Raw genomic sequence first — 127,723 nt, 5'->3', positions numbered from 1 at the left:
TCAAAATTGGACTGCTACTGAACAAAAGAAATAAAAAGTGTGATAATTTAACAAACAGAAATTTAAATTTCTCACATAGAATGATGCTTTAGAAACATTGATCTTACAGAATTGCAAAATTAAAAAAAATTAAACTTTCAATTACACCGAATATAATGTAACAGGAAGAACAAGCGGCAGACCAGATAATGCAAATAAAAACAAACCAAACCCCCCCCCCAAAAAAAAAAACCGGGTAAACTTAAAATAAACCTATTACAACTGGGGAAGTGTTTCAACCCATTTTCCGGTTTTTAGGTCACCTGAGTAAACTCAGGTGACCTATTGCTATCCGTTTTCGTCCGTCGTCGTTCGTCGTACGTCGTACGTCGTTCGTAAACTTTTGAACATTTTCAGCTTCTTCTCTGCAACCACTGAACCAATTTCAACCAAATTTGGCACAAAGCATCTATGGGTGAAGGGGAACAAAAATTGTGAATTTCATGATCCCTGCCCCCCTGGGGCCTGAGGGGTGGGGCCAAAACCACTAAAATTAATGCAATCTTTAAAAATCTTCTTCTTTACTCCTGGACATCAAGCAGTCAAACTGTTTGCATGATTGTAATCAGCATTGAGTCCTCTACCAAAATTGTGAAATTCATGGCCCTGGGGTCAGAGGTTCTAGTGCTAGGGCAGGGCTAAATAAGTAGGTAGTGAAAATGCAGTATTTCTTTGAAAATCTTCTTCTCTGCTCCTGGGTATTAAATAAACCAACTAAGTAGTTAGTTATGATGAGCAAGAGTGCTTCTACCAAAATTGTGAATTTTATGGCCCCAGGGTCAGGGGTTCTGGTGGGGGGGGGCTTTATAGATTATATAGTAAAAATACATGAATTATTTGAAAATCTTCTTCTCTGCTCCTAGATATTAAATAAATTAACTAAGTGCATAGTTATGATGAGCATGAGTGCCTCTACCAAAATTGTGAATTTTATGGTCCCTGGGTCGAGGCTTCTGGTGTTGGGGGGGGGGGGGGGGGCTCTATTGATTATATAGTGAAAAAACACAAATTCTTTGAAAATCTTCTTCTATGCTCCTAGGTATTAGATAAACTAACGAAGTGCATAGTTATGATGAGCAAGAGTGCCTCTACCAAAATTGTGAATAATTTTATGGTCCCTGGGTCAAGGCTTCTGGTGGGGGGGGGGGGGGGAGGGCTCTATAGATTATATTGTAAAAATACATGAATTCTTTGAAAATCTTCTTCTCTGCTCCTAGGTATTAAATAAACTAACGAAGTGCATAGTTAAGATGAGCAAGAGTGCTTTTACCAAAATTGTGAATTTTATGGTCCCAGGGTCAGGGGTTCTTGTGTTAGGGTGGGGCTCTATTGATTATAGTAAAAATACATGAATTCTTTGAAAATCTTCTTCTCTGCACCTAGGTATTAAATAAACTAACTAAGTACATAGTTATGATGAGCAAGAGTGCCTCTACCAAAATTGTGAATTTTATGGTCCCAGGGTCAGGGGTTGTGATGTGTGGGGGATGGGGCTCTGTTGATTATATAGTGAATATACATTAAATCTTTGAAAATTTTCTTCTCTGTCTCTGGGTATGAAGCAGATGAACTACCTAAATAGTTATGAAGAGCAAGGGCCCTATTCTTGCAGAATTTTGAATTTCAAGGCCCCAGGGTCAGCCGGGTGGGGGTGGGGCTCTACTTATATACTGAAAATGAATTAATTGTTTGAAATCTGCTCCTTTGTATTTATAAAACATTTATTTATTTTTTGAAAGGCAATTTAAACGGTGCCTTTTTAAAATTTGTGCAATGTGTGGACCTAGGGTCAGGGGTTTATTTCACAGTGTTAGGGGCACTACTGATTATTGCTGAATATTACTGATTAGTTGGAATGCATTTTTGTTCCCCTACCTTGCGTATGGGTATTCAGTACCCCTGCGAGGTGATCATGAATAATTCATGGATTTCCTTTTTATTCATGAAATGTTCATGAAGATCCTATGAACTTATTATTGGGCATATTTAAATCAATAAACCAAGCTAAGCAACTGCTAAGTGTATTGTTATGATGATCAATGGTGCCTCTTTCAAAATTGTGAATGCCATATAGCATCTGGCTTAAAACATGAATCAAATTCAATAACTGGAAAGTTGTTGCAGAATGCTCAGGTGACCTATAAGGCCCGTGGGCCTCTTGTTGAAAAAGAGTGGGCACACTGGGGGTCACCAGAGAGACGCGTATAAACTTTCAAAGCCCCAAAAATAAATTCATAATAAAACACAAAGTTTAGACATTTGATTTCATTTTTCTCATAGAAAGAAAGATGCCTAGATGCAAAAATCAAGGTAACTAGGCCTAGTATATAATAATTAATACCTAATTGACAGATTGGCAACAAATTTTGAAAGAAATTTCAAGATTTTCAACGCTTCCCTAAAATTTCCTAGATTATTGATTATGTTTGTTCTTCTGTAATGGAATATCAAAAACAAAGGTATACGTTGACGCTTAACATAAAAAAATGAAATGGAAGTGTACCTTTAGCATCTGCTTAATTTTCACTGGATATTCTTCATATCGGCATTTCATTCCAAATTCATCATTCACTAGATTTTCTGATGATAATTCGTTGCACTACTTTAATCTCCGTGTATGTTTTAATGAATAAAAATTTTGTCCCCACTCTCCTTATCAAATTCTTTCAAATACATGTACCTTCTTCAATGTAGCCAAATCCGTAAATACTGAGTACTTTTCACTTAAGCCTGCATTCTTGAAAGAATTGCTTCAGTGGTCATAAACACCTTTGTCTTTTGTTCTAATATCGGACTGTCTCAGGTAAATCAAAAGCAATGTTTTAAGTACGACATATGCCTCATACAATTCTGTATTAAAAAATATCAGACAGTTTTCGGCCCTAACGGGCCTCAAATTGTCTGATATTTTTTAATACAGAACTGTATGAGGCATATATCCAATACATAATCTATGTTTTGCAATCGCAAATGATTGTTTTCAGTGTTAAGTATAGTTTACTGTTCTGAAACATAGATTATCTCGTTAACGACGTTGGATCCTGATATTTAAAGTCTTAAACTTTTTTTGCCAAGTATATTTTTAATTTCTACATACATAGCCTAATCAAAATTCAAATCTAAAAATGGGGGTCAATAAGCTTCTTTTGGCGATACAGTACATTTAATATGAGCTTTTTGCACTGAAATTTGTGTCTTAATTAAAAATTACATCTTCGATGTTTTCCCTCCAATATTTTTTGTTATCCAATTAAAGCATGAAAAAGAAAATGAACTCCAAGTCTATCTAAAAAAAGACACTTTAAAATTGTGACTAAGAAAAAGTTTCAAATTGCTTCGCATAATCAACTATTTGACCTTTCTGCACTAATAAAATGTTATTTTTCTGACATTGAAAACTTAATAAGCAAGAAAATTATTTTAAAGTCTTAAGCAAATAGGTCAAATTTATCTTATATATTTAGAAAAGAACATCAAAAGTGGGGGAATATGGTGTAAATTTTCAGATATTACTAAAAAGTGTCATTTTTGCATTAAAATTGGCTCAATTTTTTCACAGATTTCCAGAATATATTTACTATATTTGTCACACTTTGTTGAAAGAATTCATAAGAAATAATTTAATAGATATTTCAGAACCAGCATAGCACATTTCACTACAAAAAACAACTTTGTGTGCGACCAGCATGGCACAGAACTGTTATAGTTCAAAAGGGAAAAAATGATCATTTTCTTCTAAAAAAAAATCTTCCGCCACAAAATATAGTTCCTAGCTTAATTCTACTTGAATGGAATTTAATCGCGTTTTTTTTTTCATTGAATATAGTTCAATTTGCATTGTAGAATTCAGATTTAACGTTAGAACGTAAAAATGCTGCAGAATTTTATAAATGACGGACAGGACCAAAATCAGCTCAAAAGCCAAGGATCGAACGTCCTTAACTATGGTTTACAGATGTAAAATATAGATTAACGTTGTTAACTATACATGTAGTTTACAGTTCGTAAATTATAGTTTACAACCGATAAACCTAGTTATCAACTGTGAAACTTTGATTAGCTCATTTTTTATTTTGGCGTGCCATGGATATATTGCTGCCTATCGTACAAGTCAAGGAAGTTGACGATTGAAACGTTAAAGTCATCAGGTTTATCATTAGATTTTACTGTTTGGTAATCAGTAGCTTCTTATTTAGTAAAATACTGTAGCAGTCCTTTTTTCCGCGTGGTATTAATTTACGCTATGTACGCGGTCACAAATTTTCCGCGGAAATTTGTCCAAGCGTTCTTAATATAAATGTAAGGCATACAGTGACAGTCTAGGAAATCCGCGTAGTTTTCTACACGCGGATTAAACAGAAATTGCATTTCCGCGGAATTATGACCCCGTGGAAAAAAGTACGTCTACAGTATCCAAATCTGAAACAGATGTGTCAGACTCTGTATTATCTTTAATCTCAAGCTCACGGGATATATCGTATCGACATAAGAATGGAAATAACCATTGTTACTTGAAAGAAATCTGAATGTCGAGTTGGACTTGAAGACCACAGCAAACGTCTTCTCTTCACGATTCCTTTTAAATCTGCTTTATATGAATACAAAAATAGGATTGCTAATACTGTAGCGTTATGGTTTTGTATTTAAGTCTTTGATCATATAACGCTACAGATCCCGTAATGCAAAAAAAAATGTGCAATAAACGGCTGAAGATTTTTTCCCGCACTTTTGAGGAGAATTTCTACACTTTTCAGCCTTGGTTGATCAACTACCTTTCACTCCCTAATTCTAGGCACATTCTTTAACCAATTCGTATATTTTATCCACCTCCCAACCATTCATAGTCGTATCTACCGGCGATAAAATCGCTCGATTTGAATTTTCTGCAATCCAACAGAAAATTCGAGTTTCGCGATTATAAAGGGTTTGGAGGTGGATAAAATATATACAGATTGAATAAAAATATTACGGGATCTGTAGCTTAATGGCCAAAGACTAAAATATTAAGTCAAAACGCTACATTTCTGTTGCTACTAATACTGGTGCACAATTGGTACCCATGGGAATCCCAAGGGATAACAGATATTTTCATTCAGAAACTTGAGCATCTTTTTAACATCAATTTAGAGTAATTGTGTGTACAAACAGACGTTACAGATGTCGCATAAAATACCAATATTAATGGAAGTAAAAAGATAGTCTGATGCTTTGAAGAGGAATGTTCGTGGAGGATGTGTCTTAACGTCATCTCTGAAGTCCGACGCTACACTAGATCTGTAACCAAAGATAATCTGATCTATTAATCAAAAAGATAAGGTGAATCAGAAACGCAAGCACCTTTTTAATATAACTTTGGATATGTGTGTGTACAATCAGACAGTTTTTAAACAAAACACAAAATTGCAAATAACCAATGAGGGGTTAAGTAAGTTTTCGGGTTAAAGCAGCTGTTTATGATGTCAAAAAGTCTCGACCTTCATTTATCATTAGGAATGGACTTATAAAGTTATTGATGCAATTGAATTTGGTAAAATTTTGATTTAAAATTTGTGAAATAACATCAATAATTTTGGAGAAGATAATAAAAAATATAACGACAACACCAATGATAGCAACACACAGAAAACGGATAGATAAGCTCGCTTAAAAGTCACGATCTAGAAAATGAATGGAGCCTACATATATTTTTTTTTCAAATAAAAAAAAATGAATTCCTTTAACGGTATTTTAGAAGATAAAACTTGGTGAAATAGTAAGGTGTTTTCGGTCATAATATGTAGGTAAACAAGACGAACTGTTTTTTTTAATTAGATCGGACAAATAAATTGTAAAATGTATCCAGATTGCCTACAGTTTCTCAGAAAACGGTAAATCATATTTTTTAAGTTATCTATCACTTAATCACATGTATGTCCCCTTTCGTATAATCCAAACATCTCATCAATAGTGCATGGCTTGGATGACAGGTTATTTGAGGATTTCGATTTTAACTAAGATATTTTAAAAAAACATGTACTAGCTTATATCTGATGTTTCATTTTGTAAATGCACTGTTCTTTTAAAAGAAATAATATATGGTGTGATTACGTTGAAACGATAAATAGTTCAAGATGGTACGTCAGATCAAATGAAAGAAAATAATTTTGAAAATGGTATTTTTAAGAAGTCTATATTTATCTATATTTTTCAGAAGGCCAAACATGAAAAAAGACCTTATATATAGACACTTTGTCAGAATGGATTAATTAAATTTATATCTAATGTATGTTAAAATCTCGCTCGAGATCGAAGGGCCAAATGGAAACCAACTTTTCTTCTGTGTTCAATAAATCAGAAGTGTAAAAATAGTTTATACGATCAGTTTGTACTGATTCCTGCTGACAAAGAAGGTTTTAACATTGTCCTTGCTTGTAAGGATCCTTATATACGAGGGTTGATCCAAAATTTCGTGGAATTTCTTCACTTTGTATTTATTTTTAAGTGAAATTGGTTGAAAATTACAGAATGAGAATATAGAGACTTGTTGAATATTTTAGGTAACAAAAAAATTTTTAAATATTTATGATAGTAATTCTATGGCTGTTGCCATAGAAACGGTTGTTTGGAAATGCGGGGGAGACATTGATGCGTTCATTATTTTAATTCTTTTTACGTGAAATAAGAATAAAACCGTCCTATGTGGTATATAAAAGGAAACTTATGTCATACTACGATTGCTTGATCTTTTATAAACCTTTGTGTGAGAGTTTTACTGATTTTACTGGATATTTAGTCTATTAGGTGTTGATTTATTTTTCATCTTTTAGTTGTTAGACAACGTCAAATTTCGGTGAAGTCATAAGTTTTGTGAAAATCCCGGGATCACTCTATCTTAAACGTGTTTATTATTGATATAGACTGGAGGAAAATGCATTTATATAGTTAATGGTTATTCAGTGGCATAAGAAATCTAAGAAAAAAAGAACTTCCATGGACGTTGGTTAAAGATATGGCCGCCTTTTGGAAGATCTGTTTTAAATGTTTATCCCCCTACACAATTTGACGTTGTCGGCTGACGTACTGTTCTTGACATTGCAACTGTAGTTTTTTCTTCTTTTTTTTTTTTTTTTTTTAATTTTCATTTCTTCATACAAACAAACATTGAAGTATATATAACAGAAAAATTACATTACAAACAATTTGACAATATTACCTTCAGAAATTTTATGCAAAATTTTTAAAAAGTTTGTAGTCAAGTGATTTCAAATTTTTCAGAATGGAAGCATAGAATAAAATTGAAGATTTAACGTGATTGAAGATGTTATATCTAGTTTCATCTAAGGAATTTATTCGACAGTACATCTTATATTTGTAAATTCCATAGGCAACATAAGAGATGAGTGCGTTGAGTGATACAATTTTTCTATTGCGCTCTGAGCTAAATCCAATTATTACATGTTTCCATTTGATATCTATTTTCAGGTACAAACTTAATCTGTTCCATATTTCAATAACATTTCTACATTCAAAAATGAGATGTTTTGAAGTTTCATTCACGTGGCATAATTTGCAATGACTACTCGTGTCTTATTACTGAAGTTGGAATATCATATGGAAAGATGGGGAGTATTTTGGAATATGAGTAAAAAATGAAGATAAAAAAGTTGGTGCGAGAGGATACCCAGGCTTTCCAAGAGAAAAAATGGAGAAAAGGGCAGAAATTTGTAGAATTACGTATTCGAATTGGACATTAGGGTGAGATGCTTCTATAACGTGACGTGATATAACAAACTTGACGTAACGTCGAAGTCTCCCCCGGGTTTCTCAACATTTCATTTTCAGAAAGCTCCTGCGACCTTATTGGTAATTGGAAAGTGGTGAAATTTTCAAATATCGTTGCATTGTGACTCTATATTATAAATATGCCTGTTGTTTGCTTTCATCATATCACGATAAATTTTTAGAAAGAAATTCCACGAACTTTTGGATCAACCCTCGTACATGTAAATTGTGTTTTAGAGGAACTTGGATTTAATTTTACAACTGGTAATCCAACATATACCAACTTATATCCAACTTATACCCTTTCTAAGGAGGAAATTCTTCAAAATCATATCTTTAAGTGTCAGTTCTGAGTATTTTCAATATTCCCAACAACCAAAATGAATTTGAATTACCATGAAACATATGGAGATAAAGAACAGTATTCAAGCTTAAAATCCAGTAAACAAAACAAATCAGTAACAGAGCAAACACGGACCTCCGAAACATTAGAGGTGGGATCAGGTGCCATGGAGGAGTGAGCATTCCCTGCTGACCGGTCACACTCGCCGTGTGCTCTTTGTCATGATCGGGAAAAAACGGGAAAATCCGTCGTCAATCTAGTGTATAAATAATGGTCTAACAATTACATATTGTAGTTTGAAAAACGTCAGTCAGCATTTGACTCAATGATAAATTGAATTTGCTGACAAGGTCATTATATCGACCATAGAACTTAAGAAATGATGACTCTTAAGAAACGAGACTGTTGATATTCTTGTTTCATCGACTTGTTTTTCAATGACAATAAGCATGCTCTTGCGTTTCGAATAAACTGAGATACTAGTACATGAACTCCAATGCGGATGATGAAGGTAAATTGCAGAATTACTTTCTTAAAAAACAATCTGATTATACGAGGGTTGTTCAATAAATTATGTCCTGAACTCTATGACATACAGCACAGATATCATATGACATTAAGCTTGACTTTCTCTCATGATTGAATCTTCAATAAATTGATTTAAGGAATCACTGTCTAGTTAGGAGCTATGCCAGGGCATCAACAATAGTGGGAAACATGGAATAATTTGCATAACGGGCGAATATATAAAGGGTGTTAAGAAAGTTCGTTCCACATTTTTCTTTTATTTTCGAAAAGAAATACGATAAGCATATTTGTGTCAAATATTAAGTACATAGTTCAAAACATCCTTTCAAATACTATGCAAAAATTACCAAATCTGTGAAAAATTTCAAAATGACACACCTGTTCTTTTGAAAAGTGTTCTATCGTTCTTATACCTACGCTCATCAGCATGTCTGATGCAAGATAAGCTAAGAAGAAACAAAAGTAAATTATCCTTTATTTTCACTCAAAATGACCAGCATTTCTATCATTCGGGTGCTTTAAAGATGTTATATGTATTTTCATATGGAAGAAATATCCTATAACTTCCTTCAAGAAATGAATTGCTATAAATCTTAAGAACACTCTTTTGATTTTGTCAGACTTGAAAATTCATATCTTTAGTTAAGCACTACTTTGAAATTTTTGAAAATATTTCATGCTGGAACGAACTTTCTTAACACCCCTTAGAAATATATATCATATCTAATTACTTTAAGTAAACAATTAAACAAAACATCTATTTTTCTTCAGTGTATTTATACGCCAGTCATATACCATACGAATACACATAGGGAAAACAATTGGAAATGGAAATATATCAGTTTATGTGACCACTTTTCATCTCATATTTTCATTGTGAGAAGCTGGAAAACAAGGGCTATTCGAGACATGGCATTAAAAAGAAATGGTAAAGAATCAGAAAACTATCTAGAGTGAAATTAAACGCTTCATTAAAGCTGCTGTTTAACTTGTTAAGAATCCCAAAGAAATATTCACTGAAAATTGTGAAATTTACAGCAACCATGTATGTTTTATACACACATGAGCAAGTGGATTTCAATGAACAATAATGATATAATGCGCATCAAAAATGGGTACCGTCCTTAGCGACAAGGACTTACAACAACCAATGTTCTGTTTGCCAAATTTCAACAAATCATCACTTTTGAAATTTTCGTGAATTTCTTAATTTAATAATATCCCCTGAAATTGATATTTAAAAAACATACTTGTAGTTTTTTGTTTTTTTTTTATCGAGAGTCAGCAAGATAAATGGAACGGTTTTAACTTCTATCGTCTTTTTTAGTCTTCTTGTGTATAAGGATGGAGTGACTTGGGAAAAAATCAAGAAAATATGAATTTAGATATAATAAACCGGTTAATTGGTTGGAACCTCCTTCGGTTAACCGATTAGCAATTCTGAATTCGATTGCAATCCCTATTATTTATACACTGAATTGACGACGGATTTTTCCGTTATTTCCCGATCATGACAAGGAGCATACGGCGGGTCTGACCGGTCAGCAGGGGATGCCCACTCCTTCATGGCACCTGATCCCACTTTTGATGTTTTGGAGGTCCGTGTTTGTTCTACTCCCTTTTATGTATTGTATTGAAGGTGCCAAGGAGGAGTGAGCATCCCCCGCCGATCGGTCACATCCGCCGTGTGCTCAATGTAAAACTTGGATCCCCTATTGTGCCTTTCAGTTCAGGTGAGCTAAAAATAGATATAGATACTAGTTTGTTTATATTACAGAATTTTTTTACTGACATAAGCATAATTTTATAAAAGATTTCACACTTGTTGTGACATTACTTTTAGTTTTGCCGGTATATTACCCCTCGCATTCTTCAATTTAAACTTTAAAACGAAAAATTAATTTAAACATTTTTTATTGAATATTTCTTTTCTTTAATTGCTTATATCATGCAGAATTTCGATTACTGGCGTTATCATCATCCATTGTAGCCAGATGTAAATCATTCTTTATTTTCTAGAGCAACGCTTCATTAACTAGTACATTTGTATATTTCAATTTCTGAAAAAAAATATTAATTAACACAAAGTATTATTTAAAGTCCTAAAATCTATCATCAAACTTCAAGTTTGCAATGTGATTTCATGTAAATAAATATAAACAAAAACTTGTTATGCAATGTATACAATGCCGACTTTAAATAAAATTTATTTATTTACTTACTTACTTACTTATGCAGTTTTGTTTATAAACTGAAACTATTCATTTTTTTTTATATTTTCAAAAGAAAACTTTTTTAGGCAAACACATAAAGATTACTTTTTAATATATTTTTTGAAATGGAATTATGTTGACAGGTACGCCTTGGTTACCTATATAAGATCTACCTCTTGATTATCATTGTAATTTAAATTTATTTGGTTTTTCCCACCTTGTCTCTTTTTGACGATTTAGAAAAATATATATATCATACTAGATGCTGATTGAGGCTTGATCCAAAAGCAATGTCACAATTACTTTATAAAATCGTTATAATCGAACGTGTTCATCCAACCTTTATATTCTAATACCTTGATCTATGTTGACTTTTGCTCTGACTTCATCTGAATATACGCAATTCTTTATAAATATTAGGGGGGAAAAATAATGTTAGGGTTCTTTCATAGCTGTATTGAAAAATGTACCAACGGATATAACCTTACTCTTTGAAGCTCATGTTGTATCTGTTTCTGCAAAACAAATGAATTTAGAAATATTATTTAAAACAAGATGTATTTTCGAAACACTGATGTCTCCATATGGCAACTTTTGTCGAGGGTTAGGGTTTCTCAAATGTATGTCAAACTCTAATGTCGGGGTCAAAAAGCCAAAATTGTAGGTATTCAAAGAAAGATCATATCACAAGGATTACATCTGAAGAATATGAAAGCCCTATAGTAATAACGGTTTAAAAGTTATGGCAAAGGTTAAAGTTTTTTTTTTTTTAATGGGTCAGATTCTTAAGTCCAGGACCCAAGACCATAAACTTGAAAATTTTTAGGCATGTTCATGAAATAATGATTAAAATATTTAAAATCTAAATTTTGAGTTCATGGACTTGGAGCCAGGTCAAAAATATTTATGCCATCTGAATGGTCTCGTAACAGTGAATATGAATTCTTAAACCTTCTGTTCAAATGTTATGGCCAAGATTAAAGTTTTTTTTTTTGTAAAAGTGAGATTCAGTAAAAGTCCCAGGTCAAGGGCATGAGATCAAATTTGGTGGTACCCGAAAAAAAGTCTAATCACAAGGATATCACCTATGAAATATGAAAGCCATAGCAGCCCCATCCACTCAAAAGATATGGGCAAGGAGAATTTTTTTGCAGACCAACACACACACAGACGGACGGACAGGACACAAACTATATAGCCCCGTATCTTCGATAGTAACCAAAGAACTTACAAGATGATGAATGTAAACAAGACTGCTGATATTCATGTTTCATCAACTTGTTTGTCAATAATTTACCTCGTTTTTCACATACGTAGAGCATGATCTTGTGTATCGAATCAACTGAGAGAGGTTAACTCCATATGCAGGTGATGAAGGTATATTGCTGCATAAGTAAGGGAAGTTGGCGATTGAAAAGGTAAAAACATCAGAGTTCTGATGTAGTTCATGCTACCAATTCCACTCTAAAGACTTGCGTGTACTTGTTCAGGAATGCAACAAACATTCTTAAATATTTTGCTGATCATGTATGACTAAATGTAAAAGAAGAAAAAACGAACAATGACCGATTTCAAAAATCCATAAACAATACAAATGGGTCAAGAGGGCATAAAAGACACACGCCTAGAAATTCCAGAGATGGGATCAGGTGCCTAGACAAGGAAACATCCCCCGTCGATCAGACAAACCCGACGTGAGACCTATGCGTTGATCAGACAGACGGAAATGTCAATACAAAAACAGAAGCCTAACAACTGGCATAAAAAAAAGTCAATATACGAGCCAGTGATTCAATTGTATGTTTTATCCTGTAAACATTGTCAATGATATAATTATGTTCAATCAATCATTACTTCGGTTTTTAAATAAAGCTTTCCTCTGACTTACTGAGTATATTTGTAGATAGAAATTGTAAAGCATCCGTCTTTTGCTTGATAAAATAAAATGTTTTCATTCAAAGTCATGTTTCCTGCAGAACAGATTGTCATACATGTTAATTAATTTATTCAGTCGTTCTCTATTATTGACAATTATGTAAGCAAAATATTGTTGTTTGTATGAAGGCTGTGGCTTTGTTTTATTTAAATTTTAAATTATTTTTACTCTGTAAACATTTAAATATTCTTTAAAGAACGTAATATTTTATGTGCTTAAAAATTTTAAAGAAGCATTTATGAGAATGAGATATCAAAATGCACAGTGATTGATCTCAAAAATTCTATATACAATAGAAATCTTTAAAGAAGGCATAAACAGAGACCCCTGTGAATTCCAGAGGGGGTATTTAGGCGGAGTAAGCATCCCTTTTAGGCCATATTTAAGTAAATAATGGTGCTCATTGCTCACTTGCCATATTCTTAACAAATAATGTAGGAAGTGTTCAATGGCATATAAAGTGCGCGTGTCTATTACTTAATTTTTTTTTCTCTTCCTTCTGAATTTTTGTTTTGGGTTAAATTGAATATTTTTATAATCGAACATGAACAACCACAAAAAAAATTGTGTTCAGTGAATTTGATACAACCACAGTGTTATTGTACATTGACCATTGCTTCCAAATTTTTCAATTACAAAAAACTTCACATGGCCTAGATATCAAGTATCTGAAACATCGTGTTCATGTTCTTCTTCGCCCTATAACTATAATCCTGCTGGGCAGGTTATTACAGGTGACATATAGTTTATAATGAAGACCTTAGATCACTTATTTTAAAAGGTACTTAATATACGGAACCCTGATCCTTTAACAGGCGTCGGAATTTCAAAACTATTATGGATTCTGTTGAGGATTACGCCAGACGATGGGCCAGTTTTGAAAAGGAAGAGTTGACACTTTGTCAAAATGGATAATATGTATCAGGTCCATGTTAAAATCGCGTATTAAGGGGCAATATGAAAAACATCTATCCTTCTATATTCAATAATGCAGAAGTGAAAAAAGAATAAGATGGATTATATGATCAGTACCTACTGGTCCCTGCTGACAAAGCAGGTAACAAAATTGTCTTCGTTTGTAAGGCTTATTATATAAATTATATACTGGAGTATTAAAATAACTTGGATTTAATTCTACAAGTGGTAATCCGACTTATACTCATACATGTAGTTCCCTTTCTAAGGAAGAAATTCTTCAAAATCATATGTCAGTTTTGAATATTTTTATGTCCCGAAGAATCAAAATAATTTGAACTACCATACATATATTGGACTCCGAACCTTCATAAGAATCCTTACAAACAAATTAAAGATACATCGCGGGTTCCAGTAAATGTTCAACCAAGCGTCTTTCTTTACTCCTCACTAAGATATTGACAGTAGTGAAGGAAAAACTTCAAGAGTACTGTGCAACAATATATTCAAGAAGTGGTGTGAATCAGATGTGGATACTCAAAAATTCGAAAGAACTTTTGGACAATTTGAAATCACAAGATTTTACCAAAATCAACAGCTTAAAAACGTACGACTTTTCAACTTTATACACAACCATTCCCCACGATAAATTTAAGTCCAGGCTTTTTGATATCATTGACAGCTGCTTTTTCAATAAAAATGGAACTCGTAAATTTACTTACCTGATCATTGGTCATTTGCAAAACTATTTTGTTAAAACATATTCTGATTGCACACACAAGTACTCTGAAGTTGACATAAAAAGATGCTTTGGTTTCTGATTGACAATATCTATGCGGTTATTGGTGACCATGTCTTCCAACAATCTATTGGAATTCCCATGGGTACCAATTACGCTCCATTATTAGCAGACCTATTTTTGTATTCATATGAAGCAGAATTTATGCAAAATCTTATACGTGAAAAGAAGAAAATACTTGCTGTGGCCTTCAACTCGACATTTAGATATATCGACGACGTATTGTCAATTAACAATGATAATTTCCATTCCTATGTAGATACGATATATCCTGGGAAGCTTGAGATAAACGATACCACAGAGTCTGACACATCTGCTTGATACTTGGATATTTTACTTGAAAAGGACATTAATGGCAATCTAACAACCAAGCTCTATGATAAACGTAATGACTTAAACTTTTCTATCGTCAACTTCCCTTTCTTATGCAGCAATATACCTTCATCACCTGAATACGGTGTTTATATATCTCAGTTGATTCGATACGCAAGAACATGCTCTACGTATAAACAGTTTCTAAAACGAGGTAAATTATTGACAGACATTAAGTTGATGAAACAAGAATATCAGAAATCTCGTTTGAGGTCATCATTTCGTAAGTTCTTTGGTCGATACAATGACCTTGTCAGCAAATACAATTCATCATTGAGTCAAATGCTGACTCATGTTTTTCATTCGAACTGTTAGTCCACTATTTATACAGTGAATTGACGACAGATTTTCCCGTTATTTCCCGATCATAACAATTAGCACTCGGTGGATGTGACCGGTCGGCAGGGGATGTTCACTCCTCCATGGCACCTGATCCCACCTCTGATGTTTTAGAGGTCCGTGATTGCTCTGTTCCTATTTTGTATTGTCTTATGGACTTTGATATTGAACATTGTTCGTTATCTCCATATCCTTCATTATGTAAGTACACACAGTCGATCGTGGTTATTTGATTATCATTATTCTATCTGCGAAAATCTTTTTTTTTTGGCCTGCCATAATGTCTTTAACAAGTACAAATGTACTTCGTATAAATTATAATTTGTCATTGTTGACCGTTACAGTGAATTACCGTAAGCATCAGTGGGCTTTCACCAGGTATAAAAGTGCTTATCAAAAAGGCAGACCATGAAGTCCCAACTTTTTTGTTCTGCTTGGTTAATTTTAAAACTCGGTCTTACTTAATATATATATATATATATATATATATATATATAATATTTACCTTAAATAATATTTCGTTGAAATTTTTATGCACATGGTGCAGAAGCTTAGAAAAGAAATCATGCATTTTAAATGGAACATTGACAAGTCAGTACAGTATGCTATCCTACCAAAAAGTACTAAGTATGCAGATGACTTTATTTCATTTTAAATACACAAGTGTTTTACCATTAAAAGTGCGTTTGACATGCTATGTAACACGTTTTGCGTGAAACTAGACCATATATTAATAGCAACGCCAAGTTCATTCGGATTTTAGTCTTTATAATGACGAAGCCTCCAGGCGATATTCTGATTAGTTAGAATCAATAGGAAGACAGACAACAAAATGTTAAAAGTACAATTAAAATAATCGAAGAATATACTAGTAGTATGAAAGTCAAAAGACTTACTCGATCACATGAGGAACGAGTCGAGAATTTAACTTTAAAGTCTTTACTGTTGAGGAAAATTTCACAGACACCTAACGTCAATAAAAATATATATATACCCCCTACCTATTATTATTAGGTAGGGGGTATAGGGGTATATATTTCATAAAAAGAAAAGTAATGTCAGGTGCCTGTTTAATATTAGGTAGGGGTATATTTTTTTTATAAAAGAAAAATAAGTAACGTAAGGTGCTGTTGAAAACTTCTATACACGTGGACCGGAGATTGTTGTAATGTTAATAGATCAGATACCTACATGACTCGGGGGTGACTTGCACAGTCTAGACATTGTCATGGTCCCAGGGTATCTAAAGTTCAGTCAGGACTATCATGTCAAATTGAATTATTATAGAAATGAAATACGCAATATAAAGATTTCTAGATTTTTTCATGAATTATCCATTTTTAATGAATAGATGTTTCTAATTCTAGAATATTCTTTTCTTTCTCTATATAAGGTAAAGGTGTATGGCCTCCACTGTATATTAATTTATTGTTACAGATGAGCTGTTAAGTTGTTTGCGTTTAATCTTCCTGTGTGGTGTTGGACCATTGTGAATACATGGTTAGTAAATACATTAATGATAAAAATAATTCCATATAGTGAACTTATCTACAATTATTCAAAAGCAATTCTGGATCTTGCACGAAGAAAAATTAAAACATCTTTTTAAAAAGGATTGTGTACCAGATTCATGTTTCTAAAAAAAATGGGGAAAAAGAGAGAAAAATTGAAAGTGTCTCACAAAGATGGGTCCATGGAATATATTATAACATACCTTTTGGTGAGAATCAGTCTGGCAGTACAAAATCTCCTTACCTTTGGGGATGCTGCATACCTACAGGTGATATTCAATCTAGCAGTACAACGCCTCCTAGCCTCTCGGGAGGGTGCCTGCTGCATTTCAAGAAAAACTAGAAGGAATTGTGTATGTTACATGAAGGCTCGGGGACCGCATCCTTTGATTTCATCTCATCCTCTGTGTTTATCTGAGGTGGGCCTCCTCCCCTATTTCTGGCTGTGTAACATCGATCTGAAGATATGGTCAGTATTGTTATTAATCAAATCCCAAACTTTGTATCAAACAATTATTTACATTGTACTTTGTTGCAACCCTAAATTACTCTGAATGAAATCTTACATTGAGAACTATAATTGGGTCGTATTATGGCTTACTTGTTATAAGGCCTTTGTTTTATAGTGAATTTGACTAAATAATGTCTACCTGATCAATAAATATGGCTCAGGGTGGTTGTGACCGATTAACAGGGGATGCTCACTCCTCCTAGGCACCTGGTCCCACCTCTTTATTGCATGTTGATGTCCTCTTCACAGATTAGTTTTGTAAAAAGATTTTTCCAGATCGATCACTGTTAGTTATCTGTCACAAAACATGTTTACATATACATGTCAAACCTATTACATGTATTGTTCTCTAGCAAAGATGTGCCTGCTGTATTAGTTCTGAGAAAGACGATGTACAAGGTTAAAATTGAAGTGTCAGTCTGTAGCCAGACAATATAGGAAGCTAGAAAATTTCACTTGAACCAATAGTTAATTTGAACTATTTAGGATTTATTTGTATCATTTGTATTGTATATTCTTTATAAAGTCCCAACAAAATGCAATATCTACTAGTATTGGAATAGGTTATGAATGAGAAACAGAATGTGCATCTAGGTCACTAGCTATTGTCCGGAAGCAAAGAGTTGTAGCTGAACAAATCTGGTCTTTTTTATGTTTGAATACAGCCAAAACTATCAAAAATACGGAGAAATGACTTTTGCAACTCTAGTAAAAAAAAAGAAAGTAAACTGTGTCCCTGTCGACTCATACCGGTATTCGAAAAATGTCTATAGCTTGGAATTTTTTCATGCACACTATAAGGTCTCTAACAATCTCTTTCACTTTTAAAAAAAAGTTAATTACTTTAAGGTAGGATCTTCTCTGGTTTCTAACTAGATGAAATATTCAAAGAATATTTGCTGGCATGTCTTATATATTTAGGTGTAATTAGGTGTAAATTGAAATTTAAACGACCATATTTTTCTTTCCTCAACAAATTGTACAATTTTAAATAGAAATGGTAAACTGCTATTGAAAACCAGCAGGGGCTATATTTTTTTGGCGGAATGGTGGCGTATGAAAATATATTCTTCTCTGATTTTAAAAATTATTATAGAACAATGAAATTAGTTATAATTCTTACAAAAAAAAACCATAAGAAGAAATTTTCATATTAAAAATAAGGGACTAAAGTTTCAAAATATATCATATAAATATGATTTTTCAAACAAACTAGAACAGGGTTAGCTTTTAAAACCTTCCAATTTAAGTAAAGACTTGAGCCAAAAATCCATAAAAAATATTGTTCTCTCTTAGTTAACGATTAAAACCTTTTGTTCTTGTATCATTTTGTATCTTTATGTGACAACTTTACTCTACGCAAGAATAAGAAAAAATTAAATATAGGAAGCATATAAAAATAAATAATATATTCTAAAAATTTAAGAAAAGTAGAAAAAAATTCGGATTAGCCAATATCCATTTAGGCCCTATGTGGTAGTTTCTTTTTATTCAAAAAGAAAAATATTCAATCTTTTGAAATACAAGTAAACCTTCTTGATTCTGTGAAAATTTCATTAATTTTAAATGCAAGAAATATGAGAAGAATCCTACCTTAATTTAGTTATATTGTACGACTTACTTTTAATGTACTAATGAACAACCATCATTACCATTTAGTACCATTGTTATAACCATTTGCTTATGAAAAGGATATTGTGTTTTTATTACAACTGTGCATTAATGACAGGTCTTTTGTTTCATTATGTTATATTTTTTATTATAGACTTTGATTATACAAAAGTGTGTATTATAATGATGACTGGAGAATCCAGTATTTTTTGCTATCGAATTAATATAAAACTGTGCGTTTAGAAATCTCTATAATTTTTACTTTTCATCAAAATCTAAAATATTGATTCCGTTGAGCAGTTGTTGAAGATTGTATTAACTATTCTGCTAAGAAAATGGTTTTAAAAAATATTACATCCGAGCATTTATTGAATACTAGTACACCGTTTAATTTTAATTAATGAAAAATTCAAAAATAAACACAAAGTTACCAAACTTACCAAATTGCAGCGATATTAATGAGTCAATTTTTGTCGGGTAACTTCCTTTGTCATGTACTAGCTATGCACTGGTTTACAAGACAGTTTACAGAAATAAGTTACAAATGTATAACAAATGTATAACAACCTGCATTCCAAACTGTAATAGATGTCACTTTATAGTTCTTGTTTTTAGATCTACATGTATGAGAAGTTAATCGCAACATCTAAATAATGCATAAACTGTGAGAAAAAGTAAAATTACCCGGTGTTTTTTCTAAGTTGAGAATGCATAAAATATTACAAGTATCCGTATTTTCTCCAAATGATCTTTTTTATCATGTTTATAATCCTACCCCATCTCACAACTGTTTCAAAATAAAAGTTTTGGGTGGTGCATTTCTGTAACCTGATAAATCACGAACTCCAAAGATTTATTGCAGTTGTAATCTATAAGTTTTCTGTAATATGGAAATCTGTGCAGTTTGGTTCCTGGATTTGCCACTATGATTTATATTATATTAGACAAAGTTCAGTCAATTCAAATAGTAAATTAGGGGTGTGTCCATTAATGTCTTGTAACGTTCATACCTTTGTTTCCTGACATCTATGGACCTCATCCCAGATTATGATAGATTTTCCAAAATAAATTTTAACTTTATAAGTACATGTTAATACACCCATCCCAGTTTATAATAAAATATTTCCAGGATAATTACTCGTATTGTATGTATGGTTTGTGGCACCCTGTATCTGAAAGGTAAGGGTAACGAACAGTGATCCATCACAAAACTTGTATATACACATTACAAATGCATATAATCATAAATGTGAAGAGGGCATAAAACAAGACCACTAGAAATATCAGGAGTGAGATCACGTGTATTGGTGAGTAAGCATCCCTTGTTGATCGGTTATAACTTTGAATTGATTGGGAAATAACGGAAAAATCCGTCGTCAATTCAGTGTAAAAATGATGGACTAACAATTAGTATGAAAAATGTAAGTCAGCATTTGACTCAATGATAAGTTGTATTTGCTGACAAGGTCATTGTATCGCCCATTGAACTTAAGAAATGGTTATTTTAAACGAGACTGTTGATATTCTTGTTTCATCAACTTTTTTGTCAATAATTTACCTCGTATTAGAAATTGTACATACGTAGAGCATGATGATGTATCGAATCAACTGAGATATATACCCGGTAAATTCCGTCTACGTGTGACGAAGGTATATTGATGTATGCATAAGTAAGGGAAGTTGGCAATTGTCTTGTTAGACTACCATTAATGTCTTTTTCAAGTAAAATATCCAAATATAAAATAGATGTTTCAGACTCTTTGGTATCTTTTATCTCAGGCTCACCACGATATATCATATCGACATCAAAGTGGAAAATACCATTATTTATTGAAAATACGTCGTCGATATATCTACATGTCGAGTTGAAGGCCACGGCATGTGTTTTCTTCTTTTCATGTATTAGAGTTTGGACAAATTCTGCTTAATTAAAATACAAAAATAGGTCTGCTAATAACGGGGTGCAATTCGTACCCACTGGAATTCCAATAGATCGTTGGAAGATAGTATCAATTAGAAACTCAAGCATCTTTTTGATGTCAACTTCAGAGTACTTGTGTGTACAATCAGAATGTTTTTAACAAAATAATTTTGCAAAAGACCAATGACAAGGGAAGTAAATCTACGAGTTTCATTTTTATTGAAAGAGCAGCTGTCAATGACGTAAAAAAAAAAAGCACGGACTTAAATTTATCGTGGGGAATGGTTGTGTATAAAGTTGAAAAGTCGTAAGTTTTTTAAGCTGTTGATTTTGGTATTTTTTTGTGATTTCAAATTGTCCAAAAGTTCCTTTTAAGTATCCACATTTGCTTTACATCACTTCTTGAATATACTGTTGCACAGTACTCTTGAAGTTTCTCCTTCACTACTGTTAACATCTTAGTGAGGAGTAAAGAAAGAGGCTTGGTTGAAAATTTACTGGAACACGCTACTGAGTATGTATCTTTGTTTGTAAGGAGTTTTATGAATTTTCGGTATCCAATATAGATATGGTAGTTCAAATTCATTATTAAAAATATTTAAAACTGACATTTGATTTTGAAGAATTTCTTCCTTAGAAAGGAAACTATGAGTATAAGCTGGATTACCACTTGTAGAATTAAATCCAAGTTCTTCTAAAACACAATTTATTTAATGAGCCTTACAAACTAAGACAATGTTGTGTCCTGCTTTGTCAGCTCAGGGACCAGTATGTACTGATCATATAATCTAATTCTTTTTTCACTTCTGGATTATTGAATGCAGAAGGATATATATGGTTTTCATTTTGCTCCTCAATCTTTAATACACGATTGTAACATAGTTCTGATACCGGTACATTTACTCCATTCTTACAAATGTCTTCTTTTTCATATTTGGCCCATCGCATGGTGTAATCTTCTACAGAATCCATACTTAATCTGGGGTATCTATAAACTTTGTTATAATCTTAAATGCATTTATAACCATTATTTCCCTTTTTAAAAAACCTTTATGGAATGATTTCAATATCCATAGCCGTAATAGACAATAACACTTTTACTGAGGGTTAAATTTAACAGGCCAATGTTTAGTTCAAACATAAGAGATCTTAAAATCAGATGTCCAGTTCTAGAAAAGCTAAACGTGCTGCGCTTTCCTTTAACACAAATATTGATTTATCATCTATAAATGATTTTTAAAATATTATACAATTACTGGCATCTCTGAGATCAATGAGATGATTTAGCCACCTGACTACAATGAGAAAATATCCACCGAGCCCCAATATATTAATCATGCTTAAACAGCTACAGTTGTATCATTTTGTACACGTTGTATCTCATCATTTTTTTTTTCATAAATAGCAAAACATGGCAGAGTTTTCAAAACATTTATACACTGTAAAGTGTTCTGTGCTGTCTGAATATTAGGTATTATTTTTACTTTAAATATTTTTAACAATAAATTGTCAATGATGGCAAAGTGTTAATATTTATACACGTATTATATAAATCAACAAAATTAAGTTAACTTCATTTTGAGAAGTAATTCTTAATAGCAAAGTTCTAATTATTGATTTTTTTTAAAACTAGAGGTACTGTGAGCAATGAGCTCAGTAAATGATACCCCCCCCCCCGCCTCCCATATGAATATAATGGCAGTGTCCATGTTTTGCTGTGTGTAATAATTTGCAATTTGTGATAAAGATTATGTGAAAGTCTCATCAAATTCATTCAGTGGTATGAGAGGAGTTGCGGATAAGAGATGGGTACCCTAAAGCGTAACAGACGGACGGACATAACGATTACTATACACACTCCCGCTTTTCAAGCGAGGGGTGTAAAAAAAAAAAATAAACAAACAAAACTTTTCTTTCCTACATACACTGTATACTGATACAGGCTCATTACAAGAACCTGCATGTAATGTGACACATGACCAACTGAGTTTCAAATATTTACTGGAAATAACGAATGTTGTGTCTTATGTAACGCTGCAATTTTCAGGCAGAATGAGTCTTTGCTTAAATGTTGTAGTTAGAAAAAAAATATATTTTTTTAACTGACATTTTTTATTAGACCGTTATATATTATTAAGTTTTAAGGGGAGACAGGGAACATGTCACATGACTATAAAGACATATTACGTCGTAATCAGTGATGATATACATATTTAACTTAGTTAAAATCAATAGTTCTTGTGTAATTTTATTCTAAATTATAAAATTGTTTTTTAAACATTTAATTTTAGAAATTATAATTAATAAAATTTTTAAAGATCTTGGCATCATTTAGATATTGTGATGTTGCCCAATCCACACATTTGTTTCTCTTTACCCTGCAGTCTGACGTCAGTGACGTCATAGAGGGTCGATATCTTTTAAATAAGTCAAGAAATCCCATGACAGGACCGTTTAAAATGTTAAGTACATATTAAATTAGTAATATAAAAAATACGAAAAAAATTCATTGACAGGAATTTTTTCAGCGAAAGGTCCTGTTCCTCCTTAAATGATATTTACAAAATCAAAATATTCTTTGCTTCTTTTCTAAACTATAAAAAGAAATTCATTGGAGTTTTTAAACATTAATTTTCACTTGACTTTTTAAAAACTCTCTTTGAATATTTCTTTTCACAGTAAACAGATATTCGCGGGAGCAAAGTATGAAACACTATTTTACAATAACCAGATGCATGGTAATGTTTAATAATGTAAATTAACTAAATATAAACTTGTTAATTCTGGACATGTCTTTGAAATATTTTGTACATTCATCGTGCATTTTAAAACTTCACATTTCCAGTACAAAAATTTTACGGAAAGAAATTTTATTTATTTATTGATTTATAATTATTTAGCAAAGACTAATACAATATATCATGCAGGAAATGGGAGTTGGGACTGAAGTAATGTTCATTATTTAAGTATAATTTTGCATATGGTAGCTTATAAAGGTATGCGGACATTTATTTGTCTAAGTGGCAAGTACATGTATACTTATTTTATTGCTGACGATGCAGAGTTATTGGTCTTTGGACGAATTAAGGTTAACAGGTGTGTAGTTTTAATTTTAAAATTGTCAAAACACTTTAATAGTTTTTCTTTAAGTTGCTTATAAATATTTGAAAAACAACTTCAAGTGATTGGTAGTAAAATTTCATAAAAACAATGATTAAGGCTTCCATTTCCTTCTAGAACGTTATTTAGGGGCAACTAGTTTCGCCAAATCGTAAACAACTCTTGACGTCACATGTATATTTGGATCCGTCAATCATGTAGGGTGTTTATCAAAACACATGAATATTTTTAACTTGGTTAAGCCAAAAACAGAAAAACAAAAAAATAAAGTGTACTATATTTTTGCTTAATCTTAGATCACAAAATATCTTAGACATAGAATGTATCATACAAACTGTTAGGTGACGAAAATCTCTACCATTATAAGTAGTTTTCTATTTAGGTTTTGATAAATTAAAAGATTGATACCTCCTCTTCCCTTGGAATTCTCAAACTTGATTGGCTATGATATTCGCCACGTCATAGTCATGGGTTTACTGACTAGTTTCCCGTATTTTCTGTAAAATCAAAACAAACTCCATGATGGTTTGAAGAAAAATTGTGTAAACACTGAGGAAAAAGTTTAAAATAATGTGATATAACGGTAGTGTTAACTTGTCATCGTGTTATTTAACTTTTAACGGATACAAAGAGTGGACAAGATTCATAAATTATATTGTAGGTATGTATTTTTCTTTTATTGTCTTTTTCTGAGCTAGGACACCCTAGCGTATACTATCGATACCATGCCATGCCAGAGTGTTGTGCAACAGGATATATGATGAAATCTTTCAGTAATGTTTAAACGTTTTTGATACACTGTATACAGCATCCGCAAAGCGTTCTGATGTTTTAATTGGTACTATTTTAATGGTGTTGATCATCATTATTTTCCCCATCACTAAATTTTAATAATTAGCGCGTGACCCCTGACCTGTGTTGTTTACGTCGAATGAGACTTGATTGACTCAACGCCCTGCCACCCGCAGGCGAGTTTGTTTATATACCTGCTGCAATGTTAATTGTCATTTGGTGATGTCACACGACCTGCTAGTCTACGTCAAAGCCACAATCCACTATAAGACGACCATGTGTATAGTATCAGCGATCATTCGTGGATGTGTGTACTATGAGGATGGGCGCGCGAGAAACTGATTGGATAGTCGGATTTTTTATAAGTGTCAAGGATCGACACATTATTAAATAAAAACTGGACTCTGAAAATATTTATGAAATGGTTGCTAATTCACCGGTCGGTGTCACTTGCATGGCTCACAGAAATGGAGGGTGTGAAACTTATTCCGCCACTGTGGGATCCGCGCCAACAATTACTCATACAAATGTACATCGCATGCCATGGCGATCCCACTTGGAGCGTTGGAACTCTTTTCCGCCTTCCCAGGGGTAATCTTTTTAATCAAATTCCGTGGTGGTTCAAGAATATTTAAATTGAACACTGGGTCAAGGAACGATTTCATTTTGACTTATATTGTTTAACTGAATGACATTGCCTATTTTTGTTTAAAATATTTTTAAATAATCATCTTAAAAGTAGTATGATTAATGACTTCTCTTTTTTTTAAATATATAATTACGCTGTATTAATGATTTGTTGTTGATATTTAAGCTGAAAGCTACACTTAGTTATTGAAAAGTCAACCTTATATACTGTATGGACGGATTTGCTTATTATTTTTGGTGAATCTGAAACATTATGCTAAATGGAATTGCACATTTTTACTTTTGAAACTATTGAGTGCATTTGCAGTATTAGGAAATTTAGACCTTTTTTTTTAAATAAGTTCAAAGGTTTTGGGGTAATATGTTAATCAGAAGTTTCTGATGAGGCTTGGAATGGACGCTCTGTATTTCTCACCGGTGTTCTTAAATTTGAGGATTACAGCTTCAAGGGGGGGGGGGGGGTTATCAGAAAAAAAAATAGAAGTATGATGGAGACATTTCATTTTTGACGAAAACAATTAACTTAAGTCATGAAAACAAAACAAATTTTTAAGTTTACAGCAATGGTAATTTATTTTGAAGAACCAGTAATGAAAATGCCAGAGAATAAGTTTGGGAGGTGGAAAATACGCTGACAAAAGGAAAATATGTTCATTTTAAAATAGGTTTTACACGTGTAGGCCTATACTATTAGAACATATGTGCCGCATTTATCAGTGCATCCCGCTCAAAAAAAGTAATATATTTACCCGTTTATAACGCTAATAATATTTGGAGATCTTCTGCAAGACCAGGAATTGTCTTTTTTCTTTTAATGACTAAGCAAACAGAATTCGGGAAAAAAGATGATAGATTCAATCTGCTGATCTTGCAGAAATTCAACGGCGAAATGTCATTTGGATATAGATAGAGGATGTATTTGAAATTCATTAAATTCAGATTTTATTTCATTATGAATATACGTGATTCAATTTATTTTTTGTTTTTAATTTATTTTATTTTTCATGTTTGTATAAAGTCACATATATGTACGTCGGGTCGCTGATATTTTCTTTATGATCGTTTATTAACTATTTAAATTAAATAATTTACAAATGTGTTAACATTTTAATGAAATCTTAAATTCACCACATTTGTATCTTAATGTATAAGTGTATTTTAAAAGTGAATAAGTTATATTGAAGTTTATAACTGGAAAACGTGACCATGTATTTCTTGAACGTGACTAGAAACGTGTAACAGTTAGTTCGACCAATCGGAAGGACGAATACTTGCGGTATGCATGGTATGGACTAATACTCGTAGAACGTTCTAGATCAGTAGGCCCTAGATGTCGATTAAGCTATGTCCGAGTAAAATTGGTCAATTGTTTTGCAGTTTTAGCTAGGGGTTAAATTTTGGGTTGATATTTGTCACCCTAAAGTTGTTTTTTTGTTTTGTTGTCGACCTTGCATTTTTCTTGTATTTGTTGTTTACTGAAGTTGACCCAGTTTTATCCGGTTTTCATTGGGCAATGTTCTGGAAAAATCCCTGTGCTAATTTTAGGTTGTTTACACGAGGGTATAAGGCTTAGTGAATTGTTTTCCAGTTTTAATGCCAAATGGGTATTAGAACACGTAAGTTGTATTTTTCAGCTACTGAAAATATTTTTTGATGTTAGATCTGTAGGCTACTTCTAATTTTTTGTGTTCTTGGACTTGAGATTGCATATCCGGCATTAATAGATTTACTTGAGGATATGAATTGTGTTCTGTTTGGATATTTTTGGACACTGGAAGTTGATGTAAATGATGCAAATTATTTATTATGTGCATGTCCTTTGTACACATGCACTTGCTATTTGCATTTTCTTCCAGTGTCTGTACCTTTGAGGAAGGAAATATTAGGAAGAGGTAAAATGCATAACACAGATATTCATGCACATACCCCAAGTATGGCTGGAATAGGATCCTGAATAATTGCATTTTGTACATATCTATCTGAGGAGAGTACTAAACAGCAAGCATTATAATTCGTATATTTTTTCTTACAAGTAAAAAACTTAAATTTCATATATACATCTTTTTTGTAGCGTGTCAGTTCTGCAAAGTTTACCAAAATACCCCCACCACAGTAAACTTCTCAAATCAAGGGCTTCTGTCGGTCACAACACAGCAGCTCGTAACACTGCAGCTTTTATAGCTCCGAAAATCAGCACGGGGACACGTACCTTGACCAAACCTTCCAGTCTACCTCAACTTTCTTCATTACACAAGCCGACCCTAAACAAGGCCGTCGGAGGTCATATCCCGTGGGTACAGCGCCCCAACCTCACGAGACCACACACACACATTACTTCACAGCTTATGACTAGGGGGACCAGGCCGGGCACATCTAAGGTACATTTATAATTATTAATTTTAAGCATAAAACTACACTTTTTATGATGTGATATTTCCCGCAAAAGAATTATCAGTGTTCAATAACATCCAAAAAATGAAGAAAAAAATATCATTGTCACAGTGGGAAATGGCTGAATATCTTTTAATTAATGTGCAAACCTTTTTAAAATTTAAATACATGGACTAACTACCTATGTAATTTGTAAGTATTCAGCACTGTAGGTAAGTGAAAGATGACCTTTGCAGAATGAACACTGTTAAGTGTATTATGTGTGGATATTTGTTTTCCATACAGGAATTTGCCATATTACATGAAATAAAATTAGGGGAGGACCGTTTGATTCTGAGAGGGGGGCCTAGCTGGCAAATTGTTTTTTTTTTTGTTTTTTTGAGTTAGATTATACAATATTTATTTTCAAACAAGTCAAGGGCAAATTATTTATTTACAATATTATTAAAAAGAAGAATTTTGCCAGTCAAGGACAGACTATTTTCAATATTTTCGAATAATATTTGTATCCTAGATCTGTTTTGCTCCCACCTCGGAATAAAATGGTCTTCCCCTGAGAAATTAGAGCATTACTTAAATTCTCTGGTAATAAAAGGGACCATGTACACCCAAAGTTGATACAAGTAGGCTAATGCCTCAGTCGTTTATCACAGGGGAGTTGTCTAATGATTGAGTACAATCTGAAGACAAAACTCGGTGCAGAAAGTTAAAACCAGTGCAGAAAGGTTACCGTATAATAATTCTGATCGATTAATGTGATAGGTTTGACCGTTTCATAGTATATATGTCCTTTCAAACTAAAATCTGCAGAAGAAATTTAAATAGGTCCTGTGTTAATTAAAACACATTAAATAAAATGAATGATTAAAACAATAAAATAAATTTTTAAAAATTGCTATCAAAAAAATTTGATGAGATAAATTCAGAATTATTGTTGATTGAAAAAAAAAATGTTCGAAAACATTGTACAAGTGGCCTGGTCAATAACTGGGCCATTAGGCTATTGCCCAGCAAGCAGTGGGGAGTCATACGGTCATTGACCTCATCTGACCCCCTTATCTTGGAGGTGAATGACCCTAAGTCGTAGCCCCCTAGTAATGCATTACTCTGAAATAACAGTTAATCAAGGAAATGTGGTGGTTAATGATAACCCAGGTTTATTAGATTCTCTTGAAAAAAGTAAATTACAGGTAAGTTAACTAAATTTTTTTCTCCTGAAAATAAGTAAACTACCGGTTAGTTAATAAAATTTTCTTATAAGCCTTAAAAAAGGTTACAAGGATGGAATGAATATAAGATAAATATAGCCAGTATAAGTAAATATAGAAAATAACTTGGTAACATTTGAAATTGACTTTGTTTTGAAGAAAATTTTAAAAATCTGCACACATGTTTTTGCTGTAGTTAAGAATTTATAAAAAGTGTAGTGACATTGGCACAAACACTGACAAAACTGCTTGCCTAGGTAAATATTTTTGTCCATATTGGATGTCCTTGAAACATTAAGCTGTTTTGTCTAAATACTTTTGACTCCTTGGAGGTAAACAATGAGGCGATTAAGTGTGACACATTGTCATATAACATGTACATGTATTTGTCAAATGTTGATTGTTTTGTTTTTTTTTTGCATTTGATTTGGAGTAAACATGTAGCTTGAATTTTCTAGTACATTCTAGATTTTGGACATGGCCAATTTATCAGTTATATACATGTGTGTTGATTGTATTGTAGCCCAGAACCAATATGGATTTCTTGAGTGGCGATTACTTGAATGGACCGATGTATGACCACAGGGTCAGTGGTGATGTGGACTCCGCCATCTTTGCATCTAGTCCTAACTCTCTGTGTATTTATGAACAGGAGAAAAATGACATGCAGAGTTTTAACGACAATTCGTGTCACGGCAGCATGACGAGTCTTCTTAATGAGGAACAATTTGATCTGAAATCGCAATACGAGAACTCGCTGGACATCACAATGCCTGTGGAAACTTCAGCTGTTACGACCACCACGGGGACATTTTCTGAAAATACGTGGGCAAATAACTCAGAGAATCAGACATGTAATACAGATCTAGTCAAAACAGAGGTGTTCGAGCCCACCCTGGCCGAACTTAACACGTCAACATCTGAAGAAAATACAATGATGGATATCAGTAACATCACAGACTTTATCTCTCAAGAAAGCATGCAGCAACTGGATATGTTGATCTCTGCTGCTCAGCAGTCGTTTACCAACGTGGAAAATTCAGGCACTTCCAGTGAGACAAAACAGAACTCACGGGACCGAGGCCGGCACAGTTCGGCAAGTGAGGTGTCCCAAACATGGACTGCTACTTTACCCTCGCAGGAAGATTCTGCCATGTTGTCTGGTGATGTCAAATTACCAAATTACCAGCAAAGGCCCCTTCAAGGGTCCCGCGTCAGACATTCTAGTGCGTCGTCGTACTCTAACAAACCACCACAGAAATCCACTGTACCGAGCAAGACTCTGCAGCAGCTCTTGTCGGTCAGACTGCCTCCCGTTACTACGGTGACCAGCACTGAACACACAGTTCCGACATCATCAACTCCTCAGATGGCCCCCGTCAAACGGAAAAGGCCCGCCATTCCAGAGGAGGAGTCGAGTTCTGTGGACAGGAAGTGGGAGGAAATCAAACAGATTCTCTACCCAGAGGACAAGCAGGTGCCCTCCCAGCCCAAGTGTAAACGACAGAGCCTGGGTAAGTTAATATACAGATTAATCAGTTTTATATTAATTAAATCCACTACTTGTTTTAAATAATTTCAGTAACAATAAATATTGCTTGGTAGTGTTCACAGTGTGTGACGAAATATCTGAAGGAGACGTAAACATATATATATATAGGTTGGCAAAATGTCAGGGTCTCTATTTTGTTTTAATAAAGGGGGTAGAGATAAAAAAAAAGGGCCCCAATAAAAATGTACATGGGATAGAAAATAAACATTTAATGCAAGTATTAAAATGGAAATAAAGCTATGGGTAGCAGTATACAAGTTCCTGACTGCTATCACGTAAATTTGAATAGGATTTTAAAAAAAAAGTGACAAATTAACACCTCTTTTACATCAATATCACAATGCTATATCCGTGCAGAGGTCGAATTCTATCTATGTAGGAAATTTTTTAAGATTAAAAAACACTGGTGGGTTGATGATATATGTGTTAACTTCACAGCATAGTAGTGCTTTCTTAAGCAATGTGACGTAATAAATGCTAGATTCGTGTGTGACGGCTTTAATGGTAGATCCCACATATATTTCCTATTGATTTTATAATACTGCCATTATTGGAAAGTTGACGTCAGTAGAATATATATTCTAATAAAACTGCTTAGTGTTCACAAAAACTTGGGTAAATTACATTTTTAAAGAATTTTTTTTATCAAATTGGCCTATTTGAGGATTGAAATTAGGTGTTATGTAATCGAAAATTGAGAGAGGAGGTGTAACACATTTATTGATGGATTATTCAACTATAAACACGTGATTATTACAGTAAATGTAGTGTGATGTCTTGGGATGGAATGTCTAGAATGGGAATGATCAATCTCCCATTGTAGTCCACTCCTATAGTCTGAAAAATCACTGGAGAGAATCCACAAAATTCCCCCAAAATACCGGGCCTTATTATTCATGTCAGAGGTATTTTCCTTCCCTTATAAGCATCATGTGGTCTGGTATCATGTAAATTATGCAGCCTAACTCTATTCCTGCCCGAAGGTGGTTGAGTCTATCATTCATTAACGTGCAGGTATACGAGCCCTGCTATGTAGCAGTTCACATTCAGTTCCGGGTAATGCAACCTCTTTTCTTCAATAATTTATTTTCTGACAAAAAAATACAGAATCTTTAAATTTTAACATTTCATTAAAAACTAAACTGAAATGTCGTGGACTACAAATTCCTTAACAACATTTGTCTTGAATGTAATAGCACAGAGATGGAAACCATAAATTTGTCAATATATTAAGGAATGCTTGTAATTTTTTTTTTTTTTTAAGATTAAAACTCATTATTATGATGTATAGGTTAAGCACCCGGGCAGTGTGACAGTTTGACAGCCACTAAACAAATAAATTGTTTTCCTCCATTATGATCAGTCTAACACAAACAGCTGGTAATAAGAGGTTAACCATGAAGGGCAAACACCTGTATAGTGCATGCGAACCAAGGTGTAGCTCGTGTACGCTTAAGGAATCTGTAGTAAACACACGTGACACGTCACAGTCACAATTCAGTTCAATTTCTTCCTCCTCTCCCCGTTATTTTGAAGCATAAACATGGTCGACCTCTGTAGATTATTTTCAATTAATTATGTAAATGAAGCGAAGCTCTGATTCCTGCACGTGATTGACCTACTTTCATATTGTCATCAAATTTCTCATTTAAGAATTAGTCGTTTTTTTTTAACAGGCTTTGAAAAAAAATATATATAATTTCCCCCTCTTCTTTTAATTTTTAAAATTTAATGTCATTTTATAGCTGTTTTTAGATAGTAAATTAAATTTATACCAGTCCGAACTTGTCAGAGATAAAAATATACTCATTAATCATTCGGAGATTCGCCCTTAGGCAAATTAATTGTAAAGCAATTTGTCGTCTAGAATGTTCTATAATGGAGTTCATCAAAGGAATATTTTCCCTATTGAATACCCATTTATTGAAATATTAATCCAGTGTTTAATATATTAGAACAGAATTTTCAAAACTGTTTTCTGAATTATAAATCCAATAGCTACTACTAGATTGGATATGAGTTGAAGAGTATTACAAAAACTTGTTTTTTTTTTTACCTAATTGTACTAAGCGTGGTTTAATTTTGTAACTAGGTCAAAAAAAGTAAATAAGAGTAAAAATAGAAATGATACAAATAGACCCAAGATCTGGTAAACAAGGAAATAAAATAATAGCTTGATTATTTGTTTCTTGCATGTTTATTTGTTTGTTCTACTAAATGAAGTATTTGTTTATCACTAGATGACTTGTTTTTTCGGTTTTATTTATTGTTTGTTTTTTCTCTCTACAGATTCTGTTGGTTCAGCACCTTCGTTTGACGACTCGGATTCAGACTCCGATATTAATGAATTCTCAGATTCAGGTACGTAATTAGCAGTCTGAAACACAGCTCTGTTGGTCTGTTGATCTGTCATGTGGAAAAAAAGTATCGCAAAACATTAAAATGTCTCCCAGTTATTAAAACAAAGTCTTAAAGATGTTGTAACTAAATTACGATCTTGATTAGGGTGCATGTGATTGGCTCTGTAGTCTCGGTAATGAATGAGATTTGTAATTAATTTCAGACTCAGAAGGCAGTCAAGAGGAATGGAGCGCCGGACGCTCATCTCGCGAGTCTCGGCAAGTCAGGAAGGACCAGTTCTTCTGGCAGTACAACATCCAATCCAAGGGTCCCAAGGGAAAGCGAGTCCGGTTTGGGATGGATGAAAACCCCCACAAAGTCCAGGATTTTGAAGATCCTGTCTTTGATTCATCTTCAGCTTCTCAGCTGGGAACCACCATCCGTCACGGAGGGAAAGCACGGAAAGGAGACGGAAATGATGTCTCCCCCAACCCAAAGAAACTCGTCCAGATCGGAGGTCAGATCAAAAAGCTAAACAAACAAATCAACAGCTTCGCTCCACTCAGCGAACTTCCCGTCTCTACGCGGAACAAGTCTAAGAAGGAGAAAAATAAGCTGGCGTCTAGGTAAGTCGCATTTAAGTGGGAAAAAAGAACGTAGTAGAAGATTTGTTACTTTTTTAATATTTTTAATCCTTTAATGTTCAAGAATCAATAAAGGTATCTGAATTGACAAAGCATCTAAATTTTTTCACAGCAACCTTAAGTGTTTATATAATCTCAGTGTTTATATAATCTCATTGTTTATATAATTTCCTTTACAGAGCTTGTCGCCTAAAGAAGAAGGCCCAGCATGAAGCGAATAAGGTGAAGCTCCACGGCCTTGACATAGAACACAAACAGCTGTTAGGTGTAATTGATACAATTAAAGAAGATCTTCACAACTTTATCATCAAGAAAGGTCCTCAGATCAAATTCTCAACTCGTCTAGAGAGTCTAATCAAGGAAAAACTAAGTAAGTTACATCATATATACATGACGTAGGCAAAATGTCCTGTAAAAAGGTATTTCAAAAATTTTGAAATGCTTTCTTTCTGGAAATATCAAAATGCAAAGTTTTTGAAGTAAATTAAGAAAAATAGAGCTTTAAAATTCATATTTTTTTGGAATCAATTTGTTGTGTACTTGAAAAAAATGTTAATTAAAGATTTTCATTTCATTTCAGCTCTGCAAGTGGCTGGAAATACCACAGATTATGTGAACAGTGTCATTTCCAAAGTTGAGGCAGGGGACCCAAAAGGGGGTCTCTTTACCAAGAAATTCTCCGTGAAAAATGATCACACATGAAATCCACGAATAAGACTTGTGTGGCATTCTGAAGCAGGTTGTGTTATTCCATTGGTCCAGGCATGAGAGTTGTTCCTAACAACCGATGAATTCTGGGAAGGTGTGATGTTCTGTTAACCACCCTCTGCATTAACTAGAGTTGATAGATGTACTAATTTGTTGTTTATTTATAGTCTCCATGTTTCCTTCCATGTTTGTCAACATTGGTACCTATATTTGTGTTTGAGTATACATAAATTCTCTGCTGTTAATGTTTATATCCAATATGCCATATTTTGTAGTGCATCGTACACATTAATACTGTTGTGTATTAGTAGTGTAGGTTTGATAATGCTTGTTTATCTTTAATATCTAATAGGAAATTGTGCAATATATTGTGTAAAAAATGACAAATTTTGTAATCTGTATATATAGTTTTCAGTGATATGCTATTGTACATAATCTAGTGTTGTGCTTTCACTCTGTGAGTAGAAATATAGCCTGATGAGAATGATACACAGTTAGTGCTTAAGATGATGTCAGAGAACCCTATTCCTTTTTGTACATATATACAAGACCCTGTAGAATGTTAGCTAGACAAGTGTATTGGAGAGAGAGGGAGGAACATTTTCTCCGTTTATTTTTGGGCTGAGATCTGCTGGCGATTGTTGCATTTAGTGATAAGATATGTTGGTTATGTAATAATTCCTGAAATTTGTTGTTTTGTTATGGATGGCGTAAAGAATTATTTTGTTATGAATGTTATTGTCTGTAAATATGTAAATTTTATTGCCACTGTTTAAATGTTTTCAATGCTCAAACATTTTCTATTGTCTCACTAGAAAAATCCATTCGCACAGTCAAATGCCATATTTACATGTCTGAAATGTAGAAAAAAGTTCTTTTTGCAAACTTTTATATTCTGTTTATGTCCAGCTTCAAGGTTTATTTAAGTGCTAAGTTTCCAAATTTTGATTTGAACTGCCGATAGAGAATAATATGACACTAGATGTGCTTTGTTTACGATTACTTTATAACTATTGTGTTATAGGTCATAGCTTTAAGAGATGTTATATTTATAACAATTTGACAAGTCCAAGATAAGAGCATTAAAACACTGATCTTGAAGAAATCAATAAATATATTTGATGCTCTTTTATTGTCTTATTTTAATTTTAAAACAGAAAAAAATGAAATTTACAGAGATGACCAAGATGTACTGCAGATTTGGGTGAATTTTCAATGTTTTTAATGTTGATCTGATACCAGTGAGTAGATTTAAATCTGTAACCTATGCAATCAGTCCAACACTACCTGTGTGATGTGTATGTTTATTCTGTGTCTTTCAGAAGCTTGAATTGTTTAAGGAGGTCTGTAGTTTATGTGCCAGTTTAGTATTGTGGAGTAATTTTTTTTTTTTTTTTTTTTTTTTTTTGGTTTTCACTTGCCGCATGTCAGTAAGCATGCTGAATGTTACAGCGCCAGTTATTAATACAGTATATCCGTTTTTTCGCGATGATTTATATTTCGCTTTTCCTGCGATCATTTTAATTCGCAGAATATAAAACACGCAGAAATTATGTCAGCTATAATGTGACCAAAAAAAAAAATATTTTTTTTTAAATTTTCAGTTGTTAAAAATAACACGCAAAATAAAAACTGGTCAAATCTACCCCTTTTTCGCAAAATTTCCAACACGCGAAAAAAAACCCCGGATATACGGTATATAATTTGATCTTGCTCCACATTTGAGTTTGCAGAATTCAGAATGTAAGACTACTTCAAACAGTGGCGTGTGAATTTTTTGCTCGAGAAGAGAATTAAGCTATGTACATAATTCTTTAACTTTGTGATGACAAAATCACTTTTGTACACGTTTTGCTATCGAGACTGTGCCATGATTGAGTTTTCAGTACTGAGAAGATTACTATAGGGCTTTCAAAACGTTGGCAATATCCTGAATTGCAAGTCAAATGCAAGAATTTGTGTCTTTTAATAAAATGTTACTCTGAAATAAAATTTTTGAAAACCATCTGTTCAGGTTTTTTCCTCTTATGGCGAAGAAATGATTGATGTCTTGAACAGTCTGTCCACTTTTCAAATCAGTCAGATGACCTCTCTCTTTGATGCAAATTGATGCAAATGTCACGGTCTAATTTTGTTTTAAAATATGAAGAGGAGTTTTGATATGTATTGTATATTGCCATGGATACTGCAAATGTAAACACGACGCATGAAAAAGGTGAAGATGATGAACAGTGATTGATTTTATAAACTACAAACAATGCAATTCTTTGAACAGGGCGTAACACAACCCCCCCGAATTCCAGAGTGGTCTCTTGCCTTTAAGCAGTAAGAATCTTCTGCTTGCTGGACTGGACAAGAAGACAAACATTCCGAAGTCATCAATTGGTATGAAACAAGTCAGTGAAATTATGACCCAGTGATAGGGTATATGCTAATAAGGTCATTAAAACAACCACAGAATGTACGAAATGCTGACTTTAAAAGAGGTTGTTGAAATCCCTTTAACATCAACTTTTGTGGATACCTTTGTGGTATATTAAGTCGACACGTGAATGGAAATACATTTTAATTAATAAAACGTTGTCGATATATCTGTTGATAAAGTTTTTAGATAACTTTTGTTTCATATGTCTTGAATTTAAAAACAGGTCTGTAAATAAAGGAGCACAATTAGTGCCTATCGGAATTCGTTTGTTGGAAATAATATCAACTTCAAAGTACTTGTGTGTAGATTCAGAGAGACTTTTACAAAGTAATTTTGTGGATGACATGTGAATTTTTTTCCGAGTTCCGTTTTTATTGAAGAAAAAACCTTAGGTTTAATTTATCGTAAGGCATGGTTGTATGTTTTGGTCATATTGGCCTTGTGATCGACCAATTTGTAGTATTGTCTGTGGTTAACATGAAATTCGTCTCCTAGGAAAAGAGTCAGTCTGATTAATATCGGATCCTCGATCCGCTCCTTTATATTTTTAATGGTCGAAGCGACCATAAAAAATTATTAAAAATAAAGGAATGGATCGAGGATCTGATTTTAATCAGATTGGGAAAAGAGTCAAATTTCTATGGTCAACAATTATCATTATGGTCTACAGCATATTTCCCTAGAACCTTAACTGTAACAAAATCTTATAATATCTCTTCGGATTTCAAGAATTATAGATTGAACTGCAAATTAATTAGCATTTTCCAACTTTTCAACAAACTATGTGGCATGGCCAAATATTAGGTGTGAAACTAAACAGAATGATTTATATCACTTTTAAGTGAAAGAGCTGCTTGTTTAAATATCTAAATTTCAAAAGGAAAAAAAAGTGTTTGTGTTGTTTATCCTTGAGGACCAACGAACTATTTTAGAGTCATTGAAAGGTTAACATTGATTTTCAAATGATGTTAATATTTCATTTATCACATTTGGATTTGTAAAGTAGAAGTATCTGGGGGGTACAAATAGCTGTAATCCATCATAAATATCATGTTATTGTGCTTCAGGTGCAGCTTAGTAAGCTTTAAACTTAACTGAACAAAAAAATAAGCCTCTGTTAGTGTACAGTGTTCAAGTCATCAAAACAAATAAGCCAAAACTCAAACGAGGGTCCCCGTGTGTGCCCAAATCACTCTAAAACCAAGTAAATCCGAACTAGGAGTACCTGTTAAATTAGCAACTGAAACTAGAATCCCTTAATTGTCTGTGCTGAAGCTAGTCTAGCTGACGTGTTGCAGGCTTTTCCCTCCACAATTTTGATATTTTATGTGCCTGGCACGTAAACTATCAAAATCGTGAGAAAAAAGACTAGAAAACTTAAGATTTTTTCGGACTGCTGTAGTATGCTGAAGTCTGCATTTAACAAGTAGCGAGGCTCGAATTTTATTGTCTTTTTTTCCTGGAGCTGAAGAGTTCCAATACTTAAAGGAGCTATGTGTTACTTTTCAATGTCTTTTTCATCAGTTTGTGCAGTTTTATATGTCTTTTAAAACAAATTTGGATAGCCAAAACATCTAAAATACTAGCATACGCGCTTTGTAATTTTTGGTACATTTTTCTTTGAACAATACAAAAATTTTCATCAATTGATATCTTTTCAAAACCCCTGGTAAAGTATGCTGATTTTTTGTCTATGAACATCTGATGGCACTATAATCTTAAATTAAGAATATTTTGAAAAAAAATATTAGTAGGTAAGGTACGTTGCATATGTCCTTAACTCAAACTCCATGTCACATTTTACGATGTATTTACAGGCACTTTACGCACAGGCACTTGTTTCGGAAATAATTTTTTAACCCATAGTATTAGTACCTGTGACGACGATACAGATATATTTCTTATTGAAAAAAAAATGAATATATTCTGATCATGTTATGAAGTTATTTATTTTTTTAAATAAGAAAAATGAGTATTGTCAAGTCTCTGTGGATGGATTGAATTCATATATATGTATATTATATAGCTTCCAATTTGTTAGCACAATGGACAAAAAAAAAATTGATTTGAATTTTGACCACATTTAAAGTACAAAATGTAGCTAACATGTCATGCTGTAATGCTCATATATAGTGATTACATATTTTTAGTAATATTTTATTAATTTATTTGTATCTCTCAAATGAATCTCTGCATGGTGAAAAGTGTAATGTTTTCAAAGAAATCAATGAAGTAAAGGACTTTTTTGGAGAAATATGTTTCATTAACATGCATGTTTATAACAGGCAGTCGCACGTACGTATCATTCCCAACCATAACTTTATACTATTGAAAATTTCCATTAAAATACCGATTGACCCCTTTTTAATTTGTTGAATTATAGTCATATATATATATAATGGCTATGTCATTTTGTAATTTTTAAATTCACCGGGCGGCAGTAGATTCAAAATTTACAACATAACAATGAGGTAGTATTGGGGGATGGGACTGAATGAAGTTTGATCCACCCACCCCACTTCAATCACACCGATCACGAAATAGTATTTTCGAGTTTCGTTTTTTTTTCCAAGTAGATTGATTTCTAAAACGATGCTACGTCGATCCCTTTAATGTCTACTTTTTAAAGAACTACTTTTTTCAAATATATAGATTTTTAATCGCAAAAGATGTAAATCTAAAAACTCTAAGGCCGGGGGGGGTGGGGGGGGGGGGAGTATATTAATCGGCAATATTTCTTTGAAATAGGAAAATCTGCCTCAAAATACCAAATACATATATCATAATTTTCCTTTCCATATTTTGTATACTCTTCCTTCTAATTTTTAATTTCGTAAAGAAGGAAAATTGTTAAATTTAACCTAATATCTGATAAATAAAAATATTTGTATCTGAAAATTGATTATAACTACCGATATTAATTTTGATTGAATTGCGATACGAAATAAGGAAGAATATGTCTTTAGAAATATTCTGCCAGTTAAAAAGTATTCTATGGGCGTTTTGTTATCAGAAACTGTTGAGTAAGAATTGACCTTTACAAACCCGCTTTGCAGTGCATGTCTGTATGTGCTTCAGTTCAAGTCACCAAAAACGCAAACCTCGGTAGAATCCATACTACATGTAGTTAGTGACTTAAATTTGCCGCTTTTTATAAAATTTTTTTTTTTTTTCTAAATGAAAATCCGATTTGTTTCTCATTCTATTCAAGATTTTTTCACTCAGTTTAAGTCAATTTTCCATTATTATTATAAACTGGCTTGATATTATATATTATAAAAAAAAATTGTTGGGATGATAAGGGGGAAAATTGATTTTGGAAAGAAATTGCTGGTCGATCAAAATAACAAATTTTGATACCATCCCTCACCTCAGGATAATCTCGCAAGGGGAAAATCACGCGAGATAAGACGAGATGAAATATGGCGGCTTATTTTCAAAACAAAAAGATAGTCGATGAAGAAAAATAATGAATCATTATGACAAACAGACAGGTGCATATTTATTGTTTTAATATTTTACAGATTATAACACACAGGCATGACATTTTAGCAGAACATGAAAGTTTTCGTTTATCTACATTGACTCCAATCAAAATCGATAACGCTCACTTGTTGAAACTTGTTCAAGTTGTTGCCCGCTGTCAATAGGTATACTTCATATGTCAATGGTGGATACGACACTGATAGTTTAGGTTTCCCAAGTGACTGAAAGACCTATCTAGGCTTTCATATTTTTTTTTACACCCAGAAATAAGTTGCATGTATTTGCAAAGTAAGTAAGCAAAGTAATTTACTAATTACCTTCTTGTGAAATTATGATCATAAATAAAACAAGGGCATTGATAATTGCAATAACATGTAAATACATGTGCATTAAATGTTGTTGTCAATTTTACACTTCTTCTATTTAATATAGAAAATGCAAACTAATAAAATCAATTTTATGAACTATGTCAATGAAGTAGAAAATGTCAAATATGAAGCATTTTATTTAATTTTTAGAATGTATGTTATATCTGAAAACTTAAGACATTTTTATTGAATCATTCATTTTATCAGTAGTGTCTAATTTTCAATCAGAGGAGAGAGCGAGTTTTTAAACAATATTAAATAGGCTATAGATAAGTTAAAAAATAATTGCTAATATAATCTTGAGCAACCTTGCAAGTATTTTATTTTCCTCTTCTTGCGTTTTATTTTTATATTGTTTTATGTAGGTTTGGTTCTCTCTTCCTATTGATCCTTGGATTGAAGACAACTGTGAAGAGTTCTCTACCAGGTCATTAGAAAGTCAGTTCTCCGTGTCCAGTTTATCCCAGCAGACCACTAGATCAAGGGAAATAAACCGACTGAATTACTGCCAATCCATAAACCAAGGACCTGTCCCTCGGCTAAATCTAAACCTTCAGGAAAATACACACAGCATTCACACATTTAATCTATCAGCCAGGAGTTCACTATCTGCATATTCTGATCGGCTTTCCCAGGTGTCTATAGAATTAGAATCAGCATCTTTGTCACAGATTTCTTTAGAAGACACAAATAGTTCTAATTATCATAGTGTAGAGGGACTGGAAGTTACAAAGGTCAAAGATATCCATCATGCCAATGACGCGGGTGTAAAATATACAATAAACAATATGGAAAACAATGGTAGATCATCCATAGATTCTGGGGCAATGAATCAGGTAAGATATTGCCTAAGAATTCGCGGGTTTTAATAAAAATTGTGTGCAAGGCATTATAATTAGGAATGTCAAAATATTTATTTTCCTTAGTCGAACATTCGATTGCATTATTTGAACGATAGTCGACTATTCGGAGCATATCTTTTAAAAAAAATCTCATCGATAGTGTCTTTAAAAATAAAAAAAAAACTTTTTCGTAAATTTATGTAAAAAGTAACATTAAATGCCTATATATACTTTGTGTTACACACCGATATTCAGATGATCCTTAAGTTGGGATACGATGTAGAAATGAAATAGATTTACACCAGCAATTGATTCTCCAAAATGTATGAAATTTCATAACTTGAATCAGAATCATAAATTGGTCGGTACTTTCTTTTGTTCTAGTACACTTAGAGAATTGTCAGCACATTGTTTTTAAAGCTTACTCAGTATTTAAAATAAATTGGAAAAGGGGAGGAGATGATTGTTTTAATAATTATCGAAGTTTCAAAACTTCACGGCTATGCTGTGTTTCTATAGCATAATTTAAACATTCTTAGAGGTAATAAATAAATTTATAATTGGTACAAGTCCAATTAATAATTTTCAAAGTCCAGTAAAGCGCTGCATAATTTACTATGATAACAATAAAGGTCAGTAATTGAAAATTATTATTGCGGTATGTAATTACTGTACTTTCTATGTTTACAATGTAGAAACTTATTTATATACTGTGACTGTGTTTAAGCTCTTATTCGTCAGAGAATGGATACTATAATGGTTTTAGGAATGGCGCTTTACGATTTTGAGTTGCTCAAGAATTCTTTACCCCCCCTTTTTTTTTTGCATTTATCAAATATTCGAATGTCGTTTCATTATTCGATCGTCGGTCCATTCGACTGACAGTCGAATAGTCGACTATTTGTTGACATCCCTAATTATAGTACAGTAATGTTTCTGAGAAAAGAGTCAAGCAATTATTAATTTACATATGAATTATTTTGGGAATATATGTATTAAGGGTTTCATGGTTTTCAAAAGATTTCTGCACAGAAACGTAGGTGTTTGTAAATTCTTTATATATAACTACTAACAGTTGTAATTTATGCATTAAAATTGTATTAACATTATATTCCACATGAGATCCTCGAATGACAGTCATAAAATCTTTCTATAATTACTATTTAACAGTCATAATTTACACAATATAAGTGTATTAACATTATATTGCAGACGGGATCTACTAATGACAGTCATAACGGGGATTCCAGTCGGGCCTCTCCACTCCGCGGATTATCTTCTGATGAAGGATCTGGATGGAAATCAGAAACAACAGAGAACTCGGATGGTTAGTCTTAATCCATTCAACTTTTGAAATAAATACCGGGGTATTACGTTATCTGGTGTTTGTTTTTTTAACAGACAAAATAAATTATTGGTTTTACATGTAGTTCAAGTTTCCCTCGTTTTGTTGATGTGCATACCTGAACAGATGCTTTATAATTCTGAGAAGTTTTGAAAAAAGTGTGAGAAAAGATATTTCTTTTTGCTGGCTATTTCATTTGAAAGTGAATTTGTAAGGTTACAGAATTATATACATGGTTATAAATGATCAGTACTGGATGCCATAATTTATATTCAAACTTGTGATTTAATTTAAGCCCTAATTCCTATTGTGACTGCCCTGTTATAGTTACTTATTAATATACAGGTCCCTCTGTCTGATTTTGGTTTTGGTTTTTAGGTAATATTTGTCTATATGTATGTCTAAAAAGCTTCATTTCTTTATCTACAAGTAATCTTTGTCTGTCTGTCTGTCTGTCTAATTAAGCCTTGTTTCTTTATCTACAGGTAATCTTAGTCTGTCTGTCTGTCTGTCTGTCTAATTAAGCCTTGTTTCTTTATCTACAGGTAATCTTAGTCTGTCTGTCTGTCTGTCTGTCTGTCTAATTAGGCCTTGTTTCTTTATCTACAGGTAATCTTAGTCTGTCTGTCTGTCTGTCTGTCTGTCTAATTAAGCCTTGTTTCTTTATCTACAGGTAATCTTAGTCTGTCTGTCTGTCTGTCTAATTAAACCTTGTTTCTTTATCTACAGGTAATCTTTGTCTGTCTGTCTGTCTGTCTAATTAAGCCTTGTTTCTTTATCTACAGGTAATCTTAGTCTGTCTGTCTGTCTGTCTAATTAAGCCTTGTTTCTTTATCTACAGGTAATCTTAGTCTGTCTGTCTGTCTGTCTAATTAAACCTTGTCTGTCTGTCTGTCTGTCTGTCTGTCTAATTAAGCCTTGTTTCTTTATCTACAGGTAATCTTAGTCTGTGTATTTGTCTGTCTGTCTTATTAAGCCTTGTTTATTATCTACAGGTAATCTTAGTCTGTGTATTTGTCTGTCTGTCTTATTAAGCCTTGTTTATTATCTACAGGTAATCTTAGTCTATCTGTCTGTCTGTCTGTCTAAATAAGCCTTGTTTCTTTATCTAAGGCCATCCTTAAAAAATTGTTTTTTTGTCTGTCTAAATAAGCCTTGTTTTTTTTTATCTAGGGAATTTTTTTTTTTTGTCTGTCCATTTTCTAATTTTAGCCTTGTTTTTTTATCTCCATTGCACCTACACCGTTTTTAAAAAAAAGAACTGATGTGTTCTGTCAATATTAAGCCTTGTTTTCTTGTTTGATTAGTAACTTGGTGAAATCTTAGACTGTGTATTTGCCTGTACATAATCGAAATTTAGCCTTGTTTATTATCTACAAAAAAAAAAAAATTAGCCTGTCTACCTACCCACACCTAAATAAGCCTTGTTTCCTTTTTAAGGATGGCCTAAAGGTAATCTTAGTCTGTGTATTTGTCTGTCTGTCTAATTAAGCCTTGTTTATTATCTACAGGTAATCTTAGTCTGTCTCAGTACGCTATCGGCGGGGACCACTCGGAAGAGGATTCACCCCAGAACAGTGTCCAGGAGGAATTCTTAACATCAGCCATCTCAGAGGTCTCGAAGGACTTCATTTCGGGTAACTTCTCCCCCTCAAAATACCCAGGGGCCTCGGCAGAAAGTGACAGCTTGTCAGACGGGGATAATCAGGGGCACCTGTCCGGCGCTGTATACGCCCGGTATCCAGAGTCTGCCACCGGAATGTCAGACTGTGAATGGAATCCCTACGCCACAGAATCCGATACGAACCACACACCACGATCGAATGCCAGCGAAGCAATTACAGCTTCCGCTGCAATTCCCACTATCGCTCCATTGAAAGACAATGAATTTATGGCTAAAGAAGACAGACTTGAAGAAATTTATGCCCAACAACTTTCAAGGAACAATTCCTCTACCAAGAGAAACTCACCACCGAGCCCTAGTGCTAAGTCCTCAGATTCAGGGAATGGGAGTGTCAAGTCCTCACTGAAAGAGGAGGACCTGAGTCATCACCAGCCGTCTGCATCCTACGTTCTCTACTCCACAGAAGTCAAGTCCACAAGTTCTCAGGGGAAGATATCAGCATCAGAGAGTGATTCCACAGTGAGGGCCTCTGAAGGGTCCAGTAACTCGGACTCAGACAAGTTATCATCTAATTCATTTATTCCAATTAGCTACAAAGCTTCAAAGTCAGATTCTCAAGTACCTCATCAGAGACCAGAGCCACTTGGAGGCCGGTCTGATGAATGTTTATATGCCAAGAGGACAACCTCTTGTGACCCAGTCAGGGCAGCAGTATCAAGGGGCGGGTCAGACTTCAGAATGACAGATTCTGAAGGATATCTACCTGTGGATGAAAGAAGTAAATTGTTAAGCAAACCACAATCTTTTGATCCTCCCATGAAAAAGTCAGATCTCCAGACAAAGTCACAGGGTGGTAGATCTACAGAACCGCTAGATGTTTCTCAAGGTTTGGAGGAAGATGCTTTATCCCAGAGAGTAGCAAAACTGTTGAACAGTGCTAATGAGCTGGGTTCATCTCTTCATCAGAGTCTCTACAGCAAAGAGGCACTGGGAATGAGTGACCGGGAAGACTTCCCAAAGTACAAGTTCTCTCCTGTACGTTCCCAGTACCCAGGACTGTCCACACCTAGCCCAACCATGGGAAACTCTACTCAGGAAGATCTGACAAAGTCGGCAAAATCAATGGCATCTGATGCAAGTCTGAGGTCATCACTAGGAGAAGAAGTTGCCAAGCTTCTTGCTCGCACAGAAAACATTCCTGGTAATAAACACAGTGAAGACGTGTCTGCTGCTAGTGAACCAAGCAGTAAGACATTTATACCAATTCCTCAGGAAACTCAGGCTGACATTGAGCCTAACAGTAGAAACAAGAAAACTGCAGCAAATGGACATGCCAGGCACGAGTCAGAGGACAGTCAGAAGTCAGAGGATTCACTGGACCATAAAGTAAAGGAGATATTACAGAGAACTTCTTATGTGGAGAAGAAGCAGGTCCCAAGAAAGGTCGACCCCTCGGCCCTGGATTACTCACGTTTACAGAAAGATCTGCAAGAGATTCAGAACAGTCTTCCCGTCCATCTCAATCAGGACAACTCTCTGGATGTGACAGGAGAAAAAGAGACTTTTGGAGATAGCCTCAAAGTCAGTGAAAAGTCTTTTGTGTCGGAGGCCGAGAGTGCACAAAGTGGTGGAAAGAAACTTCTGTGGGACCATGGAGCAGACCTAGGGTATGAAGACAGTGAAAGATTTCTGGGAACGATGAAATCAGATACAGAGACAATGGAGGCTAGTCCTGGATCAGTCAATAGAAGCTATGAGTCCTCAGGAAAATCCAGCCAGAAAACCAAGGATGAGAGCACAGAGAAGGATGACACTTCAGACGTAGTGTCTGATCAGCTAGAGGTGGAGATTGATGAAATTCGTATTGGTAATGTCGCACCAGATGTTGAGGAGATCATTGCAAAGTACCAGAAGAAGAGTGGGCCTGCCTTAATGGAGCCTCAGTTTGAGGAGGATACAACAGGACTAGCCAACAGAGTTTTCCAAATCCTGACCACAGATCACCCACAAAAACAGGCCACAGGGATACTGGAGAGGGTTGTCAAGGAGGAGGGAAAACTCATCCAAAAAATGGCGGAACTTCCAAAACTGGATTCCAGTTATGATGGCTATAATCTACCCTCAGCAGACAGCAGCTTCGCTCCGAGGGATAAAGATATCAGAAAACAGCTGGAGTGGTCCGAGATGAGTTCCCTGGACTATGGTCACCCCGACAAGACTGGACTCTCAGAGATGTCATTTAAGACTGGCCTGCCCTTCAGTGCCCTTGGAAATGCTAAGACATTCCTGTCATCTCAGTTACAGAAAATGTCTGACCAAACATTTAATCACAGCATTGAGCTGAGAACACCATACAGGAATGTGGTAGAATGTTACACTGTGTATGGCACAGAGCAGAAAGGAGCCTCAAAAGAGGCATGGCCACCAGAGGATAAGCAAGGGAGGCAATCTGAGACAGGGCAAGGGAGAGAACCCCGCGCTGATAGAAACAGAAGGGAAATAGATCCATTGTCAAAGTAAGTGTCAGAGACATGTTAAACATTATATGTTGCTTGTTTGTATTTTATGTCAGAATTACTGCATGATAATTAGTGGCTAAGGAATCGTTAGAGGCTTATATACATGTATCTCCTACTTTACGATAAAAGTGTTGAATGCAAATATATATATATTTATCATAAATAACAGTGTAATTCTATACTTATTCTAGATAATAAAGTCTTAATTGTGAATTCAGCACTTTAAAACAAAGACAAAAATGTATTGCCAGTCTAGGAGAATGTTGCTTGCTACTAGTTTTGAGCTGTATATCAGTATGAAACATTTAATATCAATTTAAAATAAAATTGTTTGCTAATGGGTCTAATAAATATATTTTAATAATTTGGAAAGGGGGGCTTTGTGGAGTTTTACCTAATTTGAGAGGAAAAAGGATTTGGCAAAGATTTTTCTCTTTTCCTGACTCTTGCAATCAAAAAACTGTTGTAATTTTAGAGCATACTGATCCACAGCTCTATATGTTCTGAATACACATATAAACTTATATCACCATTGTTTGTATGGCGCATGATCTGGTGTCACCACATTGTCTACTGCTAACATGGCTGCATGCACTTCACTTTACAGCGAGAGGTTTTTCCTTAACTCTTTGGACACTACTCCTGTAGAGTTAAGGCCGCGTCGCTATAGTGACCCTAGAGAGCTCTCCCCAGAGGGGTGGAGAAGCAGGTAACAGACATGTTTGTAAAACTTAATTCAAATTTTACTGGTCAACTTCTCACATTTTAACTTCAAGAGAATTAAAATACAACTTCATCATGTTCATAGTAAAATGGTAGATAGAATATGGCTCCCTGAAATTTTTGCTAAAAAACTTTACGCATAGACTTGACAGTACACTATTGGTGTGGGTTTTTTTTTTGTTGTTATATAAATTAAGACCATCTGTCTCCTTTAGACATGTAAACATCATGTGGGCCAGGCAACTATGCCAAGGATTTATATATCGATTACCAAATCAGTGTATGATGTAAACATGATTGTTTTCTTATTTTACAAGAAATAAGGAAAGAAATGCCAAAATTCTTCATTTACATAATGTGTAATTATGGAATAATTCTATTTGTTTATTATTCCTAGATGTTACTAATCTAAATTGATTAATCAGGAATTAAGCAAAGAAATAAATTTGATTTAGATGTATATACTAAGTAATTTTCATTATTGGTAACAAATTCCTGACTTAGGAATTATCCTGATGTCTCCTACTGTAGGGTGGTTTTCATCATTCATCTTCTCTTTCAATAAGGGAAGGCCATAGCAGAAGTAAATCTGAGGATAGCAAGTCCATCTTACCAGACAGTGACCTACAAAGGGACATGTCACGACCCCTGACCTCATCAAGGTGAGGCAAACTCTGAAATTGACTACATGAATCTAGAAAAAAAATTAAAATTAGAATCTTGAAAAAAAAAGTTAACTTGATACTAATTGATAGGTTTATTTAATTTAATTATCCCAATTTGAAAGAATATTTTTTTAATAAGAGTTTCTTTTTTGTTTATATAATTTTGACCTTGACCTCTGACTCTTTTAAGTAGCATAGGAGGAGCCCGACCCAAGAACATGTTGTCCTCAGGCCAGAGATTGGAGGGACACTCGGATGGTACTCCCCCCAGTAAGTACACATGTACTAACACACATCATAAGATAAAGTACACAACTGCAGATTTCATGTTCAGAGTAGATCTTCATCATTTACATACAGTCATAGTGAAAGTACCAATGGCCAATGGGCATGTATATCTATTGGTGTACTGTATTTATTTTTTAAATATTAAAACATTTTTATAGGTAATGGAAATTGGTCCATAAGAGTTTTCTGATAACTATGATTTTTTTCTTTCTTTACTGTAAGCTGAATGGATTGGACAACAGACAATGTCTACAAATACAGTCATATTCATTTTCCATTAAAGAAATTGTCATAGAAATTTATTACATAAATATTTGCAATACAAAAATTGGTAAAAAATATTTTTTAGTTGGTAGAAGAAAGCCATACAAACCTAAGCTGAAAGGTACTTGGTTTATGTTGGTTTACTTGTTACTGTGGTATTTTATATTAATCAATCAAAGTACAACCTGTCTAGTTTTCTTCCTGGAGATCTGTCCATTAAATATTGCATTTTAGATTGTCAAGAGCATGTTCCAAGTTCTATTAATTTTATAAACCAATACAGCAATACAGGCTACTAACAGATAAGTTGATGTAACAGAGGTTTCAATAACCTGTTTAAAGTCAGCAGAATTTCATGTAATTGAACAACACTAAATTCAAAATGAACAATACATTTATCAGTTACAAGTTATTTACTCAGCTTTACAAAATACTTCTTACATTTTCAATCCTATAAAATACAAAAAAAACAAAAAAAAAACAAACTATACATGGATAAAGACTTCTGCAGGAGATCGCAATATGTTTGATTCAATTCTCCAGATGCCATTTTACTTAAAACGAACCAATCTTATATAAAAATAATCTCATAAAACTTAACAAAATAAAATATACAATAAAAGTTTGCTTAAGAGAAAACATATCAAACACTCTACACATTAACAGTTCACTCATGTTAATGAAAAGAAAGTAATTTTTGTCTGAATACCATATGGTTACTTACCCCAGTATTAAGGAGGATGTTGAAGCTATGTATAAAATATTTTTAATAAGTTCAGATAGCCGAAATTCAAAATATCTTTCTAAATTTGATTTATTACTTGTTATATAGATGGGACTTTTCTGTAAGTTATACAATTTAAATCAATCACATTTCAAAGATATAAAAAGCATTTTAAAAAATAAGTGATTTTTATTTACCAACTCCACATTTTTAGTCCAAAAATTAGTGAAATTTTAATTTGAACATTAATACATGTAATACATATCATGTATATCTAATCTCCATCTTGTTACATACTATTTTTAGCTCAGATAAGCCTTATATAGCTTTAATATACCAAACCATTCAGTGTCTTTATGTCTGTCAATCCTTCAAGCATTCTGATAAAATACATGCTAAGTCATGCTTTCAATTTGAAAAACTGACTGATATTGAAAACATAACATAGGGGCTTAGTCTTATCCACATGATGTCATGGTAACATTTGTGACATCATACCTTTATTACGTCATAATACAGTTAAAGTTAAGTAAGGTACATGATTGAGGTAAGTTAAGGTCAAGTCAAACAACAACAAAAATACAGTTGTATAGTTTTCTAAAGAGAAGTATTGAAAAATTGATTTTCTGAAATTTTGATTTACTCTTGACCAAAAAAAGAAAATGTTCAGATTTTAAGACACTCTGGAATGTAACACTGTAAATCAAGTTTCAGATGGTGAGTAATAATTTCTGAGTAAAACAATCAAGATTCAGAATTAAATTCAGAACATCAGTACCACCCTAAATTTACTGCTAGTCAACAGCAAGGTATTAAATGTTAATTACCCTAGACATGAATATTCATCAGGGAGAAAATTTCCATTAATGGTTGTGGAGTCATAGCGTAACAGTTTGGATCGCTTGAATTGTGACAGATTGAACTATAGGCTGTGTTGTCAACACTAATTATACAACAGTGCAAAAATGTTAACAATAGGGTCACACAGATGTACATCAGTGCTTATGTCCTTATATAATCATGTCAAATGAATCACAAAGGTTAGAGGTCATAGACTTTCTAAATAAGGCTGAAATGTAGCAAATTTTAAGATTTAATTAATGCAAACAAGAAAATCATTTAGCTCATGAACAGAGTTCCAAATTTACGGCAGGTCAAGGAAAAATAATTTCCTGGAAAATGATTATACACCTGAAAATCAATGGAAGTCTCTAGAATTAATAGAAAGCTCTGGAACACTAAGGCATTCACCTCGTGTGTCTTCATGTTTCCACCGGCTACAAGCTTGTACACAGATGTCAACTGGAGTCAGAGACGCAAAAGATTTCAATTAAATTATAATTAAGCTCTAATTATGTTTCAACCTAATTATAATGATCCGTCATTTTTTGTAACAGGTTTACCATTTACATGTTAAATGAGATTAAATTCTTCACATACAACAAATTGCACATTTTATTAAATATCTAAATTTATAGATATATAAAGATAGTTTACAATATATGCTACAATTTCTATTTAGCTATCTAAAAGTTTCAAATATGAATATGCCTTTTGCTTTTAATTTTCTTGTTTATTTATTTTTGTCTTCCCTCTTTATTATTTTTTAAATTTGATTTATGATATTAGGAATACTTGATCTGTCATTAATTTCCATAAGTCCAGGAGAAACAGGAAGTTAACTAGACAGTCTCATAAGAATCTGTTTGTGGTTACTATGGTTACCCATAGCTTCTCCGATTTTCTTGTGTTTTTTGGTCATTAATTTGTTTGTATACACTAGCATTCACACGTGAGATGTGCAGGTCACTAATAGTGGGGCACTCCTACACAAATTTAAATTAATTGTAATTAATTATCGAAATAGATCCATGCTGTGCTAATATTAGAGTAATAAGAATTAGTTAACAGATATTTCATTCTCTTAATGTGTTTTAACATCAACATGATCAAAGTGAATTATTATCACAATACATAAGAGGATTCTTTTATTAAATATTTTAGTACAACAGAACTAGAATAATATGTTTCTTTAAGCACGTATCATTATGGCAACTCCCTGTTATTTAATCTTTGGAATAAGTACATATTAATTAATAACAGTTCTGTTATTATCCTTTGTTATTAATTAAAAAAGTATTTATACATTTATTGAAGTTTAGCTGGAAACAGTTTATTGGATTATAATATCAAATGCTAAATTTAGCAAGTTTTATCTTAAAAGGTAACATTTATTGCATTCAGTAATAAAAGGGAAAATGTTAATTTTTTTTCTTGGAAATGAAATGTATTTGATTGAATTATAAAAGAAATTTAATTTCAGCATTACCAGGACTGTCTTCATCAATATCAGAATTCAATAAAAATTTGAAAAAAAAAAAAAACTAAGTCTATTATGAAATATTATTTTAGCGATTGTTTCTATATTTAGTATAACTTATTTACATACTGTCCTTGGAGCAGGAAGTCCCTTGAGAGATTCCCATGTCAGTAATTTTAGTGATTGTATATTACCAGTATTTGTAATCTATTTATAGACTCCAGTCCTGGGAGTGGGATGTCCTCTGAGAGATTCCCATGTCAGTAATTTTAGTGATTGTATATTACCAGTATTTGCAATCTATTTATAGACTCCAGTCCTGGGAGTGGGATGTCCTCAGAGATTCCCATGTCAGTAATTTTAGTGATTGTATATTACCGGTATTTGTAATCTATTTATAGACTCCAGTCCTGGGAGCGGGATGTCCCCAGGGGATTCCGATGTCAGTAACTCTAGTGCATCCCATCGTAGAGATGGACCCAAGCTAAGACCATACAGGTCTGTTATTTACTCTTACATTTTACTCTATAATAGTAATGAGAATTTTGATATTCAATATCAAAAGGCCAAAAGATAATTTAATAATTATGTATTATGTAGAAAATTAGCCTATTTTTATAAAACTTAAAGACGTACAACACACTGGGGGAGATTTGCGATTTCATTTATACGACTCCAGTCCTGACGGAGTGGGGATTGAGCACAAGATGTATTGTCACAGTTAAACATGCTATATAAAGGATTCAGATATATGCAAAAATTGGGATATGGGGCTTGGTTGTGATTGTGCACCATGTATTTTTTTAATTAACCCGATTAAACTCCGTAAAAAGCAAGACATAAAATATTAATACCATCCCTTAATGTTTATTTCATTTCATTTCATATGTATACAATAAATTGTATTTTTGATCAAAGCGCAGCATTTTTTTTATTCTGAAAATTTTATTTTACATTGCCAAAATTCTCATTATGTACAACTGGCTATATAACATTCTGATTAATGGTCTTCGACTTCATTACAATTTGTGCATACACGATATAAATATTGTTTTTCTTCTTTAATTAAATAAAACAACAATAAATAAACAATAAACTTTTTACAATGTAAAATCGATGTTGTTCTCAGACCCTAACTGATCAAAGAGGAACAACTCTGAAAATGTAGGAGATGTTTATTTTCCTCCCTTTATTCTCGGTTTTCCACAGAATCAGATACATTAGCAAGACCTGATAAATCCGAGAATTGAATACTATAGACCTCATATACACAATGTAAGTATAGAATTGAAAAGAATTGCTCACTTGCACTGAAATTATCTGCATTTATGAATATCCTATTGCAGCAAATCGTAACTTTGACTTTCTGTCAACAATGTTTCCTCGGTAGCCTAGCAATGTGGGATTTGATATAAATTGAAATAGATGAAGAGTTTAATGTTTGATATTTTGAAGTTAATGTGAACAAATACGGAATTTTCATTTTAACTATAGAAGCGACGACATTGAAAGAAATGCGTACAATATCATGAGGGGTGTACATGTACATCTAATACAAATGTCGAGTGCATCCTCGTTTGAAATAATGACATGAAAGAAACTAGGAGAGTTGAACATATACCATTTTTATAATGAATAAAATTAAAGAAATAAAATTAAAAATCAACATATTCAAGTTCAACAAAACTTGAATTCATATCCAGATTTCCATAACGCATACGTTTATGGACTAAACACTAAAATCTTTCAGTAATTTTTTCCTGATACACTGTGCATATAAAAAGAGTAGTCAATATTTACATTTTAAAAACTCTATAAAATACCAGTATATTTGAGAATTTTGATATTCAATATCAAAAATTGGCTTTACAAAGAGATTTTAATTTAATAATATATTTTTGTATTATGTAGAAAATTAACAAAGCCTATTTTTATAAAACTGGTCGTACAAAAATTAATTTGTTATTTTTACTACCAGTTTTTTTTACCAAAATTAAACGTAAAAAAATTTTGATGAAATATTGTAACATTTCATATGAGCTTTTCATGTAAGAAATTGATTAACTGATGATTTTGGGTTTTGACAGGCCCCCCAAAAACCACTGGTAAAATATGCATACATGCAGTAGATATAGTCATGTACAAAATATACAAAAATAACGAAAATTAAACGAAGTTTTTTTGTATTGTGTTGTACACACAGAAACATTTCATATGAGCTTTTCATGTAAGAAATTGATTAACTGATGATTTTGAGTTTTGACAGGCCCCCTGGCGGACAGTGTCACCACACTGGAAAGTACACACACAGGTCAGGTCAAAGGTCACATCCTCAGCTTACAGCATCGTAGACATGCGCATGGAATTTTTAATTTATAGTGCTTTATTATTTGCATGATCCTATCCTGAAATTACAGTACCCTCTCTCGATACAGCTCTGTCTGTTGTGATTATCTTTGTAGTTAGAGCTAAACATACTGAGCTAAACAAAATGCATGTAACTTGATAGAATCTCTGGCTTTTACTATAAGGATAACACCCCATCCCCACTTCACCCTCCTTACAAACAAAAGATAAATTTTAAACAGTAATGTACAATTATGCACAGAATTTAAGTTTAAATAAATTCTTGTCATGATCGTACAGTGTATTTGATTTTTGTAATACTGACATAGGATTATCAGAAATGGCCATAAAACTGTTGAGTGTTGAGAAATCATTACCAAGGAAATGAGGAATTGATGCTGTTGTTTTGAAAGAATGATATTTTCTCTACCTGATACATAACAATTTATACTCCTAACTGAAAATCCTGGATCCACCCTTGGTATAGCCTTTAGAAACTGCCAAGAAATAATGGAATAAAAAGAAATACCTCACAAATACTACTCACATTTATTTCATAAAAAAATTAGTGTGTGAATTTGATAGTGAATTCTCCTAAAATCAGTGATGTACAGTACTCTACACTTTCACTTTCACTTTGAATTCATCCTCTCACCCTTACAGTGTCACTCAGGCGAGTTTTACGGGGCACTAGAACTTCCCGTATCCGAGGTAAACAAAGTGTGACTAAACAGTCTTGTCCTGTTACTAATATTTATTTTGTAGCTTGGAGATTTTATTTCAGCTTAACTCCATTAATGGATCAGTTTTGCTTTATTTAACACATTTTGTAATCTGTGACTAATCATGTGTGCAAGAATGTTTTGATTTGTTGAGATGTAAGATTATTATTCGAATATTATTTTAATGGCTAAGACGTAAATTAATCAGGAATTTATCACAATAGTCATCACGTTTTGATCACAAAATCTCACATGTTGGATTAACTGAAACCACACTAGTACATGTAGTATACAAAATACCATTCACATACAACTTAAAAATCTATTTACATGTCAGGCAATGTTAGATTTGTTTTATATTTATCAGGCTCTGATGATGCAGTGGGTCCTTACATTCCTTCCCAACACCTAGGAAGCAGACAGGATGGTCCCAGATCCTCTGGTATCTATGGTAACCGGAGTAATTTGGATGTCGTTGAGGATGCTCTGTCAACAATTGAGGAGAAATCCATTTCTGTGAGTTTTCATTATTTATAAAATAAAGATTGAAATGAAGTAAAACAAGCATCTCTCATAAAATATAAATTGTTAGATTCAGATAGGAATGATCAAGAACCTGAGCTGCAGTTTCTCTGTTAGAATTGAAAATCTGGTCTCAATTTTGAATTTGTTATATTAAGATAACTAAATGAGTTGATCTCTTTTCCAGGATGACAGAGAGCGAGCCATGAGTGACCTTGCCAATCCTTTAAGTGACTTCTACAAACGAGATAGTGGTCTAGAACACAGCTCTAGGGTCCCCATGGCAACAGACAGAGCTCCCTCTGTTGGTAGTGATCACTTCTCTAACAGGAGTGGTTCATCTAGGGCTAGCAATCATCTGCAGAGTCATGACCAGTCCACTGGACTCCATTCCAGTCAGCCCCATAGTTCTGAGGGAGGCCGTAATTTTGATAATTTCTATGAAGACAGTAGGATGTCCATGACAACGCGATCAGATCCTGGTGACCAGTTTGCTACTCCCCGACGTGTGCGTGATGTTTCAACAATTTCGGGTCAACAGGCACACATCAGTAGGGAGAACAGCAGTGATAACCTTGTTAAAAGTAAGTCAAGGTCAGAAACTGACCTTGTGGCGATGAGTCCTGAGGGAAGGCAGATTTCCTCCTCTCCCGCTTCCCGTGGAAGACTGATGGATATGTCTGCCCAGCCATCACCCATCTTGTCTTATCCAAATTCTCTTATCTCTCCTGCGTTTCAAGGAGCAGTGAGAGAGTTAAATGAGGCAGACAAAATTCTAAATCAAATATTTGGCCCTGAAAGCAATAGTGACTTATTAGATACTAATGGAAGGAAAGGAGGTTCAGATAGAGAATCAGATAGAAATCCCATGGTGAGAGATGTTCCATACTCATCTAGGAGGCCAGCAGAGGATGAATATAGCAGAACTAATGTACAGAGTAGACAACCTCAAGAAGAGGTGAGGAGAAGAGAAGATTATGGAAGTAGAAGGTCTCCAGTTGATGACTATAGCAGAGGAGCTGTAGTGCAAGGGAGACAACCACCAGAAGAGATTAGCAGAAGAGAAGATTATGGAAGCAGAGGACAGGTGGATGATGTAAATGAGAGGAGGAGAGATAGAGATGATGGAAGACCATTAGAAAGAAGGTCAGGTGATGATAGGTTGCTTTCTGAAGATAGAGGAAGAAAGAGCCCAGGAGAGAGACCAGAGGAAATTCAGCCTGAGTATGTCAGATCCAGGCCACAGGGAGAGGAGGTCTATGAATACACCAAGAAAGAAGACAAACTGGACCGAGCCACTCCCAACCAGTACGACAGTCTGGGAGACATCATGAAGCAGTACCAGAGTCGGCCCCTGGAACCAGGCCGGGAGTCACTGGACTACGACTCCAGACCCAGGTCCACAGACCCAGGGAGAGATGGGTACACCGTTAGTGCTGCCTCAACTCGACCAGCTTACTACCCATCCAGAGGAAACATTGGCTCAAGGTCTGACCGGTTACAGGATGTAGACATTCCAAGAACATCAGCCTACTCAAGGCCAATAGAAGATGATAACATAAGATTGGACAGAAGACAGGATACAGAAATTCCTCCAAAATCTTCTTATGCAGTGGAGAGTAGCTACAGCACTCGACCAGCAGAGATTGTATCTAGTGAGAACATTGCTCAAGACAGACCTAGGTCATTTGAGAGTCGACCACTTGAACCAGGATCTGATCTGTATCAATCAAGAGCTGCAGTGGAATCATCCGGCTTCTATAGTGGGCGCAGTGACAGTGATAAGGAATACAAGAGAGTTTCTCCACTAGAACCAGGTCGTGGCTTAGAAAGCAGATCTTTGGAAACTGGAGGTGACCTTCTGTACAGATTGGGGAGAGAAGATACATTAAGTCAGCCCCTAGAACCGGGGAGAGGTCTAATCAGTCAGCCATTGGACATGGTTACTGATTTACCTTACAGATCTGGAAGTGACCTTTACCAACAGAAATCTGTCACGGACCATGATCCTTACAAATCTTCTTCAGCTGATCTCCTGGAGACAGTAACCAGGCAAGCACTAGATGATGTGTCAGCTAACCAGGAAAGGCCAAAGGTTGACAAACATGATTATATTGAAAGAGAGAGGGGGCGGTCTCTGGATAGGGGTCAGGATTATTTGGACATGTTTATACCACGGGCCATAGACAGAGAAACAAGAAGAGATTGGTCTGATGAGAGAAGATCTGAGGGTCAAAGGTCAAGGGAAAGGTCATCTGAAAGACTGAATAGGTCAAGGTCACCAGCAAACAAAAGCAGTGAGAAGGAGCTGAGGGAATATGTAGTAGATGGGGAAATTTTCACTGAACTTCCACAGGTAAGTTTTTGTTTTTGGTTTTAAAAGATAAGTATATGTACATCTGATATATAGTGACTTAAGGTCCTACCTTAAGGACACTCAAAGAACATTTTAAATCAATTTTTATAAATGCCATAATTTTTTAATGTTCATAAAGGTTCCAGATGAAGAGTTTGAAGATATGGTGAGGACAGAGAGGTTAAAGGCAAAGAAAGAGCTTGAACTAATGAGAAAGTAAGTGTATTTTTCACTTATATTTTTTTCAAGGAAATATGGATAAGAAGGCACTTTTAAAGAAATATATGTAATATTAATATTTGATTCATAGAATGAAGAGACCCAAAGGCCACATTTTATCTGAGGAAGAGGAGAAGGAATTTGGGGCTGAATTTGACAGTGTCCCACCCAGCAAGAAAGCCCAGGCCCTCAGAGAAACCCTAGAGAGAGACAGAGATCCCTCCCTCCCCGCCAACATCAATGACCTGTGGAAGAAATTCCAGGAGATGAACGAGACACAGAGTGACAGCAGCATGAACACATCACGGATGGAGACCCTGACCAGTCTGCTGCGGAACCCAACAAAGCATGTGGTACAGAGGGCACTAGATGACCGAACGTACCAAAAGGTCAAGGAGAGGAGGGTGGTACAGGAGCTTGCGGACATGGAGCTAGAGAGCCAGGGGAAGGAGGGGGACAGCAGGCCAAGAGAGGGGGAGAAGTGGAGGATGGAGAAGCAGAAGAGACGACAGACACTGAGTGAAGAGGAGAGCAACGGGAGCTACGCAGAAATCCTGGCAAAGCAGAAGAAAACGGCAGAAACAGAAAAGAGACAGAAGAATAAGGAAAACAAGATGAAGGGTAGTAAAAGTGTCCGAGTTCAGGATGTGAAGAAGTGTGAAAGTGCTGATACACTGTACTCTATCCCAGAGGACACAAGCTTCGAGTCCAGTAGAGGAGCATCACCCAGTGTACTGACAGAGTCCCAGAAGAAAGCCAAGAAGCACAGACAGAAGAACGTGATTGATCCTCTGATGGTGAAACTCAAAGAAAAGGTGGAGACTCAGAAGAACAAGATAGATGTGGAGAGGAGAAAGGAGATGAAGAGACTGGAGAAACTGAAGAAGCTGGAGATGTTACTGGGAGCAAAGAAGAAAGGGAAGCTTTCTGACAAGGCCATCTCTGCAGAGCTGGAGAACGTCTCTACAACCTCAGTTCCACAGTCAGATGAGTCGTCCACATTCCTGCCTTCAGATTCCACTCTGATGGAGGATTCAGGTGATTCCACCCGGCCAGTTCTTGACTCAACCTCTTCCAAAGACAGCAGCATAGAGCTACAGAGAACTCGTGTCAGGAAATCTAAGGACAACAGGGACTTCCAAAAATCGTCATCTGCTGCCATTCTTCTGGAAGATTCTGAATCTCAGAGTGATATTATTGTAATCCGTAAACCAAAGACAAAGCAAAAGAAAGATAAATTGAATGATGAAGTTGGGCATAGGTCAAGAGATCGCAAGAAACATCGAGACGAGGAGTTATCTTCTGCCAGAGAGAAATTTCATTTGGAGACTTCCCCTGTTAGGACAAGGAAATTGAGAGACATTGGTACTATGTATCCCTCCCCAATTGTAGTCAGTCCACCAACAATGAGGAGAAGACCCAAGGAGGTAGCTATGAAATCTGAGGCTGTACAGACAACAGGGAGGAATGCTTCCCCGTCCTACAGTAACACCATGGTCATTCCTGTCCCCCTCATGTCACCAGAGAGTCAGAGGAAATCCAAGTCTGCCCGCTCCTCCAGGGTGGAAAAACATCACAGTCAGAAGGGACCACATCAAGAGTGGTCTCCAGACAGGTCAAGTCTGAGTCATCGGTCGTATACCCCTCCCAGAGCAAAGTCACCCTCATCCAAGTTGTCTGGTGGACAGAGAGTCAAGTCAACTTCTCCTGGGACACAGTTCACGAGTCATCAGAGAATTGGGTCCACTTCTCCCCCCAGATCCAGGATGTTTGTCCCTGAGTCAGACTCTGAGTATGAGAAGTTTATAATGAAGACTCCTCCCAAAAATAAGATGTTTACCCCGGAGACCCCAGAGGATGAGTATGCTGCCAGAATGAGGGACAGTCCACGTAAGTTAGTCACCACTGTATCAAAGAAAAAAAACAATTTTCATTCCAAAACTTCAAAAATCTCAAAGGAAAAGTAGGATATTTATTTTGAAAAATGTATTGAAAAACTATTTGATTAATAAAGGTGATTGTGTTTTATTTATGAATTTTCTTCCAGGAGGCATGGCTTGGTATATCCCCATGGATAAGGAGGTCAAACCATGGAGAAAGCCACTTAAAGAGCAGCAGGCTCATGCTGTGCGTAACGAACCATGGCAACCCAAGAATGTCAGCTCCAGCCAATGGAAGAACATCGTGAACTCGGATATCATGAACAAATCCCGTGACACCAAGTTTGATCTTAACCCCGAGGGGGAACCGATTGAGAACAAGGAGAATACAATGGAGGAATCGGACGATGATAATTCAGAGTCAAAGCCCCTCAACAAAATGTCTCTACAGGTGAAATAATGAATACTGAACTGATTCTGAACTCATTAATCATGGAATCATTTCTCTTAAAAAATCAAATAGCAGAATGAAATCTTATTTTTGGAAGATAATGAATAAAGGAAGCTTTCACTAAGATAAAGATTGGTTCATTGTTTCAGCAGCTTGTCATTTTACAGACATAAATTGTCAGGTTTAGCAATGATGAGCAAAGGTTTATGAAATGAAATGTGAAAGCTAAATTCAATTATTTTTTATTCTTAGGAGGCCTTTAAGCTCTACAAACAGAACACAATTTCCCACGTCCGTGAACGCCAGAAGCGAGTTACCCTGGCAACAGAGGAACGCAGACTGGTGACGGCCATGGAGGCAGAGAGAGAACGACTGTTTGCCGAGCAGAAAAAGAAGGAGGCAAATCCTGACGCACACCCGTATAGTGGTGAGTACAAATAACAGACGGGGACAGTGTGAGAGACATGGACAATACCATATAAGTGGAAATTTTAGCGAGACGCAAATTTAGCGATTTCTCCTTAAAAATTAGTAATTTATTTTTAGTTTATTGAGATTTGATTTTAAAGTGCTTGGATTAAAAATGCAATTAATTTTTAGTGATATTTTTAAGTGATCCCAAGACCCTTGCATGAAACTCTCAATATCTCTGAGCACTTAACTGAAATTTTGTAGAATGAAATTGACAGCATCATAATATGTCCATCTTGGTTGACAGATGTTAACATACATGTTCATTGTACATTTGCAAATGTAAAACTGTATGTTCATGAAATTCTGTTACATGTTTTAGTGGTCAGTTATAACTATAACAATCTTATTTTCTTCATATGCCTGGTCTTGATAAATATTATTTATTCATTTACTAAATTTCTGTAGTAGAAACAATGATTTACATGTGCAATGTATAACTGATGATTTATTATCAATTAACAAATCACTTGAACTTCTTTTCTTGTCTTCTTAGAAAATCTCCATGTTCCAAAGAGAGAGAGAGAGAGGAGAGAGATAGGGTACTCTTACAAAGCAAGAAATAAAAGAACGTACTAAAAAGTGAGTATCTAGAGTGAGAGAGAGATGGGATACTTACAGTGAAGAAAGATTAGAGTGTGAATACTTTGTGTACTTAAATATTTGTATCATTTACAGTCAACGGATCATTTGCTAAGAAATACATTTATCTTTGTTTTCTCTTTTATCTTTTGTAAAAATACATGACTTTTTACAAATCTGCATTTGGTATTGGAGGAAACGTTAATTTTATTCTTGAATTGTTTTTATAAAAGGTCATACAAAAAACTTGCTGAGGTTGTGGAGAAAAAGAAAGAAGAAAAACGTCAGGAAGATTATGCACTGAACAGACTGAAGGCTAAGGTGTTCAACAGGGTAAGACAACTCTGGTTAAATAATGTTTATTTTAAAAATAACTATGGATGCAGATCTTACCATTTTACATTGTATATTACTCACAATCAGTTTAAATCTTTAATGGGATTTTACTTTATTAATGTGATTGCACCTTGCAGTATATTAGAATTGGCATTCAATTTATTGCAATATCAATCTGACATCTGTATATTGTTTTGTTTTTGTAATTTCAGAGAATACAAAGGCATGTTTTGAAGAAGAGTGCAACCTTGAGATAAAATGGCAGCCACTTTTTTGTTCCTTGTGGAATTATTGTCTGTGATATTGACTTTTGTCAATGAAATTCCCTGACATTCATAGTTAGAGGATGGACTTCTATATGTTATATAGTGCCTTATGTCATATTGATATTTAACGAATTACACTTACTCTTAGCTAGATCATTAATTAGGGAGTGATTCTGAAATCTTAATATCTTATTTTTATTGGTTAGATAAATAAACAGATTTCTTAATGTTTCTATGTCTTGTCAATTGACATTTATAAAAAAAAAATTGTATTTGTGCCGTTTTGTTCAGTGGTGGGGAAGTACAATAATATGTCAGGAGTTGTCTGTTCTTTATGGTATTAGTATTGTCAAGCATTAAACATAAGATATGGTAATTCACTAAATGCTAGGATTAACGCTAGTATTTGTTCACACCTACATGTATTTTATTCTGGACTTATGATCCAATATTTAATAAATTATTCAATGATTAATAATACTTCTTTTTCTTGATCATTAATTGCTTGGAACAACATTTTACACTAGTCATTTGCATGTTAAAAGTTCACTTTGGTAAGAAATACATATTTGTATTTAGGTTTGAGACAGATCCAGATCAGGATATTATCCCTCAATGAGGATTTTTTTTTTGAACCAATTCATTTATTTTGATTAATAGAAAGAAATTTCAATATCCAGAAGGAATAGAAAGTCACTAATTAATGGTATGCTATTTTAAAAATTATATGTGTGCTTTCTTCTTCCAACAAATGCAGAATTGTTTGTATGGGTTTTTGAAGCTTAATTAATTGAGCTAAAAAATCAAGTAACATCATTCTATTGCTCAGCACCTGGCTGGCTGTCCATCCATTGAATCCTAGCTACAACCACTGGCTAAAGAATGAGTGCACTTTCGTACGTCATTTGGAACTTTTTCGGCTACCCATTTTAATTTATACATTACAATTTATTGCTAAATTAATCTATGATTATTCTGCAAGCATATGCTTTTGATATTTATGCCTTGAATTTTTTGTCATACATATTTTTATAATTACAGACGCCATTGATAAGAACATGTATAAGCCTTAAATTCCTGAAATTTGAACGGGATCACTGTCGAAATTAAGCTACCCGCAATTAGGCAAAGACATTCAGATCGCATGGATGTGGAAAGTAAACAATAGCACATAGATTTTTTAGCAATCAGATGCTACACTACGAATTTAAATTATGAAGAGAGGGATTGTATAGTTTCATGGTGCACAAATAATAAATGATTCTAGTGTTTAGGGATGGGGTAGATGTATCACCCTGCAGACCATAATACAGAGGCAACATGAGCTTTATTTACTAATATCACTACCAATACCAGAATTCTTTCAAAACACTCCTAAAGAAAAACGGTAAAATAAGAGATATAATCAACCTTATCAAAATTTGCACAAAAATCTTCCTTAGTTTGAAGTTGGAAGTACTATAAATACTGTAGGAATAGAAACTCCAAGCGACAAACACAATGAAAATTTTAATGAAAGCATTTCCGTATGGAACCCTGGAATGTCGCATGAGTAAACCGATTATAATATCAATTGTTTACACTCGGGGATATGTTAATTTAGTGGCTAACTTGATGGAAGTTTGGAGACTTTTTCAAAAAATTAGATATGAGCCGCAACTTGACCAACATTGTCCTTTGGATATATATAAGTTTTGATTAAAATACACATGCTGTGCAAATGAGACCAATGGCCAAGTTGCGGCTCGATGTAACCAATGTCGTTGAAAACTGGTTTGCATATGAATAACAATAAAAATGTGACAAAATTGGTAGACCCCCGTCTCAAAAGCCAGTGTTGCTGAGGGGCATTAATGGCTCCCAAGAGAAAATTATTGTGAAAAAATTAAAATCAGACTTCTTAGATTGCACATGCTAAAATACACATGCTGTGCAAATGAGACCAATGGCCAAGTTGCGGCTTGATGTAACCAATGTCGTTGAAAACTGGTTTGCATATGAATAACAATAAAAATGTGACAAAATTGGTAGACCCCCGTCTCAAAAGCCAGTGTTGCTGAGGGGCATTAATGGCTCCCAAGAGAAAATTATTGTGAAAAAATTAAAATCAGACTTCTTAGATTGCACCATACACATAGTGTATATGGTGCAGATCTAAGAAGTCTGATTTTAATTAGATTGCACTGAACCTAAAATAATGAAAGTTACCAGACTGAGTGTTAATTAATTTAAAATTGTTTAAATCATGACGGTTGACTCTTGGGTATAGGGTGGGATGCTATAAGAGATCAAAGTTTTACATGGAATATATGGGGAATGGTTGAAGAAGCACTGGAGCAGAAAAGTTAAGTTAAATCTTACACCAACCTTCAATTCATGGTTCCCCAGGTGATTGAGTTTGGCCAAAATAAAGGATTAATTTATTGGAAAAAAATCTTTGAAAATCTCAAGCTGACAAGATTATATTCAGGTTCATCAATTCTATTGAACTTTTTATGGAGAAAAAATTAAAACATATTTAGTTGATAAGGTACACCATATATTTCTAAGTTGCCTCTCACTTTATATGTGAAAAAAAGTATAATGGAGTTTACAGTATGTATAGTCATTTCACTCCCTCAAAAAAGAAATTCAAAACCTTGGAGAATCGGGGGTATTTAATAATGTATCTTTTTCATTTTATGAAATAAAGCTTTTTCTGCAGGTAACTTAAAATTTTTTTCACAGTTAAGTTACAAAACTAGGTAAATATCTGTGCGAGAGTTTAAATCTAATTATATCCTAGTCTTGTAGTATCTTATTGCTGGTTTTGTTAAATCTCACCTGAAATCTCATGTATTCCATGATCTATGAACATATATTTAAAAGCATTCAGAGGCCTTTCATACAAAAAAAGTGCAGGTATGTATAGTGACTACCAGTATTTGTAATTTAGAATGTTTCTGACATTTTTATTTTTCAAAATCTATATTTTAAAATGGAAAGATTATAAATTTCCTTCATGTATTGAACAAAAGTCAAACAATGAAATGGAACATTGCCTGCCTGAAGTTTAGAAACCTTAATGTAATACACCCGTAATTTAAATATTTATTTTACGTGTAGATGGAGCTTTCCAAAACAATGCAAGTAGCGTTAACTCCCCAACATTTCCTACAGTGTGGTAATGAAGATTGTGTGAAAAATTGTGAATTCTACTGCAACTCATGTCATCATGGCATGTGTAGAGAATGCACAGATCTCCACATGGATAATCAAGAAAACCAGAACCATGAGGTAGTCCTGTACCAACACCGTAAACGACAACATCCAGTGGAGAAATGCAAGACTCATCCTACTAAAGAAATAGATATTGTATGTGAGGAATGCAATGTTCCTTTATGTTCAAAGTGTTCAACAATGCAAGAGCACAGGGGTCATCAATTTGTTGATTTAGAAATGGTCTATACTGATAAATTTAAACTTTGCCAGAAGGAAATCTCCAAAATTTATAATTATTTCATTCCAACTACACAAGATTTACAGAAAGATGCAAAGGAAGATGCTACTGAAATAAAAAATATCATAGACAACATACGGACAACCATGAATGCAGGAGCAGAATTTCTCAAAAGCATAGTGGACTCGGTGCTTTCAGACAATATGGAAGAATTAAATCAGATAGAACACATGATACTGGAGGATTTGAAGAGCCAAGAGAAGACATTGAATGATTATATTGCCTATCTCAGGGGCCTTGTAAAAGAATTCCAGAGCTACCTGGCCTCTACTGAGCTCACAAACTTCACCACTTTACTCCCAGAGAACTTGGAAATAAAACCCATACCAGAAACCACAAAACCTATCAAACCAGAATTTTTCCCTGCTGAATACACTGAGAATGATGTTGCCAATTTACTGGGGAAGATAACTGTGACAGATCTAGATAGAAACAGAGAGATTAGAAAAATAAAGCCAATGGAAATGGCTTCTTTTTCTTCATCAATCAAACCTGCAAGTGAACAATCAAAACAAGATCAACATGTGAAACCTGACAAGAAACATCTATCTGCCAGATCTGTCAATAAGGTCAAGGAGTTAAAAGTACCAGGTGTAAGGAATGTGTACCATATATCACTGGGTCAAAAAGACATAATCTGGATCAGTAATGATGATGGTATTCTTGTCCAAGCAGATCTACAGGGGAATATGATACAGAAAATAAAAACCAGTGGAGGGATGGAAGGCTACCACACAGTCACCCAGGAGGGGGAACTTCTTTATACTGATGGACCCAAGAAAGTCATTAATAGGGTGACAAAAGATAACAATTTCACCGAATTCCTTAAAACTGGAGACTGGGAACCATACAGCATACACTCCTCCATCATCAATGGGGACATTCTGGTGGGGATGTGGAAGGAAAAGGAAGCTAAAGTCACGAGATATACCAAGACAGGAGAAGAACTGCAACACATACAGAGGGATAACAAAGGCCAGGGAATGTATGGTGTTCCAACCTATATCACAGAAAACATCAATGGTGATATCTGTACATCAGACTGGGGAAAGAAGGCAGTAGTGGTGGTAAATAAATCAGGACAACACAGGTTCTCCTACACGGGTCAGGAGTCAAAGTTCTGTCCCTTTGGAATATGTACCGATGTTTTCTGTCACATCCTGGTGTGTGATAGATACAGTGAAACTGTTCATCTTCTTGATCAGAACGGTCAGTTCTTGTCTCTTTTCCTGGCACAACAACAGTGGGTCAAGTATCCTAAGGCTTGTTGCCTGTGTGTGGATGATGAGAACAATCTCTTTGTTGGACAACTAGACACAAACACTGTTACAGTTTACACGTATCTCAAGTAATCCCTACTCCATCATAAACCAGAAGTCTCTGTCGAGACTGTAGCTCTACTGGTTTGTACTTATCAAAAACCATTGCACTATTTTATGTATCTTTGTGTAGTCTACTTGTGTGCCAACTTATTTTGAAATCAAACTAAAACTGTAGAAGGAGTAGCGTTTTAAAGGAATTCACAGAAAATTCTATTTTTAGTAACCATGGTAACACCGCTCATCGAAATTAAAAACCGATGCACTATTCTATGTATCTTAGTGTAGTCTACTTGTGTGCCAAGTTACATTGAAATCAGACCAAAACTGTAGAAGGAGTAGTGTAAATTTAAAGGAATTTCACAGAAATTTCTATTTTTAGTAACCATGGCAACACCATTCATCGAAATCAAAAACCGATGCACTATTCTATGTATCTTAGTGTAGTCTACTTGTGTGCCAAGTTATATTGAAATCAGACCAGAACTGTAGGAGGAGTAGCATTTTAAAGGAATTTCACAGAAAATTCTATTTTTAGTAACAATGGCAACACCGTTCATCAAAATGAAAAACCGATGCACTATTCTATGTATCTTAGTGTAGTCTACTTGTGTGCCAAGTTATATTGAAATCAGACCAGAACTGTAGAAGGAGTAGCGTTTTTAAGGAATTTCACAGAAAATTATATTTTTAGTAACCATGGCAACACTGTTCATCAAAATGAAAAACCGATGCATTATTCTATGTATCTTAGTGTAGTCTACTTGTGTGCCAAGTTATATTGAAATCAGACCAGAACTGTAGAAGGAGTAGCATTTTTAAGGAATTTCACAGAAAATTCTATTTTTAGTAACCATGGCAACAACGTTCATCGAAATCAAAAACCGATGCACTATTCTATGTATCTTAGTGTAGTCTACCTGTGTGCCAAGTTATATATTGAAATCAGACCAAAACTGTAGAAGAAGTAGCGTTTTTAAGGAATTTCACAGAAAATTCTATTTTTAGTAACCGTGGCAACACCGTTCATCGAAATGAAAAACCGATATACTATTCTATGTATCTTAGTGTAGTCTACATGTGTGCCAAGTTATATTGAAATCAGACCAAAACTGTAGAAGGAGTAGCGTTTTTAAGGAATTTCACAGAAAATTCTATTTTTAGTAACCATGGCAACACCGTTCATCGAAATCAAAAACCGATGCACTATTCTATGTATCTTAGTGTAGTCTACTTGTGTGCCAAGTAATATTGAAATCAAACTAAAATTGTAGGAGGAGTAGCGTTTTGAAAAATTGTTTACAGACAGACGGACAGACAGACAGACAGACAGACGGACGCCGGACGCATTACTATCGCATAAGCTCTTCTGGTCTCTGACCAGTAGAGCTAAAAACAATGGTTATGTAAATGTATAAACAGTTGAACTTCGTTATCTATATCTTCAACACTAAAAATACATGTATCTTGAAGCGATTCTGATGATTTTGAGTCACAATCACATATTCTTCAAGATTTTTACCCTTCATGTCTCAGATCATTGAAAATCATTGAGTACATGATAATCAAGTCTGACTGTGTATAATTACATGGTTGTACAGTTAGCTATCAGTGTTTGTGAATTATGTTTGCCAAGATTGTTTTAGTTAAATTTTAATGTTAAAATGGTGAAAATCAAACAGTAGCAAAAATAGGAGTTTTTACCCTTGTCTACACTGAGTTTAATAGGATATCTAAAATCAGTACACATGCAGTTCTGGTATTGCATGATGCATGGCTTCTTACAAACATTGGATTAAAGTGTTGTTCATTTTTCATTTGCTATAGCACTAGACTGTGATGCCAGAAACACAACCTCATATTTTTTTCTCAAACCATGAAAACTTGAACCCTTGAAAATATGTCATTTTACATTGCAGGATAATTATGTCTGTTTTACACAGGAAAAATCTTTTCAAATTTTCTTTTTAAGAGCATGGCTCAAGAGTCAAAGGTGATTGATTGGTCAGTAAGCAAAAGATCTCTAAGTCAAATCTGCTGGTATTCAGTATAACACAAAAGTACTATTTTCTAGTTTTATTCAACAATAACAAAGCTAATATAAGGGAAAAACATGAAAGTCATCTTTCATCACTAGTGCATTATTGCTGATCCATATAAAAAAATGTATTGATGTGAAATGATTCAAACTTATTTTGTACTATGGTGGTAAAATCTGACTACAGAAGAAGTCTATGTGCATGTATCTGGCCATAATCATAATCATGTCTTCCAATAATTCTTATGTGTCATTTAACCGTTTTTTTCTCAGTGTTAATCTTCACACACATTTGACAGTACTTCGTTTAATTTACATACATCTTCATACACACAGAACCAAAAGTAGTCTATCATCCTGTAAATTGGTAAACTAATACCCAACAAGGCTAACATCTGTCTATAGATTGTGTTGCAAACCCACTTGCCAATGTCCAACTTCCCACAGAAGCATCCTCTCCTCAATAACTGTATACCTATAAACAATTATATCCAGTGTCAGTCGTCCCCGATGTCAAACTTGAGATTGACGGGGGACAGACAGACAGACGGGGTCCTGGTGCTGACATTGAGGGGGTCGGGGCAGATTGACCCCAGGCTATCGTCCATTCTGACCGGGTGGGCGTACGCCCCCTCCTTCTTGGCTCGCCTGTTCTGGATGTCTTTTAAGATTCCCTTGGCTTCCTCCCTCCTCTAAATTCAAAATTATAAAAGCAGTATTATTGTTTAAATGTCTTTGCTTTTGGAGATTTGTTAAAAAGAGCTGACTTTGAAAAATATAATGATTTAATGAAGCACAGAAATGTTCTGATACAGTTTATATGCCTGTTACAGTGTTACTATACCCCCTAAACTTTGGATAACTTTATTTTGTAACAAATTTGAAATTTTAAATTCTTTTACATCTTACAAAGTGGTAATTTATTGGAGGGAACATATGTTACACCAAAAATATTCATAATCATTTTCAAATGACAAACATTTTGAATTATACCGTATAAGTGGAAATTTTAGCAAGACGCTAGCGATTTGTCCTTAAAATCTGGGAATTTATTTTTAACAAGATGTTTTTTTTAGTGATTTCAAAATACACATTAAAGAAGCTTTTACAAATAAAACGCAATTAATTTTTAGCGATATTCAATTTTAATGATCTCCGCACCCTCGCTAAAAATGCCAAAATGAAATACTCGCTTAAATCTCTACTTATATGGTATGTGTGTAAAATGTTTTGAGGTATAAATCTCCAATTAGCCTTTGCAGTCCTATGGAAGAACAATTAAGGACTACAGATAGTTGTTTCTGACACGTGTAACATGTTAGACAAACTTTTACTGACATTGACTTGACCCATACAGACCTCTGGGAACTCAGTACACTTCTGGGCGGCGGAGTAAGCATCGTCTAGGTTGTTCCTCTGTAGGTGGTAGTTAGCGAGGTACTTATACGCCTGACTCTGGTCCTCAGCACTGAAAGTCTGAAAAATAACAATTATAATTCATCAACGTGTATGTTACAGCTTCTCTGTTGTGCTTTTCTTGTGATTTTTTTATGAAATGGACCAATTTCCGTAGGTTTTCAGTCTTCAAAGTTCAAATGTTTTTATCTTCTGTTGTGCATTTCTTGTCATTTTTTTTTTATGAAATGAACCAATTTCTATAAGTTTTCAGTATTCAAAGTTCAATTTTTTTTTTTAGAAACTGATTCAAATGAAATTTCAAGATGTCTTCAATCTATACATTTTCACAAATAACTATTCCCAAGGTCTAGTCAATTTAAAAGTGTGATGATGTCCACAAAATCCTGCACCTTAAAGGATGAAGTCGACCTAATGACTCAATTTTTGTGACCTAATGACCCAGTTTGTGTGACCTACTGACCCCCATTCTATTAGCCTCATTGATGTATTCTGTATAAGCTGAGGCAGCCTGGTCCTCTTCACCAAGACGCTCATGTAATCTGGAATGAGTAATTTAACATAAATAAAGGAATAAAGGACACTGTAATGTATATTCTGACACTCTGTACAAGGAACTTTAACATAGTGTGACAAATACATCACTACCAGAGATTTATTTAAATATTTTTATGTATAAATACAAGTACATCATAAATCAAGTGAATATTCTCAAAATATGCAAACGTTTATGTGAACATAATCTTTTTTTGCAATAAAAACATATCTTGGCATTTTAAAGAAGCGAAAATAATACATAATCCCTGCCTTACATGGTCGTCCCCTACTTCAGTCTTACATGGCTATCCCTATTTCCTGACTTAATCATTTATCCCTGACTCCTGACTTACTTGTCTATCCCTGACTCCTGACTTACTTGGCTATCCCTGACTCCTGACTTACTGGGCTATCCTTAACTTACTTGGCTATCCTTGACTCCTGACTTACTGGGCTATCCTTAACTTACTTGTCTATCCCTGACTCCTGACTTACTGGGCTATCCTTAACTTACTTGTCTATCCCTGACTCCTGACTTACTGGGCTATCCTTAACTTACTTGTCTATCCATGACTCCTGACTTACTGAGCTATCCTTAACTTACTTGTCTATCCCTGACTCCTGACTTACTGGGCTATCCCTGACTCCTGACTTACTTGTCTATCCCTGACTCCTGACTTACTAGGCTATCTCTGACTCCTTAACTTACATGACTATCCCTGACTCCTGACTTACTGAGCTATCCCTGACTCCTTACTGAGCTATCCCTGACTCCTGACTTACTGGGCTATCCCTGACTCCTGACTTACTTGTCTATCCCTGACTCCTGACTTACTTAGTTACCCTTAACTTACTTGGCTATCCCTGACTCCTGACTTACTTAGTTACCCTTAACTTACTTGGTTATCCCTGACTCCTGACTTACTGGGCTATCCTTAACTTACTTGGCTATCCCTGACTCCTGACTTACTGGGCTATCCTTAACTTACTTGTCTATCCCTGACTCCTGACTTACTGGGCTATCCTTAACTTACTTGTCTATCCCTGACTCCTGACTTACTGGACTATCCTTAACTTACTTGTCTATCCCTGACTCCTGACTTACTGGACTATCCTTAACTTACTTGTCTATCCCTGACTCCTGACTTACTGGGCTATCCTTAACTTACTTGGCTATCCCTGACTCCTGACTTACTGGGCTATCCCTGACTCCTGACTTACTTAGTTATCCTTAACTTACTTGGCCAGTTTGATGAGTGCCATCCCCTCCATGTCCCCCACTACATGGGCCTTCCAGAAACATTTCTTGGCCTCTTGTAGTCTCTCCAATTTCTCATATGACTCACCAAGTGCCATCGCCATACGAGAGTCGTTGGGTCTATAACATCACAGAAATTGTAATCATTATGTTCTTCAGACATGAAATGTTCAGAGAATCAGATGAAAACAAAACAGGTGTTTACTGTTCATTCATACAGAATTGCTATCAAATTGTTTGAATGAAAAACACTCAGTGACACACATACACAACCTCAAAACAAGAGATGTAAAGTAAAACACTTATGCCCCCCTCCCCCCAAATTAGAATTTTTCCAAGTCCAAGGGGGCATAACTCTGTCAAAAATGGTGCAACCGTACCCAAAACATAACTTGGCCTAGATATTTATCTGATTATTATTTATACTAAAGTTCATTTCAGTATGTGCAACCTCTCTGAAGAAAATGAACGGAACCTGCAAGTAATTGGAATTTTTTAAAGTAAAAAGGGGCATAACTCTGTCAAAAATGGCGCCATCTTACCCAAAACAGTACTTGGCCTAGATATTTGTCTGATTAATCTGTATAATAAATATCATTTCAGTATGTGCAACATCTGCAAAGAAAATGAACGGAAACTGTAAATAATTGGAATTTTTCTAAGTCCAAGGGGCATAACTCTGTCAAAAATGGTGTGGTTGTATCCAAAACAGAACTTGACCTAGATATTCATCTGAAAAATCTGTATACTAAATTTCATTTCAGTATGTGCAACCTCTCTGAAGAAAATGAACGGAAACTGCAAATAATTGGAATTATTTAAGTCCAAGGGGGATAACTCTGTCAAAAATAGCGCAATCACACCCAAAACAGAACTTTACCAAGATATTCATCTGATATACCTGTATACCAAATTTCATTTCAGTATGTGCAACGGTTGTAAAGAAAGTGAACGGAAACTAAATGGACCGACAGACAGCAGCAAAGCAATATGCCCTCCCTTCTTCGAAGGGGGGCATAAATATTGAGTTATTTATCAACTGTTCTTTTTTCACTCTGACTTGTTAATATCCGTTCACTTTTACTATAAAACATCATTTGCTAAGTGTTAAAGTGATACCTTAGTTTCTGTGCCTGCCTGTAGTAATACAGACAATAAAATGGCATCTTTAGAATCTCATAGGTCTGTCCCAGACCATACCAGGCTCTGTAATCTCGAATGTTGATTTCTGAAGGACAGAACACATACATAATCAAACTCTAACCATATATCTTTCAAATAAGACATAACAAATGCATTGCTTTCAATTGCATTATTTCTAAGGTTGTGAGTAAATTAAGATTTCTAAGTAATAACACTGCCCCTACTCTAAGACTGCCCTAGAATTTGAAGACTCCTGAAATCTTCACTCACCAATAGCCTGTCTGTAGGCCTGGATTGCTGCAGTGGTGTTCTTGAGCTCCATAAACTCGTGGCCCATCAGAGTCCAGGCGGACAGGTACTGAGGGTTCAGCTTCAGGGCCCGCTGGAAATACAGCACCGCTTTCTCGTGTTGCTGTCGCAGAGAGTAATAGTTACCTAGAAATGGTAGACAAGTCTATCACATCTCAGGAAAAATAGTTCACAGTTCCTGTAACACAAGTGAACATATGTCCACAGGCATTAGTCTACTGTAAATTAACCCCCTCCTCAATATTTTTTTTTAAAAGCCAAGAGAGGAGACATATATAAGATTTTCTCAGAAAAAAATATATAAGGCTTAAGTTACAACATACTGAATGAAAAACATCTGTAGATTTGATAACTTTTTAAACATCCTTCCACAACAAGAACTATCCTTCATAACTCTTATTTATAGACAATAGACGGACAGATGGATGGACAACAGACAACGGGTGATCAGAAAAGCTCACTTGAGCTTTCAGCTGAGGTGATATTATATGATAATGCACCTATCCTTACCTATAACAACACATGTCTCCTCTCTGTATTTGTCTATATCACAACAGCGGTGCGCCAGGTGAGCTAAATCAGCCCGCATCTCCTTCAAAATCAAAATAGAACAGTTAATTCACTTAAATCTAAAAAAGTAACAGAGGTAGTGAGATTTATAAAATAAATGGTATACAGTGAAACCTGTCTAATCCGACATGCACTGGGAGACAAATTTTGTGTCGGAATAGACAGGGTGTCGGATTGCACAGTGTTAAAAACATGGAAAATAGTAAAATGGGAAAGAAATTTAATGTCGGAATTTGCAGTGTGTTGGATTATTGAGGTGTCTGGTTGAACAGTTTTCAATGTACGATGTCTTCACTTTTATGTACTGTCTTCACCTCTCAATACTAACCTTAAAAACCTTTATATATATATAATGTCTACACCTTCATGTACTCTCTTCACCTTCATGTACTGTCTTCACCTTTATGTACTGCCTTCACCTTTATGTACTGCCCTTACCTTTATGTACAGAGTATTGGAGAAGTAGTCCATGTTCTCCAATCTGTAGGGGTCCATCTCGGACAGTTCTGTGAAGGCATTTACAGCCATGTCCACCTCTGGAAGCAAAAACATCTCAATGACTTCACAATTCCACCACTCATAGTAATTATCTTAGTGCATTTTGTATGTACAATCCTAGTGCCTTGTTTTGGTGATTAAATAATAAAATATTCATGTGAGAAAATGGTAATCCTTACATATAAATAAAACATAACTGTCTCAGCCTATCATAATAAAAATGAATGCTCTAATTATGCATTTACACACACAGTCAGTTTCTACATCACTACTTAGAAAAGCATGCCTTACCCCTCATGTTGTTATATGCCATGGCGACCTGTGACACAATGTAGGTACTTTTAACAAAGCCTTTGTCCATGAGATGCTGGTAAATTTTTAATCCCTCCTCATTTAACTGCAGCTCAAGGTAAATATGACCCAGGAAGAAGTGCTTCATCCAATGATTAGGGAGGGACAGGGCCAACAGCTGAGGGAAAATGTCAAAAGAGGATAGATTCATGATTAAGGGGCATTTCAGAATTAAATCTATACAGTATAAATTTAACTCAGTGGTATCTTGTCAGGAGAAAAAAAAATTGAACTTTCACATCTGGACATCATGAGTGTTCATAATCATGAGATTAAAGCTGTTGTACAGAGTGTACTCACTGATTCCTTGTCTTGAGTGTACTCACTGATTCCTTGTCTTTGATGAGCGTGACCAGTTCTAGCCATGCTCCCCAGTGTAAGGGTTCTGCATTAACAGCATCAACAAAGATTTCTATGGCTTCCTTTAACAAATCTAATTTCTTTAACACCACTCCATATCTACAAAACAACTTCATCATTAATACTTAATTAGCTTCTTACATTACAATGTCTGTATTGTGCCATACCTCTGTTGTTACTTACAGGTAGATACAGAATCCATCCAGCTCTTTTATTGCATACTTCTTGGCCAGCTCTGTCTTCAAAGTTTTTAGATGTTCATTTTCAAGTTTGTCTGGGGGACCTTAAAATATTCCTAAGTATGAGTACTTAATCATGAACCTTGATATCTAATATTAAGAATGCACCAATATCAAATATGAACATTACAAAAATTGAAACATATTCGTTGTTGCAACTTTCTCTCCACCATGACAGTATTTTTATGAATTTCATTTACATTTGAAAAGTTTGATTTATGCTACCAATATAATAAACTGTGTTAGCTTTCTTGGACATTTTCCTCAAGATTCTCATATTAATTGTATATTTTAGAAATTAAATTTACCAATTGAATCAGGAGCATTGTCTAGCTTCCTCTTTTCATCAGCAAGGTATCTCCCATACATGTGTAAAAAGTAAGCTTTGTTGTTCTTACAGTCCTGGACAAAGTAGGCAGCCCTGTCATACTCCTTCAGATCAAAGAAACTCGAGGCCAAGCAGAACTTGTCATACTCTTCAATAAAATCCTTAAAGGAATTGAAAATCTTGTAATTAGTCTTCACCTTTTACCAATCTTAAATTCAACAAACTGGATTGCGGGGACAAAAGTGTTGTGAAAAAATAGTAGTGTTATGGTTTTTATTCTAAAAGATGAACTTTAATTTACAATACACAGTAAACACACACTATAAGTGTTTAATAAAAAGTGTAAGAAGCAATCTTAAATGACATTGGAGAATCCAGATGGTGTGTTGAATATCAGTTGTAAAAGGCAAATGACTGCACAATCATCCAAATGGTTTCACCATTAGATGTATTAGCCGAAATAAAAATTTTCATTTATTGAACTATAAATTTATATCCATTTTGTGATATCACATTCCAAACAGCCTATTAAATCCCATTTGGTCAAATGATGATTGATCACAACCTGTTTAACAGGTTGGGCACAGTTCCTTTTTCGGGGAAGTATTACTGTAAAAGGGAACTATTACTATTTTCAGTAATAAAAACATTACTCAATTCGGAAATTTTCACTCAATTAGCCTCTAGTGCAAGAATAAAGTGCAAGAATATTTTCACATCCTCTAAATATTTATTGTCTACTAATTAAGTGTATGCATGCTCAAAAATGCAATATTCATTGCTGCAAAAAGCTGAAAAAGAGTGATGAAATATTTCTATGACATAGATTTCTTACGAAAGCTTACCTGTGTTAAAATTGTGAGATTGAATACGTTCAGCACTTGCTAACTCGTTCATGGGAATATTCGTTCTAATTTAATTTAATACTATTTTTTAAAAATGAAATCGGAAAAATAATTTTAAATACCATTGCTTCTTTTACAGATGAAAATAATTATTTGAAATATTAAATTTCAAAAGATATTCTTTTAAAATGGTTTTAGAATGAATGTCCTTATTAGATTCCATACTTACAGTACCATTTATCAACAGGGAATATGATTTAATTTCATCTTACTCTTGCCTGCAGCACTGAAGGGCCGAATTTTTTGGTCAGCGAGGTTTGTTTAATAAAGATCAAACACATCACATCATATTTTTTATGCACTTTTTATTTTAAAAAATGAATTTGAGGCATTATTTTAAAAATGTGATAAAAATTACCAAATTGAGTAATGTTTTTATTACTGGAAAGAGTAATAGCGAGCGCAGCGAGTGTCGTGAAGCAATGCTCATAACTGCGAGCTCTAACGACAACGCCTGGGCAAAGAGAAAATTCAGACTACTGCACATTCATTCTTTAGAATTTTTTGCCGCAGTAATTTTGACCCACAATGCATCACTTAGCAAAGTTGCGTTCTCGCGAGAGTGACGGCAAATGTTCAAAAAAAGTTTACTCGCTTTGATTAAATAGATACATATTGAAGATAAATTGTAAACGTAACTTTTTTTATTAACTTTCAGCACTGTTCAGTTTTTTCTTGGTATTGTAACTTACATACATCGTCATGTGAAGTCAAACTCTAGAAGCAACAAATGTCACGTGCGGTTTGACGAGCCCGATCTAAATTAAAACAATAGAAGAGTTTGCGCTCGCTCTAACGGTCGCACCGTCAACATATTAGTTCCCGTTTACAGTAATACTTCCCCGCAAAAGGAACTGTGCCCAACCTGTTTAAAGTGTGATTCAATGGATCTTAATGAAAGCTGCGACTTACTGGTCTTTCTTGCACAGGCAAGATCTGTTTGTAGTCAACAGGTGATTCAATGGAATACAGCAACTCTGCAGCCCTGTATAGACATGAAGAAGCCATAAATGGACAACACAGTGCAGTGAAAAATGATGATGGAAATTCGGGTTTCATTTTAACATGAAATTTACGATTTCTATGACCAATGCCAATTTTTACACAAACCACTTAGCACTGTGAAATAATTTCCTTTGTGAACATTCACGATTCGCTCTTAGAAGATCAGTTTTTATAGAAGAAAGTGAAGGAGTAAAGGTTTTGAAGAGACTTGAAATATCCGCCATCTCTCTTCGGTGTAACAGGTGCTTAGCAGGTTGTACTTGAAATCATTCGTCATTGAGAAACATTCATATAGTGGATGACTTTCAAACCTTCATACTAATGACTTTTATACCAATATCACCAATATCACATAGATCCGTGTTTTTGAGGAGGGGTCACCGTTTTCAAGGGCGGGGGGGGGGGGGGGTCCAAGTGATCACTAATTTAATTTAATTTATTTTATTAAAAGCCCGGATGGGTAGCATGACCAATGCTAAATATTTATTTTTAGTCAGCCCGCGGGCTGACTAGTTATGGTACGAAGAACTTCCAATGCGCTTGCGTGACCTGGAATTCTGGGTGTGGTTCTGCAGTAAATCACGCCTGCTAATTTTATTTCAGTAAAATCAATATAGATTGTAAACCAACAAATCCCTATTAAACACCAAAGTAATCTGTAAATTTAACTCAAAAAAGGAATTTCCCGATGCTTATTTTTGTATAGAAGGTTTCAAAAGTTAACTGGTTCGCAGTAATTTAACTGGTTCGCACATGATCATGTGTTCTACGCAGCGAAGCATACAGTTGCTACTGTTGGATGAATTTAGTGTTTGACGCGTAAATTGAAGCTCTTTTATAAAATATATTGAAAGTATTTTTACTTATGTATTTAAATCTACAGTTCAAATATTGGTTTATTACATATTTTTAGCTTTTCAGTTTTTACTGCTTTTACTTTCGTTTTCACTACAAATCATTTCGATCCCGATGCTAAATAGTAGACAGACTTGTTAAGTCATACAACAGATACTTCGGAAAGAAAACACAACTGGCTAAGCTTGCTCGTTTGTTGCCTCCCGCTGAAATTAGAGAATATCAATTTCAGTCTGTCTGTCCGTCCATCTATAGTTCTGTCTGTCTGTAACACTTTCAAATTCCCCGCAATATTGCGTGAAGTCTTTGAGCTATTGTAGTGAAATTTTACACAACTGTTTACACCTTATATGGCCTTTGGAAGACCCTCTTGATTTTGAGGTCAAAGGTCAAGGTATTAAATTCAGAAATTCTGTCTCTTAAACACTTCTTTTCGCGCGATATCTCTATAAGCCATTGAGCTTTTGCAATGAAATTTTATACCACAACTCCCTATGGCCATATATATGGCGTAAGGAACATGAAGGAATACCCCTGTGTATTTGGAGTTCAAACGTCAGTGTCATAAAGTCATACTTCTGTGTAACTCTGTGTAAAACTTTCATTTCATTTCTAGTCAATATCTCAAGAAGGTTTTGAGTTTTTGCAATTAAATGTCATAAACCATAATTCCCTATGGCCCCGCCCTGGACCCCCCCCAACATAATCATTCAAGCTCAAATGTCCATTCAAATAATACAAATCAGGAGCTGATCTGCGCATGCTTTTTTTTATCCGTAAATTGGCTTGTTTTTCATATTCTACGACCTGATAATCTAGGTTGTGGCAATCATATTTATGAATTAATAGGTTTATTATATTATAAGAGGCCTGATAAATGAATTTGTGGGTCTTAGTAATGTTTTCTTTATTTCAATTCTACTTTTTATGAAACAATTTTAAGCGAAAATTCAGCTAGTTACTAGTAAGTCAAATGAATTAATAAACTAAAAAAAGTAGAAAAATTTTAAGACGATGTTTTAATTTTATTATGATTAAAAAATTGTTGAAGGCATTTTTTCAGTTCTCTATGAAAAAAACATTATCACAGAGAAGAAAAATCCACTGGCTGACTCTCTAAGCTTTTTTTATATATTTTACTGTGTAAATTTTTGGTCGTCCTTACACTTATAAAAATCTTTGAATCATAGAAATCGACTGTAAATCATGATTATCCAGGTGAGCTAATATTTTTTTTATTCCGGAATACGTTTCACCCTTGGGTTTTAATATTTACATCCGGGGTGCTTCAGACAGTGCGAATAGAATTTAGCATATTAATTATCTCTCGTTTTGTTTATTTTTTTCGTATTTGAAAAGTCTACAGATCTCAACACTGGCAAATCAACGATCTTCAGACGAACATGTGAAAAACCCACGCAGAGGTAAAGTCTATCAAAAGATTTAGTAAACATATCCTTTGATAATCGCATGACAGCCTTGGATAACATTTTCATCAAATGTAAATATGGTAGACATGCATCTATAAGGATACTGTATGTGTCATTATTTTTTTTTATGAATTTAATGTTAAGACGCAAGAATAGATTATCTCTTTAACTCACATAAGCATCATATGTCAGCAATGTACAATGTTGAATGTTATTAAATTGATGCATATATACAAACCTGATGTAAACAAGAATAGATATGGGTTACCCCATATCCAAAGATATTGGACTTTTAGATTTAATATGTTTAACAGTGTTTATAATGACGTTAATGAAAAAAAAAAGGCACTGTCTAATTATGGAACTGTTGTAAATTTCGTGAGTCCATAGCATTACGGTCACCCAGTCTCCTAACAAACAGTACACATAGGCCTACATGTACCTGTGTCCGCAAGACCAACTTTAGCCTTGGTCTACACACCTGTGATGGAGCTGTCAAACGCATCCAGCGAGCTCGGAGAAACACGTTTTGTTTTGCCGAGAAGTTTCGATGGCAGACAAAACTTTTCTTTTCTTAATTAGATCATATGAATACGAATTCTGATTAATAAAAATTATACAATCCCAGTTGAACTATATATAGTTTGTTCTAACATTTGCATCTGCAACAACTTGTGTTTAAAATGGCCGGGTTAGGAAAATCAGGACCGGGTCGGAAAATTCTAAACTGAAAACCTTTTTTGTTTTGAAAATTACTGAAATATACTAATGTATTCGTCGCAGAAATTACTTACATAATTCAAGTTCTATATAAAATGGTATGCTGAACTTCAACACGAACCCGAATCTCCAACCCAGTTCTCGTTTTGCCACACATACCCTACAGTTTACAAAGTGTACACACGAGCAGAATCCGGCCAGGGATTGAAAATTCCGTCATTTAATAATACACACACACAGAATGATTAATTTTTTCTTAAAATTGTATGATAATTAACGGACTATAAACATGTACTTAATACAATAGTTGATATAGTATTATCAATTCATCGGTGAAAAGATATGAATCGAAGAATGACCTAAATATTCACACACATCAAACATGTAAAAAAAAAAAAAAAGGCTGAGGAGTGAGTGAGCGTAGGAATATTGATATTTTTTATTTGCATTTCGGGGGGAAAGTGACTTTCTAATAATATTTTGACGTTATTTTTGATTTCTTTAACGTATGACATACACAACTTTACTCTTATCATGAACAATAATGTTGTATCTGCTTATCATGATGGAACTATCTTGGTCGGACCAATTTGTGTGAGCTGTCGCTGAATACAGTAATATATCTTGCATAAATAGTATGCATTGATAGAATATATTAAAAATAAGACTTTACTTTGCCTTGTTATCCAGCAATTTAATTAATGAACTTAGATATTAACATTTTTAAATATCTTTGTCTTAATAAAACTACAGATAGAGAGACAGAGAGAAGTAGTTGGTACTTGAATAAATAGAATGTTCTATGGTTAAAATAATATTATCCTTATAATGGACCCAATTTATAACGATAGAATTCGCTTCTTGTATTTGCAATGTAGCAAAATAAACAAGGTCAATAACTCGAACTCAGTGCATATACTACAAACAATCCTGAGAGTTATGAATATATTTACATTCAGTGTAATTTTCCTTATGATATCTATTAGAAATCCAGGACGTTCAAATCTCTGTAACACACGCGAAAGCTTGTCACCGCGGGTTAGAATACACAGTAGGAACTAGATGCATTTTCAATACTCTAGCATATCAAAATGTACATAATTTTGACTGAATTAATTTCAAAAAATATAACCCTGTTTAATTAACGTAAAAATACAATAAATGTGCGTTTAAAACTAATTTGTCACCTTTTTTCCTCGCAATGTTCGTTTGCGTTATTTAACTTTGCAACGTCACAAACGTCAAGAACGGCTGTTACGTCTATAAAGTACACTAGTTTTGAAGGGCGCTAAATTCACATTAAAGATTACGGAAATAAACAATTATGAAGATGAAAAATTAGAGAATGTAAATATAAGCATTGAATTCATATTTTGGGATGTCTTCGGTCCTATAACACACCTGGCCGTGCCGACAAATTATCATACCGCGCTAACGCGCGGTATTCAATTTGTCGGCACAGCCAGGTGTGTTTTAGCACCGAAGACATCCCAAAATATGAATTCAATGCTTAAGTAAACATGGCAGGTAAATTTGAAGAGAAATAAAATGCTGAGAAAATAAGTTGCATGAATTTTCATCTTTATATGGATGATTTTTTTTGAGATAGATTTAAAAAGGCATATAAAATCTCTTAAAGGTTTGTTTTATTAATTTGGTAATTATTTTCAGCTCAACTCCTTCTGTATTCTTCAAAATCATTTTGGAGCAGATTCGCTCTGATTTGCTACATTGCAAGTATACATGGTATTATCTTATTTAAAAAAAAAAGAATATTAAAACTATTACAAGTATCAGTGAAAGAAAGCAAATCAAACCCAGCAGTAGGGAAGGAAGAGCACAAAATAATGTAGATTGACATAAGATTACATAAAGCGTATAAGTCTCAGGTTTAAAACTTCCTTATGAGATTCAAGGACGAAGTAAGTATAATTTTTTTGTGTTGTAGGATACAGGAAGTTGAACCCATTTTCATGTGTTGGAAAAATGGGCAACTCCAAATCCTCTAAATCCACAAGGTATTTTGATGATGACATACCAACACTTAAGTCACTTGAAATGCCGCAGAAGGAGCGTGACCTTCACCTGGCTGTCATGGCCAATGACAGGGAAGGGGTCAAACTGTGCATTAGTCACGGGACGGATATAAACTACCCATGGAGTAACCCCCTGATCCCCAGCGTCAAGGACAGCACCACCCCTCTGCTGGCAGCCGTGTCTCTCAATCATGTGGAGATTACAGAGGTCAAATATCTTATTGTTTTATTCATCTTCATGTATATATAGATAAAACATGAATATAGTTTTCATTTTTCATACTATTGATTTACTCCTTGCACACCTGCTGTAAGAATGAATTTGCAATAAATTCAATTATATAATCAAGTTAATTTGTCTAAAATTGATCATGTCATTCAGTATAAGATTTCTAAAAAATCTGAGTTCCATTTATCGATCTGATAAAGTTTACCGATGAATCTGAGCCCTGTCACATTACTGTGCTGACTTTATGCTAGTATGTTAGTTTTTATTCTCCATCTTAAATTGATGAATATCTTAAAGAAAACAGAGGAACTATACATTGCATCTTGTAAAAGTAGTCAATCATGAGAAAGAATTTTTAATAGAAGAAAAACTTATCCTTTAATAATAAATGCAGAGAATTTAATTGTCAGTTGTTGTCTTAACCCTTTATAGTTATATGTTATGAGATATATGCCCTATTTCTTATAATCACTTTAATGTGAATTCTTTTTGACATTTTTTTAAAGATTCTGATTAAGGCTGGTGCTGACATCAATCTGACGGACAGGAACAGTTGTTCCCCTTTGTACAAGGCAGCCTTTCATGGCCGACCCGTCCTCATAGAAATGCTCCTTAAAGCAGGTTTGTCAGTTTTCAGATAATAATAAATGCATGTACTGGTACTTTAGTACTAAAAGCAGGTATTTCAGTTCTCAGATAATGAATATGTACTGGTACTTTAGTACTAAAAGCAGATATGTCAGTTTTCAGATAATAAATGCATGTACTGGTACTTTAGTACTAAAAGCAGGTATTTCAGTTCTCAGATAATGAATACATGCACTGGTAGTTTAGTACTATAAGCAGGCATATCAGTTCTGAGAAAATGAATGCATGTACTGGTACTTCAGTACTAAAAGCAGATATGTCAGTTTTCAGATAATAAATGCATGTACTGGTACTTTAGTACTAAAAGCAGGTATGTCAGTTCTCAAATGATGAATACATGTACTGGTACTTTAGTACTAACAGGGTTGGACATTAACGTAAGTCGGAAAGTCCAGTCTCACACTAATAAATTTTCATTTGGACTGATAAAATTTGTGGCTAAGTAGTCTGAACGGATTAATAAAGTTTTCTGGGGAGAAAAAGTTACGGATGTTTAATTCTTGACAACTCTGACTAGAATATGTATTTTTAGCTTAGCTTCCTAGCTTCTTGGCGGGAAGTTAGGTAATTCTGAGTCAATTCAGTCTTAATTTTAGGATTCATTGGTATGAAATTAAACAATTTAGTGATCATGATTTAGTATGACACATGAAGAAAGATGTCGGACATTTGGTTGATGAAATCATTTATAGAGAAAAATGAAGAGATCAGGAATACGATTGTAGTTCCTGATCGTGTGATTTCAACGAATCTTGGTATAAAACATTTCATGTAAATGCTTTGTTTATTTCAAAAAAGTATAAAAGGTACATTGCAATGTTATTTCTATTTATTCATATCTATATTTGACCTACTTATAAAATTTCCCACGGACTAGTAAAAGGAAAGAAGCACTAGTCTGGCCAGACCAAGCCTAACAATGTTAGTGTTGAACCCTGCTAAAAGAATGTTTTAAGGATTTATATGCACTATGAATTTGACCAGGGCATATGGAGTTCGTCATGTCTATCTTCTATCCTTCTGTTCTTCCGTTAATAATTTAATTGTAGTTGTAACACATCATTTGATTGGTTAAAAGAATTTATCCATTTTGTATAATATAACTTGCCTACGTCACAATGAGTTACGTCAAAAACGTATTACTCCGCTTGACGTTACTTTTAAAATATGCTACCCAGTATATTTGAAGCCTTTTTCTGGAGGAAAAATTGTCTCATTGTTTTCTTTGAAACTAAATTAATAGGAATGAAGCTTATTTCAACTTATGTTATACGATATAACATAACTTGGGGCAGTTTACGCTTTTATATAAACCGTTTCGCAGTTTATAAAGCGTAAACTGCCCCAAGTTATGTTATATCGTATAACAAAAGTTGAAATAAGCTTCATTCCTTAAGTAGTACTGTATACAGGGTTATTTTCGCCCCCTGTAATTTTCGCCCTTTTGAACTTGTGAACAATTTTGCCCCGTTTTAAATTCGCCCAGTCATAGTTTTGTTTAAGAAATTATGAAGTGTAATTTGAATTCGCCCCGTTTTAAATGCGCCCAATCAAGGAGAGGGCGAAAGGGGCGAAAATAAAACAGGGGCGAAAATTTCCCTGCATACAGTATCTTCTTAAAATTTTTAGACAATGTTGTTAACTTGTTTCCAGGAGCGAACATCAATCAGGCAGACAAGGAAGGCCAGACTCCGCTGTATATCTGTGTTCAGAATGCCTTCGTACACTCCAGTTATGCTGCCGTGGAATGTTTGTTATCTGCTGGAGCCTCTATAAATAGGTAGGGATAGAAAATGCCGGGGTAGACAATGATGGATAATGGCAAGATAGACAATGATGGATAATGCTAGGATAAACAATGATGGTATTGTTAGGATAGACAATGGTAGATAAAGTTAGGAAAGACAATGATGGTTAATGCCAGAATAGAAAATGATGGATAATGCCAGAATAGAAAACAATGGATAATGCCAGGATAGACAATGATGGATAATGCTAAGATAGACAATGATAGATGATGCTAGGATAGACAATGATGAACAATGCTAGGATAGACAATAAAGGACAATGCTAGGATAGACAATGACAAATAATGCTAGGATAGATAATGATAGATAATGCTAGAGTAGACAATGATAGATAATGCCAGAATAGGCAATGATAGATAATGCTAGGATAGACAATGGTAGATAATGCTAGGATAGACAATGATAGGATAGACAATGATAGATAATGCTAGGATAGACATTGCTAGGATAGACAATGATAGATAATGCTAGGATAGACAATGATAGACAATGCTAGGATAAACAATGATAGATAATGCTAGGATAGACAATGATAGATAATGCTAGGTTAGACAATGATAGATAATGTTAGGTCAGGGCTCTCACACCACTTTTTGGGACTGGGGCCGGGGCCGTTCAAATTGGGAAAATTATCGTCATTTTGGGAAAAGTTGGATAACACAAATTCATTAAGAAAAATCCTCAAATTTTGCTTTTCTAGCATTTTATCATCAATGCTAACTCTGGTTTGAATAAACAGTTAAACAGAACAAACATGGGTACGTAGGCTATTTATGAAAGTACATTAGCTTTGTCATTACTATCTTTGAGTGTTGATATTGCAATTATATGTCTTACTGCGTGACAGTCGCTAGTCACATAGTCCCGAATTTCCTCGATCACATGGGCAACTTTGCTTACCAATACAGTGCGAGACTGAACATGCCGAAGCGCGGTATGTTTCTAGGTGCAGCTTACTAATGTTTAAATGAAATGTCTATTTTTGAAACCAAAATGCTGGTTTTTGTCGAAACTACATAACAAGATACTCTGCACTCAAAGTTGTATACATTTTTGTCATGTTTGTAAAAACAATAACCTGGTTCCCCGAACCAGTTTACGAATGCATTTGGCGTGAACTAATAAAATAGTAGTACGGTTTCAATTTCATTTGCAAATGTGTTTTGTTTGGGGTTTTTTTTGTGATTAGGTTTGATGGACTTTTATTTTTTAATTAATATTTTACTCTGGATGGAAATTGGGAAATTTACACTTTCTTTTGGGAAAAAAGGTACCTTTTTTGCATTGGGAACGGGGCCGTTGAACGGCCCCAATTTTAGAGAATCGAGAGCCCTGTAGGTAGACAATAATGGATAAATCTTGGATAGCTGACAATGCCGGGATAGACAGTTATAGACAATGAACCAGTAAAATAATACCGGGAGAGATATTATGAATTTAGGACAAATAAATCATTTTGACTGGGTTTGCCTGTAAGGGACTTGTAAAACAACATTTCCCTGAACAACATCTTGCATAAATTTCAGTGATTATATTATAGTAACATAGAGAGTCTCCCTTGAAGTGGGGTACCCTATGTGTTCACAAGATTTTGTTTCTAACCTTTAGTATTTTTATATACTGTTTAGGGCCAATCTTTAAATCTTAACAAAAGCCGAAAATAATATCAGATATCGAAAATAAGAATGATAGACTAGGAAATCATGTTTTTTTGATATGTTTTTGTGCCAAATAAAAATTCTCAGAAGCTGGGAGGGGGGGGGGGGGGTGGTTGTTACACCATCCATTCCTCAGATGCCTGTTAAATTTAACTATTGAATATTCATTAAGATTGTTTTTCTTTGGTGTTTCAATAGTTTTTATACTGATTAATCATTTGTGTTTTGTAGATGTGACAATTCTGGTAGGTACCCCATACATGTTGCTGCTCACTGGAAACTGAAGGACATGATTCGTATTTTACTGAATGTGAACAGTGATGTGAACACGCTAGACAATCACGGCCGCACGCCGCTGTACGTCTGTGTCAGCTCGCTCAGCACGGGACTGTATAAAGAAGACCTCAAGTACCAGGTGCCCTGTATAAAAGTTCTGTACGCCGCCGGCTGTGATATGTTAAATCTCGTGGACTGGCTCAAGTGGAAGGGGCCCGGAATCCCCCTGGAGCTGATGAGGGACGACCCCAATTTCTTAATGTGGTATAAAAAGAACATGAATTCTCCGCACTCGCTGATGAACTTGTGTCGGAAGGTGATTCAACAGAGACTCAGCAGGAAGAGAAAGTTGTGTGATCAGACGCGACGACTTCCTGTTCCTCCCAAAATGAAGGTTTATCTCTCACGGATCATGTTCTATCTGCCGGCGTATGATCCGGAGTCCGATCCAGAGTCTCTGGATTAGATAACAATTCAGTTACTGTCAGAAAGGGTCAGTTACATGTGTTTTGGATTGTGTTTGTTATTCTCTTCTGTGGGCTAGGGGTCCAATGTTTCACCCCATAAGTTGTCATGTGTTCTCTTTTTTGATTTTATTCTTTTTTTTTTTTTTTTTTTGTAGTATAATTGCCCCAGTGACTTTACTGGGTGATTTAAAATTGAAATTACACTCAAATTTAGTTGACGTTGCAGTGGAAATTTTAAAGAAATTTACAATTTTTGGAAGGGAATTATATTTATTTTTGAAAGGAAGAGTCGTCTCTCTTAGTGGAGGGAAACTTAACCTTAAAATAATTTAGATAAGAAATGTTCACCTTAATTTTCCATGAAAATGTTTTCTTTAATGTGTTTAAACAGGAGAATTTTGTCCCCATTTTCTAGTCACTTTCATTTTTCAATGGGAATAAAATATGTGGTATTTTCTGTCCACAGGTAGAACAGATAGTAGAAGTAAACAAGTTAAATATGAATGAAAAAAACATAATTGTGGGGAGAAAAAGGTTCTTTTAATTTCATATATATTCCCTCTCCTCAGTCCTCTCAATGTTTGAAGGTATATGAAATTTTGTAGGTCCTTTTATTCCAATTTATGATAGATACGGACTAATCTAAACAATAGGAAGACTAGGAATGTCTAGAGAAATATTAATATAAAATATGTTTCTGCCTCAGTCTGAAAAAAATGAAAGGTAGGTAGGCCATTTTTTTACTTTTTTTTCATGAATACACTATCTAATTAACACTGTTGACAAAAAAACATAGTGCCTTAAGCCATTTTCGTAACAAATATGTTGTAGATTTTTTATACATTTGACAAAAATGGGAAATTCAAATCTTTAGAGAGAAAAAAAGAAGCATAAATTAATCAGGGTCAGTCATGCAAGCGGAAACAAGCAAATTTTTTTCTAGGCCTAAGAGTTTGAACTTTCCTCAAAATTTTATTATACTTCTCAAAAAAAAGGTCATTTGGAAAAGGTCAAGGTCAAAAGGGTTAGGATTTTAATTTGCTTTTCTAAAGTCAAAGTCATGTAAATTGGTAAGAGTTTAAGTCCTGTAAAAAAAACCCTCCTGATTTATGTTTAATGCTGGAAGGTCATTATTGTAATGTAAGAGTATTGATTTCAAAACAAGCCATTAAAATGAAGCTAAACTGAGGAAAATCAGGTACCAACACCTGGCCTTAAAATGTAAATAAGTGTTGTCAATTAACACCAGGAAGCCTGATAATGAAACACCACTGTATTACCTTGAAAGTTGATAATGCTGTTGGCATACTGGGCAATTATAGAATATCAGTTAATACAAGTGTGAACAAAATAAGTTTACATTAGATAACTTATAGAATAACACCGACATCGTCATATGTGTTTAAATAAAGTGTACTCTTTATTTACCCGAGTATCTTAAATTGGGTCAATTTATTGTATTTATGTAAATGTTTGTACTATTTGCTCTCCCTACTGACTTTTTTCTACTGTTATTTTTAGCATCACATATCCTGATTGGTACGTTGTTAAGGGGATGTTCTGGAGCATATGCAATGCTGTTTGCTATGTTAATGGTTGTCGATAAACCTTGTGGACAATTATTCATGTGTTTTACAAAATGAATGAATCAAACAAAATTATTTGATATAGAGCCTTTATGATGCATGTAAAGAGAGAGAGAGAGGGGGAGATAAATAGATTAACAAATCTTTAGAGTACTTGTTGCAAGGCTAAATCTTTGTGTCATTAACATGATGGCAGCATGGCATCAATTTATTTTGGAAAAAAAACTATCATACAAAGTGATACACGTACTTGACTTGATTAGCATCCTTTTAGCTTTTTATCTAGTAGGAAAAGTGTGGCCCAGGTTGGACAAAATCCAAGGTAGCTTGATCCTTGTTTACAATAGTAAAAAAAGGCAATTCGTAAGATTAGCATACTGATGGAAGTATGAGGCCTGTCTTCTTGATCCTTAAGCAAAACATCGTGAACTGTAATAAGAAGTTTTATTAACGGATTAAACAATTTTAGTCTTTTTAGTGCCTATAAGTTTTTACCTCCTTCAGAAATATGCTCAAAAATACATGTATGACTACTTTTAGAAAACATATTCTGATCTTGTAAAATTATTTTGTTTTGATGACATTTTCCAAAAATTCACACAGTACCTAATGATTACATGCTGCCCTGTGTTAAAGTCTTACTTCACATTGATTAGTATGGTTTTCATGAAATGCCTAAAACATTTTATAATTTTACACTTAATACTGATACTTGTTTTGAAAATAAATGATGGCCACAGTAAATAAAGATACATCTCCATCATACAATATTAAACAACTTTCATAAATTTAAATTCTTTCACACATTTCAATATTCATGATATTGGAATTGATTCTTGAACCCTTAACGAAGAGTTGACTTATCCTATACCTCCCAATCCTAGCTCATGTAGAAACTGGCTATTTAGTCTAATGATATAACCCTTTTAAAACAATAACTCGCTAAAAATTTCATTAACAAATATTTTTGTTTCTAAATAATGATTTTTAACATCATTAATATTCACTCGGCTTTTTTGGACTGCCCTTGTACATGTTCGTGTACATTCCATGAAGTATTTATTCCTGTGTTTTTCATAAAAATACTTGTCTTTTTATTGATTGTGGTCTTGTCCAAGTTCATGTCTTTTTCTTATTAATAAGAAGTCTTAAAAATGAAGTTTAATTATAGTTCATATTTTTATAATGAATTTTTTTTGGGGGGGGGGAAATTTTGGTATGGCATATAATTTGTTGAATGAAACAACCAATAACAGTCATTATCCATGACACTTGGAAATCATATCCATTTTTGTCTTGCTTTTATTAACCCCACAAAAACTAAGATTAAAGTGTACCCACTATGCAGTATTTAGCTGGCTAGATTTATGTACTTTTGGAAGTGGTTAGATTTGAAAGAAAAAGTTTTGAAAATGTTTAAAAACAGCTGGACTGTTGGTAAAACATTCTTCAGAATGATGAGTTTTAGGTATTGGGGCTGGTTCCCAATATCTGACCAGTAGAAGTGTTCGGAGAGAATTCTTGTTGTAGGGTGTTTTATAGGCAGGGCTTATAAAGCAGGAATTACATTCAGATAACATAGTCAGAATATGGTCACAGATATAGTCATTAATTCAGGGGTTAATCATTTTAACTTTCTGTAATTGTCTTTACCATCACGTAGTCTAACTTATAACCTATAAAAATTTTCACACTTTTTATGTGAAAGTACTGTTATACCTTGAATTAAGCAAGCGTTAAATGGCTATGGTATATGTGTCAATTTGTATTGTATTTTTGAAAATCTTGTGAAATGTGCTGTGCTAATTGTTTAGAAATATAATTATACAGTATGCTGGATGTTTTAAATTTAGAAGCACATTTAGTCCCTATCTGATACAGGCACTGAAATATATGATAAAATGTTTGTCATAGTTTCTCATTAAGTAGGGGGAGGGGGATAAATAACCAGATGATTCAAATGCCAGTTGTTTGATGTCGAAGGTTATAAATAATTTGGATTTTTTTAGTAAAGAATTTTGTGGCATTTCATTGGTCACTTGTCTTGAGAACATTAATTGTGTATGATGTTGACATCATCAAAATTGTTTGTGGTTCATGGTATGTCTTCTGGACATGAACTTGTTGTATGCATTTTATGTGCACAAGAGAAATCTCCAGTAGGTGGCGCTGTTGTTTGTCCAGTATTTACTGGTACTTTACTGGTACTCTTACTGGACATAGAACAGGTTGCTGACTTTTGGGATTTCGTTCAATTTTTAGAAGTTTTCTTGGTATGTTGTGAAAGGTTTCTTTACCACATATATATACATAAAAAAAAGTATTGTAACATTTCTAATAATTTTCCTGTTTGTATCTTTCCACTTTTAAAATTTTTATCCATTGTTAATCAGCTTCTAGTACTTTTAAGAGTGCTTTGGTTTAATTACCGGTAAATATAAAAAATGTACAAGTAGTGAACATTTGAATGAATTTAACAAATTTGTGCACTGTCGACAGCTATCTTTGAATTCTTTCTCGTGTAAGTGGCAGGTCCATTAACAGTTTTATATCTAATGTTTTTTCCCATTTACTATGGTATATATATATACATGTACTTATTACCAGTCATCTATATGTGTTACGCTCACTCACTTTGTGTTTGTTGAGTCTTAGTGCTATTTTCTTTGTTGTTTTACTATCCAGTCCTGAACGTCTTTTAATTTGTATGTCAGTTGACATTGGTAGTTCTTGTCATATTTTGGTATTACTGATTTTTTGACTACAGATTTTGACTTTAGAATTGATAAACTGTTGTTAATGTAAATTTTGCAAACTTAAATAAAATTGTGTTCCTTTAGATTCTGGTTTTGGTCTGTCTTTTTTGCCTGTTTTGTTTGGTGATTAACCCAAGCACAAACTCTTGAAACTCCAGAAAATATAAGATTTGAAGAAATAAAGAGAGGGCTGCATTGTTGCTGCTATTTACTCAGAGAGGCCAGGGTTACATTATTACAGCTATCCACTGAATACTTTATTTGGCTACTGAAGCAATTTTTGCTCTGCACGAAGTGAAAGAAAAAAATTTGACCAAACTTGTCACAAGACACCCTTTGGTGAAGGGAACTAATTTCTACTAAATTTTGTTCACAGGAAGAACCATATCATCTTTCAAGGGGAGATAATTTTAAAAATAATTAGAATTTTTTGGCATTTTTATACCCCACGCAACAAGTTGCATGAGGTATAATGTTTTTAGCTCACCTGAGCCGAAGGCTCAAGTGAGCTTTTCTGATCAAAATTTGTCCGTTGTCTGTTGTCGTTGTCGTTGTTGTTGTTGTCGTTGTCGTCGTAAACTTTTCACATTTTCATCTTCTTCTCAAGAACCACTGGGCCAATTTCAACCAAACTTGGCACAAAGTATCCTTGGGTGAAGGGGATTCAAGTTTGTTCAAATGAAGGGCCACGCCCTTTTCCAAGGGGAGACAATCATGAATTTGTTAAAAATTAATGGCATTTTTAGAAAATCTTCTTCTCCAGAACCGCTGGGCCAGGAAAGATGAAACTTATATGAAATCATCCTCAGGTAGTGTGGATTCAAGTTTGTTCAAATCATGACCCCCGGGGCAAGGGTGGGGCCAAAATGGCCGACCCAAGTTTTACATAGGAATATATAGGAAAAATCTTTAAAAATCTTCTTCTCCATAACCACTGGGCCAGGAAAGATGAAACTCATGTGGAATCATCCTCCGGTAGAGGTGATTTAAGTTTGTACAAATCATGACCCCCGGGGCTAGGGTGGGGCCAAATTGGCCGAGGAATATATAGGAAAAATCTTTAAAAATCTTCTTCTCCAGAACCACTGGGCCAGGAAAGATGAAACTCATGTGGAATCCTGATTTTTTGTTCAAATCATGACCCCTGGAGCAAAGGTGGGGCCAAAATGGCACACACTTTAAAAATCTTCTTCTCCAGAACCACTGGGCCAGGAAAGATGAAACTCATGTGGAATCATCCTCAGGTAGTGTACATTCAAGTTTGTTCAAATCATGACGCCCGGGGCAAGGGTGGGGCCAAAATGGCCAACCCTAGTTTTACATTATAGGAATATATATGAAAAATCTTTAAAAATCTTCATCTCCAGAACCACTAGGACAGGAAAGATGAAACTCATGTGGAATCATCCTCAGGTAGTGTAGATACAAGTTTGTTCAAATCATGACCCCTGGGGCAAGGGTGGGGCCAAAATGGCCGACCCAAGTTTTACATAGGAATATCAATAAGGAAAAATCTTTAAAAATCTTCTTCTCCAGAACCACTGGGCCAGGAAAGATGAAACTCATGTGGAATCATCCTCCGGTAGAGGAGATTTAAGTTTGTTCAAATCATGACCCCCGGGGCTAGGGTGGGGCCAAAATGGCCGACCCAAGTTTTACATAGGGATATATAGGGAATCTTTCAAAATCTTCTTTACAAGTACTTCAAAGCTATGATTAGTGATATTTATATGGAATCATCCTCAGGTAGTGTAGATTCTAGTTTGTTCAAATGATGAACGCCTGGAGGGGGGTGGGTAGGTGGGAGTAAATTCAAGCCTGATGTGCTCAGGTGAGCGCTGTGGCCCCTGGGCCTCTTGTTGAACTGTCCGTTAGTCAGCGTGTTAGTCAGTCAGTCAGTCTGTCAGTCCTGTTTTTTTGTCAGCACAACTCCTCATAAACCGCTGCACAATATTTCGTCAAACTTTACAGATATTTAGGACACAATGTGTAGATGTGCATATTACCAGCGGGAAATTCCGAATTTTTCTCCCGCAACTCCTCTCATACCACTGAATGAAATTTGATGAAACTTTCAATTTTATTACATATTGCCATTGTGCACCTTTTTTACTTTTTGATCTGGTCGTCAACACTTATTTTGGGTTTCCAAGTGCAAAATATGGGCTACGCCATTATAACCATATGGGAGGCGGGGGTATCCTTTAGTGGGCTCATGCTCATCTTGAATTATTTTTGGCTAGAATATAGATGAACAGTTTGTCAGCGCAACTCTTCATAAAGCGCTGCACACAATTTCTTTAAACTTTGCAGATATTTAGGACACATTGCGTAGATGTGCATATTACCAGGGAATTCCCAATTCCTCTATTTTTTCCGGGAATTTCAGCACTTTTCGACTTTTGGGGAGCGTGGGGTATGTGAGCTTGCTCACTTTTTTTTTTTCATTTGAAAATCTTCTCGTGAACCTCTGGTCCAGAGAAGATGAAATGTTATATAAAAGTTTTCTGATATGTAACGGTTTAAAATGTAAATGGTTCATGCTTTTCACGTCCAGGTTAGCTTCACAGACCTTCAACTACTCAATTTTTGGCTTTTTTTTAAAATTCAAGGAGTCAGAAATCGTAGCATGCTTTTATGTCATCCTGTCTTTCTACTTCAAAGGAACAAAATGCGTTTGGGTATGACATGTCAACAGGCTTTTAAAATATATATTGGTTGGTTTATCATATTATTTATTATTGAAGAATCACTATTTGAACTGTTTCATGCACCTACAAATATAGATTTTTTTTATTTATGTAAGTCACATGTTTAATACCGTGGAAAAAAAGACAACGTGGGGGGAGAATTTCACCCTCTTTGTTCCATATCATCGTGACCCAGAAACGACTACAAAAACGGTTTGAAAACATAAAGATTTTGTGTAAAAGTGGGTCAAACTCCAAGGTCAAGGTCAAAAGGTCAAATTTGGTGGTACCCAAAGAAAGGTCTTGTCACAAGGAATATACATGTGAAATATGAAAGTCATAGGTCCACCTTGAAAGTTATCAACACAGTTATTGAAATCTAAAGAGAAATATATTTTAAATTTCACCATAAATGGTTCCTTTTCATAAAAACTCAATTCTTTTTGGCATGTGTTTAGACTAAAATATTGTAGTTTATTTATTATTGAACTGTTTCATGCAACAAATATAGATTTTTTTTACATGTTTAATACGTTATCTGGTTATGCAACACACATTGAAATCTAAAAAGAAATATAACATTTCACCCCATAAAAACTCAATTCTCATGAGACTAAGTAGTTTATTTGAGCAACAGATACATGACGTTATCTGATAATGCAAAACGCCGGGAGAGATGGGGAAGGGGGGTTGGTTGGTTGCAGCAGGGCATTGAAAGTTCATTAGACCTAGCCTCCAACACTTTTGTATCCTTAAAATTGATCCTTGGGACATGATGATCTCATTTTTTTTGTTGCAATTATTTGTTAGGCTATATTTACCAGGAAAATTTATCCATTTAAAAGTGCATATGCTAAATAACACAGGTACTAGACTTCATGAATGCCAAAGATATGCTGTACAGTATATGGGCACAATAAACTACATTTTTGAAAAGGTCAAAGGTCAAGTTCAAAGGTCACAAGGTTAGTTATCAAGGTGTTTTACAAAATGAAATTTCTAAGCATTATGTGTGCAAAATATGAAATCTACATCTTGTAGTTTTCGAGATAAAATGTATTGATCGACGGAGTGACTCACAATAAATAGGTATAATTTAAGTGATCCCTAAGTGTCACTCTGCTCTTAAGGCAACACCTAAGTAAAATGAACACATTATTTGCTTTCACATATCGCTGCCTGGCATAGATGTTACAAAGATATTATGTCCTTTCTCTTTGAAACTTTGTGGATACATATTAGATTTACGCTAAAATTGATGATCTTTTAAAGTATTAATCATTATCATAGGATAAGTTTATAGAATATTTTATTGCTAAAACTTGATTGATTGTATGTTCTTTAACGTCCCTCGCAAGAATTTTTCACTCGCTTGTCCGTGGAGAGCTTCATATTTTTGCCCTATGCACTTGATACTTGGCACTTATGGCCATTGAGCAGTAAGGGATCTTTTACATGCCAGCACCTACTATGACATGAGACCTCAGTTTATACAGTCTCATCCAAAGTACCGGTCTCCAAGTCTAACAGTGGGATTGGAACCCACGACGTAAGGATCGACTCTTTACTCTAGAGCATACGATCTAACCACTGCGCCACACTGGGGACATTACAATTTTAAAAATACAGTTAACATCAAAATGGCAGTAAATACTATTAAAAAAGCATGAAAGAGGTTAAATAAAGAAAATAGGTGCCAAAAAGTTTCTTCACTGTACCGGTATTAACATCTGTAATATTCTTGTTAAGTGCTGATAGACAAAACCTAATGTTGTTTACTAGTATCTTAATTTCTAAAAAAATTTATATGTAATCAAATTAAAATTTAAGGAAAAAATATAAATAGATAAGGGGCTGGTACAAGTCTATCAAATATTATTGCTAGAATTAAAGAATTTACAGCAGAAATGACTTTAGCTTTGGATCAACCTAATATGTAAAACTGAAAAGATGCTTTTCAAATCCAGGTTCAACTGTTTTCTTGCTATATCTACAATCAGTAGAGATACAGCCTGATCAGAGACTTGTGATTTATTTACAGGTGCTTGTTGTCAATCAGTAGAGCTACAGCCTGATCAGAGATCTGTGGTTTATTTACATCTACAATCAGTAGAGCTACAGCCTGATCAGAGACCTGTGATATATTTACAGGTGCTTGTTGTCTATCAGTAGAGCTACAGTCTGACCAGACACCTGTGATATATTTACAGGTGCTTGTTGTCAATCAGTAGAGCTAAAGCCTGATCAGAGATCTGTGGTTTATTTACATCTACAATCAGTAGAGCTACAGCCTGATCAGAGACCTGTGATATATTTACAGGTGCTTATTGTCTATCAGTAGAGCTACAGTCTGACCAGACACCTGTGATATATTTACAGGTGCTTGTTGTCAATCAGTAGAGCTAAAGCCTGATCAGAGACCTGTGATATATTTACAGGTGCTTATTGTCTATCAGTAGAGCTACAGTCTGATCAGAGACCTGTGATATATTTACAGGTGCTTGTTGTCTATCAGTAGAGCTACAGTCTGATCAGAGACCTGTGATATATTTACAGGTGCTTGTTTATCAGTAGAGCTAAAGCCTGATCAGAGACCTGTGATTTATTTACAGGTGCTTGTCTATCAGTAAGCTACAGCCTGATCAGAGACTTGTGATTTATTTACAGGTGACACGATGGAGAGCTACCTACAACAGGTGGTTCAGTGTGCCATCAGTAAGGCTCTCCTAGACAAGGTGACATTTGTGGAGGACATTCAGTTCATGGCCGACATAGACATCACGGTGGATAAGACTGACTCGGCCTGTTTTGTCGTATCAGAGAGAATCCTGAAGGAGAACACTCACATCTATCAGAGGCAGTTCAGTTTGCTGTTTGGAGGGGAAAATGAAGCAGTTAATATAGAAAACAGGCAAATTCCAACCACAGAGGAGCAGCTGTCACTCTCAGATGGCACCATTCCTTCAGAACAAGGGAAGTGTTCTGAAATGGATGATACAGTTCCATCAGACCAAGGCATTACTCAAAGGGAGGGCTTGGAAATGGAGAAAGAAAGAAGTGCTGATGAACTTCTAGAGTCAGTCTTAACAGAACCTCAAAGTATTGAAGGTATTGTACCAGCATTAACGCAGACTGCTTAAACAACTTTTATTTTCAAGCAACATATCTACAATTCAGCTGGTCTGATCATATTGAAGAAACACATATGTTGGCATGATCACGTGTTAATTTCTCTTACATATACTTAAAAATTGATGTATCAGTAGTGAAGAAAAAGAGAGTAATTCTAGTAATGCTATGTTCCTGTACAGTTGCTATGTTTATTTTACTGTTGCTATATATTTTTACAGTTGAGAGACAGGACAAACATGGAGTGATTGTAACAGACACTGAGACTCAGACAGAAAATGTCACGTCATTTCAGCGAAAACCACGAAAATCAGCCAACCAGCAAAAGAAATCCAAAGCATTAACAGGTATAAAGTGTAGAATCTGGATTCATGTTTACTGTAAAGGGGGTAATTTTCTCCTTTTCATCTGAACCTTCACATTAGCTCAGTTAGTAAAGGCCTCACTCACTGATTTGAAGGTTTTGGATTCTAACCCTGGCTGTAAATATCTGATTTAGATAAAAATTATAAGTAGCAATTGACACTGAGTCTGAGACAGAAATTGTCTCATTGTTTCAGCAAAAACCAAGAAAATCAGTTAACCAATAAAAAAAAAACAAAACATGAACCAATGAATCTTACTGAATTCTGAGTTACTTCTCCTTTTCATTTGTGCAAATAATTTTGTCCAGGGAGAGGGCGATTTAAGTTTTTAGAACTTGTGCCCAATCCCATTGTAAATATTTAGTGCAATAAAATATGTTCAAATCAATTTTGCGCATGTTAAAATTTGCCCAGAGACAGCTGTTCTTCATGGAATATGATTTTTCTGTGAATTTCCGCACTTTAAACCTGCCCACATGTGACAAGGGTGGTGAACAGGCTGAAAATAAAACAGGGCAGACATTTTCCTCTTATTCTAGAAAATGTATCTGTCAAAGGAATTAGTCATAGATGTTTCCTAAATAATATTAGAGGGTGAAAGTTTCACAGAAAGGAATGAATAAATGACTGTTAGTCTGTCTAAGAAATAAAACATATGTAAGATATTGAAGGTGATGCTACCTCCTTAAGATTTAGAGGCGTGAAGATATGTGTCATAATAAAATTGTTAATGTTATGTATTTAATTATAAGATCTTGAGAACATAATTCTACATGTAAATATACCAGTAGAAAGCATAATTTCATCAGTTTCCATCATGACTGATCTTTAATGAAATTTTCCTTAATATGCACATTTATGTATATTAGTAAGCATTGTGTCCTCAGTTTGCTCTTTGTTCTTTTAACAGATTCTCCAAAGGAAACAACACAGGTGAACCAAGAGCCTGAAGTCATGGACATTAAAACTGAGGTCATTTCTGACGACGATCACACGGAGACAGCTGGGTCGGTCACTATAGTGTCGCCACTTCCTCCCAGTGACCTCCAAACCAACACCGCAAATAACGTCACATGTCCACTGTGTTCCACACAGTTCCGCAGTCAGAAGGCTGTAGAAAATCACCTGAGGGTGACGCATGACATCGGCAATATTTACAGGTGTCAGGTGTCATCGTGTCAGGAGTTGTGTCAGTCCAACACAGCACTTCACCAACACATGATGATGTCACATGGTGGGGCTGAAGGGGACCAGGTGCTGCCTGAAAGTCCACCAAAGAAAAAGCGTGGCCGCAAACCTAAAAATCTTAACAAGGAGACGTCTGTTTCATATAAGGAGAAGGAGGACTCTTTAAATGTTGACGAGATTGCTGATACTCCAGTAGAAAAACCAAAAACAAGACCAAAAACTGCCAAAAAGCAAAGGGGGAGAAAGCCAGGGAGGAAAAAAGGAGGATTGAAACTTACTCTGAAAACCTCTGCTGCAGCTGCAGCAGTTAAAGGCATGCAGAAGTGTGTGGAATGTTCAAAGGAGTATTCATCAAAGAGAGCCCTGAACCGACACATCAAAACTGTTCATGATGTGATGAAGTATAACTGTGACATTTGTGAGAAGGTTTTCTCCAGTAAGGAAACAATGTATCACCATCGCCGAGGCATTCACAGTGACAGCAAACCTTACAAATGTCAGCAGTGTGATGCCACTTTTAGTTTCAATCATAGCCTGAGGCTGCACATACTGAAGCACAGTGGAGCTCGACCATTTAAATGTAAAGAGTGCAATAAAACGTATCTCACGTCCAATCATCTTAAAATGCATGTGGAGGGGGTGCATGGCGGGAAGAAGAATTATACGTGTAAAATTTGTGGGAAGTGTTTTTCTTACACAACAAGTCTGAAAGTACACGAGATGACTCATGGAGAATATAGACCCTATCGGTGTAACACTTGTGGACAGGGTTTTGTCAACAGTCACTCGCTGAAATACCACAAGGAGTCCAAACACTCACAGAATACCTGGTTTGAATGTGACTTGTGTGGTAAGAAGTACAAGACAGAGTTTTTGATGAAGACACATCGTCGGCGACACACTGCGGATGGGTCACGCTTCATGTGCGACATTTGTGGGAGACAGTTTATGTATAAAAGTACACTGGAAATCCACGCGGCCGTCCACAGTGATCAGAAATCCTTCCAGTGCAGCACTTGTGGGAAATCCTTTAAAACTTACGCAACTCTGTACTCGCATCAGTATGTACATAAATCAGAAAGTCCATATAATTGTCCCGAGTGCGGAAAGTCCTTCAAAACTAAGGAGCGCTGCAAGGCTCATCAGAAAAGACATTCAGGACTTAAGCCATTTGAGTGTAAAGAATGTGGTCGATGCTTCCCTGACAAGGGGGGATTGTCAAAGCACACCAAGACTGTTCACTGCGAGGTTAAACTGTTTGTCTGTGACATATGTGGGAAATCTTGCTCAAGGGCAGATAATCTGCGTGTTCATATGAAGATTCACAATAAACAGGTGGACGGAAACATTGCTGGGAGAAAGCTCCATCTGACGCCTAAACAAGGCAAACCCGTGACAGTGATGGAGGCGCCAGAAGAACAGCCAGGCCAGGACTATCTCAACATATCACCACACTCCTCCCCACCCCACACCATGACTATCCCCAGGATCTACCCAGATAGGCCCGACGCCCCGCCCTTTATTCCTAATGCCACAGATCCCCTGCCCATTCCCACAGGAGGCCACGGCATTCTTCTCACCACACAGGAATCAGAGCTGGGGGGTATCACAAATTCTTCCATCCATCCGTCTAATCCTCTGTTGACTGTGCCGACCACTACTTCACAACCTCCACCTGGGTCCTCTTACATGTACATGTGGCCCTATATCCACACGCAACACCAACAGGATCAGGCTGGACCTAGTAATCAGTTCTTCTAACATGTACACGTGACCCAATATCAACACACATTTATCATTTCTTCTAATATATACATGTGGCCCTATATCCACACTCAACACTAGTTGGATCAGGCCGGACCAAGTATCTTTTAGGGAAATTTATGAATTCTAGTAAACAACAATACTTATTTCAATCTGCATTTGTGAAAGTGAATTAACATTGATCAGCATTCATTCTTTATATAATTTACAGTACATTACGTACTGTAAAATCTTCATTTTTGATTAGATTTATGTGGTTGATAAGTTTATCATCTAAAAATATTGTAGATTCAAGGTGTTTTAGAGACATGCACAATAATCATTAACTTTTAATTACCTTATATTTCATATGAAGTGGATTTTAGAGTACAGACTTTTTGTTAGAGTCATCAGTTTTAAAGTACTTGAAAATCGGTTTATTAATTAGTATACTCTTTTGACGTTGCCTGTTGGGATATTCTGAAGATTTTACTAATGATGATTAATGAATCAGTGGTAATTTCATGTTAATTTCAGGAAATGTAAACATAAGACTGTAATATCGGAGTTAAGTATTTGAAACATTCACAAATTAGAGAAGGACCAAAAAGTTGAATTATGAAATGATTCCCTATTTAGAGATTCTGTAGATTTACTAATGCATGATGATTGATTTCATATTTTAAAATTAAATCATGAATCATGAATTTATTCCTACCATATCATTATTGCATTAAACAGCTGTACATGTATTCTGAAATATGTACATGTATGTTTTCTCCATGCAGACTTTTTCTATTGCTGTTTTTGCATAATACATGCAACAATTGCAAAATATTTGTTTTTTTCTTTGATGGCATGTAGCTGTTATTGTTGCTTTTCATTTATACTTTTCTGAGAGAATGTTTCACCTGAGAATGGTCTGAAAGGTATTGTTTGTTATTGGCTTCTTCTACAAGCATAGACTTTGTGACTTTATCCACATTTTACTTTGTATGTTGTCTTTTTAGTGAAATATTTTCAAAATATAATACATTTACATGTACCTATTGTAATATGAATATTGTTAAACTCTTTAGTGCTTGATAAATGTTATTTTGAATTATTATACAATGAATAAATCTGAATTTCAAGGATGTCTTCTAAATTCAAAATCTTAAACTAGTCATTCATCCAGAAAAAACGTCTGTAAATGTACAAGTGTTTGGTGTAGATATGTGTTCTAATGACTTGGGAATGGACCTGCTTAATAAGGTTAAGTTGACTATTTTCCTGGAAAGCTTACTTTACACTCTGCACCCAGATTAAGTTGGGGAAGGGGGTTCCTCCAGACATAGATTTTTCTACAGGAAAAGTTCATTGAAAGTCCGATCCCCCCTTGGTTGCCATGGTATTGTCAAGTAAGGGTAATTTAACGATGTTCGATCCTGATATTAAAAGTCTTAAACTTTTTTTGCCAGGTATATTTTTAGTTTCTACATACATAGCTTAATTAAAATTCAAATCAAAAAATGGGGGTCAATACGCTTCTTTTGGCGCTACAGTACATTTAATATGACCTTTTTGCACTGAAATTTGTGTCTTAATTAAGAAATAAATTTTTGACGTTTTCCCTACAATGTTTTTATCCAATTAATGCATGAAACAAAATGAACTCTTAGTTTGTTTATAAAAAGACACTTTAAAATTGTGACTAAAAAAAAAATTCAAATTGCTTCGCATAATCAATTATTTGACCTTTCTGCACTAATAAAATGATTGAAAATATAATAAGCAAGAAAGAATTTTTAAAGTCTTAAACTTTTTCTGATTACAAGCAAATAGGTCAAAGGTATCTTGAATATTTAGAAAAGAACATCAATAGTGGGGGTATATGATGTAAATTTTCAGATATTACTAAAAAAGTGTCATTTTTACGTTTAAATTGACTAAATTTTTTCCCGGGTTTTCAGAATATATTTACTATATTTGTCACACTTTGTTGAAAGAATTCATAAGAAATAATTTAATAGATATTTCAGAACCAGCATAACACATTTCAATGCAAAAAGCAACTTTGTGTGCAACCCGCATGGAAAAATAGGTATCTAAAATTAACAGCACTGTATGTAGTTTAAAAGGGAAAAATTGATCATGTTCTTCTAAACACCTTCCGCCACAAAATATAGTTCCTGGCTTAATCCTTCTTGAATAGAATTTCATCACAGTTTTTTTTTTCATTGAATATAGTTCAGTTTGCATTGTAGAATTCAGATTTAATGTTAGAACTTAAAAATGATGCAGAATTTTATAAATAATGGACATGACCAAAATCCACTCAAAAACTCAGGATCCAACGTCCTTAAGGTAATGCGGTGATTTAGTTAAAGAAAAATGGTACTGCGAGGGTTGTTCGAAATTTCGTGAACGATGTCAATCTTCGTTATACTTTCTGAAAATTATTTAAAACGAGTATATCATAATACGTAAAAAATATTCATTTTGTTGAAGTTTTATTTGAATTTACTGCTCAAACATTGCTACTTAATTTGAATACGATATTACATTTAGTAAAAAGGCTATGACAGTAGTCCACGAACTTTTCGAACAACCCTCGTATTTCTCTTGTTTGATAGTTCTGTCTTTTTCCTAAATAAACTACCAAGGCGATCAAAGGCTCAAGATGTAAGAATTTCTTCCTAACAACAGATTAAAAAAAAAACAGTACACGGTTCACATCCCCACAAACTTAGAAGTGGCCATGTCGTGTCAGTGGGCAATAAATAACACATAGACTGTTGATTTACATGCTACTATTGATTTTAAATATGAAAACTAAAACCAGTTGCGTCTCTTAAAACAAGCGCATAATTTTACATAAACTTGGTGACTTGGAAATAGTTATAAAAGTGAAGAATGTTTCTTAATTGATGTAGTACTTAGTATTTTCATGCATTCCGTAGAAAATTTTTTGTACAGAATGATATTCCATTGCATGTTTTAGGTAAGTTTAATCAATATTATTATAACATAGTTAGATAGACATATGAACTGATGGTTAGATTCGTTTTTGACGTATACTATTCTTTCAGTGTAACGTATGGATCATTGATACCGTTGATGTATGAGCGTTAACTTTCAGTAGTATTTCTTTTCTTTGCTTGTATATACGGGGATTGACGATTGCAACCATGTAGATAATTCTTTTATTTTATTTTTACAGAATCTTTTACATATTTTCCCAGCAATATCGCAACCATTAATCCCGATACACAAATTAACAAATAACGAGAACATTTCATAGGTAAGTTGTAAGTACAAGGAGTAAAATGCTATTAATTGTTGCATTGTTCACGTAACTATAGATTATAGATTTTCTAATAACTTGATATGTCAAGTGGTCAAAACTTGGCGCTGATGCATTAAATGCAACTATCATAGTATTCCAAAGTGACTTCTAAACTCCGGAATAAAAGAAAGTTAGAATCAAAGATATAAAACGTTTTTAAATAATACTTTGTTTGATGAATAACAATGCCCAGCACATTTACCTGGAATTGTTTAATTCAAAACAAACTTGATATATTTTTTTACGAGAGAGTAAAGTTTCATGTCCACAATGTCTCTCGGTAACAGCTGTTCTTAGTTGTGAATTAAATATTGATGTACGAAATGAAGGGGAAATCAAATATACAGTAATAATTTCACTTAATTCCGGTAAGTTTATTATAATTTTTTTTTTTAATATTTGATACTCATTTTAATCTATTATTTTTGACAGATCAAATAATTCCTGTAGTTTTTCAGTAATTTATAATTGGAATTGTCCAAAGTTACTATTACTGCCTTTTGCAGTCTTTGTTTAATACGAGGAGCGTTCATTAAAAAGACAAAAGAGTTATATAAGTAAAGCACACATATACATCAAAGCTATCACGTGTGTCGGAATATAATTCTGACCCAACCTGCCGGTTTCTTAAACTTAAATTAAACTTGAGTTAAACTTAAATTAAACTTAAAATTTGCCTTGACAAAGGAAGAGGATTATTAAAAAAAAACTTCAGTCTTGTATTCCTCCTATGTAAGATGAAGTCTACACTCGCATTCCCTTCAGCATGATCTACATATGAACACTTTCGAAAACGAGGTAATTTATTGACAAACAAGTTGATGAAACAAGAATGTCAACAGTCTCGTTTAAAGTCATCATTTCAATAGTTCTTTGGTTGATATAATGACCATGTCAGCAAATACAATCAATTATTTAGTCAAATACCGACTGACGTTTTTCAAACTAATTGTAAGGCCAATATTTACACACTGAAATGACGGCGGATTTTCCCGTTATTTCCCGATCTTGACAAGGAGTATACCGGTCGAAAGGGGATACACACTCTTCCATGGAATCTGAAGCCATCTTTGGTGTTTTAGAGGTCCACCGTGTTTGCTCTACTTCTGAATTATTTTGTTAAATGGAATTTTGAGCTTTAATAATTTTTTTCAATTTTTCAATTGGCGACAGAACTTCATTTCTATTTTGAATTCAATCAAAGATTAAGGCAGACGTATTACTTTTCTTTGTCTTGGCGAATTGGTAAATAAAGCCGCGACAACTTGTACGGTCACTATTTATTTTTGACGTTTGTGACAAATATTTTCGTCCAAAGACAACTATTTTTATCATCATCAAAATGTTTATAAAAGAACGATTCATGGTAAATTTTTAAAAACTATTCACAATTTTCTACACGAACTATAAACATTTTATTTTTCTAATTTAATGGATGAATGAACAATCTTTTTATGTACGATGAATAAATTGCTTATGTTGTTTTTTGGCATATGGCCTGATACGTGTTTCCACAACCTGCATCATTCCAATAAAATTTTCCACCGTGGGTGCGGACTTGTGCACAATTTTCTCCATTGTCGCCATTAGGTTCCCCATTACCCCAAGCTGTGTATTTTAACTTTTTTCCTGTGGAGGACCATCTCCACGTTCCCTCTTTTAGTGAATCTGTAGCATCGATCCAAGCATCGGGACCTGAAGAAATATACAAAAATACCCTTTAATACAAATATTATTTTTCTTTTTTAATTATTGTGTTAGAAATATTAGAAATAACTACCCCCAAAAGTCTTATAAATCCAATTATTTTCTCTCTCGGATGTTATTCGGGCTAAATGTGCGTTGATTGCTTGACATGCGCTCTAGAAACAAAAAAAGAAAAGAAATGATTTTTTGCGGGTTAAAGTCTTCAATTTAATTAAATAATTAAGAAATGTATGTACATTGTACCATAATCATTGCGAGTTAACTGAGTAATCTCTTTTTTATTCTAGCTCAGCTCGAGTACCTTTTTTTATTTCAAGAAGCATTAGACTTGCCGAATGTTTCTTCTAATTAGAAAATAAAGAATGCAAAAAATATGAAAGCTTACATATGTACTTTTTATAGTTTATGCATATTTAGTTCTTTGGAAAAAAAAACAAATTGCTGATGTAACTGTTTATCAGCTATTTTGTATTTAATTATACATAGAATACATGGATATAAGGAACAATATTCAAGCTCAAAAGTCAACTCAAACAATACCAAGCAGGAGCAGAGCAAACACGGACCTCCAAAACATCAGAGGCGGGATAAGGTGCCATGGAGGAGTGAGCATCCCCTGCTGACTGTCATACCCGCAATGTGCTAGCTCCTTGTCATGATCGGGAAATAACACAAAATTATGTCAACAATTCAGTGTGTAAATAATGGTATGACAATTGCAATCTAGTATGAAAAACTTAAGTCAGGATTTGTTTCAGTGATAAATTGTATTTGCTGATACGTTTATTTGTATCGACTATAGAACTGACATGAAATGATGCTTTTAAAGGAGACTGTTGATATTCTTGTTTCTTCAACTTGTTTTCAATAACTAACTCCGTCTTAGAAATTGTTCATACGTAGAGCTTGCTCCTGTATATCGAATCTGTTGAGAGATATATAAACCTCGTTTGCAGGTGATATTCAGGTATATGCACTGCATAAAAAGGGGAAGTTGGAGATTGAAAAGTGAAAGTTATCGCGTTTATCATAAAGTTTTAAAGTTTATTTTAATAAAATATCCAAACATGAAACAGATGTATCAGACTCTGTGGTATAACCATTATTAATTTATTTCTTTACAAAAATGTGCAGTGATGACTAAAATTTACCTTACAATTTAAAAAAAAATCCATTTCTTGATTAATTCAGTACCTTACCTTAGAATATGACCAAGTAAATTTCTTTGACAGCTGTATGTAACACTTATCATCAAACCTTTTCCAGCCTTTAGAACACGTCTTATTACCGTCTGAATAAATTTGTTGAATATTAGATAAAATGAAAGAATTTCAGTCATGTATCAATGAATTAAGGTTTAGGTATTATTCTTCTTAATCTTTTTTAACTTTGCTGACATGAATATATATAAACTTTTTTCAGTTTTTTCTTTGTTTTTATTAACTTCGAATGTACTTAATTCAAACTTGATTTAAGGCCAAACACAATGCACATATACACAAATTCTACACTGTACCTTTCTCACTGATAAAATTCCTAGGAATTCTCAATTTAAAATCATATAACCATAAGATATTCTTCAACAAAATATTGGTATTCATTACCACAGAATTTGACATGATATTAAATGACGAAACTCCCTGTACTTTAAAAAATAAACATTAAAAAAATTAACATACGAACTTCCTAGAAATTTGATATAGAGGAGGTGCACAGTATTACCAGGCCTCAAATCAAACTGAAGTATTTCTAATTTTTTTTTTTTTAATTACACAGTGAATAACAAATGAAAGATCAAAACTAGGTTGAGTATGTCCTTTATCAGTATAATAAATGCTAAACGTTACAAGCATTACCTTCGGGATCAATTATGGAACATCCTGAATTTTTACAAACGGTTTTGGTCTTTGTCACAAAATGTGTTTCCTTATGTAAAAAATAGTTATGTTTCAATTAAAACACAACTGAAACAAATTTAACAACAATAATTTACTGAAATGAAGGTGTTGTTTTATCAAAAGTACAAATAATGGAACATTACCGTTAGATCCGAGCCCACTGTCTTGGAGGATATCTGAAACTTTTTGTAAAGTTTCCAAAGTTTTGCATTCAGCTTATCACTAGGCCCCATTGAAAGAGACTTGGCGTCCATAAAAATAAAGGCCGATATATACATGTACAAACAAATCAAAGAAAAATGCATTTTGAATAGCTTTTCAAAAATAGGTTAGCATCACAGTATTCGATTCATGATTTATACTAAAATGGTCGTTTATATGAGGCTATACATCAGCATTAATTGCGATTTTGCATGTCCTTAGTAAATCAAAATGTAAACTGATCTGATACCTATATGAGTGTTCTTGATTTTGAATCAAATATATATTTTAAAAAAATGAAGAAATTAACAAACTCCAAGTGACTTTCGAAGTTTGATAGCTTTCTATTAAGTATGTTTGATTAAAAGAAACCAAACAAACAAAACATGAAACGATACATATTGAGATAACGCACAATATTCAAGATCAAAAGTCCATAAAACAAAACAAAATAGAAGAAGAGCAAACACGGACCTCCAAAACATCAAAGGTGGGATCAGGTGCCATGAAGGAGTGAGCATCCCCTGCCGACCGGTCACACCCGCCGTGTGCTCCTTGTCATGATCGGGAAATAACGGAAATATTCGTCGTCGATTCAGTGTATAAATAATGGACTAACAAATAGTATGAAAAACGTCAGTCAGCATTTGACTCAATGATAAGTTGTATTTGCTGACAAGGTCATTGTATCGACCATAGAACTTACAAAATGATAACTTTAAACGAGAAGGCTGATATTCTGGTTTCATGTAAAAGTCTTGATGAACATATTTAAAAGCATATCTTATAAGATTGTTTGTCATAGATTAAGAACTAAAGCTTTGAAAAATTTAAACTTTATATCTGACCAAGTATTAAAATAAACCTTTGAAAATTAAAATTCTATAAATGTGTAATGTGTATTTTCGAACTGTCTATACTAATAACCTTTCGTCTTTCAATTACAATATGTATGTTATTGATAATTTTTCATTCCTGATCCCACCTTGGAATCTTTCAGGGATCTTTTATGTTATGTCCTTTTCATAGATTTTTATTGTTTACAGATGTTTTTTTTAGATCGAAAACTCTTCTTTTCTTCTTGTTAAATGTATGCCTTCTTGCCTGTATGGCTTTAATGGAATCTTTAGTTATGAGATTAAAAAATCATTTCACTTGGGTAAATTGTGGTCCTTTTTTACTATTATTTTTCACTTTTTTCCAGGACCTGTACAGATTGTTGATTTTTCATCAAAACTTTATTCCCAATCATAAAAATAGAAACACAATCATTAGACATAAATATTATCACTGACATGTTTACATTTTTTTTATCATAAAATTTGTGAGATGGACTTTCCTTCTATTACTTTTCGCTTTCTTGGAGAATTAGTAAATAAAGCCATAACAACTTGTACGGTCAATATATACTTTTAACGTTTGTGACAAATATTTCTGTCCAAAGACAAAAAATTGTATTATCATTCAAATTGTTTAGATAGATCAAGGATTCATTGCAACATTTTTAAAGATTATTTACATACTTCTTCACAAACTATAAACAATTTATTTTCTTACTTTATTCACGAACTTTTTATATTTAAGATGAATTAATTGGTTATATATTGCTTTTTCGCATATGGCTTGACATGTGTATCCGCAATCTGCATCATTCCAATTAAATGTCCCACGGTAGTAGCGGACATGTACACAGTTCTCACTTCCACGACCATTAGGTTCCCCCTTGTCCCAAGCAGTGTACGTTAACAATTTTCCAGTAGAAGACCATCTCCACTCTCCTTCTTTAAGTGAATCTGTAGCATCGATCCAGGCATGGGAACCTGTAAATACATGCAATACTAGTTTTCACTTATCCTTCATCTGTTTTTTTTTTAAATATTTTTTATTATCCCAGTACATATATGTGTGTCCTTCGAGCCAAGGTTGGGGAGCCTTGGAATCTATAAGTTAATTTAACAAAGTAATGTATTACATATTATAAATGTAAAATCAGTTTATTTTTTGCATACATTCATCTTTTTATATTCCGCTTCTGTGTTATTAATAAATTGTTTAACTTTTTAAAAATATATTCTTTTGTCCCTAAAAAGGAATAATCAAATCTCCAAAAACCTTTACCCCGTTGAAACTCTTTAATTCTAAATTCAATACTAATATATTGAATGGTCAGTTCCATATCCTGGAATGATCTTAACATTTTTCAAAATTGAAATAATTTTTCAGAAATAAGGGGGAAAAAATCTAGCCTTCTTCGATAGGGTTTTACAGCTCGAATTGATAAGCCACCCGATATCTACTGGGGTGTCTACTTACTGGTCTATACCGACTTGAAAAACAATTATGTCTCAAATAGGCTACCTGTAGGATTCAATATAACAATTCGATAACCTAGAACATGTACCAATAAGTCTGTTAATATCAATTATATTGGAAGGAAAAACAATACTACAGTTACATACTACATATACTGATAATTATGTTAACTTCAATCATCTTTGTATCATTTAGAACTTAAATGAACATATAATTCTAAAAACAAACGAACTGTTTCTTTTGTAAATGATTACGTTTGAAATTTTGGGGAAAACTACCTCCAAAGTTTTTATAAATCCAGTTATGTTCTCTCTTGGATGTTACTCGTGCTAAATGTGCATTGAGTGCTTGGCATGCGCTCTAGAAATGAAAAAAGAGAAAAATTATTAAGTGAATTATTACTTTAGATTAAATTAAATAGTCAAAAATTATATGGACAATAACCAATGCAAGTTATCAAAACCTTTTCTCAGCTTGAGTTTATTTACTTTATTTTCAATAAACTTTTAACTTATCGAATATCTTTTCAAAATAAGAAAAAATAAGAAATTCAAAAATTTAAAGTTTACACACAAAGAAAGACAATGTAAAAATCGCAAGTACTTTATACATACTAAGTTCATTAAGAACAATTGAGATATTTATCAGCTGTTTAAACTTAAATTATTCATATTTCTTTTTTTAAATGCACTTGTAACTAATATGAAATCAGATGACAATGTTCTTTATTAATTTTCATTTCCATTTTTTAGATTTATAAAGTACCTTACCTTTGATGCAGACCAAGTAGATTTCTTAGACAGCTGTATATAACAGTTTTCATCAAACTTTTCCCAGCCTTTAGGACACGTTTTATTGCCTCCTGAATATTTATTTTTTGAAAAATAGTTCAATGAAAGAAATATAATCGCGTATAAATCAATTTAGGTGTAGAGAAATGTATTTTTTTTATTCTGAACTTATGCTGACAAATATATAAACGTTTTTCAACCTGTTATTTGTATTCATTTTATATGTATTCAGTTCAAGCTTGATTTAAACAGTATTCTAAAATTCATATCGATAGAAATCTAAACGTTACAATTATTACCTTCGGAATTAATCACGGAACACCCTGAATTTTTACAAACTGTGTTGGTCTTTGTCACAAAATGTGTTTCCTTATTGTAAAATAAAATATTAATTTTACAATTTAATTACAAATGCGGCAAATAAAACGACAAAAGATCCGGTTTTATCAAAAATGCTAATGATGAAACATTACCATCAGATCCGATCCCACGGCCTTGGAGGATATCTGAAAAATTTTATGAAGTTTCCATAATTTTGCGTTAAGTCTTTCATTACGTTTCATTGATAGAGACTTGGCGTCCACCAGAAAAATAAAGGCCGATATATACAAACAAATCAAAGAAAAATACATTTTCAATATATTTTTAATACGTTTTTTAATATTGCAGAATTCATTATTTATAGTAAAGATGATCGTTTATGTGAGGATGTACTTCATCATTAATCGCGATATTGCGTGTCCTCAGTAAAACATAATGTAAACTGAGCTTATTGTGACGAAAATAAAGATAATGAATATTAATCGATCTCAGTTACACAAAAGTATAAAGAGGGCATAAACACGTACCCTTGGAAATTACAGAGATGGGATCAGGTGCCCAGGAGGAGTAAGCACCCCTTCTTGACCTGTCAAACTCGCCGTGAGCCATTAATGTTGTAAGGTACACGAAATATACCGTAGACATACAAAGGCATAGCAATCGGTATGAAAAAGTCAGTCAAATTATGACCCAATGATAGATTAGATTGCTACTAAGTCATTATTACGACTATAGATTTAACGAAATGCCGACTTTAAACGAAAAAAGTTTCATACTTGGATATTTTACTTGAAAAAGACGCTAATGGTAATCTAACAACCAAGCTCATGATAAACGTGATGACTAACTTTTCTATCGTCAACTTCCCTTACTGATGCAGCAATATACCTTCCTCACCTGTATAGGGCGTTTATATATCTCAGTTGATTCGATACGCAAGAACATACTCTACGTATGAACAATTTCTAATACGAGGTAAATTATTGACAAACAAGTTGATGAAACAAGAATATCAGCAGTCTCGTATAAAAACATTATTAGTAAGTTCTTTGGTCGATACAATGACCTTGTCAGCAAATACAATTAATCATTGAGTCAAATGCTGACTGAATTTTTCATGCTAATTGTTAGTCCATTATTTATACACTGAATTGACGACGGATTCTTCCGTTATTTCACGATCATGACAAGGAGCACACGGCGGGTGTGACCGGTGTAACCGTGAAAACTGTCGCTAGTGCTCAGTGTCGCTCTTAATAGAATATATGGAAAAGAGCGACACTGAGCTCTGGCTTCTGCGCATGCCTAGGGATTTCGGTGGCTTCAAATCGAAGCGGTGTCCCACTGAATTTAATTCCATGGTAATAGTATCCAAAGTCGTAGATTTTTATGTTTTCTTTGTTTATTTTAATCCTAAAAGAAGGCAAGACAAATAAAATTCTAAAATTTTAGAACTTTTCATTTTTTTTTTTTACCTCGTTAGAATTATTAGATGATCTTTTAAATTTCTATATTATAGAGAATAAACGGCTACACATTTAATCGCGGTAAATTGAACAGATACTTGTATTTTAAAAAAAGAAGAAAAAACATGCCACAGTCCCTCAGTCATTTCTTAATAGGTGTGAACCACGCCGTGGGCGTTATCTCAGTCGGATAGGTGTCAAAAATTACCTGTATGTTAATAACTAACAAACACAGCTCCCCATGGTCGATTGATAATTTGATACCAATTAAAGGTGTGAACGGAGGTGAACTGAGAACTGAAGTCTAGTAACGAACCTTAAATATCTGTAATTTATCAAAAGATAAGTTGAAAAAATATATAAGTTCTATCAACCAGTTTTTATTTAGCAGATAAATAACGAGAAACACGCATAATTATGAAGAATAAGCATCAGTGAAAAGTGTCGCTCTTCAAAATGGCACTTTCATATTTTCTCAGACCTGATTTATATATCCTCTATAAAACAATTATACAGTAAAATTTCTCCCCGGTTTCAGTTGATATATATGATTTAGGTATAATTTAAGAATTCTAGAAGAGAAAACTGTAGAAAATAATTATTTTGAAATAGTGCTGAGTGTCGCTCTTCAAAATGACAGTTTCATATTTTCTCAGAACTGACTTATAAATCCTCTATAAAACAATTATACAGTAAAAAATTTCAAGCCGGTTTCAGTTGATATAGATGATTTAGGTATAATTCAAGAATTCTAGAAGGAAAAAAAATAGAAAATAATTATTTTGAGATAGTTATGAGCGTCAGTGCTGAGTGTCGCTCTTCAAAATGACAGTTTCATATTTTCTCAGACCTGACCTATATATCCTTTATAAAACAATTATACAGTAAAATTTCTCGCCGGTTTCAGTTGACATAGATAATTTAGGTATAATTTAAGAATTCTAGAAGAAAAAATTGTCGAAAATAATTATTTTGAAATAGTTATGAGCGTCAGTGCTGAGTGTCGCTCTTCAAAATGGCAGTTTCCTATTTTCTCACACCTGACTTACATATCGTCTGTAAAACAGGTATACAGTAAAATTTCAAGCTGGTCTTAGTTGATATAGATGATTTAGGTATAATTTAATAATTCTAGAAGAAGAAATCGTAGAAAATAATTATTTTGAATTAGTTATGAGCATCAGGGATAAGTGTCGCTCTTCAAAATGGCAGTTTCCTATTTTCTCACACCTGACTTATATATCGTCTGTAAAACAGGTATACAGTAAAATTTCAAGCCGGTTTCAGTTGATATAGATGATTTAGGTATCATTTAATAATTCTACAAGAAAAAATTGTCGAAAATAATTATTTTGAAATAGTTATGAGCATCAGTGCTGAGTGTCGCTCTTCAAAATGGCAGTTTCCTATTTTCTCACACCTGACTTATATATCGTCTGTAAAACAGGTATACAGTAAAATTTCAAGCCGGTTTCAGTTGATATAGATGATTTAGGTATTATTTAATAATTCTAGAGGAAAAAATTGTCGAAAATAATTATTTTGAAATAGTTATGAGCATCAGTGCTGAGTGTCGCTCTTCAAAATGGCAGTTTCGTATTTTCTCACACCTGACTTATATATCGTCTGTAAAACAGGTATACAGTAAAATTTCAAGCCGGTTTCAGTTGATATAGATGATTTAGGTATCATTTAATAATTCTAGAGGAAAAAATTGTCGAAAATAATTATTTTGAAATAGTTATGAGCATCAGTGCTGAGTGTCGCTCTTCAAAATGGTAGTTTCGTATTTTCTCACACCTGACTTATATATCGTCTGTAAAACAGGTATACAGTAAAATTTCAAGCCGGTTTCAGTTGATATAGATGATTTAGGTATAATTTAATAATTCTAGAGGAAAAAATTGTCGAAAATAATTAATTTGAAATAGTTATGAGCATCAGTGCTGAGTGTCGCTCTTCAAAATGGCAGTTTCCTATTTTCTCACACCTGACTTATATATCGTCTGTAAAACAGGTATACAGTAAAATTTCAAGCCGGTTTCAGTTGATATAGATGATTTAGGTATTATTTAATAATTCTAGAGGAAAAAATTGTCGAAAATAATTATTTTGAAATAGTTATGAGCATCAGTGCTGAGTGTCGCTCTTCAAAATGGCAGTTTCATATTTTCTCACACCTGACCTATATATATATCGTCTGTAAAACAGGTATACAGTAAAATTTCAAGCCGGTTTCAGTTGATAGAGAAGATTTAGGTATCATTTAATAATTCTAGAAGAAAAAATTGTCGAAAATAATTATTTTGAAATAGTTATGAGCATCAGTGCTGAGTGTCGCTCTTCAAAATGGCAGTTTCCTATTTTCTCACACCTGACTTATATATCGTCTGTAAAACAGGTATACAGTAAAATTTCAAGCCGGTTTAAGTTGATATAGATGATTTAGGTATCATTTAATAATTCTAGAAGAAAAAATTGTCGAAAATAATTATTTTGAAATAGTTATGAGCATCAGTGCTGAGTGTCGCTCTTCAAAATGGCAGTTTCGTATTTTCTCACACCTGACTTATATATCGTCTGTAAAACAGGTATACAGTAAAATTTCAAGCCGGTTTCAGTTGATATAGATGATTTAGGTATAATTTATTTTACATAGATTGAAGACTAAGGGTATTCCAGAAGAAGACATTGTTACAAGAAGAAATAAAGTAAATATATATATAATTTCAAATCTACTGATGAGCCCGCATGGATAAAATTGAGTTTTTCATTTAAATTGGGATTATATATAAATAATTTGGTTTTAAAAAATTAATTTTTTGCAAACACATATATTTATTATATCATTCTAGATACGAGGTAAACCAAATGCATTTACTAAAAAGTCTGATTCAGTCGAGTTATATTGGGAAATTTTAGAAGAGAAAATTGATTATTATCAAATAAGATATAAAAGCCTAAAGGGAAACGACAAATGGAAATTTTGCAATACGAGTGACACGACCAACCAAATCACCATAAGTGGGCTAATGGCAGATACCCCCTATGTATTCCAAGTCCGAAGTGTTGCCAACGACATAGAAGGGAAATACAGTGAACAAAGCGACCCCATTTTAACCACCAAATCCTTAGCAACTAAGATGCTAGATTTCTCTACCAAAATACCGAATACGGATCCTGTAAAGCACCAATTGTTATTGGAGGAAAATGGGGATGCCCGCAACACACATGCAAAGACAAGACAGCTCATTCTAGGTAGGTTCTCAATTATTATGGGTCATTGGAACAAAACTTTGCTGTTATTGAACTACATGTACATTGTTCTGATTACAAAATTACTTTGAATAGGAGAACCTTCAATTGGAATTGAATATGAAAAAACCATGATGCTTGTTGGTGCGACAGGTTCAGGAAAGAGCACGCTAGGGACGGTATCATCAATTATATGTTGGGTGTCAGTTTCGAAGACCCTTTTCGATTCACGCTGGTAAACCTAGAGCAAGACGAAAAGAAAACTGAAAATCAGGTAGATGTTTTTATTCATTATTGTCATTTTGAGAAATGATAATCAGAACTCGTAGTTTTTTAAATTTAAATTTCCTAAAAGTTTCAAGTTTTTCCAAAGAAGAATCTTCATATACTCCTCGTCATGATTGGGTTAAAAAATGTATTTTTATTACATTGATTACATGTACATTGTATTTTTAATAACGTTGATTACATTTTTTTACAATTAATTGAATATTATTGAATACAGTTACATTGTATTTACGGGTATATTAGTTAAAATAGAAAACACAAAAGACAAACGTGTACATACGGCGTTTAAAATCGTGCGTGCATCACAATTATGATGATTTTTCCTTAAATATTTTTTTTATTTAAGAATAGTTTGAACTGATTTTATTGGTTGTATGTTGTTTTTCGTCCCAACTGAAAATTTTTCACTCATTTAGAGACGTCACCATATACTGATGCAGGGTTTCAAGTTTCAGGTCTATTGAGCAGAAAGGGTACTTTATCGTGCCAACGCCTCCTGTAACACTGGACCAATGTTTTAAGAGTAAAAACACAAGTAGGGACGCTGAAGGTTTTTTACAGTATTTTTTGTGCTTTTTGAAATATCTTTAAAATTCTCAAAGTATAACATAATTATTATTCAGGCGGAGTCTCAGACAGAGTGGATCACCGTTTATAAAATCGCTCCACAAGAAGGAAGTCGATTGGACTACACTCTCAACGTGATAGACACCCCAGGATTTGGAGATACACGTGGAATCGAGAGAGACAAGGTTATTGTTGATCAAATCAGACATTTATTTTCAGCTGATAGAAAACAAGGTGTAGCATTCCTTGATTCTGTATGTTTTATTGTCAAAGCCCCTGACGCACGCCTAATAGCTAACCAAAAATATATTTTCCATTCAATCATGTCAATTTTTGGAAAAGATATTAAAGAAAATATCTGTACATTGATCACCTTTGCTGATGGAGCAGAGCCCCCCGTCCTCTCGTGTCTTAAGGCAGCAAATCTCCCCTTTGGGGATTGGTTTCCTTTCAATAACTCTGCATTATTTGCCAAGAATAAGAATTTACGGAACACCACTCTATCTCCTATGTTTTGGGATATGGGTTGTAAAAGTTTTCATAATTTCTTTGAAAAAATGAAAACACTTACTACAAAGAGCCTTATGCAAACCAAAGACGTATTGAAACAAAGAGAAAATCTGCAGCTCGTCCTAAGAAATATTCAATCCAAGGTAAATGAAGGTCTGATGAAGCTTAATGAATTACAAAATACGTTAGATCTGTTCAATAAACATCAGACTGACATCGAAAGTAACAAAGATTTTACGTGTGAAACAAATGTTACAAAACAAGTAAAGCTTGAATTGCCCATTGGAAAACACATTACAAATTGCCTGAATTGTAATATGACTTGTCACGAGGACTGTGCACTTGCTGACGATGATCAAAAACGTGGCTGTAAGGCAATGGATTCTAAAGGTAATTGTCGGGTTTGCAAATTTAAGTGTCACTGGCGTAAGCACAAAAACGGAAGATATATCTTTAAATATGTCACCGAGAAGAAAACGGAAACTTACAAAGAAAAAAAACAGAATTATGAAAAAGCAAAAGGACTAAAAATAACAGATGAAAAATATTTGAAAGAAATTGGAGCTGATATAGATGACCTTATTGACAAGATATTTACACAGATGGACGAAATGGCCGAGTGCAAAGGAAGGTTGAGAGAAATTGCACTGAGTCCCGACCCTCTCTCAGCTGTTGATCACATTGACCAAATGATTCAAGCTGAAGAAATAAGTAAGCAAGTAGGCTATGAACAAAGAATACAGATGCTGAATGAATTCAAACAATTAGCTCAAACTGATCAGAGTGTTGAAAACTTTGGACAGATTGTTCGTAAAGCTAGAGATGCTTTATTTAAAACAACTGGTAGAAAGGTAGTACAGAAGGCAATTCCAAGGCTTGGTAGACGTAAATCCATGTCAAAAAAGTAATGACTGTACTTTTAAGTATTCAAATTACTATCAATTTTTGGTAGTCATTTTGTTTTTAGAGAAATTTTTTTTCGAATTTATATACAGGTATTTATATACATGTATATATACTTTGGATACGGAGCGAAGCATCTGAATGAAGCTCCACATTGATTCCCCTAAATTAGAATATTCTCAAACCAATGTACATTTAGAAACTTTTCGAAAATTCGTATAAAGAAAAAGACGATTAGAGATAAAATAATTGATATTGGTGTTAAGTAAATTTTTTTGTATTAAAGTCAATTAAGTCACTTTGATGATCTATTGATATTCTTTTTTGCCCGTCATCGTCAGTCATTCAGATTTTCATTCTCCTATGTGCTAAAACTTTCAATTTTCAACATATTATACTGAATGAAATAAATGTCTAAACCAATCGTGGTATAATGCATTAATATTAAAATGGAAACATAAATTGTAAATTTCAAGGTTTCTTCCTTCCGGTTGCATTAAAAAGCATAAAAATATGATAAGTAATCTTCACAGCGCTTTTTTACTCCTTCAAATCAAGCAGTCAAATGGTGGCATAATCATGGTAAGCATGAGCATATAAATTGTGAAACTAATGACCCAAGGCGTTAGAAATGAAGCAAAAAAAAATTATTGATTTGACGTAAAAAATGCATTATATTTGTTTCTTTGAAATTTTCTTTACTTCTAGGAATCAGAGGCAACTTGTTTGCATGATGATTATAATGAATGAAACCTAAACAATATTGTGAAATCCATGACCTGGTTAAGTTTGGAAGTCCAAGTGTGGAGATGCATTTTTCACACATGTATAATTGGAAATTAAATGTAAGAAAATATTCTTACTGTTGAATTATAAGAAGGCATAATATCATGATGCAATGAATATTTCATGCATAACACAGCCCGTTATACCAAATGATCCAACGTTTTCAATTGTCTATAATGTCGCTGGTAAACCCTATCTTCTAGAGAGTATTTCATGATTTCGTTATATGTGAAATATAAATTTAAAGATAAAATCAAAAATGATATCTACTAGAATCAAAATCACGAAGCAATCCATGTTAATTTCCACAGTGCTCGCCCACTGACGTCATACACGAAGAGATCCCATGAAATTGACATGCACATGGGCACTTAATGTTTCACTTGGCGAACGTTGTTAATATCGAGAAATATCAGTTAACTTTCAAAAAGATGTTTAAAAGAAAACAGATGAGAGTGTAATTTATTGTCAATTCTTGCATCTCGGGAAAAGGTTTCTCCCTGAATTTGGATGAATAAGTTTTTACATCTCAAAACGCAAGTAATTTTTTTTCATTTAGCGTCCATACAATTTGTGTGAAGGTCGACATAGAATGTAAGGAATATACATATGTATATATTTTTATGCAATATAATTTTCAGCAATTTTTAATCATCAGGAAATGGTTTTTAAAATAGTCTCCAATTTGTAATTTTAAATCCATAAAGTTTGTTATCACATTTTGTGTAAACCTCGACGCATATGTAATTACGCAAATTGTAATAAAAGAAGGGTGTTTTTTATATATCAGGTTATTACATTTTGCGTTGACCTCGTCACAAAATTCAATTACGCAAAATATAATAATCTCAGTTTATGATGTTTTCGCGTTGTTATAACAATTTGCACTAGCTGTATGAGAGCAAGTTATACATGCTCTTGCTATAAATGTTTTATACACCAACCATCAAAAGGTGAATATATATTATCATCTAGTAATAATATTTAATATTATGTGTATATAAATTCAGGCCTCTAAGTGACCTCAATTTGGGCGCCTAATAAAAACAAAATTAGTCGCCAATGCAAATTTTTCGTCGGCAGGCAAGTTTAAAGTAATTAATATAATGAGGTTTGTTAACTAAAATCTAAGAATGTGACAAAGAAAACTCATGTCCATTGCTAAAAATGTTTTTCTTTTTTTAAAGTTACTTTTTGTTTCTTCAGAAATCTTAAGATTGTTAAAAATGTTAAAAGTTCTGGAATTCGAGGATCCCCAAGTCAATTTAAAGTGGTCGAAAATTTGGCGACTTATGGGAAAATTTTAGGCGCCAATCAAAACTTTAGGCGGCATAACGACATGATTAGTCGCTTATTAGTGCCCTGTTATAATATACACATCCTTTCATAAAGATATCTCAAATTGTAATCTCCTAGCACATGTAGATCAACTTGGAGATAAGTCATCAAAATATTTCATTTAGAATTTGTGTATTACATGAAATATAGATTTCAATTTGTCTTTTTGCGTATGTCAGTGGAAGTTCAAGCACTCATGTTAAACTTCGCTCCTGTAAATACAGTCAGTATAATTTAATTCTTATTTACAAAACTGTACACTTAATCATTTTATTTCGGGATCAATGTTCATGGTTCGTGGGAACCCATTTTGTGGATAACCTGTATTTTCAAATGATGCAATGATTCAATACTATGACTTTCCTTTGTGGGGATATAAATTCTTTGGTAACTGTGACCCGCCAAATCCACAAGCCTTGGCCCCTCGATGATTCCACAGTCAGTTATCTTGAATTCGAATGCATGTCAGCTGTGAAACAAATGGAACTAAATATTGTCGAATTTGAAATGTATCTAAATTTTGCAATACCGTATAAGCAGAAATTTTAGCGAAGATTTTATTTTAGCATGATTAGAGAGGATGTTGAGGTCACTAAAATCAAATATCGCTAGCAATTAATTCCGCATTAGAAGTTCCCATTATCTTTCCATTGGCGGTAAAAATCGAAAAACTTACTTCTCGGTAAAATTAAATATTGATTTTTAAGGACAAATCGCTAAATCTGCGTCTCGCTAAAAATTCCACTTATACGGTATGAAACATTGAGTGCACTTTTTCGTGTCATATGGATACCGCATGGGTTAACAAGTTAGCTTCATGAGAGAAACCGCTCCGCTTGGGGTATAAATTGGCCATGCACGTGTCAACCTCAGCTGTGGTTTCTTGATAATACATTCTGTATACTCTACAACTTGTCCCTTGAAGGTACATATGTTCAATCATAAATCTAAATGTATTCATCATCAAAGAGTCATTGTTTTGTAATCTTACAGACCCTGAAACGTGCTACTACCCCAAAAAAGCGTGCAATCTGATTAAAATACAGACCTCTACATAGCGCTTTGAAAAGCGTGTGACTCCAATGCCCCTTTTTCGTGCAATCCGTGTAGAGTTTTGTGTAAGCTCCAAAGCGTTTTATGCAAACCACGAAGCGAGTGTGCAAGACGGCTGAGATTTTCTTGTAAGAACCGTGTGAGAAACGTGCGACTTTAGTGCAAGAATCGTCTGAGAAACGTAGGATTCATTCGAAAGTCGTTTTAATTTTTATATGGTTATTGATAAGTCAGGATAAAAAAAATTATTTTTTTTAATTAATATCTTTCGGATTTAGTATACTGGTTGTATTTTAGGAGTAAAATAAGGAGAAGTAATTTCTGGAAAAAACAAAATAAAATAATGCGGTAATGTATAATTTATTTCTCTTTTTTTGTTAATATAAAGATGGTCTTTTTTTATTATTACTATTTCATGCAGCGGGTTATTATGACAAAAAACAAATGCGGGCACGCAGACGATGATAGACATTTCACTTTTTAACAAGCGGATTCCATCCAAACTTAACCATTTACTATTTCTATCGGTTTATATAGATTTTGTGAAAGATTGCGATTCTTAATTAATCTATAATTAGTCCATAAATATTTAGATAATGTTAGAGAGATTCCGAGAAGGAAATTCAAATCGAAACCAAAGCCTTCCAAAACCGTGTACAAGGCGTGTGAGAAACCTGTACAAAACATTTTGTAGAGCCTTTGTGTTAACCGTGGAGCCTTTCGTGCCAAGTGTTTCGTGTGAAGTGTTCAGCGTTTCGTGCAAACCGTTTGCGATCGTGTACTGTTCGTGCAGCGTTTGCGTGGGTTCATTAGCATGCAGGGTCTGTAATATGTATTATGTTAACTTTTGCATGCAAACCATTCTGTTATACAGTTTTAAATCATATCTTTTTGAGTGTTAAATGTATAAACCTTAATGTTTTCCTGATATTTGGTTAAATTCATCATTTTATTGCTGAATTTCAGTTTCTTAATAATAAATATTGTGAACTTTACAAAACTTCGTTTTCCTTAAAGCACTTGAGAGCCATGGGCAATAACTGAATGAAAAAATCACAAGCACACTCACAGAAACCAATCCAGAGTTGTGAGACACGTAATAAAAAAGTAAAAAAATTCTTTAAAACATCACAAGTACTTTTTGTTGGCGGCTGAAGATTTCTACGCAAATTTATATTTCTTCAAAATAGCTGCCCGCCGTTCACATATTTTCGTTAGATGATACAATAGTGGTTAGGATCAGACGAAAAATTCCATTTAATTTTGACGTTCTATGTTAAACGGGAAGAAAACATGATTCATTTTATATGCAAACAAATATTCAGATGCTAGTTAAATAATATGATAATATGACAGAAAAATTCTTTTAACAATCCAATTTCAAAGTAATTATATCATAGAAGCAAAGGTAAGAAGCTTCTGGAAAAAATAAAAAAGTACTGAAAGAAAAATGTTCTACTAACAACAATATTATAGATTCTGAGTTTCTTTAACGAAATTTCAAGATAACGAACATCTTATAATCTCCATTGAAACAATACAAATTTGGAGCAGAGAAAACGTAAGCATCCCTTGCAGACCGGAAGCACCAGTCGTGTCTTCCTTGTCATGATCTGGAGAACGGAATAATCCATCGACAATTCAGTGTAAAAATAATGACGTAACAATTAGCATGAAACTCGAAAAAAAATTACTTTTTTAACTAATTAATAGAGAAAAAAGTACGTGAAATACCTGGGAATGAATTCATTATATATCCATATAAGAATCATAAGTATTTTTGTACATTTAAATGAAGAATGGAAAGTGATTTTCAGGAAATTACTCAAAAGTTTTTATAATGATAACCAACAAATATTCAGAATCATACTTTAATTATAGAAAGGAAATTTTCAGTTGGATATTTATTTTGATATGTGCTTTTTAAAACAAGTTATTGGTTAAAAATTTATCCTGCTAATAATGATAAAATGTTAAACTTTATTCAACTTCATTCAGTTCAAATATGTTTTCTATTTACACTGAGGATTTCTAATTCTAAGGTTTTAGGCAAAAAAAAAATCTCAATATATACAGTTTTTTCTCAATATGCACAAGTAGTAAAGATTGAACTAAAATAAGAAATATGTTGATCCACTTAGCCCTATGTATTGTATGGTAACATATTTCTACCCGCTACATACAAGATAAATTATGTCAACATGCAAGAAAAGTATGTCAATATGCAATTGCAAGATAATCATGTTTCAGCGTTTATATGGTTTTATATATTTGTCTTTGACCATAACGCTACAGATCCCGTAATAAGAATAACTTGCAATATACAGAGCAAAATATCCTGCGCATGTTTTGGGAGAATTTCATCTCTTTCAAGCATTGGTCAATTGTCTTTCGCTCCATAATTCTAGACAAGTTCTTTAACCAGTTTGTATATGTTATCAACCTCCCAACTCCTCTTACTCGTCTCTACAGACCAAAATAATTGCTTGATGCGAGTTTTTGTCGAATGACAGAAAATTCAAAGCAAGCGAGTAAGATGAGTAAAATAGTGTTGAGAGTTGTATAACAAATACAAGTTTCTTAAAAATGTGTCTAGAATAAGGAGTGAACTGTAAATGATTGATCAATACTGGAAAGTGGAAAAATTCTCCTCAAACGTGCGTATTAAATCTTGCGCTGTAATTTGCACTTTTTTTCATTAAGGGGTCTGTAGCGTTATGATGATAGACTAAAATGTTAAACATTACGCCACAGTTCTGCAGCTAATTTACATGCAAGATAATTATGTGACATACTTTTTTAAATTTCATTTCAATATTGATAAATTTACTTACCACCACCAGTATCTGACTACGGAAACGTATAACCGCCTTGTTATGTTGTGTTATACCTCAAAATGGCAAAATAATATTTGCGTCATCTTTCAATGAAAGGTTTTTAACATCAAAATTATTTCAACTTGTACAAGGAGATCGGAAAAATTCGATTAACATTGAACGATTTAATCGAAGTGTTTCCCCCAGTTAAAAAGTATTGTATAGACATATCTTAAGTTTATATTGTGATAAGAAGACCACCTAACAAAAAAACTGAGAACAGAAATGAATATTCAAAATTCGAACAATATGCTCAATTTTCTACTTACCAAATATGTTCCCAGTTATCGATTTCATTTCCTGCACTAATTATGGACTCTTGTTGACTTCGATGGTTTTGAAATTGTCTGATACAGACTTTATCTTAATAACACTTGAACTTTGGCTTTAAAAAAATTCAGTTATGGGAATAGTTTTGTTCTTAAATATATTAAGCAAAACTGTAAACATTATTAGATACGTATAAAAGTGCAGATTGATTGCTTGGTATGCTTTTCTGGCATTTGCAACAAAATAAAATTAATAGATAAAATTTATTATTAACTCCCCATTTTTATCCCTGAGATACGATGTGTAGACTACAGCCTTTTTGCCTATATGAAATATACACTTCTAATTGTAAAATAACAAACAAGACTAACTACTTGACAACTAACAAGCAAACTGTGTTATTAGATTCATAATTTAATTGGTATAGAAGTCAAAAAAGAGATTTTGTCAAAATCATATATCTTAACCTTTTTTATAAAACAATTGACAATTTGTGGGCATGATTACAGAGAACATTAAGCCATTTAACAAAAAATTAAAACGAAATCAGGACTCAGCTTTCCAGAGACATAACAACCTAATCGTGCAAAAAATATCATTATTCAATGTACTCATGAAGATGTTATTTATCCTCCTTAGAAAGGCAACTTCGAATATCAGTTGAAATACCGGTATATATTCCAAATAGACAAAAAGGCTGTAGCCAACACATTATTATCTCAGGGATAAAAATTTCGTTGAAAAAAGGGCCGAGGAGTTGATGATAAATTTTACCTATAAATTTTGTTTTGTTGCAAATGCCAGAAAATCACTCTTAGCAATCCGCACTTTTATACCTATCAAATAATGTTTACAGTTTTGCTACATATTTTAGGACAAAACTATTTCCATAGCTTGAGTTTTTTAAAGCCAAAGTTCAAGTGTTATTAAGATAAAGCCTGTAAGAGTAAAATTTCAAAACCATCGAAAGCAACAAGAGTCCATAGTGCAGGAAATGAAATTGATAACTGGAAATATATTTTGTTAGTAGGAAATTGAACGTATTGTTGGAATTTTGATTATTCAGTAAGGAAGTTTCCATATTTTCTAATCAGAGTAAGAAGATAAGTTAAGAGTTCTCAGTTTTGTTAAGTAGTATTCTTATCACAATATAAACTGAAGATATGTCTACAATATTATTTTTACTGGTCAAATTAAAAATGTAGAGGTCTTTGAGTTTGAAAAAAATTTCCCTTTGAACCCCTCCCCTATACTTATCGAGAGGGAGCTCCTTGCCTACCCACATTTTGCGCCTCATGTTAAATATGTGACTACACATAAGCGGAAAGAAATATACGCCACTGAATTTCCAGCTGCTCTTAAATACAACTGAAATAATGAGCCTTACAACAGGTCGGAGAGAATACTCGAAATCGGGTATTATCCGTGAAATCGCGTATAATACTCGATATTGGGGTATCGTTGAATCCGCGAAATCGGGTATTCCGTGCAACTTTCTATAAAAACTAAAGAATAAAGCAACGGCGCATTATGCCAGTAACTGTAACTTGTACATCAGTATCTTGTGGATTTATTTTTATTTAACCTAATTCATACGGTTGTCAAATAAGTTAAAATCACACAACAAACCCTGCTGGGGTAACAAAGAGGACACAATGGCGTTATTATTTTTCAATATAATTTCTAAAAACAAATAACTACACTTCGTTTGTCTTTATTTCCCATTAAAGTATTCCATATACTTAATTTTCTAATTTGTGCACTATTCACAAAACGTGAAATTTTAAAGAAATTAAACGACTAACACCGTGTTATGTATTTTTACTGAAAAATGTATGGCGTCCCTTTCACGTGAAATATAAATTATTCCTAACAGTTAGAGAGTACAGTATAAGCGAGTCCTAATTGTATATTTCTGCCATAATAGAATATCCACGTTATTATAAAGAAGAAAATAAAATAAGATTAAATAAATTCCCACGGGAAAACAGTTTGAAAATAGCTAATTGAAGGTGAGTATCTTTTTTTATGTCAATTTAGCATGAAATTTTTATTCAAAGACACCGTAAATTTTTTGTTTGCATTTTAATCGATACAAGATATGCAATTTTACCTTTATTTTATGCATTTGTGTGAAAATTGAGAGCAAAAGTCATATGAACAGGATTTAAGGGGGGGGGTATAATAAAAGTCAAATGTGTACATCTTTCAATAAATAATTGAATTTCTCAATATGTATCGAGGTACAGTCATATTGAAATATGAATTACATAGTCAAGTTTCCACATTTCTTATAGTTTTTACGTTTATGAACATGTTAATGAACAAACTAAAATAATGGAGTGTTCAATTGCCTTGGAAACTCTTGTCTTACTTTTTGGGAATATAATTCCTCATCGGACATTAAAATTTCATGAAAATCGTAGCCACTTCCTTTCTTTATTATACTATTTGATAGACAGGGTAAATTTTACCTCTTTACCTTCTATATTTTTTTTATATCGCTATCTTATACCTCATTATAATATGCTAATACAACGCACTATC

At 34.0% G+C, this 127,723-nt stretch overlaps 7 protein-coding genes and 1 pseudogene across 7 annotated transcripts; 5 read left to right on the top strand and 3 right to left on the bottom strand.

Annotated features, from left to right (window-relative positions):
* Positions 1 to 16,875: 16,875 nt before the first annotated feature.
* Positions 16,876 to 36,209, top strand: LOC134250425 (uncharacterized). Its single transcript, XM_062732791.1, has 7 exons — positions 16,876 to 17,225; positions 27,431 to 27,737; positions 29,482 to 30,472; positions 32,800 to 32,871; positions 33,074 to 33,476; positions 33,674 to 33,864; positions 34,075 to 36,209. The coding sequence occupies exons 1-7, from the start codon at positions 16,876 to 16,878 to the stop codon at positions 34,194 to 34,196; spliced, it is 2,436 nt and encodes an 811-aa protein (XP_062588775.1). The 3' UTR covers positions 34,197 to 36,209.
* Positions 36,210 to 40,037: 3,828 nt separating this feature from the next.
* On the top strand, positions 40,038 to 62,399 carry LOC134250424 (serine/arginine repetitive matrix protein 2-like). Its single transcript, XM_062732790.1, is given in 21 exon segments — positions 40,038 to 40,121; positions 40,847 to 41,317; positions 42,536 to 42,650; positions 44,180 to 46,808; positions 47,419 to 47,520; positions 48,101 to 48,196; positions 48,390 to 48,469; positions 48,837 to 48,872; positions 52,197 to 52,328; positions 54,053 to 54,106; positions 54,805 to 54,852; positions 55,231 to 55,379; positions 55,573 to 57,741; positions 57,881 to 57,957; positions 58,052 to 59,850; positions 60,008 to 60,291; positions 60,544 to 60,718; positions 61,259 to 61,305; positions 61,307 to 61,344; positions 61,578 to 61,677; positions 61,893 to 62,399. Coding segments are annotated over 21 exon segments (8,661 nt in total). The 5' UTR covers positions 40,038 to 40,106; the 3' UTR covers positions 61,938 to 62,399.
* Positions 62,400 to 68,825: 6,426 nt separating this feature from the next.
* On the bottom strand, positions 68,826 to 77,958 carry LOC134250423 (cell division cycle protein 23 homolog). The gene is made up of 14 exons (XM_062732789.1): positions 77,827 to 77,958; positions 77,629 to 77,701; positions 75,792 to 75,972; positions 75,428 to 75,527; positions 75,211 to 75,343; positions 74,825 to 75,002; positions 74,474 to 74,571; positions 73,976 to 74,057; positions 73,427 to 73,591; positions 73,133 to 73,241; positions 71,996 to 72,133; positions 70,682 to 70,760; positions 70,162 to 70,278; positions 68,826 to 69,494 (listed from the first exon to the last, which is right to left on the bottom strand). The coding sequence occupies exons 1-14, from the start codon at positions 77,943 to 77,945 to the stop codon at positions 69,300 to 69,302; spliced, it is 1,767 nt and encodes a 588-aa protein (XP_062588773.1). The 5' UTR covers positions 77,946 to 77,958; the 3' UTR covers positions 68,826 to 69,299.
* A 1,884-nt stretch (positions 77,959 to 79,842) lies between these two features.
* On the top strand, positions 79,843 to 92,275 carry LOC134250422 (serine/threonine-protein phosphatase 6 regulatory ankyrin repeat subunit C-like). Its single transcript, XM_062732788.1, has 5 exons — positions 79,843 to 80,000; positions 82,675 to 82,970; positions 83,498 to 83,612; positions 85,293 to 85,419; positions 87,337 to 92,275. Exons 2-5 carry the CDS (start codon positions 82,713 to 82,715, stop codon positions 87,845 to 87,847), a joined length of 1,011 nt encoding a protein of 336 aa, XP_062588772.1. The 5' UTR covers positions 79,843 to 80,000; positions 82,675 to 82,712; the 3' UTR covers positions 87,848 to 92,275.
* A 5,011-nt stretch (positions 92,276 to 97,286) lies between these two features.
* Positions 97,287 to 102,431, top strand: LOC134250421 (zinc finger protein 665-like). The gene is made up of 4 exons (XM_062732787.1): positions 97,287 to 97,318; positions 97,548 to 97,988; positions 98,231 to 98,356; positions 99,285 to 102,431. The coding sequence occupies exons 2-4, from the start codon at positions 97,556 to 97,558 to the stop codon at positions 101,321 to 101,323; spliced, it is 2,598 nt and encodes an 865-aa protein (XP_062588771.1). The 5' UTR covers positions 97,287 to 97,318; positions 97,548 to 97,555; the 3' UTR covers positions 101,324 to 102,431.
* A 3,675-nt stretch (positions 102,432 to 106,106) lies between these two features.
* Positions 106,107 to 108,471, bottom strand: LOC134250395 (perlucin-like protein). Its single transcript, XM_062732747.1, has 5 exons — positions 108,382 to 108,471; positions 108,197 to 108,266; positions 107,540 to 107,631; positions 106,414 to 106,495; positions 106,107 to 106,328 (listed from the first exon to the last, which is right to left on the bottom strand). Exons 1-5 carry the CDS (start codon positions 108,469 to 108,471, stop codon positions 106,108 to 106,110), a joined length of 555 nt encoding a protein of 184 aa, XP_062588731.1. The 3' UTR covers position 106,107.
* A 1,513-nt stretch (positions 108,472 to 109,984) lies between these two features.
* Positions 109,985 to 112,182, bottom strand: LOC134250394 (perlucin-like protein). Its single transcript, XM_062732745.1, has 5 exons — positions 112,017 to 112,182; positions 111,843 to 111,912; positions 111,523 to 111,614; positions 111,031 to 111,112; positions 109,985 to 110,259 (listed from the first exon to the last, which is right to left on the bottom strand). Exons 1-5 carry the CDS (start codon positions 112,173 to 112,175, stop codon positions 109,985 to 109,987), a joined length of 678 nt encoding a protein of 225 aa, XP_062588729.1. The 5' UTR covers positions 112,176 to 112,182.
* A 3,808-nt stretch (positions 112,183 to 115,990) lies between these two features.
* On the top strand, positions 115,991 to 118,945 carry LOC134250381 (uncharacterized; annotated as a pseudogene).
* The last annotated feature ends 8,778 nt before the right edge of the window (positions 118,946 to 127,723 follow it).

The sequence above is a fragment of the Saccostrea cucullata genome, unplaced genomic scaffold, assembly GCF_032062105.1.
Source record: "Saccostrea cucullata isolate Sc308-1 unplaced genomic scaffold, CSIRO_AGI_Scuc_v1 ctg102, whole genome shotgun sequence".
NCBI lineage: Eukaryota > Metazoa > Mollusca > Bivalvia > Ostreida > Ostreidae > Saccostrea > Saccostrea cuccullata.
This window is presented reverse-complemented; position numbering and strand designations above follow the sequence as displayed.

Coding starts and splice junctions, on each gene's coding strand:
- LOC134250425 (XM_062732791.1), top strand. CDS start 16,876: ATGTTTCTAAAAAAAATGGGGAAAAAGAGAGAAAAATTGAAAGTGTCT. Junction 17,226..27,430: donor AACATCGATCTGAAGATATG/GTCAGTATTGTT, acceptor TCTTTTTTGTAG/CGTGTCAGTTCTGCAAAGTT. Junction 30,473..32,799: donor GTGTAAACGACAGAGCCTGG/GTAAGTTAATAT, acceptor TTCTCTCTACAG/ATTCTGTTGGTTCAGCACCT.
- LOC134250423 (XM_062732789.1), bottom strand. CDS start 77,945: ATGGCGGATATTTCAAGTCTCTTCAAAACCTTTACTCCTTCACTTTCT. Junction 74,572..74,824: donor GGCATATAACAACATGAGGG/GTAAGGCATGCT, acceptor TTTTGCTTCCAG/AGGTGGACATGGCTGTAAAT. Junction 69,495..70,161: donor AGTGTACTGAGTTCCCAGAG/GTCTGTATGGGT, acceptor TTTTGAATTTAG/AGGAGGGAGGAAGCCAAGGG.
- LOC134250422 (XM_062732788.1), top strand. CDS start 82,713: ATGGGCAACTCCAAATCCTCTAAATCCACAAGGTATTTTGATGATGAC. Junction 83,613..85,292: donor AGAAATGCTCCTTAAAGCAG/GTTTGTCAGTTT, acceptor ACTTGTTTCCAG/GAGCGAACATCAATCAGGCA. Junction 85,420..87,336: donor GCTGGAGCCTCTATAAATAG/GTAGGGATAGAA, acceptor TGTGTTTTGTAG/ATGTGACAATTCTGGTAGGT.
- LOC134250421 (XM_062732787.1), top strand. CDS start 97,556: ATGGAGAGCTACCTACAACAGGTGGTTCAGTGTGCCATCAGTAAGGCT. Junction 97,989..98,230: donor AGAACCTCAAAGTATTGAAG/GTATTGTACCAG, acceptor ATATTTTTACAG/TTGAGAGACAGGACAAACAT. Junction 98,357..99,284: donor GAAATCCAAAGCATTAACAG/GTATAAAGTGTA, acceptor TTCTTTTAACAG/ATTCTCCAAAGGAAACAACA.
- LOC134250395 (XM_062732747.1), bottom strand. CDS start 108,471: ATGGGGCCTAGTGATAAGCTGAATGCAAAACTTTGGAAACTTTACAAA. Junction 108,267..108,381: donor CAGTGGGCTCGGATCTAACG/GTAATGTTCCAT, acceptor TTTTTACATAAG/GAAACACATTTTGTGACAAA. Junction 107,632..108,196: donor TTCCATAATTGATCCCGAAG/GTAATGCTTGTA, acceptor AAATTTATTCAG/ACGGTAATAAGACGTGTTCT.
- LOC134250394 (XM_062732745.1), bottom strand. CDS start 112,175: ATGTATTTTTCTTTGATTTGTTTGTATATATCGGCCTTTATTTTTCTG. Junction 111,913..112,016: donor CCGTGGGATCGGATCTGATG/GTAATGTTTCAT, acceptor TTTTACAATAAG/GAAACACATTTTGTGACAAA. Junction 110,260..111,030: donor GATTTATAAAAACTTTGGAG/GTAGTTTTCCCC, acceptor ATGTATTTACAG/GTTCCCATGCCTGGATCGAT.